General features: G+C 45.4%; 2 protein-coding genes and 1 non-coding gene across 7 annotated transcripts; 2 read left to right on the top strand and 1 right to left on the bottom strand.

Annotated features, from left to right (window-relative positions):
• Positions 1 to 44,769: 44,769 nt before the first annotated feature.
• Positions 44,770 to 44,842, bottom strand: TRNAV-CAC (transfer RNA valine (anticodon CAC)). The gene has a single exon. It is a non-coding gene; the product is annotated as a tRNA-Val (tRNA).
• Positions 44,843 to 45,864: 1,022 nt separating this feature from the next.
• Positions 45,865 to 107,886, top strand: LOC146860617 (uncharacterized). Of its 5 annotated transcripts, none has more exons than XM_085646360.1 (6): positions 45,865 to 46,095; positions 52,097 to 52,206; positions 61,369 to 61,487; positions 104,904 to 105,342; positions 105,955 to 106,171; positions 107,470 to 107,886. In XM_085646360.1, the coding sequence occupies exons 1-4, from the start codon at positions 46,073 to 46,075 to the stop codon at positions 105,282 to 105,284; spliced, it is 633 nt and encodes a 210-aa protein (XP_085502486.1). In that variant the 5' UTR covers positions 45,865 to 46,072; the 3' UTR covers positions 105,285 to 105,342; positions 105,955 to 106,171; positions 107,470 to 107,886. The 5 variants fall into 5 exon arrangements, 1 of the variants encoding a protein (XP_085502486.1); XR_014979191.1 differs by lacking the exon at positions 45,865 to 46,095 and adding an exon at positions 51,676 to 51,794; XR_014979190.1 differs by lacking the exons at positions 45,865 to 46,095; positions 52,097 to 52,206 and adding an exon at positions 51,663 to 51,794.
• An 11,650-nt stretch (positions 107,887 to 119,536) lies between these two features.
• On the top strand, positions 119,537 to 120,250 carry LOC146860616 (protein FAM200C-like). Its single transcript, XM_085646164.1, has one exon. The coding sequence runs from the start codon at positions 119,537 to 119,539 to the stop codon at positions 120,248 to 120,250; it is 714 nt and encodes a 237-aa protein (XP_085502290.1).
• The last annotated feature ends 23,929 nt before the right edge of the window (positions 120,251 to 144,179 follow it).

The raw sequence follows: 144,179 nt of genomic DNA, 5'->3' as shown, positions 1-144,179 counted from the left end.
CTCTGTTCGAGGAGAGTGTGCTTACGGTGCGGGTAGGGTCCGCGGATCCGCCCCGGCGATAGATATTTATGTACTTTTAACTCTAATTTTCTCAGGAACTACTGAACGGATTCACACCATTTATGCAAAAGGCACGAGTCTGAACTGAGGATTACCTCTTTGCCAAATTTGGTGTCATTCCGTTCAGCGGTTCGGGCTGTAGCTGCGACAACATGTCCTATTGGAAATTGCATGGGGAAAACGCGTTTTGGGATCTCCCTTTTTTCTCGGCCCCCGCTTGACGAATCACCACAAAACTTTCAGGGTAGGAGCGGAGCGGAGCTGGCCAAAAGTTTGGAAAATTTCGCGAGGATTTGTCAACCGGCGCCAGACTTATTGGGAATAGAATGTTGCAGATTTCCTATGGAAAATAGGTCCTAACTATAACTATCTACTGGCGACCACCAGTAGATAATATATATATATATATATATATATATTTTATTTATTTTTAACCACAAACTGCGAGTGGAGGTGAAGCCGGCGTCGGAGGATGCGACCGCTTTTCCAGACTCCGGTCGGTTAGTGTAAGCTTAATTAATTTCCTGCAGGAAATGTATAGTTAAGCCTCTGTCCCGTTTGGCACCCATAAAAGATCTGGACCCCTGCTAGAACCCCTATGAACTGTGCACGCGAAGGAAATTAGTCAAATAATTATGACCAGTATCGAGGAGAGAGAATCTGTGGCAGCAGATATTTTCAAATCCGCGAACGAGACATCGGCCAGAATTGACAATACCATAGTGTCTAATCTTCCCACCAGCAACTTAAAAATTCTGTACCAGCAATTAGAAAAAACGCAAGAAAGAGAAATAAGGAAATGGTGGGAGGCTACATCGCTGCAATGCTATATAGGTTGCAATCGAATCCCCAGAGGTTTACGGATCTTTACTGTACCATCTTATGAGAACCCTGATCCAGCACTTTTGAAAGAATGGGCGGATTATACTGCAGATTCAGCAAAAGGGATGGTGCAAATTTTAATAAAATATGCCAGGAACGATCGAGAGAAATATCTGGCAGAAATTCGAAGATTGGAAGAGATGATTAGTAAAGATAAAGACATTAAATCCAGTGAAGACTTGAGGAGTGAAATGATGAAGAGATTGAAAGACTACGAAGCGGACATAAGAAAAAGAAAACAAACCAAATTCCAGCGAGATGAGCAAGATTATAGAACAGGCCGCGTATTGACATTCACCCGCAAATGTGATGCAACAAGGAAAAGAATGGCGCAGGGCACATCGGACACTGCCAATAGAGATACTTCCGAATCAGATCCTGACGTTTCAGAGGGGGAACAAATAACAAATCAGAGAGAAGGGGAAAGACCTACAGAGCCCCCCTTTTTTCACGAGTATCAGGTCATCAAAGAAACAAGGCAAAGACCCCCACAAAGAACCCACCCTCCCCAAACCAAAGAACTAAAAGGAAGGGCAGGACAAGGAGGGGCAAGAGGGGAAGAAACATCTGTAGCATCACCAAGAGTGACACAGAGCAGAGGCAGGAGAGGCAAATGGTAAAGAACATTGAAGACAACACAGTTATCAATTTGTCAGATAGACCATTGAGCCATGATGAGATAACAGTTTTAAAGAAAGGCCTAACGTTCTGTCCAACTGCCGAATTTGACATGGTACAAACAAGAATTGATTTGTTTAAATATATAAGGAAATTGAAACTTCAAAAAATCTTCATAGTACATCCAAGAATGGAGAGGATTGATGAAAGACAAGATAATCCAGAGGAACTATCAGGAAATGATTTAGAGACTCTATTGACCTTACAATCTATGGCACTAACGCAGGCAGAAACAACTGATGTGACAACAACAAGCTTAGAAATAGCGGGGGTAACCCAAATCAGAAACCCCAGTAATCTAAAACGGAAATCTAAAATGCTACCAAATACTCAACACGATGCCATAGATGTTTTTAATGAGGCTTTACTTATGGATTTACAGAAACTGACCAAACCATCATATGGGGACAAGAAAAGATGTTCCAACATTTCAAGAAGGGAGTGGGAGGCCATAAAATGAAGACCGACCCAAAGATTGAAATCAAACCTTCTAATAAAGGGGGAAATGTGGTGGTATTCAATAAAGAACTTTATGAGCAAGAAGCTCTGAGGCAGCTGACAGACACAAATTGCTAAGAAGTGATTAAAAAAGTAGAATATGTAAAATGTACAGTGGAATACCAAACCATCTTAGAAGGTTGGAAAAACGAAGGAATGCTAAATGAGGAAGATTTTTTATTCCTCCAATGTGAATCACCAGTTATACCAACCTTTTATCATCTTCCCAAAATCTATAAGGATGCAATAAACCCTCCAGGAAGACCGATAGTGTCTTCTATTTGCAGTCTCCTGGAAAATACTTCAAGATTTATTGACACTTTGTTAGCCCCACTTGTGAAGGATTTGGCATCATATGTCAAAGATACACAGGACTTTTTAAGACTCATGGACAACATAATGTGGGAACCAGAAATGCTTCTGATCACATTAGATGTGACCAATTTATACACATGCATACGCCACAAAATGGTTTTTAGATAAGAAGCCATTGAAATATCACAAACATGATGAAATGTTATTAGACATGATAAAGTTCTGTTTGTATAACAACATCTTTCTTTTCTCAGGTAAACTTTATAGACAAAACGAGGGACCGCGATGGGCACGTGCTTTGCCCCCAGTTATGCGAATTTATTTGTGGGCTGGTGGGAGAAGCACGTGGCCTGGGGCGATATCCATGAACACTGGATGGACAAGATCATGATGTGGACAAGATATATAGACGACCTCTTTGTCGTTTGGCGTGGAGACCGCTCCTCGGCTGAGGAGTATGTGGCTGCGCTGAACGACAACGAGTGGAATCTTAGATTCACTAGTACGATTAGTGCGACTTCTGTCAACTACCTGGACCTAGAAGTTTTTGTGGAAAACATGATTTTACAAACACGGCTATACAGAAAGCCCACGGCGGGCAACGCCGTATTACATGCAACGAGTCACCATCCTAGGAGTCTAGTAGGAAGTATCCCTTTTGGTGAGCTTCTTCGCCTGAAACTTAATTGTTCGGACGTGGGAGACTACCAAGGGGCTAAAGATGAAGCCGTGGCTAGGTTCAAGAGTAGAGGCAACTCAGATAATGTTCTGAGGGAAGCTACAGAAAAGGCAGCAAAGGTGGACAGAAAAATCTACTGACAGTAAAAAAAAAATGAAAAAAGATGAACCTGCCAGAATGATTACAGATTTTAATGTCGAATCGGGGGAATTGGTGCACATTTTTAACAAAAATTGGCACATCTTAAAAACAGATAACATCTTAAAAAGACATCTCCCTGATCATCCATCTATCACCTATAGACGCTGCCAATCACTTGGGGATCATCTTGTCCATAGTCATTTCTCCAATCCATCTCAATCTCGAAAAACCATAAATGTTAAGGGCTTCTATCCTTGCCTTCATTGCAAAGCTTGCAAGAACAACAAGAAGGTATTAACATATAAAGGAAGGCCAGACGACACAAGACCAACAAGGGAAATTAAAATATTTTTGAATTGCAACTCTGATTTCACTGTATATTGCTTAGAATTCCCATGTATGAAACGATACATTGGTAGCACTATTCATCCCACCAAAAAGCGAATACTAGAACATATGCGCGCAATCACAAATAAAGATAGAACATACCCTGTGGCGCGACATTTCGAACAATACCATCAAAGCAATAGGGATTTATTAACCTTCTACTGTATAGACCAAGTAGATAGAAAAGAGAGAGGTGGAGACAGAGTGAAGACACTTAGGATCTTAGAATCCAAATGTATTATTGATCTCCAAAGGAAAACACCCCTAGGACTAAATAATGATGAAGAAATGTGGGTACACTTATAAAGCAAAGGATTAAGATCCAATACAGTGAAACCAGATGAGGAAGAGAGAGAGAAGACAAGAAAATAAAAAACTGAAAAGAACAAGAAACATAAGAGATATGAGGACATAGTTAGAAGTTAAGATCTTGTGTCAGTATTATCATCATAAAAAATGCCACTATATAAACATAAATTCAAGATGAAAATCAGAATATTTTGGTCCAATTGCTCCTATACCGATACTGGGACATCAGCCCATTCAGGGCAAAATAGAAAAATAAACAACTGCAAAAACATGGGAGAAACACGAGGAGGATGGTATTGGTTAAAACTTTATTAAAATGTATTAAAATTAATTAATTTGATGATAAAAACATAAACTGTGTGCTATCATCAGTAAGACCATAATCAGAAACCTTGTTGAATGAAATTTACAACAAATCTATATTTATCTCCATGGAATGCATAATCTGTTGTTGTTATCCTATTTTAATTTTATTTTTTCATTATTGCACATTGCACTTTCTTAAAACGACATTTGAATGAATTATACTTCATGTAACATGTTATAAGATGGCCGCCCCATTTGAGTAATGTACTGTAGTCCATCTTCTTTTTTTACATGGAAACGTCACGATATGAAAATGTCGTTTATATATATATATATATATATATATAAATTCACTTAAAAAACCATAGGTTTCACACATGTTATAGTTAGCTGGACATTTCCCTCGTAAAAAAACCAATGAAATTCCCCCGTTATAGTTAGTTCAGATAACTATAACTCGCGCGCCCGCAATGCACTGCTTATGACGTCACATATTACATCACTCATGACATGGTCAGTGACATCACTCATGACATCACTGATGACATCATCCTTGTGATAGAGTGGCGGTCGCGCGAGTTATAGTTATCTGAACTAACTATAACGGGGGAATTTCATTGTTTTTTTACGAGTGAAATATCCACCTAACTATAACATGTGTGAAACCTATGGTTTTTTAAGTGAATTTGCAAGGTTTTTTAAATGCTAATTCCTAACTATAACGTGTATGAAACCTATGGTTTTTTCAGTGAATTTGTACGTTTTTTTAAATGCTAAGTTATGTATGTATTATTTTTTTTATATATTTATTTTACAATAAACTACGTATTATATTTTTTTTATTTTTTTTTGGTTTTTCACCGTGCGCGGACAGTGCGCGCACCCCCGCGATATTTTTTAAAAAAATTTTAAAAAAAATTCTACCTTCGGGGTCCTTCAGGGACCCCCTGACAAAGGCTAGGGGGTCAGGAACTCTCTACCCTGCCCCCTTTTCACGTTCGCCACCTTCCTTTTTCACTCTCGCACTGAAAACAAACAAAATGGCGGCCGACACTTCCTGATTTCGACCGATTCGAACGTTGACTAACATGTAACCACCAATCAGAAATACGATCGCGCACGTTAGGGTGCTCGCACGGTGCGCGCTTATAGATATTTATATGCTTTTAAATGCTATTTTCTCAGGAACTACTGAACAGATTGACACCAGACCTGCAAAAGGCACTTCCCTGACCTGAGGACTACCTCTCTGCCAAATTTCAAGTAATTCTGTTCAGCCGTTCTCGCGAAATTTTCAAAACAATTGGGGCGCTCCGTTCAGCTCCTACCCTGAAAGTCTCGGGGTGATTCGTCAAGCGGGGGCCGAGAAAAAGGGGGGGTCCCAAAACGCGTTTTCCCCATGCATTTTTCCATAGGACCTTTAGTCGAAGGTACAGCTCGAACGGCTGAACAGAATTACGTGAAATTTGGCAGAGAGGTAGCCATAAGGTCAAGGAAGTGCCTTTTGAAGGTCTCGTGTAAATCTGTTCAGTATTTCCTGAGAAAATAGCATTTAGAAGCATATAAATATCTATACACGCGCACCGTGCGCGCACACTGCCGTGCGCGAGCGCAATTCTGATTGGTTGTTAGATGTCGGTAAACATTCGAATCGGTCGAAATCAGGAAGTGTCGGCCGCCATTTTGTCTCTCGCAGTCTGAGGGGGTGAAAAACAAAGGTGGAGAACGTGAAAAGGGGGTAGGGTGGACAGTTCCTGACCCCCTAGCCTTTGTCAGGGGGGTCACTGAAGGACCCCCAAGGGAGAAAAAAACATTAATTTTTTTGTCAAAAACGGAGCGTGCACGGTGCAACTCTTCGTGGGCGCTCGGTGCGCGCACGGTGAAAAACCTGAAAAAAAAATATATTAATAAATACATAACTTAGCATTTAAAAAACCGTACAAATTCACTTAACCCCTTCGACGCGCATGACGGAACGGTTCCGTCATGCACGTCGGTTGGGCTGTGCTTATGACGGAACCGTTCCGTCATGGCCACGCCAGCCCTCAGAACCTTCAGCGTGGCGCAGAAATCCGCGCTGCGCTGAAGGGGTTAAAAAACCATAGGTTTCACACACGTTATAGTTAGGAATTAGCATTTAAGATATTACATCACTGATTACATATGTGTCTTTCTGAAAAATAAATATTTGTAATATATGTATAGCTAAAGATTAATGGAAGAAGACATGCGTAAATAGGTGTCTAAATACAGTGATGTAATCTCTGACGTCATCAGCAGAGGATTGCGGTCGCGTGAGTTATAGTTGCCTGCACTAACTAGAACGGGGGAATTTCATTGGTTTTTTACGAGGGAAATGTCCAGCTAACTATAACATGTGTGAAACCTATGGTTTTTTAAGTGAATTTGCAAGGTTTTTTAAATGCTAATTCCTAACTATAACGTGTGTTAAACCTATGGTTTTTTAAGTGAATATATATATATACACACATACATAAATGTATATAGATACATATATATATATATATATCATTCACTCTGTAGACTTATGTATATATATCTATATACTCATACATTACCTACTGGCAGTCGCCAGTACGTAGTTATAGTTAGGACCTATTTTCCATAGGAAATCGGCAACATTCTATTTGGAATAACGTGGGCGCCGATTGGCGAATCTTTGCGAAATTTTCCAAACTTTTGGCCAGCTCCGGTCCGCTCCTATCCTGAAACTTTCATGGTGATTCGTCAAGCGGGGGCTGAGAGAAAAGGGGGGTCCCAAAACGCGTTTTCCCCATGCATTTTCCCATAGGACCTGTTGACGCAGCTACAGCCCGAACTGCGGAATGGAATTACACCAAATTTGGCAAAGAGGTAGTCCTCAGTTCAGACTCGTGCCTTTTGCTTAAATGGTGTAAATCCGTTCAGTAGTTCCTGAGAAAATTAGAGTTAAAAAGATAAATATATCTGGGCGGAGCCTAACCACACATCTCATCATGAGATCTGATTGGCTGTCAGTACTTCATCCAAGAAGTGTTGGCAGCCATCTTGGGACCAATATACATGATAGCACCTCATTAAAAAGCATTGCAGTTAATAGAAGGTTTTAAGACTCTAGTTACATTATAAATCATTTGTTGATGGTACCATACTCATTTTAGGAATTGTGGTGTGTTCTAAGGTGGTTTTACCATGTGAAAAAGCCTTCTGCTGTGATATCATGAATCATGTTTGAGAGAAAACTATTTTCTCATGTTTTTCCCACAGAGGTTTGGAAGGTGATCTATAAGCTAAACTGAGAGCATATTTTCCGTAAATTCACATTATCTTTCTCAGTCATGTGAGAATGATGTCTGACATTCTCAGTAAAACATGAACATCCAACAAGGGCAGAGACTGTCAGTTGATTCCTTTGTGTTCTACTGCAGCTTCCCAGAGTGTTCTAAAGAACAACTAGAGTGCTAATGACAAACGTATTGCACACCTGAAGCCATCTTGATTGGAATAAAGTGGTAACTCTTAAAACATTTAATTTAAAAAGGAACAAAATGAGGGGGTTCATTTTGCCATTTTGCCATAGAAAGTATGATTAGTGCTGCAGAAAGAAAAACTTAGGGCACATTTTGAGTGACTTATCAAATCCTCTTCTATTTCATTACAAAATTCTGACATGCAGACTGAAACATGCACTTTCAATACCAACACCAGACTTACCTGGTGAGCAGTAGCTTTACAACAGTGATCTAATAAGCAACTAGAGTGCTAACATTCTGAATTTATGGCAAATGTGTGACACATCTGAATGCCTTCTTGATGGAATCAAATTAAAAAACTGAAAGTATTACCTACAGAGGAGACTGTAGTAAATGAGGAAATTAGGAAACTTCATAACAAATAGGTCTCTCAAAATGGCCACCAGAGACAAAAGAGCCCAAATGTAGCCCAAATATCACCCAGATGTAGCCCAAGTATAGCCCAATGACAGAATGTCCCAGAGTGTTCTAACGAACAACTAGAGAGCCAACAGTCTTACTTATGACAAAAGTATGGCACACCTGAAGCCATCTTGATTGGAATAAAGTGATAACACTTAAAACATTTAATTTACAAAGGAACAAAATGAGGGGGTTCATTTTGCCATAGAAATTATGATTAGTGCTGCAGAAAGAAAAATTAGGGCACATTTTGACTTCTCAAATCCTCTTCTATTTCATAAAACAATTCTGACATGAAGACTGAAGCACTTTGAATACCAGCAGCAGACTTCCCTGGTGAGCAGTAGCTTTACTACAGTGATCAAATGAGCAACTAGAGTGCTAACATTCAGAATTCATGGCAAATGTGTGACACATCTGAATGCCTTCTTGATGGAACCAAAGTCAAAAACTGAAAGTATTTCCTACTGAGGAGACTGCAGTAAATGAGGAAATTAGGAAACTTCATAACAAATAAATCTCCCAAGATGGCCACCAGAGACAAAAGAGCCCACATGTAGCCCAAATATCACCCAGATGTAGCCCAAGTATAGCCCAATGACAGAATGTCCCAGAGTGTTCTTAAGAACAACTAGAGCGCTTACTGTCTTACTTATGACAAACGTGTGGCACACCTGAAGCCATCTTGATTGGAATAAACTGGTAACACTTAAAACATTTAATTTAAAAAGGAATTCAATGAGGGGGTTCATTTTGCCATAGAAATTATGATTAGTGCTGAAGAAAGAAAAATTAGGGCACATTTTGAGTGACTTCTCAAATCCTCTTCTATTTCATTAAAAAATTCTGATATGCAGACTGAAACATGCACTTTTAATAGCAGCAGCAGACTTCCGTGGTGAGCAGTAGCTTTACTACAGTGATCTAATGAGCAACTAGAGTGCTAACATTCAGAATGTATGGCAAATGTTTGACATATCTGAATACCTTCTTGATGGAATCAAAGTAAAAAACTGAAAGCATTTCCTACTGATGCGACTGCAGTAAATGAGGAAATTAGGAAACTTCATAACAAATAAATATCCCAAGATGGCCACCAGAGACAAAAGAGCCCAAATGCAGCACAAATATCACCCAGATGTAGCCCACATGTAGCCCAATGACAGAAGTGTGCAAAACACTTATTTTTTGTGTATTTGCAGTTTTATATAGTGCAGACTTGTCAGTTATTGGAGTGCTTTACATGAGCATTGTTTACATCACACAAGATCAAATTCATTTTGGTTGTAGACATGGGGAGATTAAGTGATTTGACCAGAATCACAGAATGTTGAGCTGAAGCAGAAACTCCAACCTGGTTCCCCAGTTGCAAAGTCTGCAGCTCTGGAAGTAACACCACATCCTCTCCCCTAGGTGCAACATTTAATCAAGTGGTCAACTGGATAAAAAAACAAAGATTACAAATAATTTAAAAGTTCTTTGTCGCTATTTGAAAACTCAGAAAATATATCTTCATATTAGTTGTTTAGAGCACTAACCATAATTTTGATGCAAATAAGACCCTCTCATATATGTAATTTCTAAAGGAAATGCTCTAGGTATTACAGTTTTGATTACATCAAGATGATGTCAGGCGTTCCACACTTTTGTAATAAATATAGAATGTTAGCTATCGAGTTGTTCATTGGGATACTGTTGAGAGGCAGAGGCCAGGGGCACGGACTCTGAAAATTGAAGGCAGGTAGGAGAGTGCAGAGGCAACAATTTGACCACACTGGGCAGGCAGGAAGGGCAGTGGCAGCACAACAGACTATGGAGGGCAGTGGAAAGGGGGGCAGGGGCAACAAACCAACAATACAGGACTGGCAAGAGAGGCTGTGGCAATATAATAGACCATTGTGGGCAGAAGGAAGAGGCAGTGGTAGTACAACCATACATGCCAACAGATCCGTTTTAGCCAGGAAACGTCCAATGTTTTTAAGCTCAAATGGGCTTTATTTGATCTGTCTCCTGTCTACAATCTCCTCTTTTTCAATGTAACTCAAAGGGGAAAATCAATACCCCGTTTTTTTTCCAAAATCTCCCTCTTACCAAGTTCAAAATGTTCGCAAGTATGGTACATTGGATCATGGTAGGCAGGAGGAATTGGGTTAGGGACATGGACTCGGATAACAGAGGACAGGAGGGACATGGAGAGGTACACCAAACTGACCCTACAGGGCAGGCATCAGGGTTTGCAGCAGCACAATACACCACACAGGGCATGCGGGACGGGAGTGCAGCACAACAATCCATAGAAAGCAATAGGGAGGGGACAGGACCATGCACATGGACAACAGAGAACAGAGGGGAAAGAGGCAATGGTAGCTAGCTGACCATAATGGACAGACAGGAGAGAAAGCTGCAGCATAACAGACCATAAAGGGCAGGAGGGACGGATCAGGGGCATTACAATGGAACAGACAAGCCAGGAGGGAGGGAATAGGGGACTGCATATGGAAACAGAGGGCTGGGGGCAAGGAGGCAGGGCAGGAGCAGCAAGATGACCATGGAGGTCAGGCAGGATGGGCACTAGAAACAAGACACACCATGAAGAGCAACAATGAGACTATGATGGCATACACACAGACCATGGGGGGAAGGTGTGAGGGGGTCAGGGGTAGCTAGCTGACCATATAGGGAAGGTGGGAGGGGTCATGGCAGCACAGAAGACCATGCATGGCAATTGGGAGGGTTAGTGGCAGCACAATGGCTATGATGGGCAAGAAGGAGGGTGCAGGGGCATGCACAAAGCACCATGGAAGATAGAAGGTAGGGGCATGACCTGGGCACAGACAAGAGAGTTCAGGGGAAGGGGCCCCACAACAGACCGCGCGGGGCAGGCAGGAAGAGCAGTTGCAGCACAACAGACCAGGGAGGGCAGAAGGGTGTGGCAGTAAAATGGATCATGGAGCACAGGAGGAAGGGGATAGGGGCATGGCATGTGGACAGGCAGGGTGGAGGTGGCAGGGACAGGTTACAGTCATCTAACAAAGCTAGGCAGGTGGGAGGGGAGTGGCAGCTCAACAGAATACCCAGAGTAGATAGGAGTGGCAGGTCCATGGAACATGGTGGGCAAAAAGGATGGAGCAGGGGCATGCAGAAAGACATCGTAGGGCAGGGGTAAGGAGAAAAGGGACAGCAAGCTAAGCACAGAGGCTAAGCAGGAGGTCAATGATGGGCCATAGAATTGGGCAATGGAGGGCAGGAGGAGTGGACTGGTACATCAATGGAGGGCAGTGGCAGCACATCAGACCATGCATGGCAGGAGGGAGGAGGCTAGTCCATGGATTCAGACAACACAGGATAGGGAGGAGGTGGATGGGGCAGCAAGCTAACTGTTCAGAGAAGGTGGGTATTAGGAACTTTATTGTTTTTAAAATGTGTGTCTGTGCGAACTACTCACTTTTATTCAGGAAGAAGAGGGCGTTTGTGACTGTGACTCCGGGCTCACTTGGCAGAAACACCCCCTAACCCTCCACCCCCATCGCAAAATGTAATGCCCGTGAAAAGGGTAGGTGGATGCAGTGTTATATAGAACATAGTCCTGAGAGCACGATTGAAAATGAAAACTAGTTATAGTATATGGTATAAACTATGCACCAAAAATTGTGATATAAGATGAACCGGGGCGTGAAATATAATATGCAATACATTGTGCGCAATGACAGATTAATTGGAGAGCGCGAGATAGCACAGGCACTAGCGCGTGCTATGCGATATGCGCCTTGGAGTGTAATATGCACAGGGCAGTGTGGTGTAACCTAACTAGTCTCTAAAGTTGTAATATAAAATATGTGCTGGGAAGTGTAACGTTGCATATGCACTGTGACAAAGATATGGATCCCAGATTGTAATATGTATGGCATAGCGCTGTGCGTTATAACATAGGCATCGAGGAAGGCACGTTAGATGGGGCAATATAACCAGTGCGAAGGCAAGTGTGGCATGACATATTCACGGGGTGGTGGTACAGTGCACATGGGCTAGAGAGTGTCATAGCATACGCACTAGCTGGTGGAATACAACATAGAGGTGTGTGGCACTCAGCGGGCACTGGTGGGTGTAACACAGCATTGGGCTCAGCCAGGAACATGCTGTGACTCTCAAGTGAGGTTCGACTCCTTTCCAGAGAGTAAAATAAAAAGTATTACACATCCGGCGGTGGATGTGAGTTTTATTAACCGTGAGGGGGGTTTCTTGCACAGTTTGGTCGAATTTTTGTCGAATCCCCTTTGAATGGCTTGGTGTGCGTGTGTATTAAATGTGCCCATCAATAGCTACCCATGTTTGTATAAATAAACGACAAGGGTGTCTACTTGGAGAGTACCCACCGGCGGGGGCGCCGGGATTAGGCACAGTAGGGCATCAGACACGTCAGAGCTTCACTAGCGGTGTAAATACATTCCACATGGATTCATTGTATGCATAGTTGCCTTTTAATGAATATCACGCAAATCGTCATGGTGATAGGTACATACGGTTTGTCAAGCATGTCCTAGGTGTTTCTATAAATATATATATTTTTTAGATAATAAAAAACAAAGGCCGGCCCCGGGGGATGGGGTCCCCGGGGCCATAAGTGGCCTGAGGTGGGTGGCAACGCAGCCCCCCTCCTAAAGAATTAAAAAAAAAAATGCCATGACCCGGGGGTTGGGGTCCCCGGGGCCGATTAAGGCCTTGGGAGGGCCACATTTATTTTTTTCAACAAAACAAATTAGGGTGCAGGCCCTGGGGGATGGGGTCCCCAGGGCCAATAAATTAGAAAAAGAAGGGGGCCCACACTGCCCTCCTTCTTAAAAAAATTAAATAAATAAAAGACCGGCATCGCGCCGGAGGCCACGCCCCCTCCTTGCAGCACTCTGCAAACGCGCCCCCTGGCCAGTTGTAAGTTGGGGAATTAATTCCCCTTCAATACTGAGGGTCCCTGAGGGCCAACTAGCCCAACAGGTATCTCCAGTATGCGCCAGGCAGCTGCGTTGCAGACAGGTGTTCTGAGGCCACGCCCCTTTTTACACCTCTATGCAACGCAGCTCTGTGGCGCTTACTGGAGGAACCTAGTGGGCTAGTTTGACACTAGGGACCCTTAGGATTCAAGGGGACTTAATCTCTCAACTTAGAACGGCCACAGGGCGCGTTTACACAGTGGTGAAGGGAGAGGACGGGGCCTGAGGTGACATGTGCAAACACACCCTGTGGCGCGTTTTAAGTTGGGGAAATAATTCCCTTTCAATCCTGAGGGACCCTGGGGGCCAACTAGCCCACCAGGTGCTTCCAGTAAGCACCACTGCTCTGCGTTGCAGAGAGGTGGTGCAGGCCGTGCCCCTTTTTACATCTCTCTGCAATGGCGCTTACTGGACGTACCTTGTGGGCTATTTTGCCCCTAGGGACCCTCAGGATTCAAGGGGACTTAATCTCCCAACTTAAAAAATGGCCACAGGGCGTGTTTACACAGTGGGGAAGGGAGGGGACGGGGCCTGAGGTGACGTGTGCAAACACGCCCTATGGCGCGTTTTAAGTTGGGGAAATAATTCCCCTTCAATCCTGAGGGCCCCTGGGGGCTAACTAGCCCACGAGGTGCTTCCAGTAAGCGCCACTGAGCTGCGTTGCAGAGCGGTGGTCCAGGCCGTGCCACTTTTCACACCTCTCTGCAACACAGCTCTGTGGCGCTTACTGGAGGTACCTAGTGGGCTAGTTGGACCCTAGGGACCCTCAGGATTCAAATGAACTTAATCTCCCAACTAAAAATGGCCACAGGCGTGTTTACACAGTGGGGAAGGGAGGGGACGGGGCCTGAGGTGACGTGTGCAAACACGCCCTGTGGCGCATTTTAAGAGGTAGTTTTAATCCCCTGCCCTATTACATACTATGGGCTTACAGAGGAGGTCATGCTAATCACAGGGGGACCCCAACGCATAGTGTTCCCTAGTGTATGTAGGTGTTTTCACTGTATTCTGAGTGTCTTTTAACATAGCACTGGCTCTAGGACTGGTTAGTCAGACTCAGTTACCACCAGTATCCGTCTGAAAAAGTTGAGGGTACAGGATGATTTTGCAATAAGGCTTTTTTCTGCTCTTCTGTTTGTTCTTTCTGCACGTTATCCTTCTTCCTGCACTTTTTTTCGTTTTTGAGGACTTATGTTGATTCTTTATGGATTTCTTTTTTTTCTTTCTGTGCGTTTTTTCTTCTTTCTTCACATGTCCTATCTCTGTAGGCATAGTTTGAAATTAGCATTTAAAAAACCTTTGAAATTCACTGAAAAAACCATAGGTTTCAGGCCCGTTATAGTTAGGAATTAGCATTTAAAAAACCTTAGAAATTCACTGAAAAAACCATAGGTTTAAGGGGCGTTATAGTTAGCTGGACTTTTCACTCGTACAAAACCATTGAAATTCCCCCGTTATAGTTAGTTCAGTTAACTATAACTCGCACGCCCGCAATGCACTGCTGATGACGTCACATATTACATCACTCATGACATGGTCAGTGACATCACTGATGACATCACTGATGACATCATCCTTGTGATAGAGAGGCAGACCTCCTCTCCCCCTAATATAACCTTTGATACACACATTCAAAAATAGAAACTAAAATTTTCAAAACAATGGACATACTAATACCAGTTACAACAACCTATTCAGTAATTCTAAGATCCACATACACATCCACTCATTCACCAACAGTCCTATACAGTCACTCATACATGTACTCACTCATCATATGTACTCATACACCTATACATCCTGTTACACAACGTCACTCATCCACAGAGTTACTCACACACATAGTCACTCATGCGCATAAAGAATCAAACATCCATTTACTTGCATAAACAGTTATACACAGACCACCACACTTACTTCTACAGAAACTTACACATACTTAGTCTTTTAAACAATCACTTATAGAAACACATACTTATTCATACAGGAACTCTTTCAATCTCTCACTCTCACATATACTCACTTATGTACACCAATAGTCACATATACCAGTTTAAAACATATGTAGTTACTCATAAAGACACTATTGAGACAGTCATTTACTCACTAACACACCAATGCACACACTCATCCACCCATACAGTCATGCACACATGCTGTCTTCAACACATACAGTGAGTCACTCATTCATGCACCTATGCACTACGTAATACCCCCCCACCGAACCATACAGACACTCAGACACTCATACTGATACTCACAAAACCAACTAATAACCTATATAGACACTCATGTAGCTACTCACCAACCCATGCAGCCACTTATACACAAAGTGAGAGACTGATACATATATTTACATATTTAAACATTACTCACTAAGCCATGTATTCACTAAGATACACTTAATCAGTCAGTTATACAATACATTTTTCAAAAATAAATCATCCATTTAGACACTTATATACCCATTTATTCTTCCATCGACCTTGAGATATACATATATAAAACATATGTAATTTTCAGAAAAACACACATTCACTGGATGATGTCATCAGTGATGTAATTTGAGATGTCATCAGTGATGTCATGAGTGATGTAATATGTGACATCATCAGCAGTGCATTGCGGGCGCGCAAGTTAGATTTAGCTGAACTAACTATACCGGGTGAATTTCAATGGTTTTGTACGAGTGAAAAGTCCAGCTAACTACAACACCCCTGAAACCTATGGTTTTTTCAGTGAATTTCTAAGGTTTTTTAAATGCTAATTCCTAACTATAACGTGCCTGAAACCTATGGTTTTTCAGTGAATATGTATATAGATACATATATATATATATTATCTACAGAGAGACTCTATATCTATATATAAATATATATAAAGAAACATCTCTCTCTTTCTCTAATTTATTTTATAGCTATTGCTTCCCTGGGGCCCCCCACGGAGAGCACATGGCGATAAAAAAAAATTAATTGCCCCCACAGGGGGTCGGCCACTGAGCAGGAGGACCGACCCCCTGCCAATATTGCTACCATTTCACTTTTTTTGGTAAATTTTTGGGGGGTGATTGCGCCCCCCAAGGAAAACAAACATTTTTTAATAACAAATATGCCCCCACACGGGGTCGGCCACTGAGCAGGAGGACCGACACCCTGCCAATATCGCCGCCATTTTTTTTAATATAAATTAATTTTTTTAACATTTTCGGGGGGCGATCGCTCCCCCCAAGCAAAGCAAACATTACTATTTTTTTAAATAAGACATCCCTGGTGTCTAGTGGTGATTCCTGGCCGTGGATCGCAGCGCGATCCACGACCAGGAAACCCTTTCAGGAAGGCTTCATTTGAAAGGGGAGACTCTCCCCTTTCAAACGAGGCCTCCCTGAAAACTGGGGAGGCCGTTTTCGGACGGATTTCCCCATCGGAGTCCAGCACGGCCTTACCTGCTGCTGTCATCGGCTCCAGTGGGGAAATTAGTGACGTCAGAGCGCCTCACGGTGCGCTGACGTCACAGATGGCCAGAAGGTGGGGAGGGGGATGCGGAAAGCCTTCTGTGTCCCCCCGGGGAAATTGTTTTTTTTTTAAAACTCCGGTGCAAAGCACCGGAGATTTAAATGAGGGCCTCCCTGGTGACGGCCAATGGACGTGGGCCGCACCAGGGAGATAGTGCTTGCGTCGGCCATTGGCCGACGCAAGCACCAAAGGGGTTAAAGACGTGTCACTATCTGTTACTGTGTGATGTAGATCTATCGCATCTTCTGCTTCTAATTCTACTCAATCTCCTTTCATGTTAGCTGTCTTTTCATTAGTGTTTGTGTCATTTTTTTTTGTCTCTTATCATGAGATAAGGGACTGCTACTGTTAGAAATAGCCATACTATGACAACTGATAAAAAGCTACATATACAAACCCTACAGCACTTCTTTGTACAATTTTGTTTTGATCTTTCAGCAACCCGGTCTTCAGCCATTTTAGTCTAAGAAGCTTTCTCTTCTTTTCTTTTACTTTACTTGTGAATTCTGTTTCTGTGGTATTTCAAGAAGGCCTCACTTCCCCTTCGTAAATCTATTCTGCATCTACTTCTTTATCTGTTTCTTCATTTAAATCTAGATTCTCAAATTCCTCTAGTATCACGTAGGTCCATTCAGGACCCTTGAACTTATTGTTCAAGACTCATTGGGCCCGATTCACAGAACTAACTTAAGACAAAATCCTAAACTTACTACCATTTTGGTATTCACAGAAGGCACTTACTCATTTTGGTATTCACAGAAGGCACTTACTCATTTCGGTATTCACAGAAGTTAGGAGTCCTAACTTTAGGACTCCTAAATGCCTTCTGTGAATACCGAAAGTCTTAAAATTAGGATTTTTCTCAGTTTAGTAGTAGTATAGTTAGGACTCCTAACTTTAGGACTCCTAAATGCCTTCTGTGAATACCGAAAGTCTTAAAATTAGGATTTTTCTCAATTTAGTAGTCCTAAGTTTAGGACTCCTAACTTTAGGGCTCCTAAATGCCTTCTGTGAATACCGAAAGTCTTAAAATTAGGATTTTTCTCAGTTTATTAGTAGTATAGTTAGGACTCCTAACTTTAGGACTCCTAAATGCCTTCTGTGAATACCGAAAGCCTTAAAATTAGGATTTTTCTCAGTTTAGAAGTCCTAAAGTTAGGACTCCTAACTTTACTACTACTAAACTGAGAAAAATCCTAATTTTAAGGCTTTCGGTATTCACAGAAGGCATTTAGGTGTCCTAAAGTTAGGAGTCCTAAACGTAGGACTACTAAATTGAGAAAAATCCTAATTTTAAGACTTTCGGTATTCACAGAAGGCATTTAGGAGTCCTAAAGTTAGGAGTCCTAACTATACTACTACTAAACTGAGAAAAATCCTAATTTTAAGACTTTCGGTATTCACAGAAGGCATTTAGGAGTCCTAAAGTTAGGACTCCTAACTTCTGTGAATACCGAAATGAGTAAGTGCCTTCTGTTAATACCAAAATGAGTAAGTGCCTTCTGTGAATACCAAAACGGTAGTAAGTTTAGGATTTTGTCTTAAGTTAGTTCTGTGAATCGGGCCCTCAGTCTTGGACTTCTTCAAATGTTTATCACAATTGACTGCGTTGCCTGAGTTTGACTAGTAATTTCATTTATTTGTTCATGGTTTTCACTTGATTTTCTCAAATGGTATTTTAATCTTTTAAATCCACCTGGCCAGTTATCACCTTTTCTAACCCTTTTAACTTGCACTGCACTTTCACTTTCGTTATCCCTCTTAAGAGTTCTTTTATTTTTGTTATGTTGTGACACAATCTGAATTTTTTCTGCTTCAGAGTCGCTCTCTATCTGTCCTTGTTCAAGTCTTGTTATTGTGGCTTCATCTACCTGAACTTGTTCTTTTTCTTCTATCTGTTCCTGTTCGGGTCTTATTTCAAATTGATCTTCTCCTTTCCGAACTTGTTGTTCTTCTCCTAACTGGTCCTGTTCAGGTTTTATTACAATTGATTCTTCTGCTGCCTGTACATGTTCTTCTATACCTGACTGTCCCTGCTCAGGTCTTTTAGTTGATTTGCTTGCCTGAGTATGTTCTTCTTTCCCTGTCTGGTCCAGCTCAGGATCTCCAGTAGCGTTGTTCCTTTTTCCCTGAGCGTGTTCTTCTACACCTATCTGATCTTCACTAGCTTCTGGTCTTTCTAGTCTTGTTCTACTTCTTGTTTGAATAACTACCTCAGGTATGTCAACCAGTGGTATCCAGTCCTCCTGACTTTTGCTCGGTTGTTCTTTGTCAGTCTCTTCAGAATCTGTCAATCTAGATTCTTCAACTGCACAACCTTCAGCAGTCTCAACTGTTTTAGTCAGTTGCGGTCTCTCTTCAGGAGAGGCTGGAACCCTTTTTGCATGACTTGCATGGATCCAATTGGGCAAACCTGCACACTTCACTGTTGTAGTAGTGACCAGTATGACTTGCCGTGGATCATCCCACCTGGGTGCTAGTCACGACTTTCTGGTGTGCTTCTTCACTACCACCCAGTATCCAGGATTCAAATCATGCTTCTGATCCAGCTGCCTGGTAACTGCATCTTCTCCAACCTGGTGAGAGACAGAACGCACTAGGTCAGCCAATCCTTTGCAATAGTCCAATACCAGATCATAAGATATATTCAGCAATTTATGTCCTAGTATAAATGTTTGTCTCATTGCCCTTCCCATGAGTATCTCATGGGGACTCAATCCTGTTTTTCTGTCAGGAATACTTCGGAGTCCCATCAATTAAAGGGGCAATGCGCCTGGCCAACTCAGTGAGGTGGATGCACACACTTTTGCCAGTCTGGACTTGATTGTGCCATTCAATTGTTCTGCCACTCCAGAAGCCTCTGGGCGGTATGCACTGTGCAATTTTTGTTCAATTTTGAATGCTTCACAGATTAATCAAATTATTTCATTATTTAAATGAGGTCCTCTATCTGATTCCAAAGTTACTGGAAAACCAAAATGAGGAATCAACTCCCTCAACAGCAATTTAGCAACTGTTATACTGTTATTTCTCCTAGTGGGGTATGCCTCCACCCATCGTGAAAACAAACACACTATGACAAGGATGTACTTCATTCCATTGCTTGGTGGTAACTCTATGAAATCAAGCTGTAATCTTACGAATGGTCCTTCTGCCTTTCCAATTTTTCCCCAACTGACTACTGTCTTTCTTCCTGGATTTATTTGTTGACAGACTAAACATCTCTGGCAAAGATTTTCTGCGACTACCCTAAACCTTGGGTTATACTAATTTTGTCTAAATAGTCTGATCATTGCGTCCCAGCCTACATGAGTGTCTCCATGATACATTCTTGCCATTTGAGAAAGTAAGCAGTCTGGCATGACTGGTCTGCCATCAGGAAACACCCACATGTCATCTTCTACCCTTCTTTCACAACCTGATTTTATCCAGTTTTCCTTTTCACTTACTTCCACCTCATCCTGCAACTGTCTCACCTCATCCCATGTTTCAAAAGCTGAGAATAACATAGGTTGGTAGTTGATTCCACATGTTTCAATTTTCTTATTCAATGCCACATTATTTCTTGCACAATATTGAGCAATCTGGTCAGTGTATCGAATACCAGCCGCCACATAGTCATTTCCTGACTGGTGAGCAGTGCACTTGACCACTGCTATTTCTTTTGGCAATTGTATTGCTTCCAACAGTTCTTTCACAAATTTTCCATTTCTTATGGGGGACCCTGAAGAAGTCAGAAGTCCCCTGTGAATCCAAAGCTGGCCAAAGTCATGCACAACTGAAGTTCCGGGTTTTTAGAACCCAGCGGTGCAGGGGAACACACCCTAAGACTTCGGATTCTTCCTGTTTCAGACCCACAGAAACACAGAGTCGTCTAGGTGAAATCAAAGATCGTATTTTATTGGCTGCAGACCAATCACAGGTATCCGAGAAGTACACCACGATGTATGTTCTCAGGAGACTGCTCCCGAACCAAAAACCAGTCTTTACTTATATACACAAAATTACACTTGGGGCAACACCGCCCCTATTTTACAAGTGGTCATTCACATACTTTAGTTTCAAAGAAATAGCAGAGTCATAATGACAATCCCACATTTCAGTTCGTTAAACATACAGTCATTGTACCCAGCAAGGCTCAGAACTCTCATCAGATAACAGCGGACCCCAATAAAAACGGGCACCTCCTGCTCGTAAAACAAGCCATAAAGTAGGAAACATAGTCAGGTGTGAAATAGCTTAGAGATCGTGTGTGAACAAGGACTTTATGATGGGTCGAGCCCTGATGCTAATCACATTAGGCCGCGAGAAAAGGAACCGGCCGGACAGGATTGACCTCGGGCAGTGGAGTCAGTTTGCACAGGTCAGAGAGAAGTCACAGAAGGTGTACGTGTCCTTTAGGCCCAAGCATGGCCTTAGAGCGCAGCCTATGTGAGGGCAACCACAAAATGGCTACTGTACTAAAATGGAACCCAAAGGGTTCAATATGTGGTATCGTATGCACGGTGAATTCATCAGTGAAACATGACGAAAACACTCATACATATCGCGTTACTCATTTGCGGTTCGCTGATACCAAAATTGGCATGGTGGGACATGCCACCGACATGGTTCCGAATTTTACAGTACCACAGACCCTCCTTTTGCCCTTACATAGGCAAGAACTATACTAGTCTGAATCCAGGTCTATGTTCATGAAGTCATGGAGATGTTGCTGTAGCATCATCCTATTGCTTAGCTCGTCCCTTGATACAGGTTTCCTTACACATGATGTAACACAGAGGCTACACATTACAGGAGCACACTGTATACACAAACAGAACAGGAAAAGAATGGCTAAGATCATCCCAATGACTATTAGAATCTTCCATCCCCAAGTTGATATCAGTCCCCAGAACCACCCCATCATCGACCAATCTCCTTTATCCACGTGAATGGATTCGGAAATCTTATGCAGTTTGGAAATGGCCTGGTAGACTGTTGGAGCGTTATCTGGTATGAAAATACAACAGCTCGATTGGATAACCTTGCATACCCCACCACGGTCTGCAAGTATGACGTCTAGAACCATACGGTTCTGCAACGTCATGAGGCGATCCGCTTGAAGCTCAGCTGTTAAGTTACCAAGGGCACCGGCCGTTACATTAACAGTGGATTCAACTACACGAGTCAGTTGTCTCAGGTTCCGACTATTGACCATTGGTCCCCAAAACGGCAGGAAACCCAGGAAAAAGTCTCCCGCTTCCTGACCGGCAGTATCTTCCTTACTAACAACGCCTCTCACAACTCTGGTCTTGTGATAATCAGAGGCGGCAGTAAATGTTGGCGGTAGCAAATTCGCAACATAACACGTGCCCGAGAAATCAGGGGGCAACCATGTATATGCTCGATCATTATAAACAAAGTATGTACCCTTGGCAGCCAAAAACGCAGGGGAAAACTGCGATGGGAAAGTGTATGTTTCAGTACAGTTACTCTTCCCTAGTTGAGCTCTTGGATTCTGACCATTGCCTTGTAGACAGAACCGACCTATGTGGGGTACGACCCAAATTGGAGATGAACTTTTGCGCTGTTTTTCACCCAAACTAATGCTATACCCTGTCGAGTTCCAGCCTACATAAGCTCGCAACTCATCCTTAGGAATAGATGTATATGCATCGATATCTCTACTCATATCTGCAACTCCTCTCATCAAGGCTTTATTGTTCGAGTTAGGTCTAGTGGAACGCGGTGGTCGCAGGGAGTAGGTTTCAAGCGCAAAAAGAAACATGGTCTGGAATGCCCATGATGAACCATTATAACTAAACGGCAGTACTAGATATGGGATACCCTTATTAATGGTGTGCGGCATCAAACCACACACCCAGCAGTTCGTTGTATTCAGAACTAGTTGGTGCTGGTGCAGGAGTTGAATGAACGAATTGTTTACAAATTCAGCACGTCTAGCTTGTTCGTGTTCTGGCAAAGGGTGGAAAGAGTGTGGAAAAACAGTAGGAAGAGGTGTGGGCTGTACAGTGGGTGCAAATGACACTTGGAAAGACCATAATATACAACCTACAGAAAACATCATTATCATTATGCTAGATAGCACAAACAGACATAATACTACAAAACATTTGCTATTCATTATTTTACATATTCTGCTCTTGAAATTTATTTTCTCTGTGGGCCTCTCCATCCTGAGAAACTCCATCCTCTAGTCGTGCTGCTCGCGGTGGATGAGTATCTTCTGCTAAGGAGTACACCTGTCAGTCCAGGGAACGCCCTAGACCAACCAGAACCGTTGACCTAACGTCTTCGGCTTGTACCCCAATGTCTTGGCACCGCAACCCTGCAGCTGAACCCGGATGGTGGTTCGAAAAACAAAAAGTCAAAAAGTTTCTCAGACGAGAGAGCTGCACTTTTGAAAATATCAAGGAAAAATAATTTTTATTTGTCCATAGTCCTTGGCCTCAAATTATACCTGTTTCTGCCAGGTACTGTCTGGTCTTGAAACAAGAGTTCAGGTTCTGTGGTGTCCAATCGAATCGATGGCGATATAGCTTCTTGCAGAATGTCGTCACTTTCTTGCTCTGTATTTGTCCCCTTTACACGTGCATCGCTAAAAGGCACAAAACGAGGCACAGTCTCAGCCTCAGAGTCAGCGATCCCCTCCTGGACCCAACGATCATACGGTAGGGGCAAAGGGATTCTTTTGCAATGTATGCCGTGTATCCAATTCTTTTTCCCTTTCACTCGAACCGCTGATCTTGTCGATAGCAGGACTAGGTGGGGGCCGATCCAACGGGGCTCATCATTCTTTTTACGTTGAAAATTCTTAATCAGCACCCACGTTCCAGGATTAATAGGGTGTCCTGGAGCTTCCGAGGCCTGGGGCAGAGTATCGTGAACCTGTTGGTGTAGGACACGTAATTTAGCCGTCAATTCATACAGATAGTCAAGCAGTACTGGATGTTCGATTTCACTGAACTTTGTCGGCCTTGGCACTCCCCATACATTGGCCGGACGGCCAAACACTATTTCATACGGACTAAGTCCCACTCGTGAATGCACAGTCATTCTTGTTGATAGGAGTGCTAAGGGCAGAGCGTCAGGCCATTTAAGACCGGAGCTCGCCTGAATTTTGGCCAACTTAAGCTTCAAGGTGCCATTATAGCACTCTACTAATCCAGCTGATTGGGGGTGATTTGCAGCGTGGAACTTCTGCTTAATACCTAATCCTTCGCATACGTCCTTCATCACTCGTCCCACAAATTCACTCCCGTTATCACTCCATACCATCCTTGGCATTCCGAACCTAGGGAAAATTCTTTGACAAGGGCTTTAGCTGTGGATAAGGCAGTATTGTCTTTGAGGGGATATGCTTCTATCCATTTTGAAAAAGCACAAACAACAACCAGTACATATTTCAAATTGTTGCATCTTTCCCTGTGGATGAAGTCTAGTTGCAGAACCTCAAAGGGGTATGATGGAGGCGCAAAATGGCCAGGTGGAGTTGGGGTTCCCCTACCGGGACTGTATTTCAAACATACCATGCAATTTTTGACCACATTCTCCGCACACTTAGGGATTCCAGCATTCTGCCATACTGGAGCCAACAACTTACAAATCCCTTTCACACTGATATGTGCCATTCCATGTGCCATCGTAACCACTGGAAGCACATATGCATCAGGCAACAACCATCGCCGATGTTCTGATAAATCAATCCAACAACCGTTTTCATCTAATTTACCCTTACTCTCTTCCCACATACTCAATTCTTTCTCTGTGGCTTCAGCTTGAAGGGACTTCACATTCTCTATCGTGTCTTCACATATTCCAACATCACCAACCCATCTTGCAGGGCCTGCAACATACATTCGAGTTGTCACATCTTTTGCTGTTTCTTTCGCAGTATCGTCAGCAAATGCATTACCACGCCCAACATCATCGGTAACCTTCTTGTGTGCACTGCATTTCACAATCGCGACTTGTAATGGCAAGGTCAGTGACTCAAGGAGATCATTCACTAACTGACCATTCTGAATCTTAGCTCCATGCGAGGTCAGGAACCCACGTTCTTTCCACAAACGCCCAAAACTATGGGCCACACCAAAAGCATACTGACTGTCAGTATATATGTTCACTTTCATTCCTTTCGACAACACGCATGCTCTTGTAAGGGCAATTAATTCTGCTGCTTGGGCTGAATTATGTGGTACACGTGCAGTTTCAACACTCGTGTGCAGAGTCGTGACAGCATATGCAGCAGTCGTATCACATTCAACCAGGGGAGTATCTTTAAGATCCACTCTCCCTTTTGTTTCTTCTTCTGTTCTGAACAGACAATCATGCTGTTCAACCTCATCTGTGTCTGCTGAAATTAGCAATAATGTGGCTGGATTCAACGTATTGCACCTCTTTATGTGTACATGACTTGCTAGCAGCGTCAACTCGTAACTTGACAATCGAGCATTAGTTAAATGCTGTGTCTTGGTCCTGTTTAACAATGTGTCCACTGCATGAGGAACCATTACAATCAATGTGTTATTCATCACTAGTCCAGCAGACTGTCGAATAGACGCAGCTGCTGCCGCTGTAGCTCTTAAACAACTTGGCAATGCCCTCGCTACAGGGTCCAAAGTCGACGAAAAATACGCGCATGGGCGCGGTCTGTCTCCAAAAGGCTGTGTTAGCACTGACTGCGCAACCGTCCTTTTCATAAACATACAAGGTAAAAGGCTTACTATAGTCGGGGGTACCCAACACAGGAGCTGAACATAATGCCTTACATAATTCCTCAAAACTTTTCTGACACTCTTCAGACCATGGGACAGGATTCGGTATATCTTTATATGTTAATGCTAGCAATGGTTTTGCCAGCAAAGAAAAACTTGGGATCCAGTGCCTACAGTATGAAGTAATGCCCAAGAAAGCACGCACTTCTCTCTTTGTCCTTGGCACACTTAATTGTGCAATGGCTTGGATTCTTTCTGGGGTCAGCTTCCTTCCCTCCTTCGAGAAGAGATGACCTAAATAGGTCACTTCTTGTCGACAATATTGCAGCTTAGAGAGAGACACTTTGTGATGAAAGACAGACAAATGACGCAACAATGATGATGTAGCTCGTTTACAAATCTCCTCAGTATCTGCGGCGATTAGTAAATCGTCAACATACTGGATAAGGGTAGCACCACTAGGTAGAACAAGGGCATCAAGCTGCGCTTTTAAAGCCTGACTGTATATTGATGGACTTTCACAGTAGCCCTGTGGAGCGCGTTTAAAACGGAAACTTCGACCTCCTAAACAAAAGCCAAAAATATCCCTGCTCTCCTCTGCAATCGGGATACTAAAGAAAGCATTCTTCAAATCAATTACTGAGAACCAAGCAGCGGAAGCTGGGATCATAGTTAACAAGGCAGTTATATCAGGGACGACTGGAAACTGTGGCACAACTACCTTATTGACCTCTCCAAGATCGATCACAAATCTGTAAACAGCTGGCTGAGAAGGGTCAGTACGTTTTAAAACAGGCAGAACCGGACTATTGCAAACGTTGCCTCTTGTCTCTTCAATTACATCCTTCTCAATTAAATCATAGATAATTGCTAACAACGCTTTTTCACCTTCCTTAGAGATCTTGTACTGGGGAATGCGTGGCAATTTGACATTGGCTTTTAAAGTGAAAACATACGGCGGTATTTCCAAAAGGCCCACATCATTAGGGCCAGTGGCCCAAAGGGCATCAGGAAGAGACAACAATTCAGCTGGCAATTCATTCTTTGACAAATACATGGGAGAAATCACTTCCTTACCCAGCGTAAGTTGTACTCCCGAGGGAGAACAATATAATGTCGCATGTAATCTCTTTTACAGATCCAATCCTAACAGGTTTTCACCACATCCTGTCGTTAGGATAAGGGGTGCTTTCAGCTCGCAAGGTCCAACAGAAAGGGCCATAGGACTTGAGATCGGGTTCCTAACCGGGGCGCCAGAAAAACCTACGGAAACATTCATTTCGCCAGACAAAGGCGCGCCAGGGAGTTTTGAGCGCATCATAGAACTCTTTGCAGCACCAGAGTCCAGCAGAAAGGGCTCTGTTATACTAGCTGTAGTCACCTTAACATACGGTCCACTCTGATCCACTGGCACTGAAACAACTCCCTCTCTCTCTCTATGGCTGTCCTAGTAATCATTCCCTTCCGTATTATCATCTTCTGCATAGTAGTCATTATTATAGTACTGCGCTGTCTTGCCAGTCGCATTGGCTTGCTGATCAAAACTATTCATCGTATTTTGAGGCGGAAGAGGTCGCGCGTTCTGGGGAACATTTCCGCGCCCTCTACCTCTTGGAGCTTGCTGGCCACCTCTACCTCTTGTGCCATAAGCATTATTCGTGCGCTGCAACAATCTAAGACAATTATTTTTAAAGTGACCCTCCTCCTTGCAATATGAACATTGATTGGGACCGATAGGGACACGTGGTTGATAATACCCATACATTTGCTGATTATTCTGGAACTGTTGGGGTTGCTGATAGATACCCTGGGTTTGCCTATAATTATTCTGACCTGCACGTGGCGGATAAGCCTGCTGTAAAAGAACCTTTGTTTTCAACTCTTTCGTTTTCTTGTCTGTTCTATCCTTCTCATCTTTATCCCTATTTTCATAATACTGCGCAGTAGCCAGTATTTGCGCTGAAGAGGAAACGGCCCAAGAACTCTCTGAATCTTTTAATTCCTTGCACAACTCTGGAAGCAAATTATGCACAAATTTATCAACAAATAACCGTTGGCCCCCTTCTGTACTCATGTCCTGACCACTGTGGTCGATAAATGTTTCTTTAAACCTGGTGAAGAAATCGGACACTGTTTCATCTTTCTTCTGTTTGCATGCGGATAATTTATCCCAATTTACACGTATAGCGGGCATTAAAGTTTTCATATAGTTAATTATTCTACCAGGGAGTTCTGCTACCGCGGGCTCAGGCTTGGCACCACCAACCTGTCTATTGTCTGCATTAATGATATTAGCCCATGTGTCACCTAGTTCTGCAGCATGATCTGCATTACGAATCAATCCCCACAAAGGCTGTGGAACAACATTCCCAAACAACATATCTATGTCAGCTAGATTCATAACACATGATTCTGCAGTCTGCGATAACTCCTTATAATATCCTGCAGGGTTCTTACGGGGGTCAGGCAGAGTCTGTTTAAGGGCTAAAACTTCAGATCGTTTCCAGGGAACATGTACCCAAACACGCTGAAAATGTGCCAAAACAGGTGGATTGGCAGCAGCATCACCAGGTCTCCAAACTGGAAGAACCTCACGCATCGGGTATTGTCGCGCTTTTACTTGTTTTCCTTCAGGGAATTCCTGTCCAAACAACGACTGCTGACAATCCCCATTCCTGAAAGACAGCAGTGTCGCAACTGCTTTCTCAACATCAGAACCCACAATCGTACCTTTTCCAAATTCAAATCGTACTTGACACAACTCTTGCGGACTTGAGTCTAAATCATTATCTTCCAATTCCTCACATGGAATTTCACACATTTTCTCGAAAATGTATCTCTGTTGTGGTGCTTCCCACTGATGAAAAACATGCACAACAGACTCTACATCATATCTAGAAGGATAAACAATCCATCTACGTGCCATGCGGTCCAGTTCTTCTTTCTCCCTAGAACCAGGTATTTGACTACGTAACTGCTTTCGTTGTGGACCAGGAGTCGTACTAGATGACCCAAAGAGGGGTGATATAAGACTAGTAACTGCACTAGCTATTCGCTGTCGTGCAGAAGGAGAAGTTGAGGCAAGAACCGGGGGGAAAACAGAGGGAAGAATAGCGGGTGTAGATACAGATACAAGGGTAGTAGCAGGTAGGGCACCAAGGGAGGCAGCTGATGTGCCAGGTGAAGTCGCAGGGAGCACAGAAGTGGTAGGTAACAGAATCGGCTGCCCTTGGGAAGGCTGTGCTACCAGGATAGGAGCCGGCTGTGGAGGAGCTGGCGGCTGCGGGAAAACTTGCGGTGCATTAGCTGGAGGCTGTACATTTACGGGTTGCGGAGGCGCTGTAGCATTTTGCGCATACGGGGTGGCGAACTTAGCAAATGTGACATAAGGGAATCTTTCTCTTTCTCTTTTGACTCATCTCGTTGAAGGGGTGGCAAAACTGGGTAACATTTATCAATGACTAATTTGCGTTGGCTATGCAACTGCTCATTCATTTGGTCCTCTTCATTATCTTTAAACTGCACAGCTGCTTGCAGCATCGACATACCTCTCTCTCTTTTATTTTTCTTTGCTAATTTTTTTTTTTTTTAAAACCTTTATTGACACAGCAGTTATGTACAGTCACGGGCCTACAACCTCCGAGGCCGGCCGCTAGTATGCAAAAAGGAAACACAGTACAGCCAACAAATGAGCAACCTACACGGGAGGGTGGCCAACAGGCCCACAACTAGACTCCATCCAACAAGAAGGTTTTGAATTAACGTTTTATAAAAAAGAAACAACAAAACAAAACTAAAACCAGGCATGGAAACTACATAAGCAGGAACTTGCTCTCACATGGGGGGGGGGGGCAGCCGCCACTCAGCGGCACTATAGGCAAAAGCTAGTATTAGGCGAGGCAGGAGGGGGGGTAGGGAAAAACCCAAGTACCAATTCCAGGAAGGAACAGGAATATCCGAGCTAAGGGGACAGAGCTACATCGGAGGCGATCACCAGGGGGGGCGTGCATATATCTCCGCGGTAAGAATTCCACGGCCCCCACATCTTATTCCATTTTTTGGGTTTGCCTCTAGCAACATACACGGTTTTCTCCCGGAACATGAACCAATCCATGTTTTCTCTCCATTTTGACACCGTAGGAGACCTACCCGAGCCCCACAGCTGTGCGATGTCCCTTTTGGCTATCATATTGCCCAGAGTCACCCAGCGCTCCTGGGCCGCGTTACAATCAGTCGGTTCCCACACATTCAACACACAGCGCCGCGCCTCCGGGAGTAAAGCCACACCAGTGACCTCCTCCATCACTGCATGCACCCTAGTCCAGAACCGGACAACCACTGGACACTCCCACAAAATATGCAGAAAGGTACCAAGCAGGCCACAGCCACGCCTACATAAACCATCACTCGAGTAGCCCAAGCGAAGCAAACGGGGACCGGTAACATAGACCCTGTGTAGTATCTTTAACTGCACAAATCTAAGGCGAGCGGGTATGGCCACTTCCCTCGGCGAGGCTATAGCCGCAACCCAGTCCTCGTCGTCCAATTCTAGGCCATCAGCGACCCATACCTCTCGCAGGCGGGTGAGGAGGTCCGCGCGGGTATTAATCAATTTTTTATAGATCAGGGAAATGGTGCTGTCTGGCAAGTAACCATCAAGTATACGATCTTCCAAGGGGGAGGCCTCAGGAATATCAGCCGGGGTCGGAAAGGCAGAAAGCAGGGCGTGGCGGACCTGCGCGTAACGAAAGAATTCCCTATCGCTCAGGCTATATTCGGTCCGAAGGACATCGAACGTTTTAAAAGCGCCCTTCGCCCACAGATCCCCCACTCGGCTAATACCGATCGTGTCCCACTTCTCAAATCCCTTAGTGCGCCACAGCCCGCCCAACTCTTCAGAAGCATACAGCGGAGTCGCACGAGTCAGGCGGCCCTTCCAGCCCGTAGCAGCAGTGGCGCCGTGCCATGCGCGTACAGCATTGTTCGTGGGGCCCGTAAGTTTAGTGCGTCCCTTCTTGGAGTAAAGCATTCGATTGAAATCCCCACCCGGCAACAGTAGCTTATCCATCTCATACGCGGGGTTCAAAGCTGGGCCATACGTCCCATGGTTCACTGCCACCAGCTGGGACGCCCAATAATACCTTCTGATATCAGGAAGAGCTATGCCACCATCGTACCATGGAAGAGTCAGCTTAGCAAGAGCGATACGTGGTCTCCCATCCCACACCAGCTGTCGCTGCAGGCTTTCCACCTCCCGAAAATACCGTGTAGGCACCACGTCCAGCGTATTCTGTAGGGCGTACAAAAAACGTGGCAGAGACATCATTTTAAATAAGGCCGCCCTGCCCAGCGGCGATAACGGAAGCCTCCGCCAACGAACTACGTCAGCCCGAAGCCGCTGAAGCGGTGGCAGCAGGTTCAGAGAGTAACGAACCGCTGAACTCAAGGAGACGTGAATGCCTAAATATTTAAATCCAGACTGAGAGATTTGAATCGGACAGCCGCGAGGGAGAGGAGGGGGGTCGCCAACCAACACATATACACAGGACTTGGCCCAATTAATAACAAGCCCAGAATTGCGGCCGAAAGAGGTCAAAACATCGAACAACACTATCAATGATTTCCGCGGCGAGGTGAGGTAGAGCAAAATGTCATCACCGTATAGTGACACACGGTCCTCAAACGTCGGAGTCCACCGGATACCCGCCATAGAGGGCTCCCACCTCAGCCACGCCGCCAGGGGTTCCAACGCAAGAGCAAAAAGAAGCGGGGACAGGGGGCAACCCTGGCGGGTACCCCTCCCGAGCACAAAGGGGGCAGACACCCTACCATTCACCACCACCTGCGCCAGCGGCTCCACATACAACAGTTTCACCCATTTAATGAATCCGGGTCCAAAACCAAACTTGGCCAGTGCCGCCCACAGATACGACCATTCCAGCGTATCGATGGTGGGCTCCTGGATACAATCGACTCTTGCGAGAACTCCATGTAGGCGCCGCAGGTTCAACGCGGTGTTGCGATGCGGAATAAAACCAGATTGATCCGGATGAACCAGGTCGCCAATTACAGTAATCAGTCGATTTGCCAGGACCTTCGCAAGAATCTTTGGTTCGGCATTTAGGAGTGAGATAGGCCTATAAGATGCACAACCGTCTCGCGGCTTACCCTCTTTATGGAGAACCACAATAGTTGCAAGCCGTTGGTCCAGCAAAAGGGAGCCAACCTCAAGCGACGCATTAAACATCTCACGGAGATGAGGCGCCAGCTTCTCAGGACGAAGCTTGTACAGCTCGATCGGCAGACCATTCGGGCCCAAGGCCTTTCCGGAGCGGACCGCGCGAATTGCCAGTGCTATCTCATCATTCGTCAATGCCGCATCCATCAAATCTCTGTCGGAGACAGAGAGGCATGGCAATGTAATATCTCGTAACAATTGACGAGAGTCATCCTCCGGCCTATCCGAGACCGACGTATAGACGTCGCGCAGATAATCTGCAAAACAAGTCACTATCTCTCCGGGATCTGTGACACTCACACCGTCAGCACGCACAATCACCGGAACCACACGATTCACTCTTTCGCTCTTTTCCAGCCACGCAATCAATTTTCCAGCCTTGTCACCCACATCATACAAGCGCCCCTGCTGTTCCCGACTAGTGAGCTTGGCAGCATTCGTAACCAGCGCCCTATAGTCCGACTGCTTAAGGCTAAGGGCGTGAAGTTTCTCCCTCGTGACTCCCCGCCCAAGATCCCCTTCCATACTAGTTATGTCAGACTCCAGGTGCACCACCTCTTCGTTTTTACGCTTTTTAGCAAGGGAGATCAGGGATAGGGCCTGCCCACGGATCACCACCTTAAAGGCCTCCCACAATGTCAAAGCTGACGAGACGGAACCCTGGTTTTCCGCGAAAAACCGGTCCAGAGACTTCACCAATTGGGCACGAACTGTGGGGTCACGGAGATACCAGGGGTTAATCGGTGCCACCCTCCCCCCAGCCCCCAAGGCAATATCCAAGTGGAGCAGCACCGGGGAATGATCCGAGATTCCACGAGCAAGATGTTTAACTTCCCCAATCATTGGGGCTTGGGCGGCCGGCATCAGCACATAGTCCAATCTAGATAGGGAGCCGTGGGCCCCAGAGTGAAACGTAAACTGAGCCAGCCCCGGGTGCATCGCTCTCCAACAGTCAACCAGTCCCATAGTGTCAATAAAACCACCTAACCGAGAATGCGCCCCAGGGAGGTCTCTGGGCGGGTATCGATCCTCTCTACCAGACACAACAGAGTTGAAATCCCCACCAACCAGCAACAGGCCCTCAGGGAGCCCGAGCAATAGACCTCCCAGATCCGCGAAGGTGGTAGTCTGCAACCCAGGGGGGACGTAAACTGAAACCAAACACAAAGTCTTACCCTCCCACCGGCCAACCAGCACTACGTAACGCCCCCGGTCATCGTGCTTCACCTCATCAATTTCCAGTGGGAGAGAGGCTCGGACCAGAATGCCTACCCCTCTGGATCCAGTGGTAAAGCCGGAATGGGCCACCAAACGGTAGCCCCGTCTATTCAATGCCTGACAGGAGTTGCCCACCAAATGCGTCTCTTGTAGGAAGACGACATCAGGAGAGCGACGCTTCAGATATTGTAGCACCACCCCTCGCTTCACACGGTCCCCCAAACCATTGACATTCCATGTTAAAATATGCAACCCCCTACCCCCCATCCCAACCACAACGATCATCCCACCCGCTACGAGAGCAAAAAACAGAACATCGATCACCTGGTATAAAACAAACCTGAAACAACAACAACTCCCCCACCACCACCCCCCCAACTCCCGTGACACACCCCCCCACCCTGCACCCCTGCACTAGAACATCTAGCCACCCCAACTCGCAGTGTGCCTGTCGCCCCGACATAAACCTAGTCTACGAAAAGAAAGAAAACCCCCCTAGAGGAGGAAGAGTCTCACCAGATACCCCGCAGCCCCCCGACACAAAAGGAAGGGCAATGCAGTCCCATGTACTAGGTCACCCCTGACCAAAGTCTGAGTTCAACACACGATTAGCCAGGAACCATAGTTCAGTAGTTCACGGGTGCTCTGCCGAGCCACCTCCGTCGTCCTCGGTCCGCTCCTCTCCCCCGCGTCGACGATGCAATGTATCAAGCCATTCCTCCACCGCATCAGGCCGGTCGAAAAAGTGGGTCCGGTCCTCCAGTTCAACACGAAGCTTAGCCGGGAAAAGCATGGCGTACTTCAGTCCCATGTCTCTTAATCGCCGTTTCACAGTCAGAAAACCCATGCGCTGTTTTTGGACCGCCTGAGTAAAGTCAGGATAAAAGCTAACGTCCACGTTCTCATACTTCAGCGGGCCATTTACACGGGAGGTCTGTAGGATGGCGTCGCGGTCCCTAAAGTTAAAGATCCTGGCGATGATGGGTCGCGGTGGGGCCCCCGGCTTCGGCCGACCCCCCGGAACTCTGTGGGCCCGCTCCACCATGAAGTATTTACTGAGGCCCTTTGGCACGAGGTGGTTCAGGATCAATTCCTCCACAAAAAGATCCACTGACCCATCCTCCGACCTCTCCGGCACACCTACAATGCGCACGTTATTTCGCCGTGCCCGGCCTTCAAAATCCTCCAGCCGCTTGACCGAAAGGTCGGCGAGGGCCCTCAGACTGTGAAGCTCCGTCTGCAGGTCAGTAACATCTTTCGTAAGGCCCGAAGTCATGAGAGCAAGTGAATTGACCCTGTCGCTGGTTTTCGAAAGGTCCGCTCTGAGTAGGTTAACATCAATTGACACAGTGTCCAGCTTGTGGGCCAGAGAGTCAAACCGCTGGCCAACCGACTCCTTCATGGCGTCGATGGCACCCATGACATCGTTGAGTGTCAGTTCCGCCGAGGATGACGGTCCCTCTCGAGCCACCTCTGCGAGCCCACTCGGACCAGGAGACCCCTTCTGATGGGCAAACCGATCCATATTATTCGTCTGCACATAGCCACCTCTCCGGGTAGCCTTGGGCCTTAGCTTGTCCCCGTCTAGTCGGGCCGCCATTACACGGCAGGGGAAACCAACTCTTGGATGCCCGTGTGTTGTAGTGGTTCCCTGGGGGGGGGCACACCGCAATCAGTGGTAGACAGCTCCGCTACCGATATCACCCGCCGGCCTCCGAGCTGCTCAGATGTGGACCCTCCGCAGGCGCCCGCCCTCCACGTCACTGAGGAGAGTCGAAAGCGAAAGTGAAACCCGGGGGGCACGGGTCGGCCCGAAGCTCCGGATCCGTTGTTGTTCAATTGGGACACGGGGAAGATGCCAACCCGAGTCCGGGGCAGCGCCGCAGAGCAGGCCTCTTTCCCAAAGACCGAAGAAGTAAAGTTCCCAAAGTCCGATTTGAGTTCTGAGAACAGGAGTATCCTCAGCGTAGGTTCGCCCGTAGTATTCCTTCAAAATATCAGGATGAAATCCAGGATAATCGTGGGAGGCTGCGTGGATCTCGGGAGCCCTGTGCCTACGCGTCCATCATGGTTGGGCGCTAGGCTCCTCCTTTCTTTGCTAATTTAATTTCTTTTTGTTTGGCTTCCTTTTGCCATAGGCGGAAAGAATCAAACATCGCCGGCCGGGCTTTCTTCTTGAATAATTTAACTTCTAGGTTATCTAGGATCTCTGTGTCGAAACTACCATTTTGGGGCCATTTTAAAACACCATCCTTTCTGGTGTATCGGACCCATACTTCATTATACGTAATGGGGTCCACGCCATGTTTCACATAAAGCTCATAAGTTGGAGTTCCAATTGGAGGAACCGGACACGAATCCTCCAATCGGGAATCCCTTTTACAACCAAAACAATACAAATTTCCCAATATACTAGAACCAGGCATCTTCGCTCACTAGTCTAGTTTCAAACTTCAAAGGATTATCGAATACAATAGTCTCGTGAATACACGAGTCCTCTGGATTTGGCACTTGCAAGACCCAAATCAAAGCGATCCCGAAGGATACCAAAATCCCGAAGGATACCAAACAAACTGGGAGACGCTCCACTTGTACTTAACTGAGGTATCGATGACTTCACCAGAAGACTCTCTCACTTGTTTCGCTCTACCAAATCGTCAAGGGTCCAAAACAGGGCGATTAATCAGTGCAGCAGTCCTTCGTAGCCGCCGGGACGCGGAGAACCTCGCAGAAAAGACCTTCGGACCACGTCGACATGCAGGGGTCGATGAAGTGGCGGCCTTCCTCCAGAATTTCCACACGAAGCTCCTCACGAACCTCTGGCTTGGACCGGTACCGCTGAAATCGCCCCGAGTTGGGCGCCAACTGAAGTTCCGGGTTTTTAGAACCCAGCGGTGCAGGGGAACACACCCTAAGACTTCGGATTCTTCCTGTTTCAGACCCACAGAAACAGAGTCTTCTAGGTGAAATTAAAGATCGTATTTTATTGGCTGCAGACCAATCACAGGTATCCGAGAAGTACACCACGATGTATGTTCTCAGGAGACTGCTCCCGAACCAAAAACCAGTCTTTACTTATATACACAAAATTACACTTGGGGCAACACCGCCCCTATTTTACAAGTGGTCATTCACATACTTTAGTTTCAAAGAAATAGCAGAGTCATAATGACAATCCCACAATTCAGTTCGTTAAACATACAGTCATTGTACCCAGCAAGGCTCAGAACTCTCATCAGATAACAGCGGACCCCAATAAAAACGGGCACCTCCTGCTCGTAAAACAAGCCATAAAGTAGGAAACATAGTCAGGTGTGAAATAGCTTAGTCAGAGATCGTGTGTGAACAAGGACTTTATGATGGGTCGAGCCCTGATGCTAATCACATTAGGCCGCGAGAAAAGGAACCGGCCGGACAGGATTGACCTCGGGCAGTGGAGTCAGTTTGCACAGGTCAGAGAGAAGTCACAGAAGGTGTACGTGTCCTTTAGGCCCAAGCATGGCCTTAGAGCGCAGCCTATGTGAGGACAACCACAAAATGGCTACTGTACTAAAATGGAACCCAAAGGGTTCAATATGTGGTATCATATGCACGGTGAATTCATCAGTGAAACATGACGAAAACACTCATACATATCGCGTTACTCATTTGCGGTTCGCTGATACCAAAATTGGCATGGTGGGACATGCCACCGACATGGTTCCGAATTTTACAGTACCACACAACCCCGTAACCATATTGACTGTCTGTAAATATGGTTATCTTCTAGTTTTTCCCAATTCTGTATGCCTTTATTAAGGCCACCAATTCAGCTACTTGTGCAGACTTCACTCCCGGTAAACAGGATGCTTCAAAGACCCCAGATATTTTGCAAACAGCATAAGCTGCACTCAGTCCCCCTCCTTCAATCCTTAAACAAGAGCCATCGACAAATAGTTCATGGTCGGGCTCTTTCAGAGGCTCTTCCTGTATATCAGGGCGAGCTTAGTGCACATTTCAGTTACATCTAAGCAATCATGGTCCGTTTCATTTCTCACTTCTTCACAACGTGGATCTGGCAATAGAGTAGCAGGGTTCACCGTTGTACACCTATTCACTGTCACGTTTTCTGCTCCCAGAATTATTCTTTCATATTTAGTCAGCCGACTAGGGGTAAGGTGCTGTGTTCGAGTTCTTGTTAAAAGAATCTCCATTGAATGTGGAACATAGACTTTTCCTGGATGTCCCATCACTATTGACTCACTTTGCTCTGGACTCATACAGGTAGCAGCTACCGCTTTTAAGCAGCCAGGTAATGCTGAAGCCACAGGGTCCACAGTAGCAGAAAAATATGCGACTGGACGTCGGCTTAATCCATGTCTCTTGGTCAGAACTGAGAGCGCACAACCCTCTCTTTCACAACAGAACAGTGCAAATTCTTTCGTATAATCAGGCATACCTAGGGCAGGGGCCACACATAGACATTTTTGCAATTTTACAAATGCTTCCACACTATCATCCCAGACTATTGGATCTTTCACTCTCTTTCGTGTCATCTGACTCAATGGTTTCGCTAATAAAGAAGAACCAACAATCCACTGTCGACAGTATCCCACCACTCCGAGAAACATTCTTATCTCTCTTTGTGTCTGTAGTAACTGCATTTGCTTGATAATTTTAATTCTCTCAGGGGTCACTTTCCTCACTCCTCTTTCTATTTTGTGACCCAAGTATTTTACTCCGGTCTGACAAAATTGTAATTTCTCTGGTGATACTTTATGTTCTCCATCACCAAATGGTTTAGCAATGCAATTAAATCAGTAACACAGTCTTCTCAGGATTTCGATGCCACAAGTAAGTCATTGATATATTGCACTAGAACTGAATTTCTGGGCATAACTAACTTTTCTAGACACTTTTTCAGTATTTGATTAAAAATTGAGGGACTTTCTGTATACCCTTGAGAAACTCGCTTCCATGCCAAGATACGATCTTCAAATTTAAAAGAAAAAAGATACTGGCTGTCTGGGTGTAGAGAAATAGAGAAAAAGGCTTGACATAAATCAATTACGGTAAACCATCCTGCATTCCAGGGTATCTGATAAAGAATCACTACTGGATTTGGCACCACAGGACAACAAGGCACTACAGTTTTATTAATCTTTCTTAAATTCTGTACTATTCTGTATTTTCCGCTACGCTTTTTAAGTCCTATTATAGGTGAATTACAAGGACTACTCATTATCTCTTTTAAAATGCCCTGTTTAATCATTCGGTCAATCTCGGATGCTACTCCTGCTTTGACTTTTGGACTCATTTTGTATTGTCTGGTGTTGGGATAAACTGCACCTTCTTTCACAGTCACCTTTACTGGGTCTACATTTGACATCCAGTGAAATCCCATACCTTTGGATTCTCTGAGGTTTTCAGTTCTTCTGGTAAGTCATCTATAGTCATTAAAGAATACATCTCATCTACCTCTGTGCCTTGTTTGGCGAGCATTATTTTGTACACAATATCTTCGTCAGGGGTTTGAAGAGCAGCACCATCTGGTGTGCAATAAATTGTGCAATTCATTTTGCACAGAATAGCTCTTCCTAGTAAATTCACTGGGCTAGAATCGCAGACTGTAAATCTATGCATGTCTTTAAAATTTCCAATGTGCACTTCCATAAGTTCTGTAACTGAAGTTCTAATTTGTTGATTTGAAACGCCAACTACTCGGATTGCTTCTCCCGAGAGGGGTAGGTTTGGGATGTCTGCTGTTCTCACAGTAGAACGGGTAGCAACAGTATCCTACAGAAAAGTGATATCATTGCCTTCCACTTTCTCATCAATAAATGGACCTGACTGATCTACCGGCAAGGATGCGCCAAGTACGCACTCCTCTTCCTCCCCCCTCAGGCACCGTCATTGCTCATTATCACTTTCATCGTTATTATGTAAAAGGTATTGTGAAATGACAGAATTTTTTTTACCACTTCCTCCTGGAAATCCAGCATCCGCACTGTACTTTGGCGATTCACAAAATTTGACATAGTGGCTGGTGGCACCTGACACTGCTGATTAACTACCTGCTGCGGTTGATTCATAAGCACCTCATTCTGCATCTGTGGATTTAAATTTTGTTTTGGCCCATTATTATTCTGAATATTCTTACACTCGTATTTCCAATGTCCAAGCTTTCTGCACCCATGGCGAGGAAATTTCTTCTTTGCAACTTCTCTATTCATTCGCCCTCTTGATTTACCACCATTCGCCACTTGCTCACTCTGATTCAGTTCTTTCACCTGACCACCAGCCTGACTATTCAACTTCTTTAGCCTGCGCTTCCTCATTCTTCCTTGTCCACCTTGTTGTCCACTAGTCAATGTCTCCCCACTTTTGCAAAATATTCATCATCTCCTTTACCTGTAACTTCTTTCCAGTCACATTCATATTTTCTAAATCTTTGTCAGTAAACGCCACCCTATATGGTTTCTGTAGCACTTTTGATCTCCCTATCTCAATCCCCATCTCAGAAGCAAGTTCCGTCAACTTTTTATTAAACAATTTCGCATTTCTGGTTATACTCCTGCAGATAAACAACAACTTTTCTTCATTGTAAGTGTTCAATCTATCTATTCCCACATTTCCAGCTATCATTTCTTCCAATTCTACTTTTAGTTTGTAAATATCTAAAATCTTTGTAGGTGAGCTTTGTTTCTCTATTCCCTGTGTCCATCTCTCTAGATCTTCTGGGTTTCCCGCTGTTGAACTTCTAGCTCCCAAGGATACCACTGACCATCCTTCCGTTGAACTACGGGGTGTAACTCTTTTCGGGGTTTCACTTACTGATTCTCTTACCGGTAGATCCATTAAGGAAATTACTGAATCGCACTCACGGGTTTGATCGTCAGTTATCACAATTTCTTTTCTGGGATTACTCAAGAGAGTCAGTGCAACTTGTGGTTTTGGGCAATTTATTTTGTCTCCATACAATGGAACAACAGGACTTATAGTTACTGGTATTGTCAATGCTTCAGGGTTGAAATTTAATTGGCCTATCTTCTGTATTAATTCCTCTCTAATTTTATTTAATGCTTCTTTTTCCCTATCTTGAAGTACCCTATTAACTGAGGGATCATGTAAGATTTGTGGAATCAAGGGTGTTCCCAGTACTGGTGCACTTGGGCTGACTCTACTTGGCCCTTCTTGATACGGTGGAGGGTTTTTAGTTAAAATGTCCTCCAACAATTCGTCATTTGATTCACCATATCCTGTCACTTTCATGTGCTTCGTTTTCTCCTTCCACTTGCTCCCTGATTGTTCTTCAGCCATTAACACTGTATTTAAACCTTCCGATACCATTGCTCTTCTCCACAGCTTCATCTGACCCTCACGAGATTCACGCAAGTACCTAGAAAAATGACCCATATATCTTCCACTCCTGTTTTTCTCTCTTTCATATGACTCAGTCTCCCATTCTTCTAAAGCTTCATACTGCGTTAGTCTAGGTCTTGGATCTAAATCATTCATTTGCATTTTCAAATTCTGAAGAATTCTCCCATTAAATGTACTATGTTCAGGGACCGCTAAAACACCATCATCCTTCGTGTATTCTATCGAATTCTCCATCCATACACATGAAAGATATCCTCTCTCCATCATCATAAATGAAGCAGGCGTTTTAGGTGGCGGAATACGAATTCCCTCTCTAGTCAACACAGGCTTATCTTTCTTAAAGAAATTTTAACCTTCTTTATAAATGACATTTTTCTCTTTTCACCATACATTCTAGATACTCGATGTAGGAAACAATAATCTGCAAACCTTTGAGCTTTTCTGTCAGGGCAACTAATTTCAAAAGGCAATTGAGAATCAAACATACAAATGTTATTAACCAATCCTAAAACAGCTTTCACTCAGCCACCCAATCAGGTTCCAGCTCACGCTCGCAGTCTGACCAATACCAGCGCAGCCTTTTCAATGACGTCAGTTCTGCTCCTTACTACTGACCCCTCCTTTACAATTTGTGTCAGTCACACGCCCGCTGTTTCAACCTATCCCAGTGCGGCTCTTTGTGATGTCAGTGCAGCCCAGGCAACTGACCCTCCCTTCACAAGGTAATACGAAAACGTATTTTCTTTAGTCTTTCTAACTGAATTTTGTTAGTAACAACATAAAAACATTCTCTACTCTACCTGTTCCACTAAAACAAAGGATAGATATCTGACTTATTCCTTGAGTCTCAGAATTGCTCCTCTTCTACTGCAAGTAAAACCTCTGTTTACCCTCCATTTAAGCTCAAGAGAACCCGTTATTCCTTCAGTGTTACCCTTTCTAAGTGATATAAGACGAAAGTTTCACCAGCAAACCCTTTTGCTTTCACTCACACTCAACTTTTATACGAAATAGTCCCTAATTTACTACTGCCAGCCCTGCGTAGCTTCTCAGTGCTATTCCAACAGACGAGTAACCTCACTGCAGCATGGCTTCTATCCCCACCTGCTATTCATTCCCCCGGGGAATTTTCCGGACTACATAAAACGGGCCATTAACTCTTTGTTAAACATAAATCAATAATCAAAAATCAATACTTATCACCAAACTAGTCAATAATAGCTCACCAGCAACAGGTACTCCAATACCATATTATCACCTGGGCCCATAAACACACACACACCTCACCCAGTGTAACCGCTGGAGTCAAAGTTTATGATTTCCTAATATTTAAAGATTAGTCACCTCTTGTCCTCAACTAATCTTTCACTGATCAAAAAGTTCTTTCCTCTGGTCGATGGACCATTAGTTGAACTAGTTGACGGTGAAATTACATGAATTATTCCTCTTATTGCAACGAAATAACCACTGACTCGGGGAAAATTTAAATCTTTATCTAAATTGTTTTCATGTGAACCATTTCAAAGTACAGCACAGTCTCCGTCAAACACAAACTTTAAATCTTGCAATGGCTTATGCTCAGAAAGGAGAGGACAGAGGGAAAAGAACATCCATACATTCACGGAAAATGATATTACCTAGAATGGTGTGAAAACTTACCCCCTGGCCAAAGGGCTGGTAAGGGTCCCCCGGGAAAGATCAGGCGACAAAGAATTCAGGACAGGATAGTTGACCTCTCTAACACCGACGCTTGTGTAGCACCCCTCTCTGACACTCTCTTTCTCCTTGAGATTCTGCCACGATCTTCTTCTAATGAATTCATTTATGATTGATGGTTCTGAATTCGATTCTTCATCAGCCACTCCGACAGCATCCGAGATCTGCAGCATTAAGCAAATCTCCGTCTGACTTACTAAAACTACCTCAATTATACCCTACAATATTCATGTACCATCCATTAATGTTTCAATATTGTGAAACTACTAACTCTGATTGGACAGGCAAGGGGGATGATCATCACACAATGTTTATACCTCACCATAGTCTATCATTTAATTGTTCAAAGATCCAACCCCTTCATTTTTAATTCAAAATTGTAATTCCCACCCGTATTCACATCTTGTTAGCAACATTTGTGTATTTCTGTTATGAACATCTATTCATCCATAGGTCTGTAATGCTGGTTCCCAGGGTATGAAACTTTTGCGTCCTTGGACTGCATTCAAGAGTTATCGTCACTCTTCCGGCTCAATCTCACCAGGCATGTCGGGAGGATCACATGACTAATAGACTCTGGACTCATACGAGAGGCCCAAATGCACACTAATAAAAGAGTCAGAAAGAAAAATATTAATTTCAAGAATAAATGGTTTCACTGTATACCACCTATCTCTACTCTAACCCCATTTACTTATTAATGCTTTCCCCGCATTAGCATTAATAAAATAGCTCGGTTTAGTTTAGGCAAAGCAGATGCCAAGCGTGTGAGCTTTCCAAGCCGCCATTTTATTAGCGTCTGCGCAGGAAATTCCCTCCAAGCGACAGCTCGTCATACTGCGTAGGTGCAGTTGACGCATGCGCAATAAAGATTTCCCGTTAGCAGCCATTTTAGGATTTCAATCGAGTTACTTATTAGTAAAACACATAAGCAAGCTTCTCTGTCTTTTATGTTCAATGTTGTGCGCATTAATTTACACAATACGTGGTTAATATAATATTAGAAGTTAAATGAGAGGATTGCTTCCGAGCAAGTCTCTTCAATACGAGTCCTTGCTCCATCAGCGTATTATTTAATGGTTCACATTAATACATGTCGTTTGTGCCCATATAACAACAAATACATGAAAAATGTCAGTACACAAATTTAGAACTAGATTCATGTTGCAGTTTAAGTAAATGTGATCTAACTTTCAATACGAGTATAAAAGTGACTGAGGACTATATTATAAATTTGAATATAAAACATTAGGGCACACGTTTACATAAATCTTTCTCTTTTCTGAAGTAAATACATTGTAATAGTGTGAGGATGAACCCTGTGAGGCAGACAGGGGCGACTCCTCTGCTAAGGCAGAGGAGCGTCGCCCCATTGCTCTCAGAGGAGGAAGAATAAAATGATTATAATGTTGTTATTATCATTTTATTTTTGGTTGTGTCGAGGTTGAGTTAGGCGGGCGGGGCTGGTGGCCCAGGGGGAGGAGTGTTTTGCACACTTCAAGTGTGCATGATGGTTTGGCCAGCCTTCTTGGGCTGGCCAAACAGTCATGCGCACTTTGCATGTCCCCAGCAGGCTGTAATGCACATCCTGGTGGCAAACATGCACAGGCTCCCTATCCCTGTCTGAGCGCCGAACCATGCGCTCAGACCAAACAAAACGCTGCACTGCAGCATTGGGAGGCTGGGTACCTCCTGCTTTCAGGACTCGCCTGAGAAGCGGACATGACGGTGGAGAGACGTCGGCTGTGAGGAGGTGAATGGTATTTTTTTGTATTTTATCCCTTCCCCTCCCCGCCCTTCAACACCTGTTCCCTGCCAGCCGCTACTGGAGGCAGAGACAAGCAGATAAGTCAAAGGTCAGAGTGTGAAGCTGCAAGAGATGGAAAAGAAACAGATGGGGAGGGAGTAGGAGAACTCAAGTTTTTTTTCTGTCGTGCCCAGGGAGTAAAAAGGTAGCAAGCATTTGAGTGTCAAAGGGTACTGAAAAATTGAGTAGAATTATAATAAAGTTGGCTACGGTGAGCAAAGGAGATGAAGTTAGAGAAATGTGTGAGGGCTCTCTCTGTGAAGTGCACTTGACAAAACATCAATTGTACTACTCGGTTATAGTTGGTTATATGAGAAGCATGTGTATGCATATGCCACCCACTTAACAAATGTGAAAAGAATACATTGTTGAATTAGACAACTTGGTACTGTGCACTAGATGACTATTCAGCCACTGCAACTCACTCCAAAAAGTTTTTTGTATTATTCCAAATGGTTTTATGTTCACAGTACGTGCACAAGAAGAAATTTAAATATGTTTTCTCAAAATTATTGAAACTCATAATTTCATGTGTTGTTTAAAAAAAAAAACATATCACAGTACTATACAAAAACATTAACATGCCCATAATAATCATAATGAAACGGCACAAAATATGATATTACACAACGTGCATTCTAGAAAGAATTGTTGCTCGTCTCTCTCACCTATGCGACACATACCAAAATGATTGTATTGCATTTGAGTGCAGTACTGTATTCCGAATCAATAACCGTATTTAAAAATCACCAATTGACACAATTACGTTATTATGCATAAGTGATGAAAACAATGTATTTTGTAGACTAATTTACTGCAATAGGTTCCACTATTGTAGTTACTCTTGATATTTGTAGGTGCAAATTCCCTTCACAGTGGCAACAGGTAATGTTGCAGTATTGATAAATGAATTCCTATAAAAGAGATATATCGACTGTGGGTGTTTAAGATCCACGCAGTTCCAACGAAATCATTTTACATTGAATGCAACATGTATTTAAAAAACACATTTCTAAAATAGTGTTTCCGCCCGGGGTCGAACCGGGGACCTTTCGCGTGTGAGGCGAACGTGATAACCACTACACTACGGAAACTATTTTCAGTGATTCTCACTGTCTCATTCTTTAGCGTTACTGAGAGACCATGCTTTCACTGTTATGAAATTTGTGGTATTGGTTTGATGTTCATTGTTAAAATGCGCGGTTCAATAGGAGTCCGTTATTCTGTGAACCCCCCACACTCCACCACGAGGAAGACAGCATTGTATGCTCATAAGGTACTTGGATTATGCAAGCAACACCGATTGCTTTGAGAAACACAGTGGCCCAAATAAACCATCACCAGGAAAAATACAACAGCTGACAACTTAAACTAAAATAGAATATGCTTACTCATATGCACACGGCCTCGTATAATTCGTTTCTTTTAAGTGATTGGTTTTATATTTCAGTCTGCCTTATATCCGATGCATTTTTGGCTGCCCCAATTTTGTATTTTCTCTTACACGGTTTACTGTTCTATAGGTTCGCTGTATGCTACATTACTACATGTATTGCTTTGCACAACATTTGCTTCGTCTTCTCCCCCCTCCGCCTCCCCAGCAGTGTTCTTCCAAGGAAGCATGATTAATGCGGCGCTTGCTATACCTCATTTCCATGTATCTGCTACTCGAACTCACCAGAACCTGAACGAGCCTTGACACCCTATGTATGTCTATCAACATGGCAATACCCACTGGCGTGTTTGTAATCCGTAGAACGTCAAGGTTTTGCATACATGGAAACAACGAAAACGATTTCCATGTTCCAGGTATCACCATAATTCATTTACAAGATGGCTGCTACTTTCATCTGTAGATGAATTCAGCAGCCATCTTGGTATGGTGTAGCCGATTAATACCAACACATTTATATAACCACAGCACGAACTTTTCGAAAACCTTTACATTAGTACACGGGCCGTATTAATATCTTTGTGTTTCTTTATGGTTGCCGAAACATAAGAACAACCAGATAAATTCAATGGGGTCATTAAAATGGGTGAGGCTTGTCTTCCCGCAGATACGCGGTCAGATTATGCCCAGAATGCACTTCTCTCCCATGCTACGAACGGCCCGGAAGAGAGTGGTAAACAAAGCAAGCATGTATCCACAGATGCTGAGAGATTATAAAAAAAATTGTTTAAATTGAGACACATGGGCGGGAAGTGGGGCAGTGGAGAATAGGAAATACCGACCTGCTAGAGGGACTTGGAAACAGAAGGAAGAGAGACAGCAACAACGAGTGAGAGAATTACCATAAAGGCACTGGCAGAGACATAGGACAATGACATGCAGAGAGACTGGCAGGTAGGTATTCGGAGCTGGATGTGAATGGAGGGAAAAGAAAGCAGGCAAAGACAGGAGAGAGAGGGACTGAGAGATTCGTAGAATCGATATGTGCATTAAGGTGCATATGTAGCTAGAGACAGGCTAGACGGATATACATGTAGATAGGCAGCTATGCAGATTGATACATAAATGGAAATAGTGATAGAATCAAATACAAAAGTAGAGATGTGCAGGTATCTGGCGATTGATGTAGTTAGACTGAAATATACATATGCAGAAAGACTAACAGATACAGAGTACAAAGCGGTACACAAAGACAATGGATCGATGTACAAAGAGACAGATCGAGGAATAGGTGTGCAGTTGAGGTAGAGATAATCAGTGGAAGAATGTAGATAGATTGAGTTCAGTGTCCCTATCTCTCTCATTCTGTGTTTCCTTGACTATCTGTGTCGATCATACCCGTCTTTTTAGGTCTCGGCCTGGCTAAAGCAGCGCATGCGCTGCTCTGCCATGCAGAGGTCTTTTGGAATCAATATGATTCCAGAGTGCACGCGGGGAGACAAACGAGACAGAAGATGTGCATGCGGAGATTGGGGGCCTCGGGGGGAGCAGAGCGGAGCGGTCTCCCCCCGGGGTCATTCGCCCGAATAATACGGACGAAGGGTGGCGTAGACGGCGTAGGCGAGGCGTAGGTTGAATAAGGAGGCAGGGGCGCGAGCCTAGAGTGGCGCAGCGCGTTTAGGAAGCAGTTAGGTGGGGGACGTTTGTTTTCTCCCACCCTCCCACCCAAAAACAAAAAAAAAAAATGTATAGTTACATGAAGGGATCATGAGGGTTGGATTGGGGAGGTGTGTCTCGCCACAGTTGGACAGGTACTCACTCAGGCGCGTATAGTTGTGTAGGCAAGATGGGGGAGGGTAAATTTGGAGCGGATTTTACCCAACCCTCGTTATTGCTAAGTCGTTAAAGAAAAGTGAAGAAAAAGGTTTGAAAACAAAATATGGAAATGCAAAAGTAAACATTGGTTTTGCTTTGAAAATGTACAGTTGGTTAAGCATAGTGATAATAAAATGGTTTTGGCCCAAATTGTGAAATTGTTCTAGGGAATTAAGTTGCCTGAAGTAATGCGAGTTACCTCGTGCAATTAAGTGGCCTTTTCTGCTATCGAAGTACATGTGTAGTGTCTGTTATTTTGGGCGATGGATGCTTTACTGGCGGCGTGATACACTGGGGACTTTTTTTTCCGCCGCCAGTAAAGGCAGTCCCCGTGTGCACATCTTCTGTCCATCCCATGACGGGCTGCGCTTGTTTTCTAAGCAGGCGCGCTTGGCCCTTTTCACACAGGTGCTAGCTGCGCAGAGCTCCTGCAGTAACTACAACAATTTGTATGTCTCCAGGGGCAAGTGCTGGGGAATCTAGCATTAGCGCCGGGGAAGGAAACCCAGGCACGAGACACAGTGCGCGAGGCAGCGTCCCCGCACGATGCTACTCCCTCCATCTGTCACAATCACAGTCGCTCCCGGAAGACCCTCCACAGAAAGGCCCCAGTAGCTAACGAGCAAACGAGGGGAAAAAGGCGCAATCCGGAATTTCACAAAATATCAGAAAAATGTCATCTGTACAGGCTAGCGCACCATCACGGGACAAAGGCCCACCGTTCGTTTGCTGAACAATTGCTTCCAAAGGGACCTGCTTAACTTTTAATCCGCCATTAACAAAACAAAGGGGGAGAGAGAGCGGGAATCCCTTTAGGTAACTGCAGGTCCGCTCAAGGTGAATGCTTGCCGCGTTGTTTGCTTTTGTTTGTGCTGAGTGGAGGTTTCCAGGCACTCACCCCCAGTTGCCGGACATCTGTCTTGTCCGAAGCAGAGATCTTGCTAAATCCAGTGAGGTGAATAACATTTAAGCGCAATTTAATCACAGCAAATCGATTCCAATGCTGCTTCAATAATTCATAAAAGGGTCTTTTTTTGATATATACTTTGGCGTTTAGTCTCATCTATCCCGTAATTAAAACAGTGAATTGCTGTCCTTCTCAAGAAACAATGGAGGCTAGGGGTTGTGTTTATAAATAGAATAATATGAAAGAGCATGTTCTATGTTAGATGTATACACGGCTGCAGCATAATGACCATCGAAATATAATTAGAGAGACATTCACTCCTTTGTAGAATGTTTACTAGCAAGCAGTGAGTGCTAATTTTTCTGGGGCAACATTTCTGCTCGCATAGAAGAGAAGAAAGGCAGGCCCTGAAATTATTTTAATTTAAAAATGACAGCCTGACTTGTAAATTATTATTGTATGCTCAGTGTTTTCGGAGGTGAAATCGCGACCCCATCCAGGGCAGTGTTATCGGCCATCCGTGTAAAATGGCTTCCGGAGCTTGTAAAGGACTGAACGGCTTCTGTGGGTTCGTGAAAGGCCATGGGGTTTACGAGTACCACAGCAGGGAACAGCAACCACGAACATGCATTGTGTGTGACACGCATGTACCTTGGAATGCACTCGAAAGGAAACCTGGCAAAAGGTAAATTGTGGCAAAAATCTCAACGTACACCTGGACCACAGCTTCACATTAAGTAACACCTCACACATTACCATTTGCAACCACAAAACATTTTCCATAGTCATTAAGAAAAAACACAACTGGGTCTACATCACAAGGCTAAAGTAAAGGAATTACGAAAAACATGTCAGCAAGGAGAAGCACCGAAGGGCTAGTGCGGTCAACGTGCCACAAATACCATACCCAGAAGTACAGAAGGCACAGGCCCTTTTCCTTATATTTACTGAAGTCTGGAGTCCCCTAAAAGAAGCCCTGTGCATAGTGACAAGACATTACCTTAGAACAGAATTCCAGATGGGGTGCTGTTAGACCTTTCATCCTTAGGGTGGTCGTTCCCCAGACTTTTTGTCTTTTACCTCCTGTTCTTGCTGATTCTTTTTGTTGGCCTTAGGACTCTGAGCACTTTACCACTGCTGGCCAGAGCTGAAGTGCATGTGCTTCTCCCCTAAACATGTTGACAGAGTATACATAACTGGCATATTTGATTTACTAGTAACCCCTTGTAAAGTGGTATAACATATACCCAGGGCCTGGAAGTCAAACGCTACTATTGGGCTGCAGCACTGATTGTGCCACCCACATAAGTAGCCTTTCAAACCTGTCTCAGGCCTGCCATTGCAGTGCCAGTGTGTGCAATTTACTGCCACTTCGACTTGGCATTTAAAACTACTTCCCAAGCCTTAAACTCCCCTTTTATTACATGTCACCCCTAAGATAGGCCCTAAGTAAAAGGTAGGACATGTACCTCTATGTTTTACATTTCCTGGTAGTGACAGACAGCCTATTTCGTTTTTAGGTCTCAGCCTGACGTAAGCAGCGCATCGTCATACAAGGCATCTTGGAATCGATATGATTCCAGAAGCCTCGTCCCAGCTCTGCCTTCATTTTTGATTCGTGCGCGGCGTTTGGCATCACAAAATATGCCAAAGGCAGTGCAATGATTGCGCTGAAGGCATGTCAAGCGCCGCTTGTTGCCACCCTGTCTCCTTTTATCCACGCCCAGTGGGATTGGCTCTCTTACTGGCAGCGGGAGACAGTGTCTCCTAATTAGCCGCTACACACTTTTTTGTTAGCATTCGCCTTTGGCAAAGGCAGCCGCGTGTTTATTTTTACATCGCGCTTTCACTTAAAGTGAAAGCGCGATGCAATTATAAACAAGCGGCTGCCTTTGCCAAAACCGAGAGCTTGTTTTTCTCTTTTCTTTGTGTCTTTCTCATAATCATTCTTTTCTGTTGCATTTTGTCTTCCCATGATTTGTTTTGTTTAATTACTACTTAAATTATCACTATTTTATTTTCCCCTTTATTATTCTTTCAAACTCTCTACACAGGCAGGTGTGCACACACAATAGCTTATGAGGATAGGACTTTTGAACTGGAGTCTGGAACCATAATCCTATTTTTAGCGATAAACTCTCTTCTGCAGTTAGAGAAGCGTATCAATTGACTATGAGTGCGAATGGTGCCACCTTGTGGCCATTTTTGGAAAATATGCTGTAATCAACCAGTCGGATTTAAACGATAATAGCGCTGTGTGCGTGGAGGTTATGTCATTATAAAGTAAGCACTACAAAAGCAGTGCCAGTGCTTACTACACGAGCGAGAAAACGCTTGGTTCACATTCATGAAACCAGGACACTCCGTTCTCTACATGCGGAAAAACACTATAGCAGGAAGCGAGGAGCAGTTTAGGCTAAAATGGAGTCGGGCAAAACAGATTGTAGTGCTGCTGCCTTTATGACATTAAAGAAAACAAAACAGTGATGGGTGGTTCACTTATAATTTCTCTGAACCACAATCCAGAGCATTGTTATTCCCCAGCATGTCACCAAAGGCAGGAAGCAGCCATATGTAAATATCTATCTTTTATCTATCATCTATCTATTATCTATCTATCTTCTATCTATCTTTTATCTATCTATCTTCTATCTATTATCTATCTTTTATCTATTATCTATCTATCTTTTATCTATCAATCTTTATCTATCTTTTATCTATCTATCTTCTATCTATCTTTTATCTATCTTCTATCTATCTTTTATCTATTTATCTTCTATCTATTATCTATCTATCTTTTATCTATCAATCTTCTATCAATCTTCTATCTATCTTGTATCTATCTATCTTCTATCTATCTTTTATTTATCTTCTAGCTATCTTTTATCTATCTATCTTTTATCTATCTATCTTCTATCTTTTATCTATCTATCTTCTATCTATCTTTTATTTATCTTCTATCTATCTTTTATCTATCTATCTTTTATCTATCTATCTTCTATCTATCTTTTATCTATCTATTATCTATCTTTTATCTATCATCTATCTATTATCTATCTCATCTATCATCTATCTATCTTCTATCTATTTTCTATCTATCTTTCATCTATCTTTTATCTATTATCTATCTTCTATCTATTATCTATCTATCTTCTATCTATCATCTATCTATTATCTATCTATCTTCTATCTATATTTTATCTGTCATCTATCTATTATCTATCTATATTCTATCTATTATCCTTCTATCTTGTATCTATCTTCTATCTATCTTTTATCTATCATCTATCTATTATCTATCTATCTTTTATCTATCTTCTAATTATCTATCTATCTTCTATCTATCTTTTATCTATCTATCTTCTATCATCTATCAGAAAGACCCACGTCCGCAGGCGCAGTATTTCCGCCTTGAAAGTTTGCACACAAATTATTTTTATACTTAATCGTTTTACTGACGCTACACGCTCACCATCGATTGACACACAATTATTTATTAAGAACTCACTATCATTTTGTGATTCTTATTGATTCACATATTTCCGAATAATCGTATAATTTTAAGAGAGAGAGATCTCTTTGAACGTTATTTCCGTAATTTGAGTAGAGGGACTCCATAACGCGTTAGAGTCTTTTTTCTAATTTGATCTCACAACCCGAAGTAGAGAGTTTTCGGGACACTACGAAGTCCCTTTTTCATTTTTGATTACTAATGAGTGACGAAAGACGTCTTAACGTCACTATGAGGAGTTTCGCACGGTTGCGGAACACTCAAGGGCTGGGCGGATTTGGCCAGGAGACGGGCTGCTGTACTCAGCGAAGCGTTTGATCTCATTAGACGGTGTACCCATACTTAAATCCACACTGACAGGTGAGATCATGCGGACTTGTTTAGATACAGGTATGGTCCATAAGTGTAGTGCGAATATATTAGGAGGTATTAGCAATTGCCGTTTGTAAGCGTATGCCGACAGATGTGGTAGCATTAAAGTTAATGTGACGGTTAAGCAGTAGTCTACTTACATTTCGGGTCAAATTTACGCTGTTTTTAGCTTTACAAACAAAAGAGAATACTGACCTACTTTAGACTGATGAATGTCGCTGGTTTTTGCCTGATTAATCAGCCGGGTACTTGACAACAACACTCACGGGGGCATATATTTGATTTTACAGCTTTTTGTGGATCTGGCTTAACAAGAGAAAAAATACTATTGGAAACAATTTGCCCTTTCACCGTCGAACATTAGAACCCCGTGTGGTTTGGAATTATCACCACATTTCAAGTAGGTGTAATTTTTCCAGGTGTTTTTAGCGTTTGGAGGTTTTTAACCGGACTAAGTTTGAACTGGCTCTGACGCGTTCTTTTCTCTCTCCTTATTTCCTCCTTGCTTAGAAATTTAATAAGACGAAGATTTTAGGTAATTTTGATCAGTTTTGGTGAATCACGGCTGTGGAAGCCACTACGAGTTTGCATGCACAACTTAGAGGACATTTGACTGTGGTTGTAGGGACTTTCCAGATCACTCATTTTCTATACGGAGCACAGGATTTTATCTCCGGTGTTTCACGTTTAGATTGTCTTTTCTCTCTCCATCCTTTGGGGTCATAGTCTCAAATTCATAGCTTTTCTTTGCTGTTCACATTTCCACACACAGCTTTTGTAAGATATGCTACTATCTTTGCTTTATTCAACTTAGTTAATTTCTCTCAACTTTATAATGTCACATATTCACAAGAGACACCTCTTTCTGTGAAATCGTGATTCAATGTATTGGCCGTTTACATATGTTTCTCACTTGTACAGCCTTGAGAAAGTCGTGGGACTACTAATCTTATACGACGAAACACGTGTTGGCTGTGGAGTTGTTTATGAAGGCTTCTTGAATAAAAAAGAAAAGAAGAAGACGTGACTCATGACTCTGCGATGCATTTGTTGCTTACTATGATTGTTGTTGAAAAACATATACTTTAAAAGCTTATATTTACGTGTGCTGGGGAATTAGAATAATTTGTGCTAGCCTGGCTTCCCTCTGTAGAGTTTGTGGTTCTCTACACCTTTCAGCACCGTCATAGAAATAGAGATTAGAGAAATAGTGTGCGAATCTTTTAAGTGGCGCCCATACACCTATGAATGATACCACATGGCATTTTGTAAACAAATTATTTTTATAACCCAATTAAGGTAGAAAGTCGGTATTTAATTCAATCAAATGCTATATGTTACTATAATCTATCCATCTTCTATCTATCTTCTATCATCTATCAAACAGACCCACGCCCGCCTTGAAAGTTTGCACACAAATTATTTTTATAACCCAATTAAGGTAGAAAGTCGGTATTTATTTCAATCAAATGCTATATGTTACTATATCTTAAAGGCGTATTCGCTCGAACGAAAGCATTAGTGATTGGAAAGACAGTTTTAAAGTGAATAATAAAAAATGTTTGTTTCAGAGATTATGTAAATTGCACTAATGTGCATTTTTTCGGTGGCATTAATATGTCATCAAAACCACCACAATCTACTTGTGTCTCTAGTCTGCCAGGCTGCCACCCAACTCGCAGTTTTTGGCTGCCTGTACATCTATCCATCCAAGTGTTAGGCTGTCTGTGTACCGACCCATCCACGGCTCTGGCTGGCAGTACACCCACCATCTATGGATCTGATGGCCTACAGTACTCTACACTGAGCCATCCATGGCTCTGACTTTCTGTACACCCATCCATGTAGCCTTTGCTCTATTGCCGTAATGCGTCTCTCACCTTTCATCTGTCTCTTAGGGTCGAATCAAGGCTTGTGTGGGGCTTGGTGTCTGCTTGTTTCTGAAATAGAGACATGTATTACATCTCCATGTACGCGCCATGTACACCGCCTTCCTGATTCTGACATGAAATTATTACTTATCAATGCCACGTGACTCTACAAGAAACTTATAGGACACACTGTGCTGGAAATATTTGTATGCAAAGTGTTGTCCATGACACGATTCCCGCCGACGGACATAGCTGGGCGCTGTGACCTTTGCAACAACACACAGGCCTTGCCTTTAATTCGTCTTGTGTGTTTAGTGCTGCGTTTGATGAAACGGCCTATTGGATTCGGGCCTGTTCCAATAATTAAAGGTGTTCCAGAGAGCAGGATTCCCCACTGAGACAAGGGTCACTCAGCGGCCCTGTCCACACCCTTGCAGACACGTCCGCCACACTACATAAGGTGAGATATACACCGTGTACACATCGGATCGTAGCCCCTCCCCCCCCATGAACATACCACAACTCGATGAAAAGGATGTTCAACCGTCCATCAACCTGTCCACCCAACCCACCCATTTATCAGTCAAGCACCCATCAACTGTTATGTATCTGCCTATCCGTCAATCCAACCATTCTTCTGTTCATCAATATGTTTATGTATCTATCATCCATTTAGTAAATGTATCCATCCTGCACCCCTACCAACTTACTAAAGCATCGAGAAGCCGTCCTGCCCCCTCAGGCTACCCAACCACTATATGGCTGCCCTCAAATTGATTCATCCAACCATTCATCCATCAAATAGCGCACTCGTTCACCCAATCCGCTCAACAATCCATCCTTCCATCCAACCATGGGCTCACAATGATACTCAGCCCGTGTGTGCGCGAGAGAAGCTGCGAGATTAAAATTGCAATTGGTCTCGCCTTTCATTAAGTTAAAGCCATTTGCTTTGCTATACAATACCATTAGCAAAGCAAATGGCTTTAACTTAATGAAAGGCGAGACCTATTGCATTTTCAATGCTTGATCTTCATTTGTCTTTCCTTTTATCTCTCTGTCCTGCTATCTCGTTTTCTTACCCAGTCCCACATCCTTCCCTGTCCTTCTCTTTGTGTCTTTTTATGTCTCAGTTTCGCTCTATCTGAGGGACAGAAGGCACATCGGGTTCAAATATGAGGGGAACTACAACTTCTTGTCTTGGAGACGATCCCTAGGGTTATTCTTAAATGGTTTCTGCCCATGTTCCCCTTAATTACTTTCTTTGAATTACTTCTGTTGTCTTTGGACCTCTTGTAATTATATAGAATTGTTTTGAGCGGAAGCAACAAAAACATGCATGTGCATAATCAGGGCTTTAAGTGGGATGAGAAATCTGGGGGGTCTCTCAAAGGGTCGTTACCAATGTAATTAAGGGCGTGGCTTAAAACACATAAGCTAAAAATCTGTGCTTAGCATAGTGTGCTGCCCAACTTGTATTTTGCTGTTTGTCATTGCATCCAGATATATGATATAACCAGTAACATCGTACCTACAACAAGTCAAGACTATTGGCTTTGTCAATGGTTGTTCATTGCATAAGATAAATAAGCAGCAACTATGGCTTTTATATAATATTGAAAAAGCTTCCACTTAAAGCCCTAGTGCCACCACGACAAAGTGGCTGCTCCCGAGTTTCAAAAAGAGAAGGGAAATCCAGAGAGAAAATGACTCTCTAAAAGATTTCCCTTCCCCTACAAAGCTTACCTGGCATGACGTTATGCCGTAACTCCTCCACTAGTGAGTAGTGAGCAGTGTGAGCACGCGCACATCGATGTGCCTGCTGTCACTGCAGTCCGGGAAAAAACAGACCTCCTCAAAACAGAGCCCGAAAGAGACCTGTGTCGAGGCCCCCTTTAAAAAACTACTGGTGCTCAGCACCGGTGAGACTTGGCCCACTTAAAGCCCTGCGCATAGTGTTGCACTCAATCATAGTGAGCAGGCTTTCATACATATCATGTCTCAACCTAACATTTGAAGGGTTTTACCCATATTGTATCCTGCCCCCTTCACAACATGCCAGTGCATCCAAAGATCTAATGAAGTGTCTCGCAGTGAAAACCTTCAGCATACAAAACAAGTACTGGCAAAGCCAACAGGTCTGTCCTCGGAAAGCATATGATGTTTATTTATTATCTCTTTAATCTTTTTTGCAGATATATAGGCAAAACAAGCATTTGCAATGCAATAGGTCTCGCATTTGCGAGAGTTCGAGCTATTGGCATTGTGGCGCGTAAACTTGCAATTTGTACTTATAGTCCTTGCTTACGAGAAGCAAGTTTGGCAGTAACTGCGCCTCTTTTACTGCCAGCCTTGCTTCTCGTAAGCAAGGAATATAAGTACAAAGCATTGCTTGCAGGTTTTCAAAACACATAAAAGGCATTGCCATTTACAATGCCAATAGCTCAAACTCTCGCAAATGCAAGACCTATTGCAATGAAAATGCTTTTTTTTTTGTAGAGCAGCCCATGTTCTTCAAAGAAGCCGTTTAAAAAGAATTTCATGTTTGGGAACACATTGGGGGAACATACAGTGATGCTATCTTTCATAAACACCAAGAGTTAAGATATAAGGGGAACATCTATTGAGGTTCATCAAAGAATAATGTACGTCTTCGTGTTAGCTTTGTTTGCACTTAAGTGCAAACAAGTAGATCATAAAAAATGTGTGCCAATCACTTTCTAAACATATTTCGCCATATGTTGAGCTCCGTAGTGGAGCTTTACACAAATGGCAAGTCAGACTTGGATCCCACTGATGTATGGTGCAAAGGTGTCTGCTTCTTCCACTGTGTTTGTTATTGTTATCACAAGCAACAGGATGACAGTTTGATTACATTCAAGGCTTTCAGGAAGCCAGGGCCCTCACAACAGAGCAAGGTTTTTCTCATTTATGGGGGGGATTTTGAGGTGAGGTGCCAATCTGGAGCGGAGGTTCCTTTGTTGAATGTATTTGATGAAAGATTGGCACACAAATTTGCTGTTGCAGTAACTAGTTTGGTAACAGTGGTAGTGGTATGGGCTCGCTCTATAGTAATAACAAACATTTTAAAAACGATGGCAGCAACCCTCCCAATTAAAAAAAAGATTGCCTTCTTAATATAAAATCTCTGTATGCAATAAAGAATTGCACATTTGAGGAGTATTTTTCAGATGTAAAATAGTTCCTCATGCATTACAATGCAAAACCTTCTTGGGAAACCGAGTAACATTCCTAGGTGAAGCCAAACCGCTTTATACATTTTAATAAAGCATTAACTGTCATACAAACAGCTGCCTGGTTTCACCCTCAATGCTCTGTTCCAAACTAAGTGTGTTTTTACCAACACCATTGAAGTTACCATGTGGGGGCTTTATGAGCACCAGTGTAAACTTCCAGGTGGTCAAAGGAACATTCCTCAGATAAGAACCCTAAAGCATCCATTCCTGTAAAGGTTCTTCAGCAAAAGTCATCTACTCCATGGAGTACTTAGTTCTCAGGCAACAGTGCCTAAACCTTCTTTGGAGCTTTGTGAATAGAAGCTTATGCAAGGAAAAGATGATCTTTAAGCTGGAGTACATATTACGATGTTGGCAACAAAAGTGTCTCCCCACCCCTAAAACAGCATTGGGTGGAAATTTCCAAAGAACAGACAACCCTGAGTACTAAAGCATGGTGGCAACTAGTAAAAGTGGGTCACAAAGTCTGCAAAAGATACATTTCAAAGGCTTGCATGTCAAACTAGCCACTACGAACTGGATCAGTAAACTACCATGAAACAAGACAACGCAGAACTAGGATTGCCATAAGAATATTTTATTAAAAAAGACATCTTGTTTCTTATGGCATTCCGAGTGCATCAAGTAACTACTGGGCAACCCTATGAAAAATAAGTTAAAACAAATCTCAAAACTAAACTGTGAACTTAGGGAGCAAACCAACCTCTGCACCTCAAATGGTAGTGATGGAGCACAGAAACCTAGGTAACGGGGAAATGGACGAGACCCGTACGCATATCCTCCCTTCGTCACAGACCAGACCTCACACTAATACTTTCACACATGCAGTCATAGGTGGGGCCCATAACACCAACATTCACATGTCACTTCACACTGGTCTGCACATACAGGAGAGATGAGCGGTTCAAGCACTCAACATGAAAGGAATACCTTATGACCTATGGAAAGAAAAATAATTTACATATTTATACATTAATGCCCTTTCTCCTGCAGATCTCAATCTTAAAACATCAAGGCACTCCTCCCATGTGATTGATGGATCAAATTAGTTGGATTGGTTGATGATGATTTCAAAACCAGCTAAAACACATTTCAAGATTTCGATCTTACCTCCCTCAATAAATCACGCTAACACATTTCTTGTTAATCAATATTTGTTTATCTAAAGTTATAGAAAAGTTCAAATCAGCATTTAGCAAGTTTATATCAATTTTCATGTAAATCACAGAACATCATATTTACCTAATCTGGCTATGGGACGTCCTCTAAGTCATTCGCATAGCGTAGTCAAATTGGCAGTCAATTGGTAAATAACAAATCAGAGTTCTTAGCTTAGCACGCTACAGACCCAAAGGATGGACAAGGTCCAGAGACGTGCAAGCATTTACCTATGCCCATAGGTTTAGATAAGTTCGCAGTTCATCAGATGATGGGCAGCATATAGTTCGTCAAAGATTCAGGAACGCATCTGTCACCCTAGGCAGTAGCGTCACGTAGCGCCACAGTCGTCTCCGTCAAATATTCGTCGATGATGATGAAATGGGATAATGGAATAGCATTTTCTCTCTATTCTACCGCGTAATTTATAATGTAATGGAGGTAAAGGGGATACAAATTGTAAGTTTTGGGCAGTCATGATTGGTCGGTTTAGATCTTCCGGCGGAGTCTCAGTACAGTTCAAAGATGACATCACAAAGTTAGTTCACTTCGGTTTTGTTAAGAGTCCTTTTGTTATTCAGCTTGGCTACGGTCCCACCGTGGCCTTGTTCGGGAACACAAGGCACAGGTCATGACGAGGCCACAGGGACGTTTTGTCGCAGCGGCGCACTTCACTCCAAACCTCGTGCAGCAGTGACCATCACCTCGTGTCGCGTCGGCGGCCATATTGGTTTTTAGGCCCAAAGGATAACTTAAGCAAAACAAACACCAAAGAGTAATTAATACATAGAAATAAAGAATCTAATGTTAACCCCTTACTAATCCCTCTATGTGTATGTATTTATCTAGCGTATAGCGACATTTAAAGCGTTCATATTCACCCATTTGTTGTCATCTCGGGCAACATTACAGTGACATCACAAAAGCAACATATATCATGCAGTATTCTATTTACTACATACACTACTGTTAGTATGCGTACGGATTTTAGTCATAAAAGTTATTTAGCCATGCAAAATGCAAATCCCACGTATATTTTATAAGTTAATAATGTTGATTAGAAAACATGCAAACTCATTTAATATTATTATGTTTAATAGATTATTTAATTAGTATATTCATGCAGAATAGGGGGGATATACAAAATGTTGTACTACCCGCTCCATCAGTGGCAACACTAGTCGACCTCCAATAATATTAGATACAATAAAAGCTTTTGTTAGGTAGCATTGCCAGGTGGTAGATTCAGCACAGTAACAACCCAAACCAGCAAGATAGAAAGGAGTCCATCTAGCAAACCTTACTTTTAATCCAACTTCTCATATGAGGACCTCAACAAGGGGACAGGACTAGACAGAAGCAGCCACGAAAACAAGTTGTGTCACCAAACGCAGCCACATCCTTCAACCTCCGAAGGACATTTCAATTGATTCGGCGATTTGGTGCATGAAGTGCAGGAAATATAATTAGTTACTCTATTCTGTATCGCAAAATGTTCTCAAATGTTCTCCTGGGAAGCTACAAGTATACTCATTCAACCTCTCACTAATATGCAAGCATCCACACAATGCCATTTCTCTCCCAAATACCAAAATGTGAATTACTCGGCATATGAGCCTGGAGAAAACGGAGCAAGGTCTAAGCAAGTACACTTAAAGCTCCTTGTGTCCTACTGCTTATATAGCTTCTCGTTTTAGCTTCTAAAAATAGAAGAAAATAATCAGGATGAATGAGAATGACATACACAAAGAATACCATAGGAGCTTAACTCCAGCTGAAGTACAACTGCATCCACAATGACGCAACCACCCTAAGGGCTATATCTGTAGCCTAAATCTGCCAACTGGTCTGATACTCAGGGCTTTGCACTCAAGTGACCAGCAACTAACCAGTGAAGAATGCCATACAGCACATCCCTCTATGGAAACTGGGCATGTGGACTAAGAACTGGCTGTAAAAAGACGTTTTTGGTAATGGTGAGAATGGGCTGGTCCAAACTCCCATCACCTACCAAAGCAGACATCATGCAGGGCCTGAGAAGGAAAGGTCTGACATAGCTTATGCATGCTTTTTGAAAGAGAAGACGATAAACTCTATGGAACATTAGGTTTTTTCTTGCAAACTATCACAGAACTGAGACAAGATTCACCCAGAGTGAGGACTGGACCGAATCACAACCTGTGAGAACTCCCACTGGCCACCAGGAGAACACTGTTGATCCGACCATCTCCCCAACTGCTCAGTACCCATCTGTCGGGCTTGTGTTCTCAATCTACTTATGTGACACTCTACAAAACACAAACAATTAACATGCATGACGTCCATGCAGCCACTAACTGATATGAAATGTTGAATATGCCTAAAATATGGCATACACTAAGTATTTCTCAAATTACTAATGATAGATTTCAAATGTGTGCAGGTTCAGGGTAGGAGGGTTTAACCAAAAAAAGGGGTGTTCATCTGCCAAGTTGCCTCAAAATTTGTTATAAGCCAGAAAGGATTAGTTTTCTTTCAGCGTGCCAAACATTTTACCAGGCTATAAAGACTAGATATAGTTAAAAAGGTGGGGGGGTCAATTCAACTTTAATTTGCTTAAAACTGTGGAACTCCGTGTTTAATCTGTGTAAAGGTTGGAAACTAGTTAGCAAAGGTACATTAGATTGTGAAGATCCAGTTTTGGGGTGAGGAAAATATTTTTCCTTTCGAAATATATTTGGCACAATTTGATGGACCTGTGTGAAATTTGGAATGGATTTAGCTTATCTAATAATCTAATAGTAATGTCCTTCAGGATCCACCATGGCATAGCCAAGAGTGTACCTCTGCCAACATTGGCACTGTTCTGACTACATGAAAATTTCACAGAAGCTGTGAGGTTTGGTTTTTGATGCGTCTGTGATGAGCTAGTGAGAGAGTGTGTGTGTGGGGGGGGGGGGGGGGCGGGATAAAATATTCAGTTGTTTACATCTTGAGCACAATTTAATGAATTTGCACCATATGTGGCATGTAGTTAGCAAGTTACACCCCAATGCAGGTATTTTAGGCTTTATGCAGATCCAATGCGTGCGTGGGGTGGGGGTGTTGAACAGAGCCTTAACTCACCTTTTAACTGTTATATATGGGCGAATATGCGGTAAAGGGGATTATGTAGCCCTACACTAGATGCTTCCCAAAGAAATCAGCACTCATAGGACTGCCATAAAGTTTGATTTTTTAAATGTCTATACTCATCTGCTGGTTTTATATTTAATTAATGTTCCCCTCTTCATTCAGGAGATGTCACGGCGGCCGGGGAATCCTCTCCTCAGGATGACGCTGATGCTTTAATGGGGTCCACCTCCCATCCGTCCCCAGTCCGGAGAACGGGTTATACACACGGACTAAGGAGACAGGTGGGCGAGGGAAGGAAGGGAAGGAGCAGCTGGGAGAGGGACCTGGCATGAGACAAGCACACCATTAACAACACGTTATTTGTGACCCCCCTGTTTACCTCCCCACCACTCGCTTTGTCGTTTTCTCACCTGCTACCTTCCCCACCCTTATGGAGGAAGGCCCCCCAGCCTGAGAAGGCGAGTAGCCTAGTTAAACAATGGCACTGGCTTACGGCCTTAGGTCCAGGGCTGGCCTTAGTGGCAGGTTCAGTTGGTCGTGGTAGCGCGACCCCTCTGGGAGCAAAGATCAGCACTTCCAACTCAGTGCTTAATGCTCCAGAGCGCGAATCCGGGTCAACAAAGGAAACAAACGGAAGACGCCTCCCTGAAGGCAAAGACAATAGTACTCACAGTCTCGAAGGGCTGTGAACCGAGTGGGCGCTGCGACTCTAAGCCCGGAACTCCTTGGGCAGAGGAGCGCACCTGTTCGCGCTGCTACTCTGAACCCGGAACTCCGTGGGCAGAGGAGCGCTCGTGTTCGCGCTGCGACTCTGGACCCGGGGCTCCGTGGGCAGAGGAGCGCCGGAGGTTCTTCTGGGAGTCTGGAGTGTTGAAGGCGGAGGTCTCTGGGGCGTCTTTCTAGCGTCGGGGATAGTTGGCGAGGTTTTCACCTTCGGGCTTCTACTCTGGACCCAACCAGACGTGGGCAGAGGAGCGCCGGGGGTTTCCGCTGGAGAATGGACCGCTGCGGGCTGCGGTCTCCCTGGAGTCTTCCTCGCGTCGGGGCGGTTTGCAAGGTTCTCTTTGCTGGGGCACAGGGTTCCTGGATGGAACAGCGAGGGCAAGGTCGTGGATACAGGACCGGAGCAAAGCGTCAGCATAAGGGTATGCGGAGCTGGCAGGAATCATCGGTACCGCTCGTTGTTCGGGAGCGGCTTTATCCCTTGTCGCGCCCGGCGCCGGTCACGTGGGGTGTGATCCGCCGGGAGGTCTGGGAAATGGAGTTCCCATAGAGGCCGTTTGTTGTGAGGGGCGCTTGTGGTGCGCGAGCAGCGCGTTGCCGGTTCTCGCCACCTGACAGGAGAATAATTACCAAGGCAAAGGCAGACCTCGCCAACACGTGATTTGAAAATGTTTGCTTTATGCACCTAGTGGAATATGCTACTTGCAGCCACTTTTGAGAGTGGGTAGGGGCCATGATTTATGAGGAAAAGCATCAAAGGGGCGCAACAATGTCACTCATCCCTCAACAATGGTAATAGCACAGAAAATTCTGCATGTCCATCTGATTTAAAATAAGTTAAACCAGGATATACGAGGTTAATTTGGTCCTGGTAATATACAACCAAAATGAAGGTGCCTTGCAGCAGATTGGTGTGTGTTAGATCCTGGTAACATGCAGTCCAAATCAGTAAACATTGATTGTTGCATTGTGAGGCAATAAACTGTTTACTGTACTGTGGTAATATGGGATGTGGCCCTTTGTACTCCTGTAATGTACGACTACATCAATAAGCACAGTTGCTCTAAATAAAGTTATTGAAACACATATTTTCACTGCTATAATATATAGTACATGTTCACATACATACTTTGGGGTTGGAAGTTTTTATTGCACAGCACAGTGGTATTTAGAAAAAATATTAAACATATCACAAGAACTCATGAAATATGGCTTTCATCGCCATGACCGTTCCAAACAATTCTGGTGAGATTTACTGTTTCCTGTAATAATCACAGAAAAACAGGGCAGTCTGATTTCACTTACAGAGCAAACAAAAAGAAATTATGTTTTATGCCAAACATGCCAGTTAAAAACTTCAGTTAAACGCAGCAGTGCATTTCACAACAGCTGAGTTATAAAAAACGTTCTCCATAAAATTATAACTTGTCTAAGATCCTTGACCTTTGTGCATGACAAATAATCACTAACCTTTCTTCCACACAGGCCGGCCGGTGGCAGTGACATGCGCACTCTGCACCAAGCGTGCTCAATTGAGTAATGCGCAAGAAATGCCGGTGAACAATTATGAACTCGAGTGGTGAAACCAGGGGTCTTATATGGCTACTTCAAGGGCCATCCATTAGAAAAGAAAGATAAGGAAATTTAAGCCGGCATCCAAGTGAGTGCTGTGTGTGGCGGCAGCCATAGTAAAATACAAACAAGCGTCCGCCATTGCAGAAGATTGTATTCTGTTGTTTTGCGCTCCCCATCAGTTAAGCCAGAGGGAGGCCGGTTTCAGCAAGGGCAGCCTCTTGTTTGTATTTTTAGCGCGCCATGCACGCTTACACTTTAAAAACAATAGCTGCCTCCCACAGTACTCTCATCTTAAAGTGAAAGTGTGCATGGCACAATGCAAATATAAACAAGCTGTTGCCATTGAGCAACTGCAGCCGCTTGTTTATATTTGCATCGCGCTTTCACTTTAACAATAGCAGCGGCCACCCACAGCACTCGCGGGGTGCGGCGGCAGCTATTGTTTAAGTGAAAGCGTGATGCAAATACAAACACGCGGCCGCCATTGCCAAAGCAGACTGGGGGAGCGCAAAACAACGGACCACTGGCTTCGGAGCTGACGTCCCACGAGTGTATTTAAAGAAAGCGGCAGGCATTATTAAAACAAAAGTGTGCATGGCGCGCTGCTGCAAATACAAATAAGAAGGGTGCCATTTCTATGCGCTCTGTCGTGCTTGCTTCAGCAAGACGGGAATTAAGTAAATAGTGCATCCAATCTCTTAATGAAAGGTAGAGTGCAGGGACAAATGTAAGAGAGGCAGTCCTGATGGGAGGTAACAACAGGAGACAGGGAGGTACTAAGGAGGGACTAGTAAGCCTATTAACAAATCGAATCCCAACATTTACAAAGGACAGTCACAAAAGCCAATACAAAATAGGGGCGGAGAGTGGATGCAGCTACAAATCTATACCTCAACACAGCATGTCTCAAAGAGACAGCGCAAGCACTGCCTAGGCAAGACCTAAAAACTGGCAAAATTAGAAAAAAAGAAGTGGCCCAGTAACCCAGGCAAATCAGCAGATGGCAATCCCTTTCAGGCAGCTGTGCACATATGATAAATCGCATGACATTGCTCACAGTGAAGCTAGCCAGTGGCTACAGTGGAGTGACCCACTGCCCACTGTTGTCTTCTGTGGTGGGTGACAACATAATATGAAAGATTTCTGAACAGATAGGTGGATGAAGAGGACTGACCAAAATGTTCACTACCTATCTATGTATGTTTTTTACTGCGATTTCTTTACATTGAAATATAAGGCTTGCCAGGCTGTATTTAAAAATTGTTTACATAATTCTGACTCCCCAGCTTTGGTCGTAAATATATTACTAGTACTATCACTTTGCACGGTTTCCTAACTCAGTTAATTGGCTACATCACAGGAAGTGACATCTGCTCCTGGTCACGTGACAGGAAGTGACTCCATAAGACATTTGACTGCAGATGACATTGCAGGAAGTGACATAAAAGGACCTCTGACCCGTTCAATACAAATTGCAGGATGATGCACGCCTTCTTCTGAGTAATGCAGCGACACTTCAAGACTGTCTTGCACAGCACACTCTAGCTTGCTATGCCTTTCTTTACTGAAGTGGCATAAATTACTTACTCTGTAAAGTGCTTACTCTGTTTTACTATAACATACCCGCCCTTTTCTATGCACATTTAGAAAGCAGCGAATACTTGTGTCAGCCCATCTTTGAAGGACGTTTTTCATTTACAGGTTACTTATTCTGTAGAAATTATATTTAGCCATGGCATAGAAAAGGCTGCCACATTTAAAGCTAGAAGTACTAAAATTGTGTCAAACAAGTGAGGCAATTTATTTTCCCACAGTTCAGTATCCCCAGATTGAAACGATAGTGCATAACATTGCATATTTTTGCACAAATAGACTTGATTACTTTTTTTCCTCTGCCATAGTCAATCTTACTGTCATACCTGTATTAGTTTACTGACCATTTTTAGTGGGCTTGGGTTCAACTGCACCAGAGTTTCTGTGTGGGTTGCGTCGACTACTGTAGCCATGATGAGCAGTGGATGCTTGTCACACTGCGAAACAGCAGGCCTGCACGACAGTGGTCACAGGGGACGATGGGTGGGTGATGGGCCTGGGATGAGTTGTGTGCACAGCATGGGCAGCTCAGTACCGATCTGATAAATGTGCCCCATAACAGTGATGCTGGGCAGTGCATACAGGGTTGGTCTAGGACAGAGGACTCTCAGTGCCTGACCTCCCTCCTCATTTCTCTCATCATTCTACTGTGCAGCTCTGGGAAGAAGCGAGAAGAGTACGATGGAGGGAGGGTCTGCTTGGGGACGTACTGGCAGCAAAATATCCACTGTCATAAAGGTATAGCCACATAAACTGTCCTAAGGGCTCGGGGTGGCCGCTGATGTGATGTTAGTCGCTGGAGTTGCAACAAGTAGATCAGAACCGACATGAGCTAAAACAAGTGATGGAAAGCACAGCTTTGACGCGATGTAGGTTGCCGCAGTATTCAGTAATCTGTCATCCTTGCCGATAGACTTACAGACACTACCTACTTTTAATTAAATGAGAAAAGCCACCACAAACACCTGATTCCACTCAAATCTATTTAGTCTGGGTGTTCTTCATATGTGGTGTTAATAGGGTAGGTTTGCTCTCAAGTCTCCAGCACACTTTCATTTCCTCATATTGGTGGCAACTCTCAATGGGAGAATAAGATGGACTTTGAACTGCACCTGCCTGAACTTCACATACCCCAGCCAATTCTACATAGATGTTGGTTTTGAGGCATAAGGGCCACGCTATGTCATAAAGAAAGTACAGGACACATCTAGAGGCCTATGCCAAATGATGCCTGTCTGAACCAGAGACAAGGTACCCTGTCCGCAATTTAGACTTCCTCCGCCTGACATGGGCTGTCAAAGGCACTAGCAATAGCTGTACGATAACAAAGTCTGTTGTGAGAATCTGTAGTATATATAGACGAAAATGCCCCAGGACACTAGTAGATAAAAGCACTTGCCGCATATGACTTCTAGCTCCTTTGCAGGAGTGGGAAAGTGAAAAATTATGCAGCTGTGTTGTCCATACACCCACATCCAGACATGCCTTACCATAGGCGTACTGTAACCTCTCCAGCATACACCTCACTACGCCATTTGCACCAAGAAGGTTAACTCTTCAGCCCATCTATGGCATCCCAGCATCAGTGTGAAAACTGATCTTCGTCACTTGCATACGCCCAGAAACCTGTCGTATTCTTAGAGCTTGTGGTAGGAGTTTTCTGGGGATTGTAATTATGTGTAACATAATTAACAAACCCCCTAAAAACCCCCATGGACCTCCTAGCGTTGGTCAGGCACTGTGAAGTCCAAGGAAGGAGGCCCTAGGTTTTCTGAAGTTCAAAGAATAATTTCTTTCAGTTTCTTTGCTGTCTACAAACTGGTGTTGAGGTTTCCAGATCCCAATCCATCTGTGCACAAAATCACTTCAACAGTTTCTTACACAGTGGCTTTTCATATTTCACATGGCTATGTCCATTCAGCAAAACCTCCTTTATATGTGTGAAGAAGAAACAAATCCTTTATGTTACGCTAAAAGACAATCCACATACTTTTACAAGAAATGTCTGATAGAAGTTGTGCGATATGTGATCTATTGTATCAAGCATGTGACATGAGTTGTGTTGATGTCGTATATTGAACAGCAAAATATAGTCTTCCAGTTCGATGCTTTCTCACTTTTGTGCACCCGGATCTGGAGCTAAAACATGTTATGCTACATTTATTTGAAGAACTCACTTACCCTTAGCTTCATCGAAGTAGCCTAAAAGAGAGAAATAGAAGTGATTAGTTAAAGAGACAGATTTTGATCCATTCCAGAATTTGAGTAAAATAGATTTTGAGCAAGTAGCGGATGAAATTTCACAGTGGCAGTTTTGCACATGATGGGGAAAATACATGTCCTAAAGATCAATTAGGTAAGTCCAGCAGTTGTGTCTTGAGAAAAGAAGTTTCATGAATTGAGCTGATCAGATTGCCCCTAGCAATTGGTGTGAAAGAAAGGAAGATTATCAGGTGTAGGATGTTTTTCTGCCAAGATTATCACATAGCTGTTTGTATTGTTGTAAAGACGCTTAAAGAGAGAAATGAGATTATAGTTTTGATACATTATGGAATAATTTGTCAGGGTACAAGTTTAGGAGATATGATCAAAGCTGTAGCTTTTCTTTGCTTCCCTGATTTTAGGAGAAACCCAGGCGGTGGTCTCTACGTCATTGTCTTTATAGTCTGCACACTTCCAATTTGAGAGATTTTAATTTGTCGGAGACTGAATATTTTTTGTTCTATATAGTTCTATTCCAAGTAGTTCTATTGAAATGTTTGCTCTTTTGTTCTGCTGAGAAAAACAGAAAGTGGTGGGAGGAATCTTTGAGTTAACCTCAGAGACTGGTCATTACTTAACGAAATTACAGTCCTTATTTTGTATTCACTGTGTTATTACCCTCAGTGACCAAAGTTATGTAACTCAGTTATATTCACAAGAACATGTGATAACTACCGCAAGAGTAGCGTAACGCAACTTTCAATATCGCAGCCCATCACGGGAAAAGAACCCCTTGTCAACGTGGAATTCACAACAAGGCGGTAGCATGCGATAGCCACCAGATAACGTGGACAATGTCCGCGATACAGCCACCCCGATGGAGATGAAAACACAATCCACAACAACAGAAAACCTGCGAAGAGCCCTTCAGCGATGAGGAAAGCAGGGATAAGCAGCGTAGGTGGTCATGTAGTCTGACATGTCGAATGTGGTTAGATCACGTGTGCATCTCCACTGATGGGCTTTGTGCGTTCTTGGCTGTGGGATGTGTGGTGTGTTGATTCGGTACTTACCAACGAGCAGTCCAGTTCCATATGTGCCATCCTGGAAGCGCTGGTTGATGATGGACTGTCGGAAGATGAAGGAATCGTGCACACTGCCTGGGTAGTTTGCGATGACATTGGTGAAGAGTCCCCGGTGGTCCACTATTGACTGCACATTGATTGAATGCCTGTGCTTTCTGTTGTGGTAGTGGTGTGCAGTATCCGCAGGGGGCACAATTGGAACATGTGTGCAGTCAATTGCCCCCAATACGGCTGGGACTCCGGCTATGGCGTAGAAGCCTTGCTTTGTCTCCAGCTGTTCCTGCGCAGTGTTGGGGAAGTGAAGGTACTGAGGTATGAAGCGGAGGACAGGTGTGATGAAGTTTGATAAGGCTGGCTGTGAGACTCCTCAGACTCTGGCAGTTGTTGGTTGGAAGGTACCAGAGGGCTACAGGTGCAGCACAGCCAGCAGCTTAGTCTGTGGTGGGATATTGGTCCTCCGCTGTGTTGGGGTCGTCAGCCTGTGTGCGATGTGTGTCACGATGTGGAGAATGGTTGCCGTTTTGAGCCTGTAGTGGGTAATGACTTCCGCGGGCGTTAGGTCTGTGAGAGTGGTGCGTTTTCAGTAGGTCCGCTGTCTTACTCTACGCTGCCTCTGTGGTGGTCCGGGGGGGGGGGGGCCAGGTCCGGGTCCTGGGGTGGTGGTGGTCCAGGGTGTGGTGGCGGTGGGTGTTGTGGCCATGTTGGGGCTCCAAGCTGCATGATGAGTAGCTCCATGGCGTTGTTTGTTCTTCGGGTATGGCTGTGTGCGGGGCTCCGTTGCCTACTGCAGGTAGGCGTCCGTCTTTACACCTGCTTGAGGCAGATGTTAAATACCAGTTCTGGCAGTTCGTTGTGAAAGTGGTGGTGTTGTTTTTTCGTGTGTTTTTGCCTACTCTGCATCTCATTAGAGTTAGTTGGTGGTGTCCGTCGTGGTGTTAGACTTTGGGGCAGTTATCGCGGGAATACTGGTGATGTCTGCGGTTTGCACCTGCTTGTGAATGGGGTGTTAAATTTGTCTCCACTTTTGTTGCATTAAGGTGGAAATAAATCGGAGATAAGTCCTTGTGAATATGCCCCTCAGTTTTGTTCCTGCTCAGACTGGAACAGTCCAACCATCTTCAGTTGCTCTCCACACATTCGCAACCAGGACATTTTGAGAAGTAACAATGAGATGGGCAAAAAAAAAAAAAGGTTAAACGCCTTCTACATCTATGCATGGGGGATCTAGAATGAATTCCCCTTATTAAACCGGACAGCACCAACACAGCTTCAATTTAGGAAGCAGCCGAATACTCTCCTCTTTGAAGAACACTGCATCATGGTACAGTTACAAACCAGCTACACTTCATAACACACGTTGGCTGTCTTTTACATTGTCCTTGTGCCGCTTTACAGTGCCTTTTAGTTACATGTGCTCTATAAATACCACATACATAAAGCATACTAATCTGAATTTGTTTTTAAACTTTGGAGTAAAGATATAAGTTTGGCGAAACGTTGCCAGAGCTTTTCCACCTAGGGTGACTAATACAGTCTATTTCCACTTAATAGAGCTCTCAAATGTATGAATTTATTTTATGAGGCATGTTTTTATTGTTTTACTGATAATCGCATCAGTAAAACTGCTTCTTGCAAAGTCGCTTCAAGAATGGCAGAGGGTTAATAGTGAGTTGATGGCACTTCCTGTGATGTCACATTGTGGACGAATTAGAGGGGCCTCGAACTTTCCAATTCTGCTTACGACCCCACAAACCCTAGAACTTGCCCTGGTGCTGTAAGCACATATTTTCGCTTATAATTCCCCATTCCAAATGATAAATTAAACTTTGAGGGGCTCACAGCACTCGTAAATACTGCAACCCAGGATATCCGAATTTACAGGGTATGGTAATTACTCCAGCACCTTCCATCCCACTAATAAACATGGCCTAAGAATAAAAAAAGGTGTTTGGCAAATTGTGCAGATATTTCACTGGCATTGCCTAGCAACAAATATCGAACAGCCCTTCGCATAATGGCAATTTTGGGAAAACATTTCGTTTGTGAAATCTGGTGATGTAACAATAACCCCCCTCGCCTCCCATGTGCCGTGTTTCCCCAAGAAGGTTTTCTTCACGGTTTGCTTTGGGCGTGCTGGGTACAGAATGACTGGGGGGCGGGAGGTAGGGGGGGGGGGCAATTTTGTATTGTCCCTCTTCTGACTATTTTCATCACTGGTGTGATCATGGCTGTACCTTCCAACGATGAAATGCTGCATCATTTATTGAAGTGCTGCGTGTACCAATAGAACATCTGTCTTTACTCCCAAAGAAAACTAACGCTGACAAAAGTACAAAAAAAAGAGTTTGACGGCACAGGTATTTTATGGGCTTTTCCTTATACTTTCAGAAGGTTTGCGAACAGTGTGTACATTTCTGTAATTTATTATTTAACGGTATTTTGATTCGGTCTCAGTTCATGAGAAGAAAGAACTCACCGTAAAAAAAATGTGATTACTTTTAATACAGCAGCCAGTTATTACGAAAGCAACACAAATCACAACTGATCTTTTCCATAGAAATTATTTATAAGCTGAGAAATTATAGCACGTTTATGACAATAGCATTGGTGCTCCTAAAGACACACTATCTAAAATGGAATCTCAAATTAGACGCACCAAGGGTCATTTTCACAAGCCCCTATCGCCACCACAACACCACTTTCAGTAACGTTGTGATGGCGATATGGGCCTCGCCTCATTCACAAGGCAGCGTTAAGCCACTTAACGTGGCTTAAGGCTGCCTTGTGAATAAGGCACCCTTTCACGCTGTATTTAGCGTAAAGGGAGGGTAATGGGTGTTGCGGTGGGCGTTCCACTGCAACATCCACTGATTATGACACTGCCCCCTATTCACAAGGGCAGCGTAAATAGGAGGCAGCACCAAAATTAAGAACAGGAAAATCCTGGTCTTAAACAGGCGAAACGAGGAGAAATACTTTATTTCTCCTCGTTTTTGCTTTATTTATTTATTTGCTTTTATGCTTTATTTCCGTACAGCACACAAGGAAAAAACAAATTGCCATGGTTTGTGTATGTACAGGAAGGTGTCCCTTCCTGTACATAAACAAACCTTTTTTAAAAAATGCCATTCTGTCACTTTCATGTGTGCTGCATAAAGCAGCACACATGAAAGTGAGAGAATTGCATTTAGGATTGTTTATGTGCAGGAAGGGACACCTTCCTACACATAAACAATCCTCCCCTGCACACAGACACCCTTGCACTCTGGTGCAAGGGTGCCTGTGTTGGCGCCAAATTGTTAAACTTAACGCCATCGCAGGGGGAAACCCAAGGCTTCACCATATCCTTGGGAATATAGTGCAGCCTTGTGTTTCTGAAGTGGCGGAGAGAGGCATTAAGCCAAGAAGGCTAACGCCTCTCACCGCCACTCCCTTGTGAATATCCCCTAAAGTTTTTTTAAAACGCCAACTGAAAGAGAGCATGCTCTTGTCTCTCTAAGCCATACAGGGTTTCAGACAAAGGCCTAATAATATAATATAGACAATGTCTAATAAGTTCAGGCGAAGGCCAATGAAGATGGTAGGTTGATGGCAAATTTAGACATTTAAATATCACATTTTATTCAACTATTTTAGGTCTTGTGTCTCTTGAGTTCATATCATTTTTTTGTATCTTTGGTTTTTCAGAATCATTTGCATTAATTTGTCTTTGCTTCCATTACCTTTACGTCCGCATTCTTTGACATTCTTTTATTCCACCAATCCGCAACACTGAAATTACTTTTATTTTGCCTTTCTTACTTTGATCTAACTTGTAGTCATCACCGATCCCCACCCCTAATACAGTGGTGGCTGGTGACATTTGAAAGTGGTGGGGCGTAAAACAATTGTTAAAGTTCACCGTCGCGAGCGAGCGTAGCGAGCGAGCCCGAACCACCTAAGGGGGGTTTGTGGGGGTTTTCCCCCCAAGAAAATTTTGAAAAATGAGTGGGCAAATGGTGCATTTTCAAGCAAATTTGAGAAAGCAGGGAGGTTAATAAAGCAATGTGAAAGTGCAGTTATTACATTAATAGAGATGTCATATAACATAGGTTATTCAGTATAACCACAAAGCTTCGTAATAGACTTCGCGATACAATGCATTTCTGAGTACCTCACAGATGCTTTTTATTTAACAAACAATTAAACAGGTTGCAAACTAGCAGCATTCAACATATTGTTCACTTTTTGTAGATAAAATCAGCACGTCTATCTTTAAGAGCAGCAAACTTTTCAATAACTTGAATGTTAAAGTCTGGTATTCTTTTAACGAGGTCTCTCTCTATAGAGAGCATAGCTAAAGCATTCAGTCTTTCCTGAATCATGGTGTTCCTCAAGAATGTCTTTATTCGGTTCAAAGTGGAAAAACATCGTTCCGCCTCTGCTGTTGTCATTGGAGTGGTAATGACTATTTTTATTAAAGCCACTGTCTCTGTAAGTGACTTTTCCATGTTAAGGTTCCGAATCAAAGCAAGCAAAGAAATTGCGCCAGTGGCCTGCCGATATACACTCATACTGTAAAGTTCTCAAATCCTCTTTGTTGAGCATAGGGTAAGCTTCCACAGCCTTATTCAGTGCTTGCTCAGGGAAGGAGTTATCATATTTTGCAAACAAATCACTTTTCAGTAATGTGGCACTCACCAAAGGGTTTGTAAAAGAAAAACGTCCCTTTGCCTGCACAGTTATAGTGTCACATATCTCTTTTGCAATTCGGACCAGACTGCTGATGTTTTTTCTGCGGTTGGAGAAAGTAGAATCATTTAGCAGTCTTCTATCTAAATTGTCAACCCCTTCTCTGACTTTGTTAATGCAGGTGACAAAGTCAGTGGTAGCTCTTTCCACACAGACAGTATCTATATCATGTTTTTGTAACCTCTCATATAGTACGTCAACATGAGGCATTATGTCATAAAACAAAAACAGCAAAAACTGGAACTCCCTGTCTTGCAGTGTTCTAGCAAAGCCACGGGCCTCACTCCGAGTTTTATATTCAAAGTCATCATTGGCTTCTATGGTGTCGAAACATTTTTCAAGGTCAACCCTATGTTGGTATATTAGGCTGATTGTACGTATGTGAAAATTCCAACGAGTGGGGCCTCCCTTTGGAATCCTTCTGTTGACAATCGTATGAAGTACCTCCGTTCTTTTGGGGGAACGTGAGAAGAATGCTGCCATTCCTCCTACATCCATAAAGAATATCTGTGCCTCAGAGATCTTTCCTACTGCCTGTTGCATAATCAGATTAAGTTGGTGGGCATAGCAGTGCACATAATGGGCATTAGGGTACACATCTCTAATTTTTTTTTGTACTCCACCGGAGGTTCCACTCATTACTGCAGCACCATCATAGCTTTGTGCAATCAGTTTTTGTTTTTGAGGCTGCTCTGGAAAAATCAAGTTTAGTTCTTGTAGAATAGCTGAAGAAATGCTTTCTGCACTAGAGTCTCTTAAATGAGTGAAACCATAGAACCTCTCCACAACTCTGCTGTCATTGTCAAGGTACCGAAAGATCAGTACAGACTGTGTTTTAGTGGCCACATCAGTGGTGTCATCAGCCTGAATAGCCACAAAGTCGGTGTTTTTCAACTCTTGCACGATATTGCTTTTTACAATCTCTAGCATGCACTCAAGCAGTTCATTTTGTATTATTTTAGAGGTGCCCTTGAAGACTGTAGCACTTGCTAGATGTGCTTCCATTTCACGGTCTATGCTTGCTATTAAATCCACAAGGCCTCTGAATATACAAGGATTTTCGGAACTTTGAGATTCATCATGCCCTCGTAATGCCAGTTCAAAAGCACCACAGAAACGAATGCAATCAATGATTTTTGATAGTATGTGTCTATTCCTATCAACTGCTTCATTGTGTTTCTTTATTGTTTTGCGGTAGGCGTCGCTTATGTGGGCTTCAATCGGTGTGTCTCCCAACATTCCCAGTCTCGTCAGGTTTTCCATATGTATTTTTGTGTGTGCATGCTTCTTTACTTTATCTGACAAATGTTTCAAGTCTTTCACCCCTTTTTTTTGTCCAAGGAATTTCACCACCAAACAGCAAGCAGGGGAAGCAGAACAGAGTATTTGTTGAAGTACACCCTGTAAGCCAATCAACGTTTGTGTACCAGGTGTTTGAGAAAGAACGTGTGTAAATCTTCCCTCTGTCTTGGGAACTTTGTCGTAGGTTTAGGTCTGGCTGGTGGGGTCCTAGTTGTTTTACAATTAGTTTATCTTCACGTTTCAGCCCAATGAACGGCTTTGCAAGTAGTTGCTCTACTGTATTCATGGTGTTACCAATGTTAATGTTACCTGTCAATAATCAAAGTACAACGTATGAGGTTTGGTGCATGTGGAGGCCACCCACCATGTAGACAACTTACATAGCCCTTAACTACTAGAATGTAAAATACAGCAGCAGTTTCCTTACCTTAAACGCTGGGATTGTTGAATGTTGTAGAGGCTCAAGTGCAGCAAAGGAGGTTGGTGCCTCTTCTTCTTTGCTTTGAGGCTTTACCAGATGCTGAAAAGCGAATATAACTAAATGTAGTTGTGTCACCCAAACACATAGACTGCTAATCATAAAGAACCACAGGCCTCGGATCATAAATTGATTGATTGATTGATTGAGAATTTATATTGCGCAAAACAATAACCCGCAGGTATCAAGGCGCCTATTAAAAGAGATAAAAATATCAGTATACCACCTTACACATAGGCTTGCAGGAAGAGGCAAGTTTTGAGGGCGCTTCGAAATCTCTGTAGGGAAGGCAACGACCTGAGATCCAAAGAAAGATCATTCCACCATTTAGGAGCCAGAGTAGAAAAAGCCCTACCACCCCACTTGGCTCTTCGTATGCGGGGGACTGTCAGGAGCAATTTCCTGGAGGAACGCAAGTCCCTTCCAGGAGTATAGTGGGAGATGATAGAACCAACTCCCATGTCATTATTCCTTGCAATGGCTCTGTAAGTCATACATAAAACTTTAAACCGTATTCGGTATTCTACCGGTAGCCAGTGCAGTGTTCTCCTAGCCAGAGTGGCCGAGGAGCGTCTGGGGACATCCAGAACAAATCTAGCGGCGGCGTTCTGGACTACCTGCAGGCGCTGTAGTAGGCTCCTATTAAGCCCTGCATACAGCGCATTACAGTAGTCCAGTCGTGAGCCGATGAGGGCGACAGCTACTTGCTTTCTGGACTGTAGGGAAAGATACTTGCTGATTCTTCGCAGGGTGTGAATTAAGCCCCAACAGGTAGAGATGGTTCTACTAACCTGTCCGCCCATATTCAGGGCAGGATCTATCATCACCCCAAGATTCCTAGCAGATATCGTGGGGGAAGGGCATACTCCCAGCGAATCAGGCCACCAGCTGGCTGACCAGGTGTTCTGATTCCCTCCAAACACCATCACCTCAGTCTTCTCCCCATTCAGTTTAAGCGAATTTTGAACCATCCACTGACCAACTGCCTCCATACAAGATCTAAAATTGGAGGCAGTTGGTACATCTGAATGGGAGAGAGAGACGAGGATCTGGGTATCATCTGCATAAGAGACTACCTCCATCCCGAAAGTTCTAATTAGTCTGGCCAGTGGGGTCACGTAGATGTTGAATAGGGTCGGACTAAGAGCCGACCCCTGCGGGACCCCACAAAGCACCGGTCGGGATGGAGATAGGAACTCTCCCAGCTTGACTCTTTGTTCCCTTCCATTAAGGAAGGAGGTCATCAGATCTAGAGCTGCGTCCTTCACCCCCACCTCCCTCAGACGGTGTATAAGTATTGAGGGGGAGAGGGTATCGAAGGCCGCGGTTAGATCTAACAGGACCAGGAGGGTGGTCTGGCCCCCATCTACTCTAGTGCGGATCTTATCAAGCACGATAGTGAGGGCCGACTCAGTACTGTATTCCCTCCTGAACCCGTGTTGGGAAAAGTCCAAGCAGCCCGAGCCTTCCACAAAGGCAGCGAGATGCTTGTTAAGATGTGCCTCAAGCATCTTCGCAGGGGCTGGAAGCAGGGAGATCGGACGGAAGTTTTTTAGGACCTCCGGATCAAGGGAAGCTTTCTTTAGCAGAGGTTTGACTACTGCACTCTTCCACTCCAAGGGGAAGATGCCATCTCTCATACATCGATTCATAATTTCTAGTAGAGGCGGTAGGAGAGATTCCCTACACTGCTTGATGATCTTCAAAGGGCAGATGTCTAGGGGGGAGCCAGAATTAGTTTTGTCGAGCAAAATCTCCAGATCTTGTAGGACCAGCGGGGGGAAGGAGTCGAGAATACTCAATGGGGAGATGTCAGATGTGGTCCTGTCCCCCTCAGCCAATACGGAGGGCCCACTGATCGAAGCTTTTTGTATCTCGAGAGCTAGATGGATATCTTGTATTTTTGTGTGAAAAAAGGAAGCAATTTTGTCACACAAATCTTGCGAGGGGATGACTGGATCAGATGTTTGTAGGTTGACCAGAGAGTCAACAATTCTGAAAAGCTCCTTCGGCGAGGAAAGGGAAGTTGTCATGGCCACGAAATAGTTTTGTTTGGCCTCCACTATCTCAGCCTTATATTTCCTGACCAGGAGCCTATGAGCTTCCTTATTCTTAAGATCCCAGCTAGCATGCCAAAGCCTCTCCATCCTCCTAACTTCTTGCCTAAGAAGTCTAAGGGATTCCGAGTACCATGGGGCAGAGGGTCTCTTCCTGGCTCGACGACGGGTCTGTAATGGAGCCAGTTCATTCAAGGCCTCAGTAATAACCCGTTCAAAATGGCCGACCGCGGTCTGGACAGTATCCAAGCCCGCGGTAGAGAGACTACCAGCCCAAGGAATAAGGGAATCAGCACTGATGTTTCTAAAATTTCTGCCAGTTCCCATAGTGTGTTTCCCTATTTTGCAACCATCCATCTGAGGGCATTCCAACAGGAATGGGACCGCAAGATGATCGGACCAGGACAGATGTACCGGATCCTTAGCGATCAAACGATGGTCGTTAGAGAAGATACCATCTAGAATATGGCCTGCACGATGGGTAGCCCCGCGGACTCGCTGCGTGAGTCCACAGGACGCCAGGGCATCAATAAGACACGAAGTATCTGTTAGATCAAGCCTTTCTAAATGGTAATTGAAGTCCCCAAGAATGGAAAGATTTTCTCGACCAAAGTAGGGCTCCAAGTAATGAAGAAGATTACACAAGAAGTTGATCCTCGGGCCAGGAGGTCGATACAGTAGTATTCCATTGAAGAGAGGGCAACGCCCTTCCTTTATCACAAAAAAGAAAGCCTGAACGCCATCCTGAAGATCAGGTATAGGCACTGTGTGACATTGCAGGTGATGTTGATAGAGAATGGCTATCCCCCCTCCCATTCGTCCCTGTCTGTCTAATCTGGCCAGGCAGTATCCTTCCGGGACCGCTTCAATCAGATCAGGGCCAGATGAATCTTTAGCCCAAGTTTCAGTGATAAACACTAATGCCGGCTTTCTATCCAAGACCATCTCTCTAAACATTATTTTATTTTTGACCAAGGAGCGACTATTGATCAATATGCCTTCTACTCCCACTGTCCTGGGGCTATTAACGACAGGGAGATTACATGGGGGGTAAAAGGGGGAGGAAGCGGGATTGCCCGGTGGACACGTATAGTGACAATCACATAGTAGAGGACGAAGAAAATCGTCTGGTTCAAAGATGTGCGAACATCTCATGTAGCGAGGTTTCAGGTGTAGCATCTCCTGATGCGTATATCTCCGTGAGGAGGCAGCAACCCCATTCAAGTCCAGAGTCCAGCCGCCCAGCGCGTCCTCAGCGCGGACGGGCGCAGACGGGCTGGACTCTGGCGTGACTCCGGCGTCACTGTGGCGTCCCCGATGCGCGTACACGCTGCGCGTCATGACCAACCAATAAAGTAGCGTTCTAACCCGATCACGTGACGGTGCCAGCAAATGGCTGCAGAGTGCTTCCCACACCAACCCAAGATGGCGCCCCAGACAAACAGAGCGCGGGGACCGGGCCGCCGAAATGGCGGTGAAAGCAGTCAAGTTTTATTGTGCAAGGATGCGATCCGGGAGCAGAAGCACAGGTAGGGGCGACAAGAGACTATTTTGCACAGTTTTAAACTAGTTAAAAGCAGGGTCAAAAGTGAGTCAAATTATGAGTAAAATAAGCGACAGAACGAGGGCAGTTAAAATAATAGCAGCGTCTGCCAGGTAGCACTAGGTGCAGGCGATATTAAGAAAGAAGTTCTCTCGCACCCACCTTTAAATATGCGCTGTAGATACAGCCTCTAGCCCGATCACGTGACAGTGCCAGCAAATGGCTGCAGAGTGCTTCCCACACCAACCCAAGATGGCGCCCCAGACAAACAGAGCGCGGGGACCGGGCCGCCGAAATGGCGGTGAAAGCAGCCAAGTTTTATTGTGCAAGGATGCGATCCGGGAGCAGAAGCACAGGTAGGGGCGACAAGAGACTATTTTGCGCAGTTTTAAACTAGTTAAAAGCAGGGTCAAAAGTGAGTCAAATTATGAGTAAAATAAGCGACAGAACGAGGGCAGTTAAAATAATAGCAGCGTCTGCCAGGTAGCGCTAGGTGCAGGCGATAAAACAGATTCATCCTGTGACTTCAGTGTCAAGTTGTGCAGCCGTTTGTACCTATTGCACAATACACATTGTCTTATTTGTTAAGATATGAGTCGAATCTTAGTGACAATTGGAATGTAAGAAATCTGCTCCGGAATCGATCCAGGCAACAGATGCCCAAAAATATGCTATTGTGGGTGTAATTTATTCTTTATTGTAATGCCCATTTATTTTAAATAAAGCAATCTTTTTCTTTTTAAATGCAGCCCGTTTTACTTAAAGGAAAATGGGATGCGTCCAGAAAAGAAAATGAGGATATGGGTACTCCCTTGCCAAATCCCCTTTTGCCGTACATTGTCATAATATGCAAACTTCCCTGAGCAGTTGCATGCGTGAGAGTTGTTTGCGAGGTATGCCCTTGCATACAAAAGACATGCAAAAAACCAGCTCAATGCTTTTTGTTGTTAGGTGTGTGTGTGTTTTGTGAGACTGAGTTGTCAAAAAAGGAGTCCCCACGGAACGTACGCACACACGACCTCCTGTTAACCTAAAAAAGACATCACACTCAGCGGGTGAACTTACTTGATAGTTTATTCTTCCCACACCTCAGGAACATAATTTCTCAGCACCAACAGCTGCAAGGCGTGATTCACGATCACGAATCCATACTGCGTAACACAGGCATGGCTTCCTTCACACCTGCGATCAGAGACACTGCACTTATCTGGCCTCACACACACTGCTACCATTAGACGATTACTTTTAGTTTTTGAATGAGAGAAAAATACGTCCGCAGATTGCAGATCTGCGTGCGTCTGTCTCAGAGAGCACACTCGTTTTTTGGGGGAAATGTGCCGCTGTGACTTACCCTTTTAACCTACTGTTCGTAGTTTAGAAGTACATGTATACCTGCCAAAAATTTTAAAACGAGACAATAGGCCTAGCGGATGCACTGAATGTCGCCTGACAAAAGATAACAAGCATTTACAATGCAATGGTCTCGGCATTGGTAAAGTTAGAGCTATTGGCATTGCTCATGACATTATTTTTGTTTATGTTTTTTGTTTTTAAAACATTTAAAGAAACGGCATTGTCATGAGCAATGCCAATAGCTCTAACTTTAACAATGCCGAGACCGTTGCATTGTAAATGCTTGTTACTATGACCTGCTGGCTAGCTGTTTTTACGAGTCGAAATGATGCAGAGCTGAAGGAGTTCTCTCATTCCTCTCGTACTGGGCAAGCAAGTGGGGAGTAGAGAGCAGCGGCTAATGCTTCCGTCATCCCCCTGCAAGGCGGGGAATGGACATTGTTAGACCTTAAGACATCCTGAAGGCACTGATTGGCACAATCACCAGAGCGTCATTACCCAAAGAGAGGAGGGCCCTGAAGCACAGTTGGCTGCCTGGAGTACCCAGAAGGGGAAGGAAGAAACAGAAATGGGAAAAGGGGAAAAGAAAGGTAATTTAGAAAGGAAGGGAGAGAGAGTCAAAGAGAAAGCTATTTCTGGGCCAAGAAAGGAGGACACATTTTCACAGACTATGGTTTTTACGAGTATGGGTGCTGGACATCAGTGTCAATTACACCGAGTGCATTAAGGAATCAAAGCGACACTGATGCAAAAGAACCCATGCCGTCATCTACTGTGAAACTTGGGGAAAATCTCATAAAAGACACTCGTTACAATGTAGTAAGAAAACGTGCAAGAGAGCTGAAGTGCTAAGGTAGAAATTCTACACTCACCCACACTTGCATTCCTTCTTTCAGGCCCACAGTTCACTGGCAGCATCTTCAGTGCACTATTCTCCAGCGTTTTGGGGCTTATGGTAGACAGTCTACAACCTCCAGGTCCACCGCCCGCCTGCAGTACATCCAGCCACCAGCCTTTGACGTGGGAGTCCTGCCAACAATAATCCCATCAGCGCGAGTTCACCGATATATTCCACAATAAGGCCTACACTTCTGTCTCTTCCTGTTTCTGCCCCTCTCTGACGCCTGTCCGCTACCTTTAATCACTTTCCACCCCGTTTGCCCTCACTGTCCTCGCCGCCTGCCCTTTACCTCTGCCCTGTTTCTGCCCTTGCTCCTCGTGCCCTGCCCCCAAGTGCCCGGACCTGCAGCTCAGCAGCAGCGCTCTCTCCACAGCCCAATGAAGCCTATCCTCTGCCCAGGGCTGTCCCAGACACCAAGGTCCGGGGGGGGGGGGGGAGGGTGTGTGAATGGGCGCGCACTTAGGGGCCTTTCACAAACAAAAGTGACTCGGGAGGGAGAGCGCGGCGGAGGGGGCGGGGGTTAGTTAAGGCCAAAGTGAGAGCAGAGTCACCAGCAGCCCAGGTGCCCCCCATATCTCCGCAGAGATCACGCTGCCCCACCCCACCCCTTCCGAGGAAAACACACCCATACACCATGCACCGGGTCTGACCCGCAAGGGGCTGCTTTCCAACCCCCCCCCCCCCAGCAGGGACCACCAGGGGGCCTGCCTGGGAAAACAAGCACGCCAAATGGGAGGACGTCTGAGAAAACGGGCTGTAGTGGGGGAGAGGGGCTCCTACAAATCAAAACGGGATGGGGGCCGCCTGCAAATTAAACGTCTGCGGCCAAAATGTCAATTCAAAAACACGTCACTACAACAATACCACGTCCAGTAACTGACGTCACTGTGACATCATACAACCCATGACGCCCCTCACCTGATGAAGTGCGCTGATGCCATCGACGTTGGTGCCGTTGAGTAGGTCGCTCCCGCCTTTGCCCTGTAGCATGGCCTCGGCTTCTTCCAGGTCGCCTCCTGCGCAAGCTGCCAGAAATTCGGCGGCTCCATCGAAGCGAACTGCCCGGCCATCCAAGTTATCGTTCGCCTTTCAGCAGGCACGGGATCACGCATTAAAGCCGCCGCGAGAACTGGAGTGTATTCCATTTTATTTTAAAGGCCTGTCGTTCAGTTTTTTTTTCCCTCTCAAAGGAATGCAAAGAAGCTTAGCTGCCAACACCAGCAGAGTTCAATTCGGGGACATGGTGGTGGGTCCGGATGAGGCAACCTGCTCAGACTCCCCACTCCAGCCCGCTACTGCAGAGCTGCTCGTTTTAAAGAAAAACGGCAAGATAACTGCAACATCTTTTGCACAACAAAAATAGATAGTACAGCAAGGGCAGAGATCATGGAGAGACCGACATGGTGCCTGGCAGATAGTTACTGACAATATTTACCATTTTCAGTGAATGCACCATTTACACACCCCACAGTCCAGACTACGACCTTCCCACCTCTGCGAATAACATGTTCAGCCTTGTACATACAAACTGCGTTTAAAACACAGACACTAGCTGATATTTCAATAAGATGGTGCCGTTCTCATAAGGCACTGACTGAGTTGCGGTTTAAGATACTGCCGTTTCCCACCCTTAACGGGAGGCTAGGCATAACAAACAAAAAATACAAGTTTAACTGCCGTAAACATATTCAATACCAAACTTTCTTAAAAGCAAAGGGAGAGTTTTTTTTGAGTCCTATAAATCAACTCACGGGTAGTGCGATGTCCCGAGCGCAACAGCAGCTCCTTCTCCTCCCTTTATTTTCTCGCCAAACTCGCCGCCATTTTCCTTTCGCTGTTTATTCAAATAAGAGAAAACACTCCCAGTGAACAAACGGCAGAGGCCCCGTCTGCCCGAAACAACCGCAAGTGTCCATGGGAACTGCAGTTTGAACCCTGTACGAAGAGATGGCCTTGCCAATCACACAATCGACAATCGGAAACCACAGGTCCCAGAGTTCCATGCGTTGAGCGGTTGAAACAACAGAGACAATGAACCCCACAGATTTTTTTGTTTGGTTAAAAAGCAGGTATATTTTTAGTCGCTCTTGAGGGGTGAAAATTAAACAACCAACAGAACCACGCACGTCTTAGCTTTCACGCCTATTTATGTGTAAATGTTTGTCAAACAATCCAAGGTGGCTAAGAAGCAGGTGAGGGAGCAACGCCGGGACACCACCGCCTTTCTCCGAGGCAGAGAAGAACTGCCTCGGAGAAACGCAGCCTCGGTTTCGGATTCGGGGGCGTGTTTCTTTTTCTCTCCTCTTGCCATTGGCTGGAGGAGAGAAAAACACGCCCTGCGAAAAGCAACGAAAAAACACACCCCCCGATCCGAAAAGGACGGGGCTTCAACGGAGTGACTGGACCTCTTCTCCAGTGGCTGGCCAGCATTTAGGAGGCCAGCCAATGGAGAACAGGAGAGAAAAGGGGCGGGTGCAAGCCCCTCTTCTCAAAGTCACTCAAAGTCATTAAATCTCGGAGCGAGACTGCGCAAGCGCAGCCTTCGCAGCCGAGACCTAAAAAGCGCAAAAAACAATTATACCACGTGACTTAGCGATACAGAGCTGATAAAATGAAAGGCTTCAGTCGATCCCCCACAGCTCAGCGAGCGGTCGGCTTTATCTCACGCTTCTGAAGGAAAGGCCGCGTGCTGAGAGGTTAACCGGTGAGTAAGGAAGCTCCAGCATAGAAGAAGGAAACTAAGAGCACGAATATTCAATAGCAGAGAATTGCAAAAACTTTTTTTCACGATCCACACAAAACTGCACCACTTCTAATTCCGCAAATAAATAAATAAAATCCATCTTTTGGCAAACAGTGGCGGTAAAGTACCTTGAAATAAGTGGCTATCTGTATGAAACACACAACATCCTCATTGTCGGAGTGTAAACCAGTGATTAGCGCTGGGATAACGAAGGATTGAGGCACCACAGAATACAAATACTATGGAGTACTGGTTTACCCTAAGGCTGTAACGGAATGTTTGAATGACAGGTTCTATGGTTTAATAAGGGAAGTGCAACGGCTCCAACTACTACATTGATCGATTCAGTTGCAATTTATAAAGCACGCAATTACCAGGGAAACGGGTGAGCTGCAGCTAAGAACCCGAAAAGAGTAGAGTAATTAATGCTGTGCTAATGCATAGGTTTTAAGAAGTTTGTGGCGCATCATTAAGGAAGAGGGAAACCCTAAAGGAAGTAGCAAACCCTAAAGCAAGGGAAAATCATCATAGTAACTTTATTCGGTTATTACAAACCATTAGAGTGCACAGAGCATAATAAAACAATACATAAAATTAATTCAATTCATCGGGATGAGGCGTGAAAAAGCGATACAGAGCAAAACATCATGTGAAACCAATGTCGAAGGAAGAGCACATTATTAGGTTATCACGTAGAACACGTGGTCCTACAGCAGCATATAAGGACTAAAGTGCAGATGCATATGCAAACATACAAGAAAGTATAAGTTATACAATAAAAAAAAAATTACATTAAATAAAGTTATCCGTTTATATACCATGCACTCTGAAGGTACTACGTTTTAAGGTAAACTCTGACACAATATTAATTCTTGGGAAACAATTCCAAAAATGTTTTTGTGGAAAATTTCACATTCAATTGAAATTTTAGAGAGTGCTTGTAGTTGCAAGGCGGGTTATCTTTACCAAATGTTTGTGAGAAATCATAAATTCTCACTTCCCTATGTTTAACACGCTTGTGTCCTGTTGATTTTGTGTTATGCTGAGCTTTCCTTTTAACACCACAGCCTTTGCTAAACGTGTTTTCACTTTAAGTCTGTTTACTAATAGTTGTACTCCGCATAGAAAGGTACATTCTGGCGCTGCCATTAACATTTCCAGCTCAGACATTGTTCGATCGTGAATGCCCTTCTTCACATTCACCAGTCTTTTTTGATATTTCTGAAGATTCAGAAGGCCGATAGCAGTTCCTATCATGTTAGTTACATGTCTTGAAAGGCAGTTAGGGCTGGGACAAAGTCAATCGCAGGTTTGAGCACTTGTGAAAGGCCACTAGGTATGGGGCAGCGTGTGTAACATGTCAGTCTTGCATCTAAAGGGACAGTAGAGCTGGGACAGAGTATATCAAATGTGAGACTCACCTCTAAAAGCCTGGAGGGGCTACTGAGGAGTCAGTCACCAGAGAAAGACCAGTTTGCTGAGGAAGAGTATGGCATTTGTCAGGTGAACCACAACAGGCCAATAGGGCCGGAGTAATGCCAGGCGCATGCCAGGTACACTTGTTAAGTGTGAAAAAACTCATCAAGGTGAAAAATCACTTTTATACACAAACTTCGATTAGGTGCAAAATCTCTATTCATGCAACATCATCAGGAGCATGGGAACAACTGTAGGTGCAAAAACACATTTCGGTGCAAAATGAAGGTGAATAATGATATCAAGAAACTGCCTAATGCCCCTAAACGTCTGTCCTTCCCGCTGCCATGTCTTAAGAACCAAGGAGAAAGCATCCACAGAGAGGGACAGATGCACACATGCACAGAGAGTAAGACAGCCCTGCACTCAGATGACACACCTACAGGTAGCCACGCTTACAGATGGTGCATGTGCACACATACATCCACACCTTTATTTGCGTAGGGAAAGCTTTTGATGTGATTACCACTTCTGCTCCATGGTCTGTAATAATTTCATATTTTGCAACCCGCCGAAAAGCAGTCGCAAAGCAGTAGTAGGTAGGTACTTCACTACAGCAATATAGAGCTAGTGGGTCTTGCCCTTAAAAGCCAACAATGCGTGCGACCGATCTAATAGGCCCAGCTTATAGCATGCTGAGGTGATCAATTTAGAGCGCCTTGCTGAGTATTCTGGGTATAAAAAAAGACGGTTTCGTTTGTCTGTCCCGTTTAATAAGAGCACAGACAGCAGAGACCACACCTCGCTCTCACACACCAACTGCCAGGGGCTCTCTCTTCCTCCGCCCTCCTCACCCACTCTCGGTCTCTTACAAACGCGCACACACAGCCTCCCTCTCTCGCTATCCACGCAGCCTCCCACCTTTCCGCTCCCCATTCCCTCTTTATTAACTCTCGCTCTGTTCAATACACTCTCCCTCAATTCCCTCGTTTCTACCTCCAGTGTCCCACCCCCATAGTGTCCCTTGTCTTCTTCCCTCAATATTTATTAACCCCATCCCTTGGCCTTCTGTCTGTTCACACAGCCACAAAGTCTGACGGCCAGCTTTACCCCCTATATTTGATCTTTCTTTTGTCTTTCTGTTCACTACCCAAATGTCATCCGCTCTTTGTTTTCTTTACATATTATCTCGTTTCCTCCAGCCCATGCATTTTCTTCCCCTTCTCTCAAGTCTTACCCCACTTCCATCGCCTCGCCTTCTTTCCCCTCTATATTTCTGCCCTCCCTCTCACATCTCTCCAGGTCACACACAGGGGTTCATGTTCGGTACCCAGACTCCCTCACAATTCGACAGCTTGTGACATGCCCTCGTGGCGCCTCGTGAATGTAGCGCCCTGAATTTCCCAGCTCTGCCTGGATGCACATGAACTCTGCCTTGTGGAGTACCCGGTATCTGCATAGTCTACTGCTCCTCTGAAATAAAAGTAAATTGCTTTGGCGCGGATACAAATCTAATTAAAAAGAATGTAACATCATGATATTGTTGGCGCCTACAGGGTGGGTAAAGGTGTGCGTGTGTGCATCACTGCATCCGATTTTCTTATGAACACCGCTCGGGAACAGCTTCGAACGTCGTCTGCCATCCTCAGGCCTACAGCACAGATCAGGCCTCTCGCACACTGCAACGGTAACGTAACACTCGCTCACACTCACAGCACACATATCCCCAGCCTCTCGCACAACTGCTAGTACTTGACGAACTTACAGTGTAAGTTTCCCTCACATACAGTACTGCGCAGATCAGGCCTCGCGCTCTCACACCGTACTGTGTTATCATTATGTATGAATGTACCACACTACCTGTGCTTGCATTAAGTTGCAACTAGTAGTGTGTTGTCATGTGCAAGGGCTGGAGATGCAGTACTGCGGCGGGGATATGGAGTAGAGGCTAGAGCACAAACCTACTAAGGCCGGGCAATGGGGAGCAGTTGATCCGATCCAAGATCGATGATGAATTGATTGTCGATGAATGATGATCAGATCAATGATGAATTAATCAATCTGATCAGTGATGATTTTGACTCGCGTCACGGACGATGTCTCACTCTCTCACTAGTCTTGACTCTCCAGGCTAGTCTCGACTACTGAGAGGAAAGGTGGCCGATTTGCCCAGGAACGACACAATGGCCAATCACTGCATTGCTTAATAATAAACCACTACACTGATTGGCCATTGCTACGTTAGGCGCTGGGCGGGCCCTCCCACCCCTGCGGATTGCGGTGCCAACTGAACTGCAACTTCTCCAAGTAAGTCAAAGTCATACCCCTCGGCTGCAGCAGCCAATCCGGACGCAGATGCTGCTGTCGTAGGATTGGCGTCATGGCGTGAGCAGGCAAACTCGCTGCTCATTTTGCTCCTACTGGGATCTGCTGTTTTGGCCAAACCCCCCGTCACCTTGTGCTTGCTGTAGCAAAGCCACTATGCGTATGCTGGGTTCCTGGCCGAGAAAAGGCAGCCGGCCAAACCCAACACGCGCACGCCACCACACGCACATTGCGCGCGGCCGCGCGCTCATCATTGAAAATCAATGCTGCCTCCTGCCTGACGGACACGAAGTCCGAGTCGTTGTCACGTGACGCCGCGAGTGATGCGAGCACGCTGCTTTAAATTATTAATACAATTTCAACTTTGAAAGTTGAAATTGTATTAATAATTTAAAGCGGCGCGCTCGAAATGTACACAAATAATTAAGTGGGGCAACGCCCCAACGCAAAAACCGCCACTGACGACCCGTACCCTCACCCGCGTATGCATGGAGCGTGCCCCCACCCCAACCGTGTATGTACAACGCGTACCCCCACCCGCGTATGCATGGAGCGTACCCCCACCTCAACATTCTAAGTACGGAGCGCACCCCAGGCCCCAACACCAGCACCTTCACACAACATCGCGCATGTACGAGTCGTACCAAGCCAGACACAAGGACATCACTGTACAACTAAATTCCCGAAGTACACACCGTACACACGCTAAAAACGCACGTACACAACCAGGACCAAGCAAAACAACACAAGAATACACCATTCGAATGGCACAAAGCCACAAAACATGTCCAACAAGCACAAAAACAACACATTCACTGACCTGCAACTGCCAAAATCCCAAACAGAGGCCCAAAACACACCACTCCTTATAACACACCCACCCAAACTTCAAACACAGCCACACCCACCAATGGACCAATAAAAAGGGCCCACACACACAAACCATGAGCCTTTGCAAAAGACTCACTGCTGCCAGACCCCACAGACAACCTACAGCACCATACTAGAACCTTTACTACACCTTACACTTGCACACCTTCACACACCCACCTTCACAAACACCCCCTCATCACATTCACACACACACCTGCACAACCACACCCACAACTATCCCCACACCCCCCCCCCACCATCCATACCCACACCCCTCACCATGCCCACTAACAAGAATCCAAAGTTCACTAGCCGAGAGTTGGAGGTCCTTGTCGATGAAATCCTCAGAGTCGAGCCACACCTCTTTGGAACATTGGTCAGACAGACCAGCATTTCAGAAAAAACAGCCATGTGGTAGACGATTGTTGATGCTGTGAATGCTGTTGCGGACACCAGAAGGACCAGGCATGAATGCCAAGCCAGGTGGTACGATCTGCGGAGGAGGGTCCGAGCCAAAATGACCGACGAACACAACCAGGCCAACGTCACTGGAGGAGGGCCGCCCCGCATACGCATAGAATACCATCCCTGGGAGGAGAGGGTGATGGCCATACTGCCGGTGGTGGCAGTGGACGGATTAGAAGGACTCCGAGACCCGGGTGAGTACACAAACAACTCACCTCACATGGGGGGAACGTCATCCACAACCAAACTCACAATCAGGCACGCAACCACCCCAAGCTATCGCATGACTCAACCACACTCCATGAACACGCACATGCCACTGGCGCCACCATGCCCCATGCACCCAGCTGGACAATGCCAAGTCACAGGCCACAGAAAACACCAACACAAGACACGGTAAGCCGGATGGCGGGAGTGTGGGCCCCAAAAATCACATAGTGCAACTCAGAAGCAGACAACAATGCCCCCTGCCCATATGGCCTAGGTCACAGCCAGACAAACAGTGTGTCTCCACACAGGAAAGACTTGCCAGCAAATGGCGGACGCCTTGCATTAACACATGGGGGTGACGGCACGTTCTTGCACATGACAGCAGCTAATGAACAGCCAACACTGTGAAAGAGTGACAGCACACACCACCACAGCAGCAGCGCAGACACAGACACTACACCCAATGGGTGCCTGGAGATCAGAAACAAACTCACATCAACAATCCAAGGGCCATTCAAAGATCTGCTAACAGTGTGTGCCCAGGAAGCTGGGCTGAGGTGACAGAGGGTCATTTGTTTGTTGTAACGCTTTTCGCCCTAAGTGGGATGGGTATTCCCAGACGTGGGACCTGTGCTCACTACGCCACTGGAGTCAAGCTATCCTGGCTGATGACGGCTGATAGCCAGAAACCGGTCCTAGGATGCTTGATTCCGGTCCAGGGAAGACATGGCTTGGCAGTTCGGGCTGGACTGTTCCCATGAGGCACAGGGTCAAGACTGATTTGCATATGGCCATGTCTAAACTGGGGTGGCGTAGTGGGCAAAAGAACGATGGATTTAACCCAGATCTCTTGACTGGGGGAGAATGTCTGCATTGTCAGCATTCCGTCCATCATTTGTTTGTTGTAACGAGGTGACAGAGGGTGACACACAGAGGGAGGGAGAGGGGGACAGAGAGGGAGGGAGACACAGGGAGACGGACAGAGGGAGGAGGCTGACACACAGAGGGAGGGAGAGGGGGACAGAGAGGGAGCGAGAAAGGGACACACAGGAAGAGCAATTCAGCCTTGTGGGGTGTTGGAATGTCTGCTCGTCAGCAGGTGGACTGCATGCATGTAGACAAGGGAGGCCAGTGCCAGAACCCCCCCCTCTTCTCCATGGCAAAACACAGGGCCATGTCACAACCTGTGCACGAGCACAATGACAGCTACCTGCATTATCTAAGTGTGTGGAACCACTCCATGTGCCCACGTACAGTGCAACACGGAAGGCGCCAATGCATGGCTCGCCACACCTGCCCACTCCACTGCTGACTGCAGTCACAATTGACGCAGCAAGTAAGACTGTGCCACACATAGGTAAAGTCGCAAAAGCTGTGGCCAAGGGACATACCCATGCACAAGTGCACTGTGAGTGGAATGCAAGACATATCCAAATTCCCAGAGGAAATGTGCCAACTTAGAAACCAATGAAACATGGATGTTGCATGGAACAAAATTAACATTGTCTCTCTCACACACAGGTCAACGTCAAGGATCACCCCCCAACACTGGGGGGGAAGACTCACAGGACCCGGCTCGGCGAGATGACGGAGCCACCGGCAGCGACAACTCTCACCACTCTGTGGACGAACCCGACCCCGACCAACCTGGCCCCTCTGGTGTCCAACGACCTGCAGCACCTGCGTCAGGTACAACTGGGCCAACCACCACCCCCACTCCTGCCACATCCCAGGAGACACCCAGGATCCCTGCCCCACCACCACAATGCAGCCAGGCTGGCCAGGAGGGACACGGTGTACCGGGCACCCAGGAGGAAGCAGGCAACAACGCCAATGCCACCCCTCAGGGGTCCCGGAGACCCGATGTGCCCACAAGGGCAGGCCAGGTGCAAGTGGGCAGGGGTGGTAGGAGTGGAGGACAGCGGAGGCGCGAGCCTGACCAGTTGGCTGCGGAACCGGTATATTCCCATGTCTGAAACATCCTGGACACATACCGGCAGGACACCACGGGCATGGCCCAGGTTGTGTCCACCCTCAACGAGATGAAGGGGACCCTCGATGAGATCAAGACCCAGCAGGCCCAGCAACATGCGGGGCAACATGCCTGTCTACTGCGACACCAAGGGCGGATGGAGGACAGACAGGCTGAGCTCGTGACGGTGTTCACGGGAATTCACAGTACACTCCGTCGGATAGCCGACAACATGGGCAACCCTCCCTTTGCCACCAGGCGTAGAACATCACCACCCACAGGGAGGGATCAGGAGGAGGAGGAGTCATCCGACGGAGCATCCCAAACATCGTCACGGCCTGCTTCTGAGGGTCCCCGCAGGAGGGCGGGTCGTCCACGGAAAAGACCGTGAGGGTCGGCGCAACAGCACCATCTCCCAGGACACCTGGCCTGGCACCTGGCCCACTGGACCAACAGCAGCACAGCAGCAAAAGACATTCTCTGCCACATGGACTTGCTGGTCACTGTCTGACCAATGTTGACAAAGACTGTGGCATGGACTCTGATGATTTTCAATGGCAAGGACACCAACTCCCCTAGTGAACTTTGAATTCCATGCAACTGGAAAGCCCCTCATGTCATACCCCCCCCCCCCCACGTACCCCAAACAAAATAAAAAGTTACACGATAAAGAGATGATGCCTACATTTTGCATTATTACCTTACATGTGTCTTGTAAAGTCTAACCATGCCTGAGTTCTCATTTGACTTCAACCATCCACACACTGGGGCCTGAGTCTGGCACAGGACACACATGGGTCACAATGTATTAGGCAAGACGGACATGGAGCACCATACACACCCGTGATGGGCCCAACCAGCTGAGGGGGTGGCCGCACAACCGTGCCGACAGACATATTGAGTACAGCGACAGCCATGCGCAGTGGTCAGGGATCATGTGGAGTGTTCTGGGGGGCACCCAGGTATGTGTGGACAGGTGGCAGAACCATGTCCTGCAAGCTTGAGTCAGGTGGATGCAGAGAATGGTGGCCTGGCCAACGTTGGATGCATGGGGATGGCACATGTCACAATACCCACACAGTCATGGACATCATGCACAATACACAGTCTAATCCCACACAAACAGCATGCATCTTGCTACTCGACACATAGCCACTATCACGGAAAACCATGCCAGACATGCCGTATGCACCGTGGCAACACACCAGCATTGACTGAGAATAGGCACCTTGGAGGCATAGGGACACCTTTATTATTCATGTATTTGGGAATGCAGAGGCAACTCGGAGTACACATGAACAGGTCATGTGGAGTAACATGTGGGTCCAACACTGGAACCCCCCTTCTGCAGCACAAATGCGTGATAGCCATGGAACTGGCACACAAGTGTCGGCTAACAGCTAAAAACCCCCTGCTGCTCACGGAGAGGCTGCCATACACCATTGATCCTCTGATGTGGAAGTCCCACACCATGTCAAGCCAATGCAAACCGTATATGTCCGAGGGCAGTGTAACACACATTGATGCCATCATCACAATCCACAATCCCATCACTGATGACTGTCAACAAGTCTGACCATCTATTCAGGTGTACCCATCTGCATGTCATGTGTCCCATGGTGATGCGACATGTCTGCAGAGGAACCAAACATCGACAGGGGCAGTGTGCACACATCGTAAACAACAGCCACACCCAATACACCCCTGATGCATCCCTTACCCTAAGGAGACTTCCAACTTGTCCGTGCGTGTAACGCTGAGTCAGCACGCGATGACGTGTCCATGAGGAATAGCAGTGCCACAACAATGCAACCAGCAGACGGCATGCGCAAGTACCTGGGGATGAGAGACACACAAGAAGTCAGCCACAAAAAGCACAGCATGTACTCGACACATGTAAGGATGACAACATGCTAGGTCACTATTATGACTGTGGAAATACACTCATCACTGGCACCATCACTCCAGTGACACATCCACACACACCTCTGACTCACCTGGCATACATGCAGATGGACACACACATGGCAACACATGCCACACGGGGACCAATGCGTGCACACACAGACACTGGTACTCACCACTAAGCAAAGAAGTCGCGTATGACCCGACTCCGGATGTCCTCTTGCGGAACCACATCCTCCACATCACTAGTCCCATTGCCAAGACCTTGGTCCTCCACGGGTGGATGGTCCTGATCATCTTGATCCAGGATGAGTGGCACAGCTTTCTCAACTGCCATGTTGTGCAGCATGCAGCAGACCATGAAGATTTTGCAGACCTTCGCCTGGGCATATGGGAGGGCGCCGCCGGTCTTGTGGAGGCATCTGAATCGGCTCTTCAGGAGGCCAAATGTCCTCTCTATCACTCGCCTTGTCCGGCCATGGGCGGTGTTGTAGCGGAGCTGGGCAGGCGTGATGGGGTTGCGGAGAGGTGTGATCAGTAAGGGTGGGCGTAGTTCGCGAAGTAGCACTTCGCGAAGCTACGCAAAGTGAAGTTCGCACTACGCGAGCTACGCGTAGCACTTCGCGAACTGCGTAGTAACATGTTCGCACTGTGCAAGATGTTGTTTTCAATGATTGCACAGTGCGGACAAGCAACCGGCACTGTGCAATCATTGAAAATGGCATCTTGCACAGTGCGAGCTGTAGTTTTCTGCTGCTCGAGTAGATTTTTACTCGAGCTGCAGCTTTCTCAACGCAAACTGGTAGTTTCTCATCGCGAGCGGTCGCGAGCATACGCGACCCCTCGCAATGAGAAACCTGACCTCCTCGCGTTGGGAATCTCGCCGGGAGGTTTATTTTCCATGCTCGCGATCGCGAACAAGGAAAAAGTCTCGCCAGGATGTCATTTTGCTTGCTCGCGGTCGCCAACTTGACGTTGAGGACCGCGAGCAAGCAAAAAATGACCGCAGCACTACGCAACACTACGCTACGCGTGTTCGCACTGTGCTACGTGCAGTTCGCGTAGTGCGAAGTAGCGCGAACTTCGCAAACTACGCGAGCGTAGCGTAGTGCTTCGCCCAGGCCTAGTGATCAGCCATGGCATGTTGGGATAGCCAGCGTCCCCTACATGGAAAGCACATGGACATAAGTAGGACAGGAGAAGCGGTCGTGCTGGGAGTCTACGCAAAATACAGGACTGACAGAGTGTACCCACCAACAACACATGCTCGTTCATTGCGCAGCTGCGTCATCATTTCAGGCACCCTGCTACGCCTCATGATGTAGGCATCGTGTGCTGATCCTGGAAAACGAGCACAGACATGTGAAATCACCATGTTGAACAGACACACCACAAGGGCATTGATGGAGTGGTAGTGCTTGTGATTCCTGTACGCTACCTCCTGTGCCTGTGGTGGTACCAAAGCCACATGTGTCCCATCTATGGACCCAATGACATGGGGCATCCCTCCCAGGGCATAGAATCCACGCTTGACCCCAGTCAACATTTCAGGGGTTGGGAAATGGATGAACTCATCCAGGTGAAGCAACATGGCCTCTAAGAAATCATGCAGCACACGGCAGAACATGCTCTGGGACATGCCACCAACATGAGCTATGGTATTTGAAAGGTACCCATGGCAAGAAAATGTAGGGCTGCCATTACCTTCAGCTTGGGTGTCAGTGCCGTAGGATACCTGTGCAGCGGTTGCAGGTGTGGTGCCAGCCTCGCCGTCAACTCCTCAATCAACGGTTGGGGGAAGCGGTAGCACCGGATACAGTCATTCTCCCGCATGTCAGCCAAGTCCGGAATTGCTCGGGGAAGAGGTGGCGCTTTGCAGTAATTTGGAAGTGACAATGAAGAGTGAGTGCACTACAACAACAATTTTGTGGTGCTGAGTACATGTTAATCTGTCAATACACATATGCGACATACGGAGTCAGGTATGTGCCACATGCCCTGGACACGTATGGCTGCCAGGTGACACTTCTACCAAGACCCAGCTACACACGGAGATTGTGAACCTCCACATGCCATGGAATGGGATTAGCTGTGTCCCAGTGTAAGTGAACAGCCAGACGCAACACAGGAGTGACATACATCAACACATCAGCAGAAGTAGGATGTCAATTTCAGAGACTGGTAGCGGAACACTAGAGCCACAGGTCACATGACATTACACTAGGACAGCCCACACACCTTGCCAATAAGGTGTACATGTAATGACTCACCACACATTCATAGAGAGGATGCATACATGTCCTTGTTACACTACTCCGTGTCCCATGCATACATACGCACCTCACATCCGATACCACATGTGGCCTGGTGTGCGTAACAGTGTGCCATGTCCATCTACACACAGACACATGTTGGTTGCTGCAACAGCTGATGCTTTTGAGGGAGCACCAACATCAAGCTAATGGGAACACCCCACACATACATGACATAGTCACATCGTGCACCGTGGGTAGTCACATGTCTGGTGTGGTAACCCCTGTAGCGGGCATCAGGGGACACTTGCGTGTGTTGTTGACTGTGCCATGCCAGTGACGCTCATCCCAAGTGTGCAGTACGACATGCACACATGTCAAAGGAGTGAAGGGCATGCCTTGCACACATTGCACCGTCACACATAACATCTGTACACATCTCATCATACATCTGTTGCCTTCTCGACTCAGGAGTAATGCGCCACATCACAGCCTTTCACACCTGTGCCCCACACATGTAGTACTGCCCAGACAATGCCTTGATGTCCATCCATGGACAAGTATGTCAGCCCTATTCCTTCCTGTGTGCTGCCTGTCACCACTGTGATGTGTGAAAGGCACCGTACTTTCGCTCAGAGGGCCTGTGTACGTTCCCTATCACTATGGGAGTGCTGCCGTATGTGTACCCATAGTGATAGTGAGCGTACAGGCGTGTGTACGGTCCGTACCACTATGAGTACGCATACGCGAGAACACCCAAAGTGATACGGACCATACATGCGTGCGTACGCTCACTATCACTATGGGTGTTCTCGCGTATGCGTACTCATAGTGGTACGGACCGTACACGCGTGCGTACGCTCACTTTCACTATGGGTACGCATACGCAAGCACACCCATAGTGATAGTGAGCGTACAGGCGTGTGTACGGTCCGTACCACTATGGGTACACATACGCGAGAACACCCATAGTGAAAGTGAGCGTACGCACGCGTGTACGGTCCGTATCACTATGGGAGTTCTCGCGTATGCGTACTCATAGTGGTACGGACCGTACACACGCCTGTACGCTCACTTTCATTATGGGTACGCATACGCGAGAACACCCATCGTGATAGTGAGCGTACAGGCGTGTGTACGGTCCGTACCACTATGAGTACGCATACGCGAGAACACCCATAGTGATACGGACCGTACACGCGTGCGTACGCTCACTATCACTATGGGTGTTCTCGCGTATGCGTACTCATAGTGGTACGGACCGTACACACGCCTGTACGCTCACTATCACTATGGGTGTTCTCGCGTATGCGTACTCATAGTGGTACGGACCGTACACATGCCTGTACGCTCACTATCACTATGGGTGTTCTCGCGTATGTGTACCCATAGAGGTACGGACCGTACACGCGTGCGTACGCTCACTTTCACTATGGGTACGCATACGCAAGCACACCCATAGTGATACGGACCGTACACACGCCTGTACGGGCCGTTGCTATGCATTTGTGGTGCCCTAGGGCCCTGGGACGCACCGTACCTGTGTGTGAAACTCCAAATTACATAGGGGACACATGAGGGACAAGTAGAAAGGCCTACATGCATGCTGGTTGTCATGGAGACCAAGTTTAAAGTTTGAATTTTTTTCTGCAGGTGCACAGCAGTAGTCAGTTTGAATGAATCTACTTTGTTGCAATGTGGTTCTGGAGTTGACATCATGCTCAAGAAAAAAACACAATAAGAACCCACTGACTGTGCTAGGTTTGAAGGGATTGGAGGAAACATAGGATGCAAATGTGAGTGACCAATCACTCTGTACTCCTGTGCATGAAACAGGCCAGCAAGGCAGATATAAGGCAGCCAGGTCCCATGAGGGAGCACTTGCCTGCACATCTTCGGATTCGACGACCCAGCTGCTGTTACTGATTCCCTGGAACCATGTCAAGGTCTGTGGAGAGGTCACAGCCTTTCACCCTGGAGGAGAACCTGGCTTTGCTGGATGTGATCCTCCCACAGTACCCCCTGCTGTATGGGCGACCAGGGTATCAGGTGAGTGCAGAGTCTACTAGCACAGACTGTGTCCCTTGTTTGTGACTGTGACTTCTGGCATTGTGTCCAGGTGTGACACACATGCTATGTACTGTAGGGGGGATCCCAGGGGGGGGAATGCCTGATGTCTCCCAGCCAGTGCATGCTGTGGTGCATGTCTGCCATCCTCACTTGCATTGTGTTTACTGTGACAATCACTGCATGGTGCATGCCACATTCTGCCTGTCTTGTCCTCCTGGGAATGTAGCCTCTACATTCCTCATTTAATTATGTGGTCAGCCCAGTGTGACAGGTGACTGTACCCACAGATGTGTGTTAGTTCTGTGTACCTGTGCTGAGAGTATCCACATGATGTGTTCGTACTCTGGACATCGGTGTGTGTGTAAGTCCCCTGTCATGTGGGTGGGTGCATATGTGGAGTGTGGCCCCCGGCCTGCATGAGGGATGGATATACCCTGCCCATGTGATGTGAGCAGGGAGAAGTGCTGTGTTTCTGACGTGCAGAGCCAGCCCCACACCTGTGAGCCCCCCGTCTAGTGGCACATGTGCAGAGTGAGGTTTGTCGCTGCATTTGGCAATGGCAGGTGGATGTCCTGTGCCTGTGTGTGTCTGTGTACTCTGCTGCGGTAGCGTCAGTGGCCTGTGGCATGTGACTGCTTAGAGGTGCTGCACATTATCCTGGTGTACCTTCTGATGCACAGTGTGAGCCTGGATCATTGATTGTGTCGTTGCCCTCATTCCACCTGTGTACTTTCAATGGCACGTACTGTGTTTGCCCTTCCCCAGAGGATCATGTCCCTATGACAAAGGTGCAATGCGTTGGATGCATACTATGCCTTGTTGTAAACAGCTAATTTGTTCTAATATGTCTCTCTGTGACATGTGCCTGGTGTATTGATGTAGTGTCACTTGTTCATCCTCACAGGTAGGCGCCTCTGCCAAGGAGCAGATATGAATGAACGCCGTCAGTGCCGTGAGGAGGACGGAGGGTCGCAAGCGGCGCCTGGCCCAGGTGAGGAAACGCTGGCAGGATATCCGGTGCTGGACGCAAAGGATCGCACGGGTCCTGCTGGGGGACTCACCTGAGACCCATAAGAACCGCGGGCGCCGCCGTCTGACCCACATCCACAAGCGTGTGCTGGCGGTGGTATTTCCAGACTTGGACAGGCGCTTACAGGAGAAGCAGCAGCAGGAAGGGGGTAGGTACATGTGTGTTTGTTGTGTGTCACCAGCATTTGTAAGTGCACAGTTGCATGGATACACTGCCAGGGTTTAAGGGTGCTGTGCAGATCCAGTTACCCACAGTATAGCGGTGCTCTCCTGCCTCCCTTCCCCTCCTTGCAATGTATTCCCTGGTCTGTGTGTAGTCACTCCTTCACAAGGTAATGTAGGCTGGCGCTTCCTCCACGTGAACTATGCCTGTAGCATCATGTGTGGGGGTGGTGTGTAACAGGTTTTGGGACCTTGCCTGTGCCCTGTCCAGTTCAGTCCATGTGGGTTCCATGTCAGTTGGCACTGATGCTGAGTCCAGACATGGGAGTTAGTCTCTCAAGTGTCATGCCTTACAGCACGCATGTCCTATGTTGTGGCCTGTGACATGATGTGCATGAGTGTGCGATACGCATAGTGCAGGGATGGTGGCGTGTGTTGCAGTCATTCCCATTCAGGACCATGGAGTTGTGTGGCCACTACTGTCCCCTGGGGCATATTTTCCTAGGTGTCATGTGTGTCATCACAAAACGTGGACACTCTCAGTGTCTACAGCATAGGTTGTGCTCTGTGCCATTGTCCCCTGGCACCATGTATATTGACGTAAAATGTAGTACAAGTGTCCACTGTACAGCCTTACCTGATTTTCCTTGTCCATACTCACGGGGGCCAGTGCCTGTGTGTCTTGTTACAATCATCTGATGCTTCCCATTTGTACATGATTATTTGGACAGGCGCACCTTGGGTACTTGGCGTCCAATCTTGCATTTATGCAGCCCCTGTGTATTTCACCCAGACTAAGAGATGTAAGTGCTTCCTGTGTCTCAACAAATTGTCTCATGTAGGGGGGGGTTGGTGCGGGCAAAGCCTACATGTCAAAACCTGAAATCTCCTTGCTAGGTCTGGCCAGTGTGTGATGTTTGTCTGGACATACACTCAAGGTGCAGTGAGCCAGTCATGGTGGGCATGTTTTCAGTATTACCTATGCTGCATGTGCCTCAAGTTCATGGATATGGTCCCTGCTCATCCCTATTTTCGGCAACGCTGTGTGGTGCAGATGCAGTGCTGGATTGTCCCCAGGGCCTGGCTCCTCTGTCAAACTCCATTTCATGTCATTTGCTATTGTGTCATGCTCTCCATGGTTTTTCAGTGGCATGGTGGGTCAACCAACTGTGTGTTGCATGCCCTACATCTGTACCTTGTTTTGTAGATGTTACTGATCTTTCTTTTCAGGCTATGCACTGTAACCTATGTAGATTGGACTAATGTGACATATGTATACAGGTGTATGATTAATTGCTGTCTCTTCACCTTGCCCACAGCATCGTCGGGGGACACGGAGGGAGACATGAGCACAGACGGAGCGGAGGGACCGAGCACCAGTGCCAGCGTTGACATCGTGGCTGGCACATTGAGTGGAACTGAGGCGGAGGAGAGTGAGCCCGAGGACCTGTCCACTGGCACGACAGAATATGAAGCTGACGGGTCCGAGGATGATCTCTCCGAGTGGGCGGAGGCTGCACCAGCAGCTGACAGCGGCACAACATCTCAGCCCGCCCCCTCCATTGCCATCAGCCGCCTCCCACTTGCTCGTGTCCCTTCCCAGCGTGCCCGGTCACCACATGTCTCCTTCCTGCCAGGCACCGCAACCCCTGCCCCTGTCTCCACAGCTGCCGCCAATGCCGAGTCTGTGGACATCCAGCGGTAGTTGCAGGATGGTCAGGCTGCGATGCTTAATGTCCTCCATGGCCACAGCCAAGTGCTGAACAACATGGAGGCATACTTGGAGGGCATTTTTTCATCGCAGGCTGACCAACGCAACTTGCTGAGGTCCATTGACTCGACACTGACTGCAGCAGTGGGTCTCCTGCAGCGCTATGTCCAACCCCCTACCCCTGACCCATCCACACTTCCCACTCCCATGCCTGTCCCACGTACACCCAGACATCAGCATGCACCCACCACAACAGACACAGGCACCACACCAGCAGGGAAGGTCATACGCACACCTCCTGGCACACACACACACAGGGTGAAGTAGGCACACCCACTGGGTCGGGGGGCAAACGTAAGTCACGCAGCCAGAGTGGGAGTCCGCATTCCACCAAATCCCCTCCCTCCAAATCCCCTCCCCTCAGCTCTCCTGGCCACATATCCGGCAAAGACTCCTTCATGGCAGCTCTGTCCCTGAGCCCCACTGTGACACCACCCCGCAAGCGGTCAAGGGAGTCCCCGGTCAGGGTGGTTGAGTCCCCCCCCCCTGTCCACACCCTCCCCCTGTGGCGCTGCGACCCATCCCTCTGCCCCCCCTCCTTGGGGCCTGTGGTTCCTTCGGGTGCCGGGGAGTCGCTAGTGGACCTTGCAAAGGTGTGCAGCGTCATCCTGGCCTCCGCCTTTGGCCCTGACCCACCCCCTGTGGTGGAGTCCTCCATCCCTGCACCCACGACGCCTACCCTTCGCCCTCATGTCCCTGCGGTGCCTGGTCCTTCCCCCCCACATGATGCCCTCCCCGCTCTGGAAGACGAAGGAGTCTGACTGTGCAGGCAAGCTAGGGGACACGCGTCCCACTGTGTCCCCCACCTGGATTGGAACTTTGGTTTGCCCTATGGGCATTGTACTTTTTTAACTTTGAAGGGACAAACATATTTTTGGATGCTGATTAAGCAATTTATTTTTCCTTAGTACACTACTGTCTGTCTGGTATTGCTGTTGGTCGACCTGCCCCATTATTTTGGGTGGTGATTATGTGTTGGGTGTGTGGGAATTGTCGTCTTGTGCTGGTCATAGGGTGGATCCTGGTATCTGTGTGCCATCACAAGCTGTTGGCTACATAACTTTGTTCATGTAAGCAGTTACTGCATGGTGACATCGTCCCAAGGTGTGTTCCTTCCTCTGTGTAACCTGACTTCTTCCCTACAGGGTCTTTCCAATATGTGGGGCTGAGCTGTGTCTACATTGGCTGGGTGTGTGACGGACTCGTTAGACTTGGCCCATGCATGCTGAGCGATGTCTCCACCTGCATCATTCGTGGTGTCCTTGGTGGTCACTGTACTTGTGTATGTAGACTGTTGCCATGACTTCATGTGTTCATGTATTCTTTTAGGCGCTATGCATATGTATACTTCCAGCCTCGCACACATGTGGTACATGTACTGCAGGATCTTTGTGCACCTGACGACATTTGTGGGCATTGGATCTGTGGGTACTCCACCCTTTTCTTTGCAGGGGCACTGCTGTGAGTGTTAGGCACCCACCCCTCCTGTGTCTGGGCACTGCTGGGAGGACTCTGCACCCACCCCTCCTGTGTCTGGGCACTGCTGGGAGTGTTAGGCACCCACCCCTCCTGTCTCTGGACACTGCTGGGAGGACTCTACACCCACCCCTTCTGTCTCTGGGCACTGTTGGGAGGACTCTGCACCCACCCCTCCTGCGTCTGGGCACTGCTGGGAGGACTCTACACCCACCCCTCCTGTGTCTGGGCACTGCTGGGAGGACTCTGCCCCACCCCTCCTGTGTCTGGGCACTGCTGGGAGTGATAGGCACCCACCCCTCCTGTCTCTGGGCACTGCTGGGAGGACTCTCCACCCACCCCTCCTGCGTCTGGGCACTGCTGGGAGGACTCTACACCCACCCCTCCTGTCTCTGGGCACTGCTGTGAGTGTTAGGCACCCACCCCTCCTGTGTCTGGGCACTGCTGGGAGGACTCTGCACCCACCCCTCCTGTGTCTGGGCACTGCTGGGAGGACTCTGCACCCACCCCTCCTGTGTCTGGGCACTGCTGGGAGTGATAGGCACCCACCCCTCCTGTCTCTGGGCACTGCTGGGAGGACTCTGCACACACCCCTCCTGTCTCTGGGCACTGCTGGGAGGACTCTGCACACACCCCTCCTGTCTCTGGGCACTGCTGGGAGGACTCTGCACACACCCCTCCTGTGTCTGGGCACTGCTGGGAGGACTCTGCACCCACCCCTCCTGTGTCTGGGCACTGCTGTGAGTGTTAGGCACCCACCACTCCTGTGTCTGGGCACTGCTGGGAGTGATAGGCACCCACCCCTCCTGTCTCTGGGCACTGCTGGGAGGACTCTGCACCCACCCCTCCTGTGTCTGGGCACTGCTGGGAGGACTCTACACCCACCCCTCCTGTCTCTGGGCACTGCTGTGAGTGTTAGGCACCCACCCCTCCTGTGTCTGGGCACTGCTGGGAGGACTCTGCACCCACCCCTCCTGTGTCTGGGCACTGCTGGGAGGACTCTGCACCCACCCCTCCTGTGTCTGGGCACTGCTGGGAGTGATAGGCACCCACCCCTCCTGTCTCTGGGCACTGCTGGGAGGACTCTGCACCCACCCCTCCTGTGTCTGGGCACTGCTGGGAGGACTCTGCACCCACCCCTCCTGTGTCTGGGCACTGCTGGGAGTTATAGGCACCCACCCCTCCTGTCTCTGGGCACTGCTGGGAGGACTCTGCACACACCCCTCCTGTCTCTGGGCACTGCTGGGAGGACTCTGCACACACCCCTCCTGTCTCTGGGCACTGCTGGGAGGACTCTGCACACACCCCTCCTGTGTCTGGGCACTGCTGGGAGGACTCTGCACCCACCCCTCCTGTGTCTGGGCACTGCTGGGAGTGATAGGCACCCACCCCTCCTGTCTCTGGGCACTGCTGGGAGGACTCTGCACTCACCCCTCCTGTGTCTGGGCACTGCTGGGAGGACTTTGCACCCACCCCTCCTGTGTCTGGGCACTGCTGGGAGTGATAGGCACCCACCCCTCCTGTCTCTGGGCACTGCTGGGAGGACTCTGCACACACCCCTCCTGTCTCTGGGCACTGCTGGGAGGACTCTGCACACACCCCAACTGTGTCTGGGCACTGCTGGGAGGACTCTGCACCCACCCCTCCTGTGTCTGGGCACTGCTGTGAGTGTTAGGCACCCACCCCTCCTGTCTCTGGGCACTGTTGGGAGGACTCTGCACCCACCCCTCCTGTGTCTGGGCACTGCTGGGAGGACTCTGCACCCACCCCTCCTGCGTCTGGGCACTGCTGGGAGGACTCTGCACCCACCCCTCCTGTGTCTGGGCACTGCTGGGAGGACTCTGCACCCACCCCTCCTGTGTCTGGGCACTGCTGGGAGGACTCTACACCCACCACTCCTGTCTCTGGGCACTGCTGGGAGGACTCTGCACACACCCCTCCTGTCTCTGGGCACTGCTGGGAGGACTCTGCACACACCCCTCCTATTTCAGGATATGTACGCTTAGAACATACACGGGTGTGGGTTCGCTACATGCATACGAGGTGGGGGTACGGTCTGTACATACACGGTTAGGGTGGGGGTACGCTCCATACGTACGCGGGTGAGGGTACGGGTCGTACTTACACTGTTGGGGTGGGGGTACGCTCCATACGTACGGCGGGTGTGGGTATGGGTCGTACTTACACTGTTGGGGTGGGGGGTACGCTCCATACGTACGCGGGTGAGGGTACGGGTCGTACTTACACTGTTGGGGTGGGGGTACGATCCATATGTACGCGGGTGAGGGTACGGGTCGTACTTACACTGTTGGGGAGGGGGTACGCTCCATACGTACGAGGGTGAGGGTACGGGTCGTACTTACACTGTTGGGGTGGGGGTACGCTCCATACGTACGCTGGTGAGGGTACGGGTCGTACTTGCACTGTTGGGGAGGGGGTACGCTCCATACATACGGGGGTGGGGGTACGGTCCGTACATATCCATCCCCACGCTATGTGATGCTTTTGCGGGCCGTACCCAGGCCTTTGCCACGTGGGTACAGCCGTCCCGCCATTGTTGGGATGACGTAGGTGTGGGCGTGGTACGACTCGTACCCACGCTCTTAAGGCGTGGGTATGGGACGTACCTGTATTGTTGTGTTGCCGGTTCGCGTCGTCAAGCACTTCCGTTGTGGCGGACGCTGGCTTTGCTGGACATGCCCCCACCCCCTCGTAGTGACCAGGGCCTGGGGGTCAGGTATGTCCAGGGCATGTGTGCTGTGTGAGTTTGGTGGGGGGTTTGTGGCCTGGCCCTGGTCCTGCCCCCCCCCTTTTTCCCCCCTCCCTTTGTTGTTCTGACCTTCTGCGGTGTCTGCGTCGTAACCTGTAGAGGAGGTCGACTGCTATGAGGGCCGGGATGACACGTAGGTTCGGGTCCATGTCTGTCCGTCGCGTGCAGGTACTCCTTGTTCGCGTCGTCCTGATTTCCCGGCAGTTTTTGGCTGCCGGAAAATATTCACCGTGCGGGATGACGTCGGTGCGAATCGTAATTCCTGGTTCGTGAATGGCAGGCTGCGTGCGTCCCGACGTCACGTCGGCGCTTTCCCGGATCACATTTGTATGTTTATTTTCGTCGGTCGGGGTTTTGTACGATTCGTACGGAAATGGGATTTCCGTGCGAATCGTAATTCCATGTTTGTATATTTTTTCGACCGGGTACGCGTCGGACGGAGAATATGCTCCGTCCGACGGTTTGTACCCGGTTTTTACCGGATCGTGATCGGCATTAAAATGTTCAAAAACTGCAGAACTTCTAACGTTCATAGAAATACAATTACAATGCATACAAATCATAGACAGTTACACAACAAACTACCAAATATTATTAGATCACATATACACAAATGAAATATTGCACAGCTATGGAACATTAGAATGCTATTATAGTGATCATAAAGCTTTATGGGTATCAATTTAAAATGCTAACATTTTTTCTATCATTTCAGATGCTGACTATTCAAGAGATTATTAATAAGCCAGCAGAAGACAACAAACCATATCAAAAGCCAATCAGAATCAAAGTTATAAAGTGTTCGCCGAAAACATACTACAAAAATGCAAACCAGGACAACAAAGTTCTATACCATTTGGCGTTAGCTGATGAAACTGGAAACATCAAAGCAACATGTTACCATGAAGACTTTTACAATCAAACAAAGGAAAGCAATGGTCTACTAATTTGCAACTTTCTAATCAAAAACAATGCAATAATCATGACAAAACAAACAACAATAAAAAAAAATTCCAGCTATACCACTCTCAGATTTCATGGTGAAAGAAGCAGAAAAAATATTGCAACCACCAGCACCACCAGCATCACCAATTAAAGCAATTAAAGAAGCAAGTTAAAAAACCCTAATGACTGTTTGCGGGACAATTGCAGAAGTAAGTCTCTACCTCTCTCTAACTTACTGTACCTCTAACTCACTCTTCCTCTACTAAATATTACCTCATCAAAATGTAACACACTCAACATCATCATCTATCTCCATAACCCTATGTCTTCATCAAACATCCTCTAACTCTCTTGATAACTCCCTATTATAGTAACTCTATCTAACTCTCTCTTGGGCTAGCTCTCTTTCTTTCTACCTCTCTCTCTGCCTCTGTATCTTTAAATACACTCTTTCTATAACTCTATATATGACCCTCTCTCTCCCTTTCCCTCTAAATACTTATAACAACATCCCAATAACTACCAATAGCTCCTTCTTAATATACCTCCAAAATACTTCGCCATTTCTCAATCTGTCTCTGCCTTTACCTCCAGCACACTATCTCTACCTTCAGCTCACACTAAAATTCACACTAACTCTCTCTCAAACTATTTCCATACCTTTCTCTCAGTATTTTCAAGCTCTATAATCATTACTAAAAAATTAATCTCATTCGATTAAAAAAATAATTCTAACAATTTTTCTCTACAAAATATACTCATAATACACTCTCAACTAACAACCACACAAAAAAATAACTATTCTAATTATTTTATTTCAGGAAGAAGAAATAAAGACAGTATTCATCAACCGACAAAAAACTTGCCTAAAATCTATAACAATAAAAGATGCCATGGATTTTGTAAAGATTACATTATGGCGAGAAGCAACGGAATTTCCCATAAAAATTGGAGAATACGTGACATTAACGCATGTCACAGTGCATGGATTCAAGCGACAAAAAAATATTAAATACGACAAGACGCAGCCAGATTCAAGTAAGTATACAAATTAGAAGTGTTACAAACCCTAAATAAAATGGGGTATCACTAACTCTATCACTAAATGTCTGTCTAACTCTTGCTCTTACTAACTAAATCACTAAAAATCTATATCACTAACTAATTAACTAACTCTCTCTTTCAATAACTAACTCTAAATCCCTCTCTCTCACTTAATAACTCACTCTCTCTCACTAACTAACTCTCTCACTAACACTCAATAACTAACTAACTCAATTACTCTCTCACTAACTCACTAACTCTCACACTCTCTTGTTCACTAATTAATTAACTAAATTACTGACTCAATATCACTCACACTAATTAACTCCCTATAGCTCTAACTAACTCACTACATCTCTCACCATCTCTCACTAGCACTCAAAAAATAAATCACTAAATACCGAACTCTCTCACTAACTAGCTCTCTCTCTCACTAACTCACTACCTCTCTCACAAACTAACTCTTACTATCTCACACTAAAAAACACTAACTAACTCTATCACTAAATAACTTATTAACTCTCTCCAAAACAAACTAACTCTCACTATCTCTCTCACTAAATAACTCTCTCACACTCACTCACTCTCTCACTAACTAACAAATTAACTAAATCTCTCAATCACTAACTTAATAAATCATTCACTCTATCTCTCACTAACTAACTCTCACTCTATCTCCCACAATAATCAACTAAATACCTCACTCTCTCAGTATCACTCTCACTAACTAACTAACTCACTCTCACTGTCAATAACTCACTAACTGTTCTACTAACTATCTCCTAGTCTCTCGCTCACTAACTTAATCAATAACTAACTCAATCTCTCACTAACTAACTTACAAACTCAAAAAAACTCTCACTATCCCACTAATTACCTGTCTCTCACTGAGTCACTCACTCTCTAACTAACTAATTAACAAATTCTTACAATCACCAACTACCTCACTCACTCTCTCTATCACTCACACACTAAATAACTCTCTGTCTCTCACTCATTAACTACTAAATCTCTCACTAAATAACTAACTGCCTTACTCTCTCACAAACTCTATAACTAAATCACTCTCTTACTCAAAAACTAACTCTCTCACTAACTAAATATCAAACTATCTCACAATAAATAAATTACAAACTATATCACTCTCTCTCTCAATAACTAAATGACTCTCACTCACAATTACTAACTCTCTCACTGTTTCTATATCACTAACTAACTTTCTCTGAACTAACTCTAACAAAAAAAATATATATACCAACAAAACTAATATTTACTTTGCCATCTATTTACAGGTAACAGAACCACCACCAGAAACAATACAAATAGAAATATATGGCATCGAAAAAACGGAGCAACAAATAAGTACTGTAACAACACAAGTACAAAACACTGAAACATTTCAATCAATGGAGATAAGCAATGAACTTCTCATGGAGTGGTTTATGATTACTACAGATGAGGAAGACTTAGCGGATGTTCTTATGCACCATTTGCCGCAAACATGGGAAGTGATCTTTTGCAGTGGTATAATTTTTAAAATATTAAAAGATATTGCACCAGAAAAAATGTTTTTAAACACCATGCATAAATATACAACATAAATATTTAAAGCAAACGATTACCTTACTTTAAAGTTGAAAATGCAAATTTGAATTAAAAAAAAATCTTGACTCTGTTATTCATTAAAAAAAAGATTATGTTTAATTGCCAATTTTTTTTCAGAGAATACTTTGCTATAACTCATTCTCATTCTCACTAGCTAACTAACTCACGCACTAACTTGCTCAATCAATAACTAAATCACAAATTCTCTCTTCATCTCACAAACTCACAAACTAAATAACTCTATCAAACTCACTCACTCTCACTTACTAACTAACTAAATCTCACACTCTATCATTAACTAACTGAGTCTCTCGCTAACTATCTCAATCTCTATCTCCGTCACTAACTCACTCACTCTCCTACTAACTCAATAACTCGCACTAACTCTATAAATACACTATTAACTAAATCTCACACCCTGTAAATATTGCCCTGGGCCAGTTGGCACAGTGTATATTATGTGATTACTATTCTAACATGTTTTATGATAATACGAAGGTTATTCTTCATATAACCTTGTGTAGAGTTCCTTTTGTGGTGTCACTAGTATGGTGTTGCTGTGTGCATGTTGCGCAAACGCTTAACACATTGCCTCCAGGAGAAGCCCGACTGCTCTTGCCAAGCTACCAAGGGGGTAAGCAGGGGTTATCTTTGGCGTGTAACTCCCTTGCCCTGACTAAAGTGGTGGTCTCTGCCTGGCTTTGGCGCAAGCCTTAGCCAACCAGAGATCCCATTAACATTCTAACTAAATAAATAATTACTTCTCACACTAACTAACTAACTAATTCACTATCTCACATACTCACTAAATCTCTAACTCTCTCTCTCACTAACTAACTCAATAAATAACTAACTCTCTCAATCTTTCGCACTAACAGGATAACTAACTCTCAAAACCACACACACTAACTAACAAACTAACTCTTTCACTTAATAAATCACTAACTATCACTATCTTAAAAACTAAATAACTCTCTAACTAACTCTATAAAAAAACCTAACTATCACTCTGTCACGCTTCTCAGTTCTCACGATGCACTCGTCCTCCATAGGTCCCCTATATCTCTACCTTCGCAGTTTGCTTAAAGTAAAAAAAAAAAAGATACTCTAGGCACTCTATCTAGTCCTATCGTAGTTGTTATACCACTTTCAAACTTTATACTTTAATCTACCCCTAATAGCCACTATATATTCTGCTATTTACTGTCCTTCTACAGATTTAATATAGTATGCTTTCTTCTCTAATATCATCAATTTAAAAAAAAAAAAATTACTAAAGATTTTTTTTAATATAAATATATACCTTCAATGGTTCTACTTTAATTTACACGTTCAGAAACTTCACAAATGGTAAAATAAGCAGCTTTACATTCCTTCAACTCTTACACTAAAGGCTACTCTCCATAACTAACACTAGGATAGCTGAAATGTTTTCTTTATCCTATTCATCGATAAGGGTTCTTTAAACAAGTGCAAAGTGCACACTATAATTTGTGGTCAACATATACCAGGCCAACCTCTAACATTTATAACAATGCAAATTAAAATTACAAAAACCATTCATTCAAAACACTCTCTTAAACATTCACATAGCCAATAGGTCTTGCCTTTAGGACCTTACAAATGTTTCACCATACAACAGTTCATAATATTACAACAACAATATTAGACTGCATAACTAAATAATTATAATGTCCCAAAAGCAAAACATATTGCCATATACAAAAAGACCTAAAAAATGTTAAGTTATCCCGAACAATATCCTTTGTGCAAAAACAACAACTGTTGCATAGCTAAAACCTTATAAAATCCAAAAGGTGAAGACCTGTTGGCTATGCCAATGCTTGTTTATTTACCTATCCTCAACCTTCTCTGCAGCCACCTGCATCCCTCACCCCTCCCAGCACTTCACCCATGCTGCCCTGCACTAATAAGTTGTCTGATGCCAAAAAGAGCAGGTTTCATATTGTAATCTGCTCTCTTTGGTATCAGACACCCTCCTGTTCCAGGCTCTGCGCTGCTTTAGACTCTGCAAAGTTACAGACTGTGATATAGCACAGTCTCCAGCAGTGACAGAGCACAAGCCTTCAGTATTTTTGTGGCGGGCACATTCTTTGCCCACCGCACAAATATCGCGAATTTTGAGGTTTTGGGCTGCAAATTTTGCATTTTTTTGCGGTGAAATTTGCCACTCAAAGCCGCAAAATCCTGGAGGGTCTGGATAGTTTGTGCATGGATGGATGAATGGGTGGAGTTTGTGGATAGATAGGAGACAGTCGTCATTTGGAAACAGGCTAGCACAGGCATAAGCATGTATCAGAGAAACTCTGGCAGCTGGTACAAGCATCGCTGGACTGGTTGAGCTGAGAACAGCCCAAGAGTAAGAGAAGGAGAGGGCAGAGTACAGCTAAAATTAAAAGGGCAGTTCCGCCGAGACAGGAGCTCGGGACAGGATGGGCGACGAGCGGGGCAGAAAGTGAACAGCAAGAGATAACAAGAGCAGCCACTGAGATGCAGACAAAGAAGACTGTTTGTACAATTGAAGGGGCGTCATGGAGGTTGGGAACACGAGAGGGGATGAAGATGACTAATTATGAGGAAAATGAAGGTCGGCTGACTCTAAGCCAATAGATCACACTCTTGAAGATGCTGCGCTGTTGATATAAGCTACGGAGTGCAGAAAGACTGAACCTGTTTTGGTGATGAACGTACTAACCAACACCAACTGTGTTAAAAAAAAACTACCAGAAATGCCAACAAAAAGTTTTTGTAACAATTACAGCTTCTTTTTCAGCCTGGACTCTATCCTACTTCCTGGGAATGGGGAATTAGTTGTAAGACAGGTGGTTCACCTAGTTCACGGGTACTCATAGTACGGCCTGTGGGCCGCCAGCGGCCGTGTGGACCTTGTTGCCATACGAGTTTTTCCTGTAAAGTTTAAACAGAGAAGATGGCCGCAGGAGCATACGTTGTGAATACGTATTCAATACGTATTCACAACGTTTGCTCCTGCGACCATCTTCTCTGCTTCTCTGCTTATGATTGCCTCTGATTGGCCTGAGCCTCTGAGAAATAACACCCGGCGCGAAGCACAGGCCCTTTAAAAGTCAGCTGTAACTAGTGCTTTTACAGCTGACTTTTAAAGGACCTTTTAAGAAGCTTCCTGTGTCCATGATGACGACGTCGACGTCCTCCTAGCCCGCAGCCCTGGAGAATCTTCACTGCAGCCGGAAAACCTCCAGTGTCGCTAGTTTAGCTGCAGGTAAGTGTAACTGCAGGCAGTACTATGGGTCACAGACATTGTTGCCTATTAGGTTGAATTTATCAGCACTATTATGATTATCATATATTGTAACATGCACGTCACTTTTTCCTTTGGTAAGGTATCGTTGGCTATTGTGAAGCGCTCTGACACCTTCGGATAAAGTCCGCGCTATATTGAAACGCATTAAATAAATAAAAAATCACTCGTCATGACCCGCGGTGTCCTCCTCTGAAGCTGCCCCCCTTCCCCTCCTCTGAGTTATCTCTCCGGGCTGCGGCTGGTTCGCTAGTTTCTGAAGCCGAGCCCCTCGGCTCTAGTTATGCTTAAAGTCCCCCCTTAATGGACTCGGTGAGAGGCCCGTCAGTCCTCTTAGAGACCCCCCCCCCCGCCAAGTTTCTGCCTCGGAAACTAGGCCAGAGTCTGCCTTCTGCCTGTTCACAGCAAGACAGCGGCTAAGACTGTTGGATATTGATTGCAGCCCCCGTGGCACAGTGGCCCGCGTGCTGTTGTCATTACAAGGTCGGGTCTATGGTGGAAGAGGCAGGGGAAACCCCCCCCCCTTCTCTTAATGCGTGCCTCTGCAGGTGAAGCTTGTTAGGATGCCTCCCCAGAGAGGCATCACAGTGACCCTGCTTACAGGATGTCTTCAGGTGTCCAGTGGTGCTGTTTTGTTGTAGGCGGCAGAGTGGGAGTTTATTATTTACCTGCTGGAGTCATAGGTTGCTGGAAGGGATGCGTCATACAGCCATCTAAGTGATCTCTTGTGAACATTAGGGAGTTTCTTGTCATTATTTGCTTCAAATGATTAGTATTCAGTAGAAACGAGAATTACATTTTGAAATTGGAAAGGACAGTGTTTGTCAGAAATTGGATGTGTCTTTGGAACCAGTGACATTTAGGGGTTCAAATGGGGATCCTGATTGTTGATGTTTAATATAGGCCTGCGTCATAGTCTTTCAAGTGTCAAATCAGATCCGTAGCAGCTTGCATGAGTGCCACCCAGTGAGGGCCTTACCAGCAGCATACGCAAAATGATGACTGCCCCCACCCCGCCCAAGCAGAACGTCTGTAGTGAGGGGACCGGGACACCAATATTTCACAGAATTCATAGGCCGTTGAATGATGCGACTGCTGGGGTTGGCCCAACCTTACCACATCAGCTGAATTATCCTTCCATCCTCTGGGAGAGTTCCTGGCAACTTGGCAAGAAAGGATGCTAACATCTTAAAAGTCTATATTTGTTTAGCAAAGAGGATTCAACTTGTTCACAAGCTGTATTACAGTAGCTAAGATACAGAGGCTTACGAATAATAAACAGAAAATACTGTGGGCTTGATGCTTAGGTTACGATTGTTGTTATGTAATAATAGGTGACGTCGTATGGGCATTCTAAGTGATGTAAGGTTGGCAGTTGAAGGGAGCTTTATGATGATGGTGACGTGTCCTGCCCTGCTGCTGCATTTCTACTCTTCAGACTGAAGGATTATGCAGAGTATTTTCTATCTACAAGTCGTACATTATTCAATACAACAGAAAAGCATTGAGTCTGGGTGGAAGGGTGGTAGGAATGCTGGCTGTGAGTATCATCTCTCTTTCTCCCCACCTGTCTCACATGCCATTGTAATAATGTTAGATCAAAACAGGAACTCACATATGAGAAATGGGAGTGGTGTCACAGCTAGCTGGAGATATTTAAGAAACTGCATTGGTTGAATTATATAATGTAATAAGCTGTAACTGGCCAATGAAATGCCAAACAAATACTAAAAATTGGGATGTTTTGCTCTTTCTGGCCACACCTGACTCTGCCCACTGGCCCAATCTTCTGGTTATTCCCGCCCTCTGATTCTCCGCCCGCTCTACTAACCGCCACATGAAACCTGGCCCCTCCCCTCGCCCATCCCCTCTCTACAGGCCTGACCATTGTAAACAGAAAAAGAACAAAACGGCAAACCAAGGTCAACCACTTCCAGTCCATGTATAGTTGTAATTTGTATGATGGTGCAAACTCTTCCCACACCCGCCGTCCAAGGGTGTAATATAGAAGCCTAAGATAAAGAAGTTGGAAGGTGCACTCGTTTCAGAGTCAATGAGATGAAGTGAGTCGCTTGTTCCTTATAAAAATCCTTTTTATTCAACAAATTTGTTCAAAACTGGCACACAGCCAACGCGTTTCGTTCCCATTTCATTGCCAGAGGGAACTTCATCAGGGCTGTAACATTATAGATAAAAGACAACATAAATACAACGTGACAATTAACACCACAAAAATAATAATTCAACAGAACACAGATATCATACATATAGATGACCCAACAACAAGCACATGTTACTTATGTAAAAATGCAAAGAAAAATATAAAAAAATATATAAAAAATGTTTTACAAACGAATGCAAAAAATGGAGAAACAATCTTTTGTACATATGTTTCATACCATTGGGATGAAATGATAAAAATACCATGTGGGACAAAAGCATAATTGACAGTATTCAGATGACAACTATTTTCCAACAAACATGTAACAATAAACAGGGACAAGAACAATACATTTGAGAAGTAATATGACCGTATAAATATATGGCAGACCATTTAGGTCTAAGGAAACCAACCACATACTACTCTATAATCGTGATATAATAAATATCACCCTATCAACATCAGTAACAAAGTGATTACAAAATTATTGCACTTGAGTTAACCATATATCCGATAGCTACTTTAAAAAGTTCTCATCTCCCAAAGAGTTAATCCACAGTTAGCCTCAAATGTAAAGGGCAAGTAGAGAGCTGTCTCAAACTGAACAAGTCCCAATCAAATTGTATAACCAGACTTATCCACTCACTATTATATGGTGAGACGGAGTATCTAGAGCGTGGAGACAAAAAGAAAACAAGGGGCTGCATAGAATGAGAATAAAAATTGAAAAATAAAAAAAATATATAATTGATTAGCTTGAGAGTAAAGTCACTAAATAAAAAGAAACCTGTTAGGGAAATTCTCACCTATTAAATCGTTGATCCACAATTAGCCTAAAGAATAAGGAGTGAATATAAGGCACTTTCAGTCTCAAAAATCACAGTCGGGTTGCTTGAAAAGATTTGAAAACTCATTTATAGTAGGTGAGAAGGAATATCTAGAGCAAAGAAACAGAAAAAGAAAAAGCACCAAAAACTTAAGTATGATCGAACAGGTATTTGTATAATATGTAGTAATTTATAACGGGGAAATTGTGCTAAAGGCTGCATCATTAATAAATAATTAATTAATCCCTGGGACACTCTCTTATGCCATGCAGATGTATCTGCGTTCAACATAAAGATGCAAATGCACCAAATTGAAATATTAATAAACCACAACATATATGATGCAAAAGTTCCCACAATTAACGAGGCTTTCTAAAAAACTACTTAGTAACTGATCATCCGGCGCAAAAAGCAGTAATAAAAATGCCACCATATCACTTATGTTCTATACAACAAACGTGAGACTCAAAAGCAAAAGCGCATTTCACATACTCAAACAAATACTAATAAAATGTTTTATTTCAATATATCTTCTATACTTGGAGCACTAGAGATAAAATCACTCGTGGCAGTAATGCTCATTTCTTAACTGTAATATTATACTGAAACAAGGCAAGTGAAAAGCATTACAGAGCGATGTGCTTGATATTTGAAAAAGCTGCCGTAGGCTAAGTATTAAAGTCACTCGCGGAAATAGGAATCTCTAAAGCGGCAGAAATGATCAGTACTTAAGTGTCATATTGTATACAGACGGGGCAAGTAAGCATTACAAGGCAAGGATTGTTCTTTGTTCATTGAATAAAATTGCCGTAATATAAGTCCTGAAATCACTCGCGAAAAAGAAATTATTTCTCGAGTGTATATTTACTAACAATTAGAACGCGGCAAAAATAAATTCTTACAAAAATTAAAACGGGAATTCTAAAATACACATAATATAGCAAGCGAGGAAGTCTTATGCTAAATGCTGGATAAGTGGAAACGGGCCTATTTTCGGTCGCTTTCAGAGAGTGTTCCTAAAAACTCATTTACCTGTAACGAGTAAAGTTTCAAACGGCATGATAACCGGCAGTAATGAATAGAGGGGAACGCGCTCTTCTTTTAAACCCGTTAATCATGGGTGTGAGAACGGAATCGTCGAGTCATCTGATCAGAGGAATAACCAATGGATGAGAAGCAGCTAGGCTGCAAGTAACCTGAGTAGGAAAGCACTGCAGCCATCTTAGAATGGCACAGAGGAGTCCAAGAATGAATGAGAGACTACACCATTCATTTGATAAATGTAAAGAAACAAGAAAAACGAAAACAATTTTAAACAGTTGTAAGTGAATAGCAATAATGATGAAAAGTTATAAACCCCTTATTATGTCTTGGCAAAACATAAATAATAAAAGATGAAAACGGCGGCCATCTTGAGATGGTCAGAAAGAAAACCAAATAAAGCCTGAAAAACCAAGATAACCTAAAGGATAAGAACGGTGGCCATCTTGGAATTATCAGATAGAGACAAAAAATATGAAAAGAATCAGTAAATCAATATCCTATTAACAAAAAATGGGGGGTTTATAGTAAAACAAATCTATTAACGTGAAAGTACAACCTAAATATCAAGAGTGAGGGAAGTAGGATGTTTTCAAAAAGCAGTGTCCCGAGTAATGGGAAAATAAATTGCTTCATATTCAGAAACTTCAGAAGTAACAGATAAGAAGGGGAAAAAATTATTTTATGAGTTCACATGAATAGTAGTGCCCTCTATCAGATTCATTCAAAGTGATCAATTGGAGGAAAGATGAATTATCCAACAATGATCATTCTAAGAAGTAGTGTAATTCATTATCAGTATTATGGCCCATTAAAGTTGCTCGAAGGCGACAGATCCATTTTGCTTCTCTTTGCCTGACCATAAGTTCATGATTACCACCCCTAGTTCCTGCTGTAACATGTTCGATGCCATGGAACCAAAAATTGTTGTCAGGATGTTTTTCTTTGTAATGATTTGTAAGTGGGTAGCGACTATCAGATTTCAAAAGCGCCCTGCGATGTTCTTGAATACGCACTTTTAGGGGACGTATAGTGCTTCCAACATAAATGATACCACAGTCACAGCCCAATACATAAATCACATGTGTGGTATTACAGTTTATGAATTGTGAAATTTTATAAGGACAAGAGTTATTGTAGGCAAAATCAGTGATCTTATTTCGCCCAAAAGGGCAAATATTGCAAGAGGTGCATGTATAAAAACCAAATGGTCTGGATGTTAACCATGTATCGTGCTTTTGTTTGTTTGTTACATAGCTAGGGCACAGAGCGTCATGTAAGGTTTTTCCTCTGCGGTAGGTTATCAAAGGAACCTCAGAAATACAATTCTTGAGGCCTGGCACATCAAGCAGTAAGCCCCAGTTCTTTTTTATAACATTCCGAACTTTAAGGCTATTAGTATTAAACTGCGTTACCAGGGAGACCCTTCTGTTCATGGTAGGTTGTTTCTGTTTCTTAGTAGTCTGTCTTAGTGTGAATTCCCTAGTCAGGTTTTTTGCCTTGACCATGGCCTTGCTGACAATGTCTCTTCTATATCCCCTCTTGAGAAATCTTGTTTCACAATCCTGCAAGTTCTTACGGTAGGTGTCCTCCTCACTACAATTTCTGCGGATACGTGTGATTTCTCCAAAAGGGATATTATTGATCACCGAACGCGCATGTGCACTCGCAGCGTGAAGAACACTATTACACGCTGTATCCTTCCTGTATAGTGTGCTTGCAATAAAATGATCTTTGATGTAAAAATGAATATCAAGGAAATTAATCCTGGCTTTGTCACTATTCATTTCCGCGAGTGACTTTAATACTTAGCCTACGGCAGCTTTTTCAAATATCAAGCACATCGCTCTGTAATGCTTTTCACTTGCCTTGTTTCAGTATAATATTACAGTTAAGAAATGAGCATTACTGCCACGAGTGATTTTATCTCTAGTGCTCCAAGTATAGAAGATATATTGAAATAAAACATTTTATTAGTATTTGTTTGAGTATGTGAAATGCGCTTTTGCTTTTGAGTCTCACGTTTGTTGTATAGAACATAAGTGATATGGTGGCATTTTTATTACCGCTTTTTGCGCCGGATGATCAGTTACTAAGTCGTTTTTTAGAAAGGCTCGTTAATTGTGGTAACTTTTGCATCATATATGTTGTGGTTTATTAATATTTCAATTTGGTGCATTTGCATCTTTATGTTGAACACAGATACATCTGCATGGCATAAGAGAGTGTCCCAGGGATTAATTAATGATTTATTAATGATGCAGCCTTTAGCACAATTGCCCCGTTATAAATTACTACATATTATACAAATACCTGTTCAATCATACTTAAGTTTTCGGTGCTTTTTCTTTTTCTGTTTCTTTGCTCTAGATATTCCTTCTCACCTACTATAAGTGAGTTTTCAAATCTTTTCAAGTAACCCGACTGTGATTTTTGAGACTGAAAGTGCCTTATATTCACTCCTTATTCTTTAGGCTAATTGTGTATGAACGATTTAATAGGTGAGAATTTCCCTAACAGGTTTCTTTTTATTTAGTGACTTCACTCTCAAGCTAATCAATTATATATTTTTTTTATTTTTCAATTTTTATTCTCATTCTATGCAGCCCCTTGTTTTCTTTTTGTCTCCACACTCTAGATACTCCGTCTCACCATATAATAGTGAGTGGATAAGTCTGGTTATACAATTTGATTGGGACTTGTTCAGTTTGAGACAGCTCTCTACTTGCCCTTTACAATTGAGGCCAACTGTGGATTAACTCTTTGGGAGGTGAGAACTTTTTAAAGTAGCTATCGGATATATGGTTAACTCAAGTGCAATAATTTTGTAATCACTTTGTTACTGATGTTGATAGGTTGATATTTATTATATCACGATTATAGAGTAGTATGTGGTTGGTTTCCTTAGACCTAAATGGTCTGCCATATATTTATACGGTCATATTACTTCTCAAATGTATTGTTCTTGTCCCTGTTTATTGTTACATGTTTGTTGGAAAATAATTGTCATCTGAATACTGTCAATTATGCTTTTATCCCACATGGTATTTTTATCATTTCATCCCAATGGTATGAAACATATGTACAAAAGATTGTTTCTCCATTTTTTGCATTCGTTTGTAAAACATTTTTTATATATTTTTGTATATTTTTCTTTGCATTTTTACATAAGTAACATGTGCTTGTTGTTGGGTCATCTATATGTATGATATCTGTGTTCTGTTGAATTATTATTTTTGTGGTGTTAATTGTCACGTTGTATTTATGTTGTCTTTTATCTATAATGTTAGAGCCCTGATGAAGTTCCCTCTGGCAATGAAATGGGATCGAAACGCGTTGGCTGTGTGTCAGTTTTGAACGAATTTGTTGAATAAAAAGTATTTTTATAAGGAACAAGTGACTCACTTCATCTCATTGACTCTGAAACGAGTGCACCTTCCAACTACTTTATCTTAGGCCTGACCATTGTATCTGAGCCTTTCAGATTCCTTTAGTTTGACAGCTGCTCCACACCAAATAGCGCTGTCCAGATTAGCTCCTTCCATATGTGTTTCTACTCTGTGTCCTTGTACTGTGTGCATGCCGGGTCTGGTGGCGCAGTGGACTAATGCGTCCGCTGCAGGGGCCTGTGTTCTACCTCATGGTCACAGGTTCAAATCCTGGTGGGTCGTGCCTTTCATCCATCTGAGGTCGATAAAATGAGTTGGGTAGCAGTAAACATCTATTATTCAGCGCCAAGATACCTATGGGTGAACTTGTGCTTGTATATACGTGTATGTGCATGCCATTTATTTCAAATCCCTATTGAGTGACACATTTCATGCATAAACCACTGGCTTTAGGAAAGCCTCCTGTTTTTCATGTACAGGTTTACCCATTACTTTGTATGTTTAAACAAAACATTACTTTGGTGTTGCTCACAGATCTGTTGCAAGAAGTGGTGTTGGTCCATCGGTCGTGACGTGGTGTCTGTCCAGCGGTCATGACGCAGTGTCGGTCAATCGGTCGTGGGGCTTGACGGTCCGTCGGTCATGGGGAGGTGTCGGTCCATTGGTCATCTGGTGGAAAATCAGATTCCTGGTCCTTGTTACTTATTGCATAGTAACAAACTAGCTGGAGAGCTCCGCAATGGCCTAAAGTCCAGTTTCCAAGCCTTGCAAGCGACCCAGATCGATACAGAGCGAATGCAGGACCTTCCAGGAAGCATGGGAAGAAGAGTACTTGTTTGTAGAATGTCAAAAAGAAAAAGCCACCTGTTTGCTTTGCAAAGAGAAAGTAAATGTTCTTAAGAGGTATAACCTGGAACGGCACTACAAAACGCGGCAGTCTGGATACACTGAGAACTTCCCACTGAACTCAAATTTACAAAAGTGGCATCGTTGAAGCAAGCACTTCTTTCCCAGCAGAAGATCTTCCTTTGCCAGATGAAGGAATCTGAGGCTGTAACAGAAGCGTCTTTCAAAATATGCTACTTGCTTGCCAAACACAAAAAAACATTTTCAGATGCAGAGCTGGTGAAGCAATGTTTCCTTTCAGTAGCCAAAATTTTATTTGACAACTACACTAATAAAGCCAGCATTTTAAAGGAAATCGGTGCATTGCAGCTATCGGATTCCACGTGTGCACGCAGAATAGAGGCAATGGGACAAAACGTCCAGGAGCAGGTGATCAAAGCAGTGAGAGAGTCACCGTTCTTTAGCATTGCCATGGATGAGTCCACAGACATAGGCGATGTGGCCCAGTTCTTAGTTTGGGTGAGGTATTTGGACCAATCGCTTCATCCCAAAGAAGAGCTCCTTTGCCTTCTACCACTGCAAGGGCAAACAAGAGGAGAAGATGTACTGGACAGCATGTGCAACTACTTTAAAACAAATGACATACCACTGAACACTCTTGTCAGCATAACAACGGATGGGGCTCCTGCCATGGTAGGCCATGACAGAGGCTTCGTATCTATGCTTAAAAAGAAGCTCATAGGACAGACTGTGATAGACTACCACTGCATTATTCACCAGGAAGTGTTGTGTGCAAAATTAAAGCATGGAGAACTGAATAATGTCCTAAAAGGTGCAGTGAAAATTGTTAATTTTATCTGTGCTAAAGCTTTGAACCATAAACTTTTTAAAGCAATGCTGTAGGAATCTGAAGCGGAATATACCGACGTCTTGATGCATACTGACTAAGCTAAGCAAAGGGAAGGTTCTGGAGCGGTTCATCGCATTTCTTCCTGAAATTGAATTCTTTGTGAACAGTAAAGGCCAATCGTTCCCAGAACTAACGGATGTGAAATGGCTTGTTATGCTCCATTTTCTTTCAGATCTTTTCACACATTTTAATGCTCTCAATTTGACCCTGCAAGGTAAACAACAGCTTGTGTGCTCCCTCGTGAATGGTATTTATGCTTTTGAAAGTAAGCTTGTGCTATTCAAAGAACAACTGGATGATAGTGACTTCACCCACTTTCCAAAACTGTTGGCTGTGATGCAGAGGTTTCCAGATGCACAAGAAATTCTGTCAAACCTCGACCCTGGTGCATGACTTGAGGAAATTTCTGGGGAGATCAAAAGACGATTTTCGCAATTCAGAGCCCTCACCCCTCTGTTCAGGCTGGTTGAAACCCCCTGGATGGTGAGTGCATGGAATCTTGATGTTGTTGCCCTTATTGGCATGGAAAGGGCTCAACGCAGAACTAGAGCTCATTGACATGCAGCACAATTCAGCCCTCAAAGCATCTTTTTTGGGGCAAGCACCAGAAGAATTCTGGAAAATTGTGCCCCCTGACAAGTTTCCTCTACTTTTTACAGTGGCCCAGAAGGTACTTTGTATGTTTGGGTCAACATATGCTTGCGCATGTTGATTTTGCACAATGGGACTGTTGAAGAGCAAACTCAGAAATAAGCTTACAGACATACATCTGGAACAGCTCTTAAGGCTTGCCGTTTCCAACTTGGTACCAGATTACAGAAAACTAATTGGTGACATGAAATAAGTTCGTAGTGTTGTCTATAACATACCTATTTTGGGGACTCTGAAGCCTGTGCTGCATTGGCATGTGCTGAATATCCGGTTGCTGCAAATTGCCATGCAATCCCACTTAAGATTGCTATTGTCTGCTAATAAAAAAATATTATAAACGTGCTGCATGTAGTTACATCTGCTTTGGAAATACAGCATTGTCTAGTAATGTTTTGAAACTGCAGTGATTTTTTCCCCCTCTAGCCCTGCCCCCACTGGCCCCGCCCCCAATGACTCCGCCCCCACCGGTGTGGCCCTCGGCCACAAACCACACTTTAAATTTGGCCCCGAGAGAAAGTTTGTGAGTACCCATGACCTAGTTTATGGATGGCAGATCTCTCATCTTCTGATCATGCAAAATACATGATGGATCTGCCATTTCCTTTGGCCTTCCTCAGTACTATTAGCAGCAGTACTTTTAATGGGCAGGTAATGTCAGCTACTGAGTACCTGCACTTCTTCAATTGGAAAGGGACAGCACCTGCACTCCTTAGCAGGGCTTCAATACTCTTAATCTCAGAGTACCGACACTTCTCAGTTTCAAACAGGTACTTGGGGAGTGGAGTTGCCACCTGGCCGTTTTTTACCTGCATGACTAGTATCTTAATATCCCAGCAGGTACGAAAATTGGGAAAGTAACCCAAAGCCGGTATTTTTCTCCTTTGACAGTGTATAATTAAAAGAGTAATTATAAGAAGAAAGCACTTTAAAATGTGTTCTGTGGATTCCTTATGGAAACCTGACTGATAATTAAAGTAAAGCAAGATAGAAATGCTATCTTAAAAAAGAAGAAAACAGTCAAATGTATTTAAAACACTATTTAAGTATCATATTTCAGCCTTGCAGAAACTTTAAGCATGAACACATGGGTAGTATTTTTCTCTCGGAACGGTGGCAGGCCTATCAGGTATTGTGAGCACTTGCACTTCCATTTTTCTATTTCAAGACTTGGTTAACAACAGTGCTTTAAATGGGCCAGTACTCACCGGTACTGAGTACCGGAACTTCCGATTTTTTTTGCCCTCAGTACCGGCACTTCTCTGTAGCCAGGGAGAGTACCGGTACCCTGATCCACAGCACGGCAGGCGCAGGTTAGGTTTCTCCTCTAGGGCAGATTTCGCTCGGCTTCGCAGGAGCATGTAACTAATTATGTGTAATGGGTTAATCTGTTTTAGTGCCATAAACGTATTTCTCATGTGTTTTGACATGTGCTACAACTGCTACAGAAGTCATTAGGTACGATCATATATTGCTCTTCGCCCCGCCCACTTGCCATGCCTCTACCTATTCTAATGAGTACCTGCACTTATTTTTTCCCATTTAAAGCACTAGTTAGCAACACTCTTCGCTCCAGTGAGACTAAAGTGCCAACTGCCCAAAAACAGTGTGCTTCCGGGTTCCTTCTACCCGCCTCCCGTCAAGTGACGTCGCTGCTTGCTTAGCCGTGGTGCTGAGGGGATGCATGGGGGCAGTGCTTTAAGTGGGTTGAATAAACGGGGGTCTCTCATAGGGGCGTGGCCAATGCAATTAAGGGCGTGGCTTAAAGAAACGTAAACTAAAAATCTGTGCTAGCATAGTGTGCCACCTGCCATGTAGTTTGCTGTTTCTGTCATTGCATCCAGATATATGATACAACTAGTAACATCATACCTACAACAAGTTGGGACAATTGGTTTGTCAATGGTTATTCGTTGCATAAGATAAATAAGCAGCAACTATGGCTTGTATATAATAATGAAAAAGCTTCCACTTAAAGCCCTGGTGACACCACCACAATGTTGCTGCTCCTGGGTTTCAAAAAGAAAAGGGAAATCCAGTGAGAAAATGACTCTCTTTAAAGGATTTCCCTTCCCCTACAACGCTCACCTGGCATGATGTCATGCCGTAACTTCTCCACTAGTGAGCAGCGTGAGCACGCGCACAGGATGTGCCTGCTGTCACTGCAGTCCGGAAAAAAATGAACCGCAAACAGAGCCCGAAAGAGACCCGTTTCGATGCCTCATTTAAAAAAATGCCGGTGCTCAGACCCGGTAAGACCCGGCCCACTTAAAGCCCTGCCTGGGGGTATCCAGTGACACCCTAATCGGCGATCTCCCTCAAGACCAATTCTCGGTCGAGACTTCGGTGGTCTCTTCCTCATTGACAACACTACAGAGAAATTGTTAGGGAGCTGCAGAAACACGTTATTAGTTCCTTAGGAGACCACACGATGGCACTGTTAACTGACATTCAACCACTTCTATTGTTGAACAGAGTTGACTGGTAACTCAGTGGATGCATGTCGTAGAAGTTAATACGCCTAATTAAAGTGCACCACGGCTGCTGCGATTTATATCTTCAAACAGGAAAATTAAGGAAACATCCTTTCCCTATTTTTTTCCCCACAGAACTGGGGAAGGATTTTTTGACTTGTGCAAGTACATGTCCTTGATGGTAAGTAAGGTGCAGCAAACACTTTTTATCAAAGTATTATGAAAGCAGATTTGTGGAGGTGGTAAAGTTTGTGCATATGTGTTGGGTTGTACTTAGTTGTGGTAGCAATGAATTGTGTCGGTTTTTTTGCTGATGTTTTTTAGTGTTACATTAGAGCATTGCTTCGTTGTTCTCTGGTCGTTGCTTAGTTTTATATCATTATGTTGTTATATTGTTTTCTTTAGCGATGTCAGCATATGCGGCTTCGCTTACAGTCAAAAGCAGCACATTCATTTACATTTACATTGAAGCTGACAACAGAGGCCTCACTTGCCCAATGAGACTACGTATTCTGGAACTCTATGGCACAAACAGACACCTCTGTGGCTCTGATTAACCTAAAGTGCCCAAAGAGTAGGAACCTCAGTGCCTATAGGTGGAAACGGACCCGAGGGCTGTGGGTGGTTAATTGATAGGGGGGGGGAGGCGGGGGGGGGGGTTGTTACTGTGTTTTTCCAAGGTGGGCGTGAAGGCCGATTTGCTGTATGCTAATTTACCACGTGCAAGGTGCTAAAATACTGCTGCTTCAATTCCCCGTCTACCAGTCAGCCCAAAGCGGTGGCAGAGACCCAGCTTAAATGAGCACTTCCACCCTTTTGTGATATGACCACCCCCAGGCCTTTTTCAGGGTCACTGGGCAGGCAATGTTACTGGCCTCAATCTGTGGGAATTAGAGTCGTTCACCACCAGTCCTGTTACTGGGCCCAAAACGCATCACCATGTGCACCCCTCAAGCTCTTGACCCTCAGGTTGGTGAAGTCGAGCAGTCAAATGAATCCTGAGGGCGGTGGTGTGGGGTTAGAGACTCAGCACTCAACCAACATCGAATAGAAGTTAACAAATCATTGTCCCGCTAATATTTTATTTCTATTCACACAATGAATGCACATGTACAGGCATAATACACACTGGTGATGCTGTCAGCACAGGCACGCTGCCCCATTGGTTCCTGATCTGGCCACCGAGCAGAGAGGTTGGTGCTATGGTTATGGCCCAGCCGACATGTTTGGGCTTTCACGCCAAGTATGCCAGATCCTGCCACTGGACCAGAAATGGCAGCGCCAGCACCAGTGAAGAGGAGCGTGTGAAGTGGACCTGGTCATCACGTTCATCACGTTTCAGCTGGTCTTGCAGCTTGGGTTCTTTTTCAGGCCTAGCCACAACCCACCACCTCGACAACCAAGGCACCCCCTTCGAGTCTCCTTGTCCAATTTTATCATGGCGCTTGAAAGTCTTTCCTTGGGTTTCCACTGCGACAGCCGGCGGCTTCTCCCAGTGCTGAAATACTTTGCGACAGCAGAGATGGCTTCCTCGGAACTCGCTCTGTGGAGTTCCATCCTCGATACCGGTGTGGGTGCCTCTTCTGGGATGCACTCAGCACTCCAAGCCTCACCCAGAGCACAGTGATGCATGTCTCTCCCATTACTTCTGCTGCATCTTTGGCAGGGCACGAGTCCTAAAAAAAGAAGTGGGGGGACGCTGACGTCACGACAGGAAGTGACATCACGAAAGGTGGCTCGCACCATCAGACACATTGCCTCCCCTCGCTCACCCCTTAGATGCGATTGCATCAGAGAAGCCAGCGCGTAAGCAGCGTTCTGAATGAACTCCGATCTCGCTCCAGAGAGGCCAAAGAGTGAATGTGTGGCTGCATTTGCTCCAGTTACCGAGCTCCCGGTAAAATAAGTGGGGGGACGCCGTCCACCCGCGTGGTACCCCGACTCGAGCCCTGATCTTTGGGTTGTCTCCCGCTACTCTTAGAGCATTAGATTACTGCTCTATATACTCTGGCGGTTAGTGTGCTTCTCTTACAGACGGACAAATCTGTCCAGAATTAGGGTATATTATTAGTACACGAAATCGTGCTTTGTCTACGTTGGTTTTATTTGACAAGAAACCAATTGAAAGAGTTTTATTTTAAAAATAAAATAAAACTACTATTAAGAACAAAACTTTCGATAGGAGCAGCAATGTACAGAACCATTGAAAAAATATATATTTAATTTGCATATATCTATGTCTTTCAGCAAGTGTGGCTTGGTAAAGCCTTCAGCAGGCGGCGTTACAATGACACCTTCAACACCTGAGATTGCACTGGATCCTTGAGGCGGAGTGAACACCCACCTGTCTGACATCTGTAGTGTTGTGGGCCCTGGGCCCACATGCTGCCAATAATGGACACAGACGCAGTGTGGTTGGGTACTGGAAAAGGACCAGGGCACGTGCGCCCGGTCCCTTTTATTAGCAGGGTCACCTGACTGGTGACGCCTGTGATGGCTGGGTGTTAGTGTGGGTGTTATACAGGGTGAAACATTATAACGTGTCCAACAGGGCACTACATCCCTCCCAAACTTTAATGGAAAAGAAACAAACAAAAGTCCAACCTTTAAGAAATACAAACAAGAATGCACAGCACCAATGAGTCTCTTCAGGCCCTCTGCCGGGCAGTGTTGGAGCTCTGGACTGTATGGTCAGGATGCTTTAGTCCACCTCGGCGATGTAGTTCAGACCAGCCTGGTCTCGCTGTGTTGGAGTCTATTTACAAAGTTCAAAATAGAGGTGCATCTGGAGCGGTGGTTGAGTCCACTTTGAAGATCTTGCAGGCGCTCAGGTTCCGGTGGACGAAAAACCTACAGCTATTGAGGAGACTCTGGTGGATGAGGCCTTTGCTTGGAGGTGACGAACTTGATGATCTTTCCAGTTCCCCATAGCCAAGCAGCTTCAGACTTGTCTCTCCTGCCTGGAATCCGCTTTCACAGGAGTTCCGTTGAGGCCCTTGCCCCTGGATCGCTTCGTGACCGCATGGGCTGTGCAGGCCTTTCATATGCCACGCTGATGGGTTGCTGCGGAACTCCCAACAGGGCCACGGCCAAGCCTCCAACCAAGGGTGGATGGTCCAATGGTCAGGCATGCTCTTCTTCGGCAGGCTTCCGGTTTACAGGGGCACACGAAGGGTTCCTGGGTGGCTAGCATCCCACAGCAACAGAAATGCCTTGTTGAACTCTAACTGTCTCGAGTGGTTGGATCCCCTCTGGTGGTATGTTGCTCCTTTGATGTTCTTAGTGATGATGCACCTGGGTGATGGACATGATGATATTTGTTTTGATTGGGCAACAGGCGGTGATGTCTTGCTGGAGGTGATCTTGTGGATTGAGGAGGACTGGAGGGACCTCCTGGCCACTTGCAGTTGTCTTCCAGCAGGTGCACTTGCTGGGCATGGTGCTATCGATACCAAGCAGCTGATGACAGGTGAGAGGACGGTCGAACTGCGAAGCGTGGGGCCGGGACGCAGATCATGCTTGCTAGCAGTTTACGGTTGTTCCGCCCACAAAGCTGTCTCCAGTGACGTCTCTGCACCCCGGTGGCTGGCTTGTGCTGATGAACACCTTCTCCAGTGCTGCCACGAGTCCTCTGTCCTGTCACTCTTCTTCTTTCATTCTTGCGCGCCTGTGGTGGTTTGCCCTGTGGCATCGTGCCACTCTCCTTCCTTTCTTCATGGAGTGGCGTCATGCCACACTCTTCTTTTTCTGACCAGGTTCATCACTCGGATGTGGCGGCCTGCCACATGTCTCATTTTTGCCCCACATGGACATTTCGCTGGTCATGTCCGGTTCTTGGGACGGTCTTTCCTTTTCTGCGAACCTGTCACAGGTCTGTCCTGTCGGTAGGACTTGCTTCTTCCTCTTGAGGACCTTTCACGGACACTATCCCCTCCCCAGGGATTTCCATGGTGGTCCTCGGCCAGGATGGCAGGTTACCTCTTCTCTTGAGGGGGTCGTGCTTGTGACCTCGAGCCAGTGCCATCATGACACCTACTCATGCCTCCATGCAGGCATGATTGTCGGGTTGGTCACTTTGTGTATCATGTACCTTCTTGTTGTGCGATGTGGCGTCCGGCCACTTGTCGCCTGTCATTGGAGCACATGTTGCAGTGACAGCTTACCACATGGAGTGCGCGACTCTCCTCTTGCCTGTCTTGGGTCACTGGTGACTCTCTCTTGAGGCAGTGTGAGGGAGGACACTGTGCTGTCTTTTGGCCCACTGCGGAGCTTTGCTGGTGCGGCGGAAGCATGCAAAATCTCCTTGCTGCTTTCAGCATTCCTTCTCTTCGGAGAGGTCTCCTGGGCTGCTGCCCATGCTGTCAGGTCTGATGGGCGGCCCTCTGCGTGCCTCTGACTTTGCGCTCGCAATCGGTTCTCCATCATTGGTGTCCTCAGCTGGTGCTTGATTTGCCCTTTTCCTAGCTTGTGGCGTTGTGCGGTCATCCCTGGGGCATACGGTGCACTTTTCTCGCTTGCGGTGGTGTCTGTTCACCCGTAGGGGCGAGTGGCAAGATTCCTCACTGGCAGTGGCATTGGGCAGCCACTGGTGGTGTGCGCTCTGCACCAGTCTTTCCTGTGATACTAGGTGGGGGCAGTTGGCTGGAGGCTTTGCGTTCTGGTTGCTCCAGGCATCACAGGACCCTTAGCAGCGTCCTTGGATTGGTGGCTTTGGGCTTCTTGTGGCTCTTTTTTTTCTGGGATGTTTCCAGCCCTTCTCCTGTCCATGTGCCAAGGGCAGGAAACCACGAAGGGGGCATGTGCTGCCTTGCTGTTCTCACCGGGTCAATCTCTGTTTTATCTATGACCACTAGGTGTTCAAACTGCTGCCTTACAATCCCTCTTTTGGGGAAAACACCGGATTGGAGTGTTACTAGCGGACTGATTTTCCCATCCGCCAACTCTGTGCTGTAGGCAGCATATGTATACCAATTTAAAATGCCTTTTTTAGAACAGTCTAGGGCTCTGTGTCCTTTAGATCCATGTAGGAAATGTGACTCAGTCTTTCTATATTCAAACACTCCTGCTGGGTGTAATGCAGGGGAATGGGCACTGGGTGGCAGTGCAGTGTTTAAACTCACACACCCCGGCAGTCTTCCCTGGAACTGCGGGCCTTGGCAGACAGGAAACGAAGGTACGAGGACCTGTGCTGTTTTGGTGTGGTGTGGGGACTCAGAAGTTAGGTGGCGCTGTGAGCGATTAGAAGGAGACCACTGCAGCTGTTTCTGAATGCTGCGGGCCTCGTGGGCGCTGAAGGTGCTGGTATGGTGAGAAACACTTTGTGTAGGTGCGGGGGCAAACAGAGAGGAGCTTTTGCGGGTACACAGGTGAGTCAAAACTCTTTGCTGACCTATACCCCTAGTGTGGTGATTTCCCTCTTGGTCCCCGTTTCTCTTCATTTCACCGGAGCCACGGCTGGCACTCTCCTTTCCTCTGTTACAGAGGTGACAGAGGACCACTAGGTGGCGGTGCAGTGCTATTCCCAGCACGGCCCCCAGGAGCTTTTTCAACACTGCGGGCCTCGCGCAGTAGGGACTCATGGTGCTGGACACTCTCGCTCGAGTTCCCGGTGGCTGTCCAGATGCCGCATGTCTCCTCATCCAACCGGGCCACCAGGAACCAACGCAGGGTAGGCAAAGGCTTGACAGGCATTGCTTATAGTGTTGATCGACCAGCACCTCTCCCCGCTTCCCCATGGAAGTAGGCAGATGGGCACTGTGACTCTTCGGGGCTTGCTCAATTCTACCCCATCTCGTGGTGCACTTGAGGGCAGGTGGATGACAGGGCCGCAGGCTTTCTCACCGCTTCAGGCACGCCGTGCTTGCAGCGGGGACCTCCCAGGCCTAACAGGGGCAGCAGAATCTACCGGGTGTAGCATGGGCTTGATCGGGCCGGTGCAGTCTTAATTCATGCCGTTTATTTTTGACTGTGTCGCAGTACTTCCTCCTTCGACCGCAATCAGGGAGGGGTGCCGTGTTGCGCTGTGAGAGGCCAGGTCGCAAGGGCACTACCCGCTGGGTGCTGGAGTCGGGCGGCAGACTTAATTTGGCAGTGGCCGTCTAGACTTTCAGAGCTGGTACGACCTCCCTGCTCTTGCCGGCCAGTGCTGCACTGCCATAGCTTCACCGCACCTCTGAATAGCGCGGGTGAACGGTGAGCTGCGGGCAACTTGCGAGCACTTCAGTACATGTGGGCATGAGCAGTCCTTGGCCCTGCTGTACCTCAGGGTTGTTCGAGGTCTCATCTGCTCATTGCTCTGGACCCCTCCTAAGCACGCTGTCCACCTGGTCCTTCCGCGATTCACCATGTGGGCGGCAACGGGCGCACCGGACTGTGGGATGCGACCAGTCTCTTCTCTCCCACTTCAGGGCTGGTCAGGACAGCGTCGGCGGCAGGTGCAGGGTGCCCAGGCCATACTCCCTCCTTGAGCAACTGTGAGGCGGCGGCTACCTCACACGTGGGATAAGACCCCGTCGTCGCCAGTGTAGTGCTGTGGGCCCTGGGCCCATATGCTACCAATAATGGACACAGACGCAGTGTAGTTGGGTACTGGAACTGGGCCAGGGCATGTGCGCCTGGCTCCCTTTATTAGCAGGGTCACCTGACCGGTGACGCCTGTGATGGGTGGGTGTTAGTGTGGGTGGAATACATTGTGAAACATTACAACGTGTCCAGCAGGACACTACAGCATCAGACGCCGCTCTACTGCTTTTGTAGCGGTCCCCTGCAAATTGAAAAAGAAATAGATCTTCAAATCTGCCTCATCACACAAATACTGGCAAATCAAACTTCTGGCATCGTGGAACTAGTAATAAAATAGTAGGCGACTTTCATGGCACCATATCTTTGATGTGCTAGAGCCTCTGTTATCGTTGTGTGTGGTGAAAGGGCCAGTTAGTATTCACTACATGCTTAATTTGAGCCGGTGCTTTCCGGTGCTGAGCACCAGCACTTAATTGGTTTCCGGTGCTCGGCACCGGCACCTAATTATCATCACCACACTTAGTGCAGGCTGCCACCAGGTTGGGCTGCTCATGTAATTTAGAGATGAATAGTATAGCAGTTGTTTAGGAAAACAATATACATTTAAAAAAATTGCTAATACCAGCCTCCCCAGCCACTCCTTTAGCTTTGGGGACCTGGAATAATCTGAACTGTCACATTTACATGCGAGAGATGGTTAGTAGTTGATTTGACAGCGATGACAGTGGCGATGGGTGGTACAAGCTGCAGTGGCCTCCTGGTCGGAGCCCTGGCACTTAATATTTTACAAATTAAGCACTGTTACTCGCACATCACACACCCCCTTCTCATTACAGTAACCGAACTTACAGTTTTGCGCACAACTTCGAAAATGACGTGATGCCGGTTGTGGTCCTCGGCCTGTATCAAGGGCCCCTTTGTATTGTTTGCGTAGGGCTGCGCTAACCTTCACGCCTCATTGCTGTGCCTTTTTAAATGTCTTGATAGATGGTGCCATCTGGCGGCGATTTGGTGGTATTGTATTGTTTAGGGATTGAAGAAGGTACTGGTCTGTGCTGTCGACACTATTCAGTATAAAACTCAGGTGAGAGAAGCATCTGTGCTGTTCAAAAACCCACAAGGAATGTGACCGCTCAAAAGTAATTTAAGAAGAAGATTTTGCACATTTTTTACCCGAACGTATTATTGCTGCTGCAGCATACCTCTAAATAACTGTCAATGAGCTAATTGTTGAATGAAATTTGTGTGCAAGCCCAGTCCGTGATCAGCAGATTCGTAACTTCGTGAAGAAATCACGCATGGTAGTAATGGAGCATTCGTTTGTAATGTGTAAGGAACCCAGGTTGCATTTTTGTAACTTGTTTGATAACGAGCAAACTTGATCCCAGCGGCTTCAGAGGGCTGTATACAATGAGTATAATGATAGTATATTCAGATGCAATCTAGCGTACCACTTATGCAGGGTGTTAGCATTAATACTGTTTAGACTACATTGTGACTATAAGTAGGGCCGCAGGGTTCAGTAATACTGTGGTTAGAGACCTCTGAGCTTAGTGAAGGTAGTGCTGTCATCTGGATCACAGAGCCCTTCTCTGTGGGAGTTGTGGGCGGGTGCGTAAAACCTGCCAGGTCACAGGTGGGTCAGTATTCAGTGGAAGCTGCACCGAAAAAAGAACAATTACACAGGGAACAAGCATTTACAATGCAACGGTCTCGACATTGTTAAAGTTAGAGCTATTGGCATTGCTCATGACATTATTTTTGATTATGTTTTTGTTTTTAAAACATTTAAAGAAACGGCATTGTTATTTACAATGTCAATAGCTTAATCACTCTCAAAAGCGAGATTTATTATGCGAGCATTATTTGGGAAGTTTGGCAAATCCATAATTATGAGGAAAACGCTGCAGCATCGCAAAATGCCTGTGGCCCAGACTAATATGCATGATTAGTATTTGGATTCCATGCCCATTGCTTCTTTGTCCTCTCTGCTGAAACTGCTGTCTGAAGTGTCAAATTTTATTAATACTAAACAAAAATCGCACTACCGTGCCAGGGCCAGACTTGGCGTTGATAATGATTGTTTGAAAAGGGAACTTTGAAAGGATACGAACTTGACCAATTCTGGTTACAAAATATAAGAGTACACTGCAGAGGCATGCGTCTACCGACTGTTATATATAATTTGGGATATATTTTTTAATCTGTCGAGTTCAGCCACTGCATGATTATATTGTTGTCTCTTTTTGAAACTCAGGAGCAGTAACATTGTCGTGGTGTCACTAGGGCTTCAAGTGGATGCTTTTTCAATATTATATACAAGCCACAGTTACTGCTAATTTATCTTATGCAACTAACAACGATTGACAAAGCCAATAGTCCTAACTTGTTGTAGGTATCATGTTACTTGTATCATTATGCCTGGATGCAATGACAAAAGAGACAGCAAAATATAACTCGTATAGACCCCGCGCAACACCGCCCCCCACCCCCACCCATTTTTTTTTATCCCACTTAAAGCCCTGGGTAGGATACTCAACAACAGGGCCGAACTGGAACCCCAAAGTAGGCCTGGCAATTATGTCGGACCAGCTGGAGGGTCATGGGGGAGGTTAACTGTGAAGCACTTTTGCTACAGGAAACGCCCGATGCCCGTGCAAGCCAGCCCGGCCCTGCTCAACAACCCCGTTCTCTCCCGCATTTACCTGTGATCAGGCGCGCAACACCCATTGAACTCAAAGGGCTTCAGTCCCCCCCGTCGTGTGTGGCAGCCCGGGATGAGACCGCTTCCCGGGCAGATACAAAGCCGCGCCCGAGCACTTAACAGGTCTTTAAAAAGACCATTTGCATGTTAATGAGACCTCGCTGTTGGTTCACCCCTTCTAAGAACCCCCGCAGCTCCACTCTGCCTAGATTCAGCCCCCCCACCCCCAAAATCAGCGGCACTCTGCCTACTGTTTAAAGATTCAGCCCCCCCCCCGAAATGTTTGCTTAGCCCCCCCGAACATTAACTAGCAAGTGATTTCGCTGGTCGCTTTTTCACAAGCTCTGAACTTTGGCAGTGATGTTTCCCCTTGATAGAGAAGTTTCAGTTTCTGTATTTGGATTCCATGCCCATTCCTTCTTTGTCCTCTCTGCTGAAACTGCTGTCTAAAGTGTCAAATTTTATTAATACTAAACAAAAATCGCACTACCGTGCCAGGGCCAGACTTGGCGTTGATAATGATTGTTTGAAAAGGGAACTTTGAAAGGATACGAACTTGACCAATTCTGGTTTCAAAATATAAGAGAACACTGTAGAGGCATGCGTCTACCGACTGTTATATATAATTTGGGATATATTTCTTAATCTGTCGAGTTCAGCCACTGCATGATTATATTGTTGTCTCTTTTTGAAACTCAGGAGCAGTAACATTGTCGTGGTGTCACTAGGGCTTCAAGTGGATGCTTTTTCAATATTATATACAAGCCACAGTTACTGCTAATTTATCTTATGCAACTAACAACGATTGACAAAGCCAATAGTCCTAACTTGTTGTAGGTATCATGTTACTTGTTGTATCATTATGCCTGGATGCAATGACAAAAGAGACAGCAAAATACAAGTCGTATAGACCCCGCGCAACACCGCCCCCCACCCCCACCCCCACCCATTTTTTTTTATCCCACTTAAAGCCCTGGGTAGGATACTGAACAACAGGGCCGAACTGGAACCCCAAAGTAGGCCTGGCAATTATGTCGGACCAGCTGGAGGGTCATGGGGGAGGTTAACTGTGAAGCACTTTTGCTACAGGAAACGCCCGATGCCCGGGCAAGCCAGCCTGGCCCTGCTGAACAACCCCGTTCTCTCCCGCATTGGGATATATTTCTTAATCTGTCGAGTTCAGTCACTGCATGATTATATTGTTGTCTCTTTTTGAAACTCAGGAGCAGTAACATTGTCGTGGTGTCACTAGGGCTTCAAGTAGATGCTTTTCCAATATTATATACAAGCCACAGTTACTGCTAATTTATCTTATGCAACTAACAACGATTGACAAAGCCAATAGTCCTAACTTGTTGTAGGTATCATGTTACTTGTTGTATCATTATGCCTGGATGCAATGACAAAAGAGACAGCAAAATACAAGTCGTATAGACCCCGCGCAACACCCCCCCCACCCCCACCCATTTTTTTTTATCCCACTTAAAGCCCTGGGTAGGATACTGAACAACAGGGTCGAACTGGAACCCTAAAGTAGGCCTGGCAATTATGTCGGACCAGCTGGAGGGTCATGGGGGAGGTTAACTGTGAAGCACTTTTGCTACAGGAAACGCCCGATGCCCGGGCAAGCCAGCCCGGCCCTGCGTTGGGGTTCCAGTTCGGCCCTGTTGTTCAGTATCCTACCCAGGGCTTTAAGTGGGATAAAAAAAAATGGGTGGGGGTGGGGGGCGGTGTTGCGCGGGGTCTATACGACTTGTATTTTGCTGTCTCTTTTGTCATTGCATCCAGGCATAATGATGCAACAAGTAACATGATACCTACAACAAGTTAGGACTATTGGCTTTGTCAATCGTTGTTAGTTGCATAAGATAAATTAGCAGTGACTGTGGCTTGTATATAATATTGGAAAAGCATCCACTTGAAGCCCTAGTGACACCACGACAATGTTACTGCTCCTGAGTTTCAAAAAGAGACAACAATATAATCATGCAGTGGCTGAACTCGACAGATTAAGAAATATATCCCAAATTAGAACACCGCCGCCTTTCTCCGAGGCAGAGCAGAAATGCCTCGGAGAAACGCAGCGTCGTTTTCGGATTCGGGGGCGTGTTTTGCTGTTATCTCCTCCAGCCATTGGCTGGAGGAGATAATTAGACTTTCTGCAAAAAACACACCCCCCGATCCGAAAAGGACGGGGCCTGATCGGAGTGACGGGACCTCTTCTCCAATGGCTGGCCAACATTGAAGAGGCCAGCCAATGGAGAACAGGGGAGAAGAGGGGCGGGTTCAAGCCCCCCTTCTCCAAGTCATTAAATCTCCGACTTCCGGTTCTGCCTTCGGCAGGCCGGCGGTCCTCGACCTAAAAACGAATAAGGTAATAGAGTACCCTTCTAACGTACGTCAAGAAGCACAAACTCTATACCGAAAGTAATCAGCAAAAGAACAAACAAAAACTTCAAATTATTTCAATTGTCAGTAGGTACCTGAACATTAATTATGTCAGCAACTAAATATATCAGTTATACTACTAACAACTCTAAAGCTATCCCAAAATATAATCTTTAATTCATATCCCAACAGACATATTGAGAAAGAAAAAAAATATTTACAACATACAAAAAGTCCCACTAAAGAAATCACCTAAAAAGTCCATACATTAAGAACACAGTCCCAGTGACAATGTCCTGTTCTTCTGACAAAAACAGGAGAAAGTGACCCCAAACCAGTAACCCTGCTTATAATTTTGTGCACGGCCACCATTGACAATAAAACAATGACACATGTTTCGGTGGGCATTCTCAAATCATCCACCCACTTTCATCAGGACGAAAAGTTGATCAACATCAGTAATAGTCATTCTCAGAATTGTCAGTACCTGTGGTCTAACAAAACAAGCATTGAAAATGCAATAGGCCGCGCCTTTTATTAAGTTAAAGCAATTTTCTTCGCTATATAATACCATTAGCAAAGCAAATGGCTTTAACTTAATCAATGGCGAGACCTATTGCATTTTCAATGCTTGTTTTCTCCTTCTGTCCCCTTCGCTGCCCCGTGATTCTGTGCCTTTTTTCTCCTTCTGTCCCCATCGCTGCCCCCGTGATTCTGTGCCTTTTTCTCCTTCTGTCCCCTTCGCTGCCCCCATGATTCTGTGCCTTTTTCTCCTTCTGTCCCCTTCGCTGCCCCCGTGATTCTGTGCCTTTTTCTCCTCCTTTCTTCTGCGCTTCCCCCGTGATTCTGTGCCTTTTTCTCCTCCTGTCCCCTTAGCTGCCCCCGTGATTCTGTGCCTTTTTCTTCTTCTGTTCCCTTTGCTGCTCCCGTGATTCTGTGCCTTTCTCCTTCTGTCCCCTTTGCTGCCCCGTGACACAACCACACACACAACCACACACACAACCACACACACAACCACACCCAACCACACAAAAATCTGCGCATGTGCACACAGCATTTCACCCTGGACCGATAGCTGCGTGGCAAGCCGGGTGATGCAATCTGTGAGGGTGGGGAATGTGAGCACAACCGCTGAGAATTTTTTAAGTGGGCGGGCCGCTTTCTAGCCCCAATCCGCACATAGGGGTGCAACTATAAACCAATGTGAAGGCTATCTGGAAAAGGAGGCGTGTTATGGTGAGCTAAGAGCGCGACTTGAAACGCACAGAGGCGGAGGCGAGAGATAAGCTTTTCACGTGGTCAAAGATGGCTCCTGGTCGCAAAATTCACATAATCATAGAAAAGAGTTTTCTAGAATATTCCATCAGTCTGGGCTACCTTTCCCGGCCAGATCTCCTACGTATTTCCTTTATAGACTTTATTCCATTCATCGCGCGGTAGAACCCTGACGGCACATGAATGAATCACCCTCCCACAGTTGCAGTTTCTGCTGCGCCACGAGGGAAGCTGCAGGGAAAACCTGCTGCGCACTGCACGGGGGTGTGTGCAGCCCAGCTCACTCAAGGCCAGTCCGCACACAGCCCTGAGCGTGCCAGTATCCGCGCACAGCATCATCTGCTTCTACAACAAAGAAACACACGGAAAGTCCACTTTAAACAGAACCCCTTATGGAAACAGGATAAGCGCTTCTGCAGACACAAACATTTACCCGTCGCCCTCCCTGCAATCCCTAGAGATACTATCGGAGAGGAGGAGACAGGCTCTTAATCCTTACCTGGTCTTCTCGGGGTGGTCCTCCTAGACCTCAGAGCGTGCCCACACACCACAGCCAAATAACAAAGAGCGAGGACGCGAGACATCCTGGACGGTCCCATCTGTCCCTGGATGAGGACCACAAACTCCTCCAGAAAGGGTCGCGCGCAGTGCCGAGTCTAAGGGCAGCCTTCAGCCGAGGTCTGCGCGCGGGACAGAGCACGAGCACAGGAGCCTGGAGCGGAGGTGCGGGGGAGGCGGCAGGTCTGAAGCTGCGACGAATTGGAGGGCTCTGTGACAGGAGTGTGAGGGGCGGAGAAAACACTAGGGCAGGAAGCGAGAGAGCGGGAGGGCGCCCTGACACCACCCTCCACGGCAGCAGCAGGCGGAGGGTCCATCTAATTCAAGCAGGCGGGCACGGCTGTTTACAAGTCATTAACCCACGCATGAAAGGTTTTCTTGTCTTTATGGGGCCATGTGTTTGAAACACATGGCCCCATAAAGATAAGAAAACCTTTTACCACAGACGTAAAGGAACCGAGCCAGTCCAACTGGGACGGCTCCAAAAGAGAAAAGTGTACGTCACTAGACACTCTTTTCCAATGGCTGGTCACCGTTTAGCATAAACGGTGACGCCAGCCAATGGAAAAGAGGGGAAGGGCTTAAAGCCCACTAGAGAAATCTCCTCTAAATCATTAAATCTCGCCAGCGAGACTGCGCATGTCTGCGCAGTCTTACGCCAGGCGAGACCTAAAAAGGAAAAGGAAAGAATATCGAAATGCATTTATAAAGATCTAAAAATACTCAGGCAGTGGACAGAAATCAATGTCAAAAGAGATTCCTTTATTTAATATATAATATCAAATTCTTTGCCCAAGACACCCAATGCAATGAGTCTCCTGTTTTTGCCGGAGGACCAGGACCTTGCCACTGGGGCCTTGTATTTCTTTTTACATATTTAACGTTCAGGTACGTATGGGCAATTGAAATATTCTGATGTTTTGTGTTTGGGTGCTGAACATTGAGCAGAAGGTGTATGCAGAGCTCCTCCATCTTTCCTGCATTCTTTGCAAGTGTAGTGTACGCTGCACAGTGCCCTGCCTATAGAATTGGCATCATTGTCTGGAACAGCTCCATTCTCCTAGTTGCACATCTGCTTCAGGACAGGAGCCTGCTGCTGGCAATCCCTTGTTAAGCCTCCCTTCGACTTACCTCCTCTGACAACTGATTGGCCAGGTTCCAGCTGCCCCCCAATCATGCCAGTGTTAATGGCCCCCTACCCAAGCAATCAAGATGTTAAGACACCATTAGACGGACCCCAGCATCACTGAGGACACATAAGACCATCTCACCTGTTATGTGCAGACTCCCATCCTGGGGATAGATTTGGCAGAGGTCCCGTAGCATCTTCGCGCCAGCCTGGATTTCCCTGACCCTGTTTCCCCCTCCAAGATGAAGATTACTTCTGATATAATCAATGGCAGGATCCTCTCCGTGTGGCACTTGGAAAGTCCTAACTCGTAAGTGTAAGGAGTTTGAGCATGCTGTTCCTGCAAAAGAAGTACTTGCTGACATAGTTTGAAGAAATAGTCCCAGAGAACGTTAAGGTGAAGTCAGAGATAGTTGGTCTGTCCTCCCAGGGTTTTATAATCTGTTATCTGCAAGGCTGTTTCTCACGCTCATGCTGTCAACAAGAAAGTGCAAATTGCAGTATAGCACTCAATTTCCCGCCTCAAATTTCACAGTCTGTGCAAACACCAATGCCACTTATACAGTGCAGTCATTGTTGAAAGACTTCCAGGCATTGGCTGAAGCGATGCAACTGGATAGGGGGGCTGTACTCCTCTTGTTGCCATCTTGGAGCAACAGATCTGGTTCCTGTTGGATTTTACTGTGGATTGCCTGCGTGTTGTGCCCTTATGGCCGCCCGCGGTGGTTCAGCATCACATTTGGCTAGCTGATATTTCACAACAGACTCTGCTTACGAATTTGCCTTTTACGGGAGGCTCTTCATTTCCTTTCAGTAGGACCCCATCAAAACGTCTGCCAGGGGCTGTAAATGAATGGGTCTCAACCATCCTCTCTGGCGATTATTTTGGACTGTATTTTTTGGGCTCTCCAGTTCTGTTCTTTTTCTCTCCTGCACTAGGCACGTAAGCGGTTGTCTCCAGACCGTCTCCACCCCTGCAAAGTCTGAGACGCTTGTTCCTGGGTGCTAGGGATGACAGAATCTGGCCACGTCATATTTCATTCCAACCCAGAGTACTAATACTAACCAACCAACCACAATCATCGCTGTCTTATAAGATGGTAGATGTTTCTTCAAAGTAATTCAACCGTGGTGCTGTTTCTAGTCCAGAAACAATATGGGGTGATTAGTTCCAATTTCACTTTGAAAATGGTCAATCAATAATTGCAAGGCAGAACTTCAAGGTGGTGACATTGCAGTAAAAGGGGAGGACTATTTGACCTCTCTGGGTCTTCTAGATGCATACTTGCACATTCTGATTCACCGAGCCTCAGAACTTTCTGTGTTTTCCATGATGGACCAGTATTTTCAGTTCAGGTTGCGCTTGTTTGGGTTCACCTTGCTATCAAGGGTTTTCACAAAGGTCTTGGTGCCACCTGGATGTCCAGGATGTCCAGAATATATACCAACGGTTAGGAGGAGTGCCATAGTTCCCAAGCTGACAGATCTGGTTTAGTTCCTACGTGCTTAGATGAAGCTCACTCTCTTTTCTCTGGCATCTACTCCCATCTAGGAGTGGGAATGGGCATGCAGTTTTGTTCAGCACAGCCTTCCCTTCTTCAGTAACCCTCTCTACATCAGTCCATTGTGATTGAGTGTTGCCACCCTTGGTTGGACCTGTTCACCTCAGAGTCGAATGCACTCCTGCTTCTGTTGTGTTAGAGTGATTTTGTCCTACTGCTGTTACCACATCTTTTCTCTGTTTGTCTATACCCAAGCGGTCTTTCTTTCTATCTGCTTTGGTAGATCCCCACTTACTTAGGAAGATGGGTGAAGAGGTAATTCCCCAATGACTCGGAGTCCTATTGCTACTAATCCCCAGCCTAGTTGCCCCCCTACCCTGTGTTGTAATGTTTGGGTTCTCTTGGTAATTCTGGGCATGTGCTGGCTGCAGATCTGGACTGGGAACCCAAAGATGCCCTGGCAAATATTGTCAGACCAGCCCCCATACAGAGCATAGCGAGCGCAGCAAGCGAGCCGGAACACTACAAGGGGGTTTGGAGGGGTTTTCCTTCCAAGAACATTTGGGAATAAATGGTGCAGCCTACAACACATTTTAATTTCAATTGTATTTGTTTCAAAAGCATAGTAAATGATGACCTTGCAGTGCACCAGGATACAGCAATCTTTATTGGGGCTCTTCAATGATTCCCTCACTATCACCCTCCAACAGTGCCTCTCATCTCTACATAGCCCCTCTCTCACATGTGTTTGATTTGTTTTATAGCGCCTCTCATGCCAGTGTACAGTGTCGGAGAATTTTACATCACACACACATACAGAAACAATGAATTATACATGTGTAAACCAGTGCATAGAAAATGTTACATAAGACATAGCAGACTACAAGCTGCAGGAATCACATGTCGTCCATACTGGTAGGCATTCTTTAAGAGTCCTAGGTCTGAGGAAGCACAAACTCAGGATTCAGAATGTAACACAGTGGTTAGGGTTGACTATACTAATAAGAATATATTTATACCCAAAGAAACCGTTTTTAGTAAAATCAGCATAATGAAAGACTAGGAAAAAAACATAACTTTCTAACTTAGATTGAGTTTGTAATTTATGAACTGCACAGTGACAAAAGGATCTCTATGACAAAACCAGTAACCCACTGAGCTATGCACATAAAATACTGTTCTGTGATCTGCATAGCACACGCTCTTTTCAGCAGACATATAAACCCTCTGCGCTACCTTAGGTGAGTCAAATCTGCCACTAAACAAAACTTTAATCTCTCTCCAGCAGGTACATTCATCACTAGATGCCATTTTTATTTTTGCATTAAAACTGTTCGATATACAATGAACTTTGCAGTGCTTTTAAAACTGCTACACTGCTACATAATGTCCCTCTATAAAAAAAATCGCCCCCACCCTTCCACCCTTCCAGGGAAACGCCTGTTGCCCGGTACAGCCAGTCCGGCCTTGGCTAGCCGTGAGCTCTTCTTTTGGCAGACACAGTGGAAGAGCCATGCGTAGGGACTAGGCGTATGCGTTTTTATTGTGTTTTGTTGTGTTCTTCAGGGTGATACACAGTCATTTAGGACTGAAACAAGAAAGACTTTGCTCGAACAATTAAAGATTACCTGTAAGTCATCAGGGCATTCTCATCTAAAAGCTTGCTAGATCACACACTTCTTTCAACACAGATTGCTGAATGCCAAAGTGTTAAATGTTTCCACGGCCTGTGCAAGAATTCTCACTTGAGAATAGCTGTGCTTATACATAAGCAAATGGAATTATACTCTAATATTGTATGTGTTCATATGGTTACAGAGTCATCGTAAAGATTTTTGAAGACATATTTTGGGGGCTCTTGTTTGGAACACCTTTGAATTTGGTAAATCAAGCCTCTATGATGCCAAACAAACTTTTAGAAAAGCATGTGAAATATGTCTTTCTGTGGGGTCCAAAAATTATTAAAATGGCACTGGACAAAGAGAGCAGAGGTAGGCAAAAATATGTTTATTTGAGTTTTATATAGCGCTGGCTAGACCCAACGGCATCAGAGCACATTACATATTTTGAGAGGAAGTTTACAAGAAGTACATGATGAAGTCAATTTGGGTTTAAAACACTCATACAGATAAGCAAAAAAGTAAATGAAGTCCACAGTATGGATACATTAATATACAGCAATCCAGCATTTGGGTGGAGGTAAAGGGGTAAAAGGGACAGGTTCTGCTTTGGGAATGTTATTGTGTTGTGTTCTTTACTTTAAAATAGTTGCTACTGCTTGAACTTAGGACAAACTTCTTTGGGGATTGCCTGCTGCTTGTGCTATAGTTACCAATGGTTGAGCAGAGATTTTCTCACAACTGACCAGAGTGGGTTTATTGAACTGGTAGAGGTGTCCCCTCTTCCAAATCAATAACTTCATTTTTTAAAGTGGTCTTCAGTGGGTGGGGTAATTTTTGTTCAAAGTTTTGCACCTTGATTTTCTTTTTATGGCAACAAGTCGGTGGCTCTGTCTATCCTGGTTGTCCTAACTGTAGGCAAGTTAATGGCCATGTGCAAGGAAAAGAAAGCTGAGGATAGGATAGAGAGCCAAGAAGGAAGATTATGAGAAGGCTCTTGGGGCCTAGAAGGAGGCCCACCGAGCACAGATCACCTAAAAGCAGAATGAGGTTGAAGCTGAGGAGGCACTAATGCAAGAGGAGGATTTTTCACCAAGGAGCAGCATCACCTGCATTGTACAGGGCTGGGAGCACTGTGTCCTCTTGCAGGAGGACAGGAAAGCTGAGACGGCCTTAAATTGAAACTGGCCACCCCTGTTCTTGAAGAGAAAAAGACTGCCTTGGCAGCAGAGGAGAAAAGACAGAGGTTGTTCTGGCTGCTGAGGAGAAGGAGGATGCCTCTGTCCTTTAGGAGGCAAAGACAGTCACTTCCATGGCTGTTGAAGAGAAGAAGACAGCCATTGCTCTGGAGGAATTGAGACTGGTATCTGAGGTGAAGTTGACTGCCGCCTTGGCTGTTGAGGAAAAATAGGCACTAGCAGCCCTTGCACTGGAGGAGACAAAGTTGACTTTGGAGGAGTGGAAGGCTATGTAAGCCCATGAGAAGACCCAGTGCAAGATGAACTTGAGGTTCAGGAGGGCATCAGAGTCCAGTGACAATAATAGCAGCAACACTGAGGTACCTAGAAGAGCTCTTCACAAAATCAATATTCTCAGAGCATGTTTAGTACCAAATCAAGAAAGCCTCCCTCTTCCACAAGTTTGGTCTCACTCCTGTGAAATGCTGTTTGAAGTTTAGTGATGCCCAAAAGCAGCCACACAGCACTTAGAAGGATGTTGTGGATGGTTTCATTAAAGCAATTGAGAGCTGGGTGAATGGCAGCAAAATAGATGACTATGATGGGCTGCATAGGTTGTTTGTTTGGGAACACAATCTCAGTCAATGTTTTACAGATTTGCACCAGCACCTGATTGATTATATGGTTACTCATCCCAGAGAGCTTGGGAAACAGGCTGACCTCTGTCTCATCATCAGAGTGTCAAAGAGAGTCCGGGTGGCAGGGTGGCCAAGAGAAGGGTAGTTCAGGCATCCAGCAGAAGGTTAAAAGTGACAAAACCCTTATGGCACTCAACTTTGACAAGGGGAAAGAATCCCAACCCACTTCAAGTAAGCAGGAAGGTTGGAACACAGGGGGCAAGAAATGCTTTTAGAGGGGCAGGCAGACAGGCAGGCTTAGGGAGGTAGATTCCTTGTGCCACAGCAACACACTCACTAGTGGGCTCTGTGCAGGGACAGCTAATGTAGATCTAGGGAGAAGTGATTCCCAGGAGAAGAGGGTAGAGCATGCCACTGTCCCTTTGTTGGGAGGTGGACTGTGGTGGTTACTTGCGCTCGGTACGGCATGATGTGAAGGGTCATGCATCGCGCGGCAAGCGCGCGATGCATCCTTCACATGATGCGGTCCTCGCGCGTTTCGTTTGTTATGAGTTACTCATTTGTATGTATTTGAAGATGTTCGTTAATGAGAGACTCGAGCAATACGAGTCAGTTGCGGTTTGGGTCTCAACTGGAAGGGATGCTCCGTGCTATGGGTGGAGTACATGAATAAAGCTTCGTTCTTCAATTTACCTTTCTTCGGCTGGATTATTCACCACTTCATGGACCCAGAAGGTAAGCCAGTGATCTCACAGAGTTCTAAGAATTACTTACAGAGGGTCACAGTAAATGAGATCAATATCAATTCTCTTTGGGATACCTATGCATCCGGATCTTGGTGGTGGAAAGGATGGTCTCCCTAGAACAGTGCCTGCAGACAAACGTGTGTAGGGTAAGAAATGTCTATGGGGAGAGTATGACTGCTATATGACCATGGTCTCCTTAGAGTGGAGGAGATAAGTACTCAGGTGAAGGTAGCTGTGTGCCCCTACTTTCCTATAGATTGTATCCTTAGAAGTGAACTACCTCAGACGGGAAGGGAACCAGAGGGTAGGAGCATCCAGGTTGCCCCACAGCAGGTCTTTCAGGATATTGGTCCTAAGGATCAATTACAAGGGCCCAAGAGGAAAATAAGTGGTAGGAGGCTGGTGACACTCCCAGTGGGAGAATCAGTTGGTCAGGATTTACCTGCGATGACAGGAGAGGACCCGAAGACAGCCACAGGCAAGGCCACTTCTGTTTTCGAGGTGCTGCCTGTGCTGTCAAAGAGAGAAGCAATAGGAGTCC

This window comes from Triturus cristatus, chromosome 3_1 (assembly GCF_964204655.1).
Source record: "Triturus cristatus chromosome 3_1, aTriCri1.1, whole genome shotgun sequence".
Taxonomy (NCBI): domain Eukaryota; kingdom Metazoa; phylum Chordata; class Amphibia; order Caudata; family Salamandridae; genus Triturus; species Triturus cristatus.
This window is presented reverse-complemented; position numbering and strand designations above follow the sequence as displayed.

Excerpts from the sequence above, each read along its gene's own strand:
- LOC146860617 (XM_085646360.1), top strand. The coding sequence starts at position 46,073 with ATGACATGCAGAGAGACTGGCAG. Across the intron at positions 46,096-52,096 it reads ACATGCAGAGAGACTGGCAG|CTTTTTGTGGATCTGGCTTA; the intron begins GTAGGTATTCGG and ends TTGATTTTACAG. Across the intron at positions 61,488-104,903 it reads CACACGGACTAAGGAGACAG|ATGCTGACTATTCAAGAGAT; the intron begins GTGGGCGAGGGA and ends CTATCATTTCAG.
- LOC146860616 (XM_085646164.1), top strand. The coding sequence starts at position 119,537 with ATGAAGGAATCTGAGGCTGTAACAGAAGCGTCTTTCAAAATATGCTAC.